At 38.8% G+C, this 144,179-nt stretch overlaps 2 protein-coding genes, 2 long non-coding RNA genes and 1 other non-coding gene across 13 annotated transcripts; 2 read left to right on the top strand and 3 right to left on the bottom strand.

Annotated features, from left to right (window-relative positions):
• Window positions 1–397: 397 nt before the first annotated feature.
• On the top strand, window positions 398–5,227 carry LOC131223781 (multiple organellar RNA editing factor 8, chloroplastic/mitochondrial-like). Its single transcript, XM_058219284.1, has 4 exons — window positions 398–845; window positions 2,910–3,007; window positions 3,093–3,158; window positions 3,758–5,227. Exons 1-4 carry the CDS (start codon window positions 472–474, stop codon window positions 4,843–4,845), a joined length of 1,626 nt encoding a protein of 541 aa, XP_058075267.1. The 5' UTR covers window positions 398–471; the 3' UTR covers window positions 4,846–5,227.
• Window positions 5,228–8,628: 3,401 nt separating this feature from the next.
• Window positions 8,629–57,385, bottom strand: LOC131223782 (autophagy-related protein 18c-like). 5 transcript variants are annotated; one of them, XR_009160685.1, is made up of 5 exons: window positions 57,226–57,385; window positions 39,684–40,528; window positions 13,210–13,468; window positions 12,184–12,263; window positions 8,629–8,911 (listed from the first exon to the last, which is right to left on the bottom strand). XR_009160685.1 is itself a non-coding variant. In XM_058219285.1 (5 exons), the coding sequence occupies exons 2-5, from the start codon at window positions 40,440–40,442 to the stop codon at window positions 8,806–8,808; spliced, it is 1,248 nt and encodes a 415-aa protein (XP_058075268.1). In that variant the 5' UTR covers window positions 40,443–40,528; window positions 57,226–57,385; the 3' UTR covers window positions 8,629–8,805. The 5 variants fall into 5 exon arrangements, 4 of the variants coding, with proteins under 4 accessions (XP_058075268.1, XP_058075270.1, XP_058075269.1 ...); XM_058219285.1 differs by having other exon boundaries at window positions 12,184–12,307; XM_058219287.1 differs by having other exon boundaries at window positions 12,184–12,307; window positions 57,152–57,298.
• A 17,006-nt stretch (window positions 57,386–74,391) lies between these two features.
• On the top strand, window positions 74,392–74,498 carry LOC131224475 (small nucleolar RNA R71). Its single transcript, XR_009160956.1, has one exon. It is a non-coding gene; the product is annotated as a small nucleolar RNA R71 (small nucleolar RNA).
• A 60,943-nt stretch (window positions 74,499–135,441) lies between these two features.
• Window positions 135,442–139,905, bottom strand: LOC131223783 (uncharacterized). 5 transcript variants are annotated; one of them, XR_009160688.1, is made up of 5 exons: window positions 139,597–139,905; window positions 138,488–138,749; window positions 136,167–136,390; window positions 135,753–135,850; window positions 135,442–135,633 (listed from the first exon to the last, which is right to left on the bottom strand). It is a non-coding gene; the product is annotated as an uncharacterized LOC131223783 (long non-coding RNA). The 5 variants fall into 5 exon arrangements; XR_009160686.1 differs by lacking the exon at window positions 138,488–138,749 and having other exon boundaries at window positions 136,167–136,375; XR_009160689.1 differs by lacking the exon at window positions 138,488–138,749.
• LOC131223785 (uncharacterized) lies at window positions 137,530–138,167 on the bottom strand. Its single transcript, XR_009160691.1, has 2 exons — window positions 137,860–138,167; window positions 137,530–137,691 (listed from the first exon to the last, which is right to left on the bottom strand). It is a non-coding gene; the product is annotated as an uncharacterized LOC131223785 (long non-coding RNA).
• Window positions 139,906–144,179: the final 4,274 nt, after the last annotated feature.

The raw sequence follows: 144,179 nt of genomic DNA on the forward strand, positions 1-144,179 counted from the left end.
GGGCCACAGTGATGACTGTGACAAATCCACTCCGTCCATCAGTTTTGCAAGACCGCAGTTAGACTTGGAATCTGAAAATTTGGAAGATCCAAAGCTCACGTGGATATAACACACGAAATAGCAGCAGGGATTGAATATCCACCATTGGAAGGCTTCAACGGTGGATGTTTCCTTTCCCACTATCTCGTTTGGTGTGGAGCATCTGAGTTTTGGATACATCTGATTTTTCTTTTTTTTTTTTAGTAACATCCTATACTAATGTGATCTTGCAAAACTGATGGACGGAGTGGATTTATCACACGGTAATCTATATGGGCCCCAATACAACTTCCAAGAAGAGGTGCAGAGAGAGATTTGTGTGGCCTGGGCACAGGTAATCCGCTTCCCAAGACCCCACTCTCTTCACACTCACACACTCTTGCAGGGTTTTACAGCGCTCTCGCTCTAGGGTTTTGGCAGTGCGAAATAGAAATGGCAATGGCTTTTTTGGGTCGAAACTTAATCTCAAAGCCCACCTTCTCCCTCTCTCGCTTCTTCTCTTCCTCCTCTCTCTCCCTCTCTCGCCCTTCCCCTCTCCTTCGCCTCCGCCTCCTCGCATCCCTACCGAACATCCGCCGCTCTCCAGCTCCTGCCGCCGGAATCCGATGCTTCTCGACGCGCCCGACGACATCTTCGTTGAACGACCCGTCTCCGAACTGGAGCAACCGTCCACCGAAGGAGACCATCCTACTGGAGGGCTGCGATTTCGAGCACTGGCTCATCGTGATGGAACCGCCCGAGGGGAATCCCACAAGGGATGAGATCATCGATAGCTACATTAAGACGCTCGCCCAGGTCGTCGGAAGGTTAGGGTTTCCGTTCTCCTCGTCCTTTTCTTTTATTTCCCTTTTTGGGTCATTATTAGCTTTGATTGATGATTTTAGGGTTTTGGATTTTCGTTTTTTTCCCCTTCAAGAATTAGGGCATGTTTGTTGCCACTTCAAAATGAGTTCATCTCAATTTAGTTTATATTAATTCTGTATTGTTAGTTGGGTTTTGCTAGAATTCATCATGACATATTGCAATACAATACGTATCAGGGCTTTAGCTTTCAAATGTGGGTTTTCTTCCATTGATCCGAACCGATTTTATGATGCGTCTCACACGTTGTCTGGTGGATAGCTGTTAATAAAATCTTCTAAGTTGGATCATTTGACTCCTTAGGTTGAACATGGACAGCGGTCATAGCCTTTGTATAATCAAATTCTTTAAATATTCAATCTCATAGTCTGTTTAGATGCCTGTAAAATCCTCAGTTGTAAAGGGTTTACAGGTAAACACTAAACATATAGGCATTCGGATGGCAAAAATTGCCTGTAAAGTGTTTACAAGTCAATAAACACACTTCACAAGTTAAACACTAACTTTTTCTTCTTCTTCTTTTTTTTTTTTCCTGGTAAAAAGTTAGGATGCCCATAAAGTTTTAAGTTGTGAACACTTTACACCTGAAAGACTTTTAGGTGTAAAATGCTGGGTGCTGACATGCTATTCTGTTTGACTTTTAAGTGGTAATTTGTTTACATGTAAACGGTATGTTTGGCTAATTTGTATAGTGTTTACAATGTATAAAGTAGATATCCACGCCAGCTAGAGCTTGGGGTCGTAAATCCTTCTAAATATGCAAAACACATAAAAAGGGCTTTTTTGCAGCCCTAGGAAAGCATCAAAGTACACACATGGCAGACATATTGGATTTCTTGCACCCACCCCAGTGGGCCCCACACACAATCTGGGTGGTTCTTAATGGCAGGCAGTGTTGTCATGTGCAATCGAAAAAAAGAAGTTGTATGTTTGTGTTAGAAGCTGAAGCAAAAGAAGGGGGGAAAACAATAATTATGCTCTGTTGATTTCCATAAGAACTATTGAAACATAAATTCCAATTTTGAGTTCTTGCTTAGGTAGTGAGCAGAAATCTCATGTTCCTTTCACAATACTCACCTAGCTTCTTATGCCAAGAATGCAAATTATTAAGAAGTGTAATGATTTCTTAGTGGAAGCTATCCTTTTTCTTTGCTATACAAACAACACAAATCATCATTACATCAAACAAAAACCCTTTTCCTTTTCCACTCTTTGGCATGGAATCCATAGTTTCCAAACATGGCCTCAGGTTTTTTACTGGTAAGCAGGAATTGGTTTGGATTTTGTCTTTGGATGCTCTTATCTTTATTTTTCTTCTTCACTTTTGCAATTGGGAGCAATTGGGACTTTTTGTCTGACATGAATTGATTGGGCATTTTCCAAGGAAAAGAATATTCCAAATCTGAGAAAAGATCTGGAAGAAATCCTGTTGTGCAATCTGTGATGGCTTCTTCTTGTGACGTTTCTGACCATTTTTAGAACACATGTGTTTACATCTTAGCCATATTATTGCCTTCGAAGTTTGTTGAGGCGAATTTGGGGGTCATTTTAACATGGACATTGAGTTGTTCATAGTGATAGCGTAGGATTCAAGGAGTGTTTGGTTGCACCAAATGTAATCAAATTTTATGATATTTTGCACCATAGTAATTGATTGATCATGAAATTTCATGATATTTGGTGCAACCACCATTAGATATTAATTTCAATCATGCTGTTGTGAGGTGAATCTGCTGCTGACCAGCTAGCAGAAAAGGGAGCAAGGAGACCTTTACATTTGTTTTGTATTGAGCCATCAAATCTCCTCAACTGCATATGTTCCCTTTCTCTTCTATTTATGAGATATAAAAAAGCAAACAAGAGAGAAATGCACCATGACGCCGGCCAAGTTTTGAATGTTTCTGTTATTCATAAAATCATTGCTATATAGTCTGCTATTTCATTGTTCTTGTGGTTTTTCCTTTTTCTGTTCATTAACCTTCTTCCATTTTTCCCTTTTTGTTTTACAGCGAAGAAGAAGCAAAGAAGTCAATTTACTCGGTATCAACTAGGCACTACTATGCTTTTGGATGCATTGTGTCGGAGGAACTTTCTTACAAGATAAAGCGTATGCCCATACTTGATTCCCTTATCATTGTTTTTCTGTTTAGATTTGAGAATGCAATTTGTATTTATATCGATTTTAAATGCAGCTTTGCCAAGAGTTAGGTGGGTTCTTCCTGATTCTTACTTGGATGTCAAGAATAAAGATTATGGAGGTAATAATAGAAACTGTTGATTTTAGAAGTTAATCTCCTTTGACTGAGGTCAGTTTGGATGCTTATCACGGCGCATCCAAGGTTTTGAAGTATCATACGAAACTGCATATTTATCTGTATCACCCATGAATGATCACTTGAAACAGCCCAATACATGGGAGATAAGGGGCTGTAATGGTGGTGAACAATATGACACCCAGCACACTGATTTAAAACCTTGGGTGCATCATCTTGCTTCTACATAATGTATACATTCAAATTGAGTGGAAGGGAAACATATTTTATTTTTATTCTTTCAACACATTATGTATGAATTATCTAACTATATACACTGTAGTTAGTTTGAAATACATTCAAATCTATCCATAACTGCTTAATGGGGAAAGAAAAAGATTGGTTACATTAGTTTGAAATGTTTGAGCTGTTGGAAAACAGAAGGGGTGTTCTGATCTCATTGTCCAACCAGGCTCCATATTGATTCCTTGGTTTCATTCCTGTGGCCCACCATACCTAGCTGTTTTTATAGCAAGCTCTCTCTCTCTCTCTCTCTCTCTGCATGTGTTGATGTGTTATTCTATTGTATGGTTGTGGTTTGGCAGGGGAACCTTTCATAGATGGGAAAGCTGTTCCATATGATCCTAAATACCATGAAGAATGGGTTCGAAACAATCAACGTGCAAATGAGAGGTCCAGGCGCAATGATAGGCCTCGCAATTTTGATCGATCTAGGAACTTTGAACGAAGAAGAGAAAATATGCAGAACCGTGACTTCCAAAGCAGAGATGTGCCTCCAATGCCTAACCGGGATTTCCAAAATGTGCAGACTTCAATGCCTTCCACATACAATGCTGATGCAGGGGGCATGCCTAATAGAGATGCTGGCCCTAGTGGAGGGTACTCAAACATGCCCAACAGTGGTGGACAGAGCGGTGGGGGATACTCAAACATGCCTAACAGTGGTGGGCCAAGCGGAGGAGGATACTCAAACATGCCTGGTAGTGGTGGGCCTAGTGGGGGATACTCGAACATGCCAGGTAGAGCTGGGCCGAGTGTGGGATCCTCAAACATGCCAGTGGGATCCTCAAACATGCCAGGTAATGGTGGGCTGAGTGGAGGATACTCAAACACGCCCAACAGTGGTGGGCCGAGTGGGGGATATTCAAACATGCCCAACACCGGTGGGCTGAGTGGAGGATACTCAAACACGCCCAACAGTGGTGGGCCAAGTGGGGGATATTCAAACATGCCCAACACCGGTGGGCCAAGCGGAGGCTATTCAAACATGCCCAGCAGTGGTGGGCCAAATGGAGGCTATTCAAACATGCCCAACAGCAGTGGGCCAACTGGAGGCTATTCAAACATGCCTAGCAGTGGTGGCCCAAGCGGAGGCTATTCAAACATGCCCAGCAGTGGTGGGCCAAATGGAGGCTATTCAAACATGCCCAACAGCAGTGGGCCAACCGGAGGCTATTCAAACATGCCTAGCAGCGGTGGCCCAAGCGGAGGCTATTCAAACTTGCCTAACAGCAGCCCAGGGCATATGCCTAACAGAGATTTTCAGCAAGGCAGGGAGATGCCGAGCAGAGATTACCAGAATAGCTACACGCCACCTAGCGGCAATGCGTACCAGGGAAGGGATATTCCAGACAGAGATTTGCCCCCAATGCCAAACAGAGACTATCAGTAGGTCTGATATGTGGGGAGCTTGTCAAGTGCATTGCTGATCAAAGGAAGCCATACGCCACAATTTTGAAATCTATGGAGCTTGATCTACTTAAATGTGGTTATGTGGATTTTAGGTGTTGAGGAAACTCATTTTGGGGTATGATGATGTATGGACATCCAATACAATTTAGAAGGGTCTGCTTTTTCCACCGGTTCACTTATAGATTAGCAATTTATTTCGTGTTATAATAGCTTCTATATTTGAATTCTGGCATAGTCATAAGAAGTTTTGTCACAAGCTTTCTCGTTCCTTGATTTTGGCTTGAATATATGTAGTGCAAGGGACCTATTTCGTATGACATTGATCTGTTTAAATACCTAGAAATTTCAGTGGATGGTGCTCCCATGATTTAGTAATTCCTAATTTTCAATTAGCTTGGTATGATGCATGAAGGTCGTCATTTTTATCATCGAAAGAAAGGAAAGGGATGAGGGCCATAAAAGTGCACTTTTGCCAAGGGCCTGTATCTGCAAATGCTTTACAATGTTAAATATTCTGGAATTCATCCATTTGCATGTGAATTTTTATTACCATGTTAAGTGTTTTACCATGTATGTTTTCTATTTTGAATGCATTTTTCCAGGTAAAAGTCATTTTCCTACCTAATATTTTACCAGAACATCTTTGTGTATGGATGGAAGGTCGGATCATCCCATAACTCAGAATACAGTTGATATTTGGGACATCCCATAACCCAGAGGGGACCCACCAAATGCATGGTGTGGGTGTACAAAACACATCGTGATGGGTCCACCGAGCTGGACCTACTGCTAAGTATTTTCTTTTATTTTATTCCGTAGGCTTTGGCGAGAATAAAGATATTCAAATCAGTTGCATTATCCAGCATTCAGAGGGGACGACACATTATTAAATAACTGAAATGATAAACTAAAGAGTTTCTCCAAACTATAAATTTACGGTTGGTCTTCTATAGTAATTTTTTGTTTTTTAAAAATGATAATTTATTGAGCAAGATAACATCATTGTTGAATTACGATTATAAACAAAATTGATAGATGAAGACTCTTTAAGCTATTCTTCCAACTCTTCTTCTGATAAATTATTTGGAAGATCATAGTCACTTGGTAGATTCTTGGGGTGAGAGCATTAGCATTTAATAGTTTTCTACCGAGTCCTGATGGAAAGATTAACTAGTCTGTTAACTAGTTGTTCGGCTGATTCGTTGTCTACAATTATTATGTGTTGCACTAAGTTTATATGTGTGTGTGTTTGTGAGAGATTTTTCTAAACGATCCCACATTTGTGGTGATGTTAGCAAGGCTCCGTAACCTTTTGAATACCACGTGAGATATGCAATCATGTGAGGATGGTACACTCAATACTACTGTTGGGGAGCAAGCCATGGTACAAGAATCATGCCAATTGGATGATCCTAACCCTTAGAACGGAGCCTATTTTGTTAGAACCGTCCATTATTTAAGAGCCATAGACGAACCAAAATCACAAGCAATACAAAATGGGATCTATCAAATAAATGTTTCAAATGATGATTGGATCTATTTTGTTTCTCCCCTCAATCTTGACAGCCCATTTTCCATGCTATTGGTCGTGATTTTTGCACCATGACTTCTCCCTTGTTGCATGAAAGTGTGGACGGTTCAGATTGATATTAGGCATCCCACATATCAATTAAAAGCTTTGGGGGACATTACTAACATGTCTATGAAGGCAGGGACGTTAACAAACCATGCTCCAGTGCTCCAAGAGCACTCCTAGTTGCATTGAGACACTTAAACAGTCCCATTGATTGATCTAGACTGTCCATCAGGTCTAACACACATTTTATGGGCTACCATTAAAATATCACTGATCTGATGATCTTAACGGTATGATCAATGGCCTCTAATACAGTCAGTCATCATCATTTGTACGAAATAGATCTAACCAACAATTCGATCCATCTATTGGAAACGTCTCATCATCATGGATTGCTTATTATTCTAAAGTATGTGGGACTGGTCCATTCAACACCTTGTATGAAAAGAATGATAGTCGGGACTGATGAGCATAGCTTTCCAATTTTTACATAATGGTGGTCTTCATCATGTCTGTGATCTACTAAACACTTGCGAGGTTGGTATACATGCTGTGTGCAGAGAAGAATTAGAATGAATGGCGCCAAATTCATCCAGAGATGCAATACAAATGCTTTGCAATGTTATATGGATGATGAGCATTCCACTGGGAATTGTCAAAAAGATGCAAAGTTCATAAACATAAACATGGGAACAAATTCAGAGAGATCACGTTGCATGATGCACTCGTCCCTAATCCTCCTTAGCATGATACTTATTATGTAGTTGCACATTTCCATTATGTTCTTTCTACGGGAGCCAGCCAGCCGTTCTTTCTTTATTTGCAGGATTTTATTATTGGGTGGGTAAAATCTTTAGTTGGACATAACCTGAAACTCTAGCCCAAATCCACTTTTGGATTTATTCTTTCAGGGTTCCTATACATTTCAAATCCATTTTTGAATTACTTCTCTTTCGCACATACCCATACCTTTCAAGAGAGTAATTCTGAAAACCAATAACATCCATGGTTGCAACAAGTCATTCTTTGTCCGAAGAAATTTTAAAGAGACCCGTGCACGAACAGAACATCCCTCAAGGATGGAGCAAGGTGAAAAAGGCGGCAAAGATATATAGCGGTGTTTGAGACCCTCCTTGTAGGGGTTATCCATCTGAAACTGAGACAGTTGAATTGCTACAGCTCCTTCCTCGATCGTTGCCAAGGGATTTGGTTGTCTCCGGGTGTGAATAATTTCGCTGGTTTGGCTGAAAGAATGATTTGAGTAGATTTTCTATGATATCTTCTACAGTACTCAACCGAGGTAAGGTGCTGCCATGCAGGTCCAATTTAGTCCTATGGTAGCAGCTTTCACGTGGCTTGTTGGAAGGAAAACAGTGCTCACCATCGGGTTATAGTGCTTAATGTCTCCAGTGCAAGCGTAGAATCAATAGATAACCTTTTTACCCACCTTTACTAGAGTGTGGGAGGCCATCTTAGACTTTTCTAAAATTCCTTGGGTGACACCTGGTTCCGTGTAAGGGATGGGATGTTCCCTGCTTTGGCTTAGAAGATGACCATAGGAGGAAAGAGAAGTTGAGATGGAGGTTGGCGTTGCTCGCTTGTTGGCCTTTGGACTCTTTGGGCTGAGAGGAACCATCGATATTTTATACACATTGTGGGCATTGTACCGTAAAGGCCATTACATAAAAGGTACACGTTATGGGGTCGTAAAAGCCTTAGTGGTCATTACGGATAAAAAATGATCAGTAAAAGCCATTACAGCCTCCCTAACGGCCCATTATGCTCCACATAAAGGCCATTATGGGCCAATACAGGTTTTTTGGATTTTTTGTCAAAAAAAAAAAAAAAAAAGGAAAAACCATAACAGCCCGTTTTAGCCCCGGTAACAGCTGTTACACCTGGTATCATTAAAGGTAACAGTGGTGGTCATTACAGTCACCATTACCATTATGGAATACCTTGGATGTGGATCCCTTCTGGTAGTTCTCTATGGGGCCTTGATGCACGTCTGGGAGTGGGTTCCTGATTTAGGTGCTCTTAGCCGCCTGTATTCTTTGATCCTTTGGGTCTCTTAATAAAATTCTTTTAATTCTCTAAAATTATCACGAGATTTTCAAAATCTCAGCAATACTCGCCACACTGACACTGCCATGGATGGATCACAGCACAGAACGCACACCAGCCAAAGGATCCAAACCATGCAGTGACAGACATTAGATGAACAACAGAGCCAAGGAGATGGATCACAGTTATTCGGTCATACAGAGTTACAAGAAGAAAAAAAGAGAGATATGTGCAAATATACAGGGACATTATTCAGTTCCGTATATACATGGATAAAAGCATCTGGATACTCTGCAAATTTTAGGTTGGGCCAGGCCTCAGGCGGTTATCGGTTTTAAGAAACCGGACATATTCCTGTTGTGTCATCTCCCCTCCACTTATAGGATCGAAGCTGCACCTATAGAAACTGAAAATAAAACGGGAAATGAAGAATAAAAACAGAGAAGCAGTATGCTGTTTAGATATATGAAATGAGAGCTCTGGTCTCCTGCAAGTAGGATCAGAATCCTACCAACAGGCACGTGTGCAGTATGCTGGCCATTCATCCGGTGGACCAAAATTTTATGAAAGAATGGACTGTAACAGTGACCAACGGTTCACATTCAGGAGGGACGTGTGGACCCTACCTGCACAGACCAGCCTGATTTGGACCAGACAAATAAATGGTCAGACGCTGCCTGAGAAGTGGCTCACCATCCTGGGGCATAATCCTACTTGGTGGGTAATCTCATTTCTCATTATAATATGAAGTTTAAAATACTATTAGATGCCATAAAAGCAATAATAATAGGAAAATAGAAAAGGAATTAATGGTGAATTCTTCCTAAGAAGATTTGACTGCCGTGACCCATTAACTGTAAACAAGGGGGCTGCATTTTGGCATTACAGATTGTTCATCTGATGAGCCACATCATACCCAGTTCTCTTTTTTGACATGTAGACTGGGCTGAAACCTGTGACCTCAATGTTGAAAGATACTCTTGCCAAACCCACTCTTAATTACGTGGTTGAACTCTGATTTTGAAGAAAATCAACATGTTGTTCATTAACTTAGCTCCATTAGCAATGGGCCCACAATTTAAACAGTCTGGACGTATATGTATGCTTCGTGGTGGGTGGGTTGACAGTGTCTAATAAGCAGTGGCAAGCTCACACCATAGACTCATTAAGTAATGGCTAGAACTTCAGATGGGAAGCTGAGAAACAAGGACGCCAGGCCTTGGAGAAGCATTGGATATTTATTTATAAAACAGTCTGGGGTGATTGTCCGCACTGATCTACGCCCTTAATGCTGCCTATGATTTGAATGGTCTTGATCATGTATATGCTTATGGTGAATGGGTTGCCAGTCTAATCAATGGTGAAAAACTCACATCATAGTTAGCCTCATAAAGAAATTGGTGGCAACCAGTGTTTTAAACCCAGACTGTACGCAATGGTTGGACTGCTTATCTTTTTTTGGAAAGAAACTGTTTGAACCGGGATGTCTAGACAGAATTTTACTCGGTTGGACGAGCCTCGTTCAAATGTTTAAGGGTAAAATTTAAAATGAGTCGTGTGGGGTTTGAACCACAACCAACCCCATATAAACCAAAAACTACCAACCATGCTATAGGTGCATAGCTGATACATTCTGATCATTTTATGCACTTGTACAAGTCAAGGGTCAGAGCGATCAGACTGCCAGTTTTATATACTTATAAATGGACTGGTCAGACTGCCGGTTGTGTCAGTTTGGACCAAACTACTGATAGAAACAGGTCAAAGTCCGATCCAGGTTTTAAAACAGTGGTCACAATTTTTTCTTCTTTTCTTTTTCTTTCTTGGAGGTCCACAAGGCATGGTTGCAAGTACAGCCTGGAAGATTGAAAAATGAGAACCTCCGGCTGTAGAGAAGAATTAGAGAGTTAATTTGAACCACAAAGTATCATTTGAAAATTTTAAGCATTCTGGGTTTATGGTCTGGAGTGGGTTTTAAAATGTACGTGACAACTACAGCTGGAAAATAGAAAATGAGACCCTCAGCCTTAGAGAAGAATGCAGAATTAATATAGATAACGAAGTATCTGCTGCTTGCATTTGAAATTTTTTAATGGTCTAGGTTTACAGTTTGGATTGATGAACCTCCATAGGACCCACAATTTGAATGGCCTACATTGACATACATGTATGTCATGTATGGTAGATGGGTTGAACCAATCAATAAATGGTAATGATATCAGAACTTACCAAACCTCACAAGATGCAGCAAGAACTTTTGGGAAGATCAGAAAAGAGGGTGCCTGGCCTAAAAGACCTACAAAACTAAGGCAGAAAATAGTATCTGCCACTTACACCTTAACAGTCTAGATTTATGGTTCAGTGTGATGTCAATCCACAATTGGGCCTGTGATTTGAGTGGTCTGGATCAGTGTTCGAAATATCAGTATCGCATTACGTATCGCATCCTTGGGATACAGATACATATCAGTTATCGCACGGGATATATCGTTTGTATTGTCTAATTTATCTCACTTTTTGGGAAACATTGGGAAAATGGTAGAATTTTTCAATGGAACTTCAGGGATTGTTAAAAAAGACCTTAATACACACTTTTAAATCATAACATCTCAAAAAAGAAGTGCACATAATAGGTTTCCTTTGTATAGGTCCTATGCGATGCGTTGTCTAATTGAACTAATGCAACTATATTCAAATTGAATGCATAACATTTAGAGTGTATGTAATTATTTCATCAAATACTCCTAAATACTTCGAAATTAGTCTAAATTGACAACTGGCTGAAGGGAAATTTCGAAAAAAAAAAATTAATATTTTAATAAATTTTAATTAAAAATTTATTTTTATTTTTCGAAACTGACAAGGACTTAACAAATTAGTAGACCAGCCCTCATACATGCTTGATTTCATGTTTAGAGTGCAACATTGCAAGCAATTTGGGAGAAATTGGGGAAATTTTGAATTTTTCCTAATCTTCCCCAAATTATACCACCTACACTCAAATTTCAAAATACGAGTGTTATGTGATGATCATTTCATCAAATACTCCTAAGTATTTTGAAATTAGTCTCAATTGATAGCTGGTTTAAGGAAAATTTCGGAAAAAAAACACGGACAACATAAAGAACCAATGGATATCGAAATCGAAGCTCCAACTCGATTTTTCATGCAAAACATAAAGAATCAATGGATTTATAACTATTTGACACTGACTTAACATAATTTCAATAAAAAAGGGATCGGAAATTGAAAATGCTCACCGGATCGAACCATTTGACACTGACTTAACATAATTTCAACAAAAAAAAATGGATTGGAAATTGAAAATGCTCACCGGATCGAACATGTGGGATATATCAACACTACTCATATCGCACAGGTGGGATACAATATCGTGGGATATATCGGCTGATATTTAAAACATTGGTCTGGATTGACATCCATATATGCCACATTTACAGTGGATCCGTTGCTACTGTTTGATAACAGTGACCCACACAATGATCAGCACCACATGTGAGAACTTGGATTCAAAAATCGAAAGCCAGGCCTTAGATGAGTCAAAAGACTACATAACTAACATAGAGAGCAAAATGCATGTGCTAATCTAAATGATCTATCATGGAAAGGAATAGGGAAAAAGAAAGGGAAAAAAATTAAGAGCAAAAGAACATGTACCTTCCATCCATGCCGACGATTATGACAGTGTTCTGTGATCCAAATGCAGTGATAAATCGACTGTCTTCAGGTAAGCGGAACTGAGCAAATGACCATTCAGAACTAAAATATTTTGGCAACACCCCTAGCAATGTTTAAAAACATGGGTAAGATGAAATCCTGTGAAGAAGTTATGTCACACTTCCTCAGCTTTTAAAGAATAAATATCTGAACCTCAGCCCAATGATACGTATACTCTCCTCATGAATATTCGAATCCATACAAGTTGGGCCCATGGCTTGGCGATCAGGGCATTGATCTGACAAGACCCACTATGGACAGACCATGCCCCAAAAATCTCCATAATGGTAACCCTTCCATCAGTTGTGTGAAAATTGATGGTTAAGAAATGGTCTGCAAAGGTCCACACTGAATGTTAGAAAGACAACATTGGATGTCGATGGTGAGAATCCTCCAGTCTGGCAGATCTTTGGGGCATTGTACATCCAAGATGGGTACCATCAGATCAACAGTCCAGATCACCAACTACGGACTCAGTTGCATGGAATCAGAGGCAATGCGACTACATGCCACTGCATATCTCAAACATAGGATTACATTATTCCAAAAACAATTTTGGGTTTTCAAATGATGAGACCAAAGAATTCACTGCCCACAGAATTTTGCAGATTCAGAGACCCAGACTAAGGCTTAAAACTTGAAACTGAGGTGAGACTTGATGGAAGCCCGAGTTCAAGATGAGAGTCAAGACTGGGTTGAGAATTCAAGCAGTTGAGTACTCAGCTTGAATTTTTTTTTCAGTTTTAAAAACTTACGCTTTAGCCTAATTTTTCAAGTTCGTTGAGCACTTGATTGAGATTCCCAAGCAGTCAATCCAGCATTTTGGAAACTCAATCTAGTTCCTCCAGTTGTATGAAACCTATGGTGCCCCTTAACCACAGTATTGTGTCTCTTGATCAAATCAAGATCTGGTTAAGTTTTTCAATTCTGTACAAGTAATAAAAAATGACAACAATGTCCTCTCACCTTTCATAAATGATAATGAAGAGCTTTGATTGGCACCCGTGTTTGCAGATATGAGGGCATCAAGAAAATTCGACGAGTTCTGATAGACCATTGCTGGTCCTTGATCATTGGTAGGATGGTTTGATGAGTCCTCCCCCACCACTCGAACTCGGAGACTAAATATATGAAGAGTACCTTTGTCGCTAGACACTGCCAGCCACTGAACAGTCGGCGACAGAGCAATGCTATAAATTTCCGCTCTGTCTACTCCCCTACGGACCTGCACAGGCATCAATATCAGTTATCTACACGAGAACAGAACCACAGCTAGATAAGCAATCATAGAAATCAATGTTCAAATAGCCCTGCTACGGCTACTTGCACAAGTACGAATCTGAATCCTACTTATGCTAGCCAGACGTGCCAATGTGGATGAGAATTCTAGGCCTTCATCAGATGGGCCCACTGTGTATGTGTTGTTACCCTAAAACAAGGCCAGTCCTCTCATCAGGGGCCACAAGCGTTCATCAGATGTGGACCATCAGTCTTTTGTCCCTATTTGCATGTGTGGCCACCTTATGACTGCACCAGCCCGATTTTCGGGCCATAGAACATACACAGTGGGCCCAACTTGACGAATGACCTGGATCTCACTCAGGTGTGCTGCATCGAGACCACTGAATGAAAAATCACGAGGGTCCCATATCTGGCCCAACAAAAAATAGGGCCAAAAATAGGGCCAAAGGGGACATCTGATTGAACTATTTAGTCCACATGACCAATTGAGTACCAAGACAGGGAACCAATTGGTCTGTGGGGCCCTAATGCAAGGGTGTTTTCACAATGGGCTCGAATGGGGTGGCCTGTGGGATGTAGGGGCATACACGGGGTGGGTGGCCCATGTGAGGCGGGTGGCTCGTGTGAGGCGGGCCCCATCCGTGTGAAGTAGGTGGCTTGTGTGAAGCGGAACCCATGTGAAGTGGGGCCCATGAGGGGGGTTCGGCCGAAGTCCTAACCCATGCGATGTGGGGCCTGGGCTATGAGATAAAGGGGTTAATTCGCCATGCTCTATCAGTTCGAGCTTTTAGAGTAAGCGGTTAATTGTCTTGCATCAAAGTGGTATCAGAGCAGGAGGTCTCGTGTTCGAGACTCCTTATCGAGGGTGATTAATGCAGGGGCGACCCGTGGGAAGTGGGTGGCCAATGTGAAGTGGGGCCCATGAGGGGGTTTCAGTTGAGGTCCTAACCCATGCGATGTGGGGCCTGGGCTATGAGATAAATGGGTTAATTTGCCATGCTCTATCAGTTCGAGCTTTTAGAGCAAGCGGTTAATTGTCTTGCATCAAAGTGGTATCAGAGCGGGAGGTCTCGTGTTCGAGACTCCTTACCGAGGGTGATTAATGCAGGGGCAGCCCGTGTGAAGTGGGTGGCTCATGTGAAGTGGGGCCCATGAGGGGGTTTCGGCTGAGGTCCTAACCCATGCGATGTGGGGCCTGGGCTATGAGATAAATGGGTTAATTCGCCATGCTCTATCAGTTCGAGCTTTTAGAGCAAGCGGTTAATTGTCCTGCATCAGGCCCAGAGGACTAATCAGTTGGTTATAGTGGACCGATTGGTCAGGCAGCCTACAAGACCAATTAGATGGTTATTTAGTCTTTCATCCTACTATGGTCATACAGTAAGAAAGTTAGGATAATGGTTCCTTATTTTGTTTCAAATTATGAGTTTCCTTTTTTATTTCTTTAAAGAAACTTGTTTAGCAAGTTAAGACAATTAATGTTGTAGGCAGAAGAGGAAAAAGTATAATGAGCTTGTATGATTAGGCCTATCCGTATGAATAATTGCTTCTTATTCAAAAAACCTCTTTTCAAAGTTCATTCAAAAATGATTTTGAGAAGTGTGACTCTTCTTCTCTTCCATTAAAAGCCTGTTGAAGCTTCCTTTAATAGTTCCTTTATTTGATTTAATCGTTTGCTACTGCATGTGAGTTTCTTGGGATGAAATTCTGCAAAAGTTTCCACATTCCTGGTCGTTTTTAGTCAATTCCTTTAAATCATTTGGAGTTCAGAATCTGCCTGTGTTGCATCCAGTGTTTTAAATATCGACAATACCGGCCGATATATCCCACAATATATCATGTATCCCACTTGTGTGATGCGAAACACACAGGTAGCGCCGTCATATCCCACATGTTCGATCTGGTGAGCATTTTTAATTTCCGATCCTTTTTTTTTTGTTGAAATTATGTTAAATCAGTGTCAAATGGTTACAAATCCATTGGTTCTTCATGTTTTTCATGAAAAATCATGGAGTTGGAGCTTCGATTTCGATATCCAACTATCCATTGGTTTTTCATGTTCTCCATGTTTTTTTCAAAATTTTCCTTTTCAACCACTTGTCAATTGAGACCAATTTCCAAATATTTAGAAGTATTTGATGAAATGGTCATCACGTACACTCTAATTTCAAAATTTGAGCGTAGGTGGTCCGATTTGGGAAAATTTCCCCAATTTCTCCCCAATTGCTTGCAATGTTGCACTCCAAACATGAAATCAAGCATGTATAAGGGTTGATCTACTGATTTGTCAAGTCCATGTCAATTTTTTTTAATAATTAAATTAAAATGTATCAAAATATTAATTTTTTTTTTTTCGCAATATCCCTTCAACCTTCTATCAATTGAGACTATTTCGAAGTATTTAGGAGTGTTTGATGAAATGATCATCACATACACTCTAAAAGTTATGCATTCAATTTGAATATAATTGCATTAGTTCAATCAGACAGCGCATAGCTTAGAACCCTATACAAAGGAAACCTATCATGTGCACTTCTTTTTTGAGATGTTATGATTTAGAAGTGTGTATTAAGGTCTTTTTAACAGTCCCTGAAGTTTCATTGAAAAATTCAACCATTTTCCCAATGTTTTCCCATGTTTCCCAAAAAGTGCGATAAATTACCCGATACAAACAATATATCCCATGTGATAATACATAACATGATACCAATATTTCAAACATTAGTTGCATGAAGGTGCCATTCCTACTATCGCAAATCCAACTAACTTAAGAATCCTACCAAGCTGTGGTTTTGCAAAATATCAAGCTGACTACTTTTAGTGGAGTTTTTCAAATATTTGAAGTAATGAATGTGAAAATCCAATGTTGATCCCTAGCTGAATGTGAGTTTTTTAATATGGCGAGTGTTGTAGAAAACAAACAAAACATCTTGGGAGTTTCCAAGATTGTATTAAGAGGCAAAAATAAAATGCTCCAAGAAATGCAATTTGTTTAAGAGTTCTTTTTTTTTTTTTTGTTAGCTTGTTAGTACACCCCACTGTCAGTTCACGCTTCACTGTTAGCCACCCCCACTAGGGATCGATACCAAGACCTCAGTGTTGAAACAAGGTATCTTTCACTCAGTCTACCACTTGAGTTATGGATCCGGGTGAATTTGTTTAAGAGTTCATTATTGAAGACAATAATGAAATTATATTGTAATTTTTTTGTAGTATCTCAAGTTCCTTATCTAAAGAAATATGCGACGATGTTTTGAATTGGAAGCTATAAAAGCTTTGTTTTGCATTCCAGAATTATTAAAAGTCAGAATTATATTTACATCAAATCACATTCATCGAAAATTGAGTGCTACTATTGATGGCCAATGTTCAAGAACTTGCTAACTGAAACAAAACTTGGCAAATCAACTTCACTTGACCAGCCTTGAAGCTATGAATAATAAAATACTCAATGTTAATGGTTGGGTATGGGCCTATGGCCCTCTTGGTTTTGGTTATGGCCTTACGGCCCACAAGTTTCTTGGTTTTGGTCAGACACCTCGATAGATAATGAAGGGTTGTTGATTTTTCATAAGGTGATGTGATGAGGACATCCGAGCACCATACCAAAGGAGGAGAGCTAAGCCAGCCTCCTCATGGCTAGACGACCATTACATGGGGCCCACTTGACCCAATTTACATTCCTAGCCACGTTGAAGACCCCACGTGCATATTCATGCATCTTTGAAAACCCCACACTGGGAAGATGCACATGGGCTGCATATAAGAGCTTGATGGACACATCGGACCGTTGGATTGGGTGGACACGATGATCAAACCATTGGATCATCATCATAGGACATCTTGATCATAGAACCCCATGGGCCACAAAATAGTTTAGTTGTTTAGATTGTTTACATGTTTTGTTATTTTTGGTATACCTTATATTTTTGTTGAGATTAGGGAGTTATGAACAACTTATAATTTATTAAACGTCTTTATGTTGAGAATCTTATCTGAGAGCGTCTTTTTGTAAAAGATCTTTTCTGATACTATAAAAGAGAAAAATTGGTGTGTGAAGCCCTAATGCCATTATTTTGAATATATATATATATATATATATATATATATATATATATATATATATAACTCTGTGTTTTCTCTTCTTCATGTGATTTGAAGAATACTCCATGTGATTTGGAGCTTGGGTATTGTGTGATTCCATTCCTCATTCAACGGAGGTGTAAACTTCCATCTATCATCTTCCTACCATGTTCCTTTCTATCCAAAAGAGGTATTTTCCCCAAAACTTCATCTCTCTTCTTCCTTTCCTATCCAAGACCATCAAAATCATCTTTTTCTTCAACTTTTCATCATCCAACTTCAACCCCAACCGAAATCAACTATTAAGGACCCAAAAACCCTAGCCAAAGACCCACAAGTGCGAGCCCCAAAGATGACCGTATGGACAACCACTCAATGCTTTGATTTCCCCTTGATTTCTCCATAAAAACCCCTTAATTCTCCATTCATAACCCTACCCTAAACCCTAGATCCCCAATTTAATATTTTCCTCAATTTCTAAAAACCCTAATTCTAATATCCCTAATTCCATGAACCTTAATTTTCCAAATTTCAGATTTTCCCCTTCCTAACCCTAATCACAATACCTACAAATTTGTCCCTTGAGTGTGGAAGGTGTCTATGCTAAATTGAAAGCTCCATCCTTTCATCGAGCCTACTTTTAATTGATTTATGTGATTTATTAGCATGCAAGCATATGATTTAGGTTAAATCATATTTTATTTCCTATTGTTTATTCTTAATTACTTGATGGGTTAACATCTTTTGTTAATTGAATTACTTTATGGACTCTTTCATAATCTCCACGTTGCATGCTAGCATTAAATCATGTGTCCTGCATCATGATGTTTAAAGTTGTTCTTTTATGTCAGTTTCATTATGTAGATGTAGTTTTTTGTTGAATATTCCGACCTGAAAAGTCCTATGTGATGTGGGAATGATTTTGACATGAATTTGAGTTATTCTGGGTAAGAAATGTCTATGTTATGTGATTTTGGACATAAAGTTGTGCGTGGATCTAGAGTTTAAAATTAGTGTTCTTCATTGGTGTTCAAGGAAATTTATTGTGGAAGGTCTATGAAGCCCAAACGTGTAGTTGGTGGTTCCTCATCTCTTGGGAAAATGACAGGTCCCTCCTTCAATGCGTCAATAACCTCTGTTAAATTGAACGAGAATAATTATCTTCTATGGGCCAAGTCTGTCAATGTTTTTCTCTTAGCCCAAGAAATGGATCAATATCTCAAGGATCGTAAACCAAAGGAATATGATCCTAAATACAGACAATGGATGTGTGAGGATGCCCATAATCAATCATGGTTATGGAATAGCATGGAGTTTGTAGTAAGCTCTAATTTGGTGCTATTAAACACGACAAAAGATGTCTGAGATACTGTGAGGATGATGTACTCATAGCAAAATATTTCTCGTGTATATCAATTATATAAGATCTTCTCTCTTCAAAAGGGAGATAAACCCCTTCGTGAATACTTCACAAAATTAACCGGAATGTGGGAAGAGCTTGCCATATGTCATCCTATTATGTCAGACGTCACCCTCATGAAGAAGCAGTGAGAAGATATTAAAGTAGTAAATTTTTCATATGAACTTCCAAAAGAGTACTAATTGACAAAGGATCAGATTTTGGAAGAAGCTTTTATTTCTTCAGTGGCATAGGTTTATGCAAGGCTTTAGAGAGTTTCCTTGGCAAGCGAATTTGATAATGTTACTGTTAATGCATCTGATAAAATTGCATTGGCTTCTTCTACCAATTATTTTAATTTATGTGGAGGTCATGGTGGACGTATTGGGTGTGGTGCTCTCCATGGTGAAAGGGATGGTAAATTCCCAGGGGAGTTAAGAGGTGATTGTGGTGGTCAAGGAGACCGTACATGTACTCACTGTGGCCTAACAAATCATACTGTGGACTTTTGTTGGGATCTTCATGAAAAACCCCCAAGGACTAATCAAGCCCTTATGGTAGAGGATGCTTCTTTTGAAGGTAGACCCACTACTCTTGCTTCGTCTAATCCTGGTTGTGAACAGAGCACTGTTTCATTATCACAAGAGGAATATGCACATTGTCTATCTTCTAATGGCTCTACATCCAACAACAATGCTACATCTACCTCTACAACTAATTTGGCTCAATCAGGTAAAGCATGTCTTTTGTCATCTTCTACCTCCACTTGGATCATCGACTCTGGGGCATTCGACCATATTTCTAGTAATCTTAATCTCTTTTATTCTTTTGATTGTGTTTCATCAAATATGTAGGTTACTTTAATTGATGGTACATTGTCTAATGTTGTTGGAGTTAGTACACTTAGCCTAATGCATCAGTCTCTGTATCATCAATTCTATATGCACCCAAGTTTCCATTTAGCCTTTTATCTGCAAGTAAACTAACAAGGTCCTTGAATTGTTCCGTGCCCTTCTTTCCTCCTTACCGTGTGTATCGGGACCCCAAAATGGGTAGGATGATTAGTGGAGGTCGTGAGAGGAATGGTCTGTATTACTTGGAGAGAGAACCAGTAGATGCGATAGTGCTTTAGATTTGGCAATTCAGTGACATCATCGTTTGGGACATCCCCCTCTCCAGAATCTACAAACTCTCATCCCATCTCTTCCTAAGATGTCAAAGTTGGACTGTAAAACATGCAAGCTGAATAAACATCATAGAGTTCATTTTCCATCTAGAATTGATTCAAGAAGTGATGTTCCATTTAAATTAGTTCATAGTGAAGTGTGGGGACTGGCTCGAGTCCCATGTTTGTTAGGTTTTAGATACGTTGTTCTCTTTGTTGATGATTACTCTAGGATGATGTGGTTATAACTAAAAAGCATAGGTTAAAAGTCTTTTATGTATTTCAAAATTTTTATAATAAAATAAAGAATTTATTTGGTGCGAAATTGTGCATATTTAGGTCAAATAATACCCTAGAATTTGTTTCTAAATTTCAAACCTATTTACAAAGTCACGACATTATTCTCTAAACCTCGTGTGCTTATACACCCCAACAAAATAGAGTGGTTGAACGTAAGAATAGACATCTGGTGGAAGTGACTCGAGCCTTGTTACTAGGAATGAATATTCCACAAATCTTCTGCGGTGATGTGATTCTTACTACACATTATTTGATCAATAGGATGCCTTCATCAATTTTAGATGGCAAAACACCGTTCTCTATGTTATTTCCTAATCAACTAGCTTTTTTTTATTCCTCCCAAAGTGTTTGGTTGTATTTGCTTTGCTCATATATTTGTATCAACTTGAGATGAACTCTTGCCTCTTTCAGCTAAGTGTAAATTTTTTTTTTTTTGAGATATTCTCTTTACTCGAAAGGGTTATCGGTGTTATTCCTCAACTCTTAAGAAGTCTTTTGTGAATGTTCATGTAACCTTCTTTGACGATGTTCCGTTCTACACTAAAGATGATCGTATTGTCGAAGCCAAATCTATGGAAGCTCCCTTGCCAAAGGTATTTCCTTCAGAATTTGATGTTGAGATACCTTTATCACCTAAGAAGAATTTCACACAGACTTATTACAGAAAAAAGAGAAAAATACTATTATTCTTCAATCCACACAGTCGGTTTCTGCACCTACTGAGGTTCTTAGTTCTTCTAAGTCTCCTAAGGTTGCAAATGATCTTTTTATTGCGGTTCGGAAAAGTCAATGTTCTTGCATTATTCATCTTATTTCCAACTTTGTCACTATTACCTATCTATCCACATATTATCATAAGTTTGCACTTACCTTGTCTGGTGTACCCATTCCTAAGTTAGTCCAGGAGGCATTGTCCAATGAAAATTGGAAACAAGCTATGGATGAAGAGATGAAAGCCATGTACTCTAATGATACTTGGAAGCTTACCGATCTTTCTTTAGGTAAGACTCCAGTTAGCTAGATGGGTCAATTGATCATTATAAACCAGGTTGGTTGCAAGGGATATACTAAGATTTATAGGGTAGATTATGTGGATGCATTTTCCCCAGTGGCTAAGCTTAATTCAATTTGGATTGTTATATCACTCTTTGCGAATCATGATTGGCCTCTTTTCAATTGGATGTGAAGAACGTGTTCTTGCATGGAGACCTACATGAAGAAGTTTATATGGAGCGACCTCCTAGGTATGTTGCTCAAGGGAGGTTGATTAAAGTATGCATGTTAAACAAGTCAATATATGGGTTGAAGCAATCACCATGGACTTGGTTTGAGAAGTTTAGTAGTGAAGTTGTATTGTTTGGATTAAAGAGTGAAGTAGATCACTTAGTCTTCTCAAAGCACTTAACCTCTGGCTACATTCTTCTGGCTATGTATGTCAATGATATTATAGTGACTGGTGATGACTTCGAGGGTATTAAAAGGTTGAAGCCATGTATTCATGATTGGTCTCTTTTTTGTTGGATGTGAAGAACGTGTTCCTGCATGGAGACCTACATGAAGAAGTTTATATGGAGCGACCTCCTAGGTATGTTGCTCAAGGGAGGTTGTTTAAAGTATGCATGTTAAACAAGTCAATATATGGGTTGAAGCAATCACCACGAACTTGGTTTGAGAAGTTTAGTAGTGTAGTTGTATTGTTTGGATTAAAGAGTGAAGTAGATCACTTAGTCTTCTCAAAGCACTCAACCTCTGGCTACATTCTTTTGGCTATGTATGTCAATGATATTATAGTGACTGGCGATGACTTCGAGGGTATTAAAAGGTTGAAGGGATGTATTCAAACTCAGTTTCAAATCAACGATCTTAGTCTTCGTCGACATTTCATGGGCATAGAAATAGCAAGATAAAAAATTGGAATAAATCTATGTTAGAGAAAATATACTTGTGATACTTGTTAGAAGAGACAGGGATGTTGGGAGCCAAACTACTTGATACTCCAATGGACCCTCATCTCAAACTAGAAGTTGAAGAAGGAGAATTGTTAGAAGCCCCTAGTATGTACAAAAGACTTGTTGGCAGACTCATCTATTTGACCATCACTACGTCAGGTATTGCCCTTCCAGTTAATATGGTGAGTTAATTCATACAAAGTCCAAGGACACCACACCTACCAACAGTTATAAGGATCCTTAGGTATTTGAAATGTTCCCTTGGGAAGGGTATCCAACAAAGAGCTCATAGTCATTTTCTGGTAGACGGTTATTCAGATGCAAATTATCCAGGATCGAGATATAATAGAAGGTCGTCTACGGGTTATTGCACCTTCATAAGCGATAATGTGGTTAATTGGACGAGTAGGAAATAGAATGTGGTTGTCAGCTCAAGTGTTGAAGTTGAATATGTGCCAATGGCATATGCGACTTGTGAACTTGTGTGGTTGAAATCTCTTCTCAAAGAATTAGGTTTCAAAGTTCAAGTTCCAATGTCTTTACATTGCTACAATTAAGCTACGATACATATTGCCAATAACCCATTTTTTCATGAGAGAACGAATCACATAGAAGTTGATTGCCATTTCATTCAAGACAAGATATTTTAGGGACAGATCTACACACTTTATATTTCATTTCATAATCAAATCACAGATTTATTCACCAAGGCTCTTGGAAAATATCAGTTCAATAAACTTGTTTGCAAGCTGGAAATGCAAGCCATCTATGCTCCAGCCTGAGGGGGAGTGTTAACGATTGGGCATGGGCCTATGGCTCTCTTGATTTTGGTTATGGGCCTACGGTCCACAAGTTTCTTAGTGTTTTAGTCTTGGAATATGTCGGACATAAAGTTGATTATATCGGGTTATTTTTGTCGTATTTCCTTTTATTACTTTAATATAAGAGAAAAGGAGGTGGGGACGTGCAACCAGTGTTTGAATTATCTCTGATATTATTGAAATATCTCCGATACTATCTTTATCTCCAGCTCAGCGATACCGATAATGCTAGTAGTATAAAAAATTCTAGGTATTAGCAATGTCTCGCTAAGTATCGCCAACGTATCAATATTGCTAATATAATCGCCAATATTTTCAACTATGTAAATTCTAGATGTCGCTTGTATTGTCAATGCATCAATATTGCTAATGTATCGCTAATATTTTCGCCTATGTAAATTCTAGGTAATGCTTGTATCATAAGTGCATCAATAATATTTCAATAATATCACCAACATATTGATATCATCAAAATTTCATTTATTTCAAAAAAAATTTATGGGCACATGGTTGTATGTATTGTTCAATTTGTCATTGATAATATTGATAATATATCGATATTATCGATATCGCAATATGCACGATATTGAGAGCACAATCTTTCGTTTCCTTTCCAATTGTTCATGATTTCTTGGTGAAATATCATGTGTTGTTGATATTTCGCAATATCGATGGATGTTTGGATGGAAGGTTGTATGGTTAAATAGGCGGGATGGGATGGTTGGACTGATTTATCACAACAACACATGCTTTCAAGGCCCCATTAAATGGAAACTTGTTATGTATGCATTCTTTTTGCAAATTTTTTATTTCTAAATATACAAATATGTACATTTTAACATCTCCTGAAGTTTCACCGAAAATTCCACTGTTTTTCCCATATTTCCCTGCATTTCCGGTTATTAGCGATATTATCGACGATATCGATATTGTTTCCGTATCCTTGGCCAGAGAAACTTGTAGCGATACCGATACTTCGAACACTGCGTGCAACCCGAACCCATTCCTTTCTTCCTTCATCTTTTCTTCTCTCCTCTCTTCCTTTCTTCTCTTTTTCATCTCTATACCAATCTACACTCCAAAATAGGTAATGCATCCATATCATATATTGTCCAATGCTACAAGTTGAAGCATAAAATCTGTACCTGCACCAACATGCTATTTCTGGAAAATTGGCCCTATGAATGATCGACTATGTTTTTTTTTTTTTTTTTTCCTTTTGTTCTTTTATAAAATTGATGCATCTTTTTTTACCTGACCTAGCCGATCTTGAATCTCCAAAGACTGATTTCTAGGTTGGCCAGATCATGAACGTTGTTGGCAACAAGAAAACTTTCTTACCTCTAAACTAAATATAAAAGTATCACAACCAGAATAGTACGGTCTTGATGCGCCAGGCATGAATGGGGTAATGACACACATAGCTGGGAACAGTGGGGCCCATGGTGTGCAGATCCAGGCACTCGACCTAACAGGAACCACATTGGATAGGTGATGCCCCAATAATCTTCAAGAATGGAAAGATCCTAGCCAATCCAATCTTTTGGCCTTTTTCTCTGAGAACTATCACTGTATTTATTTTTCTTGACCATCTATTCGGTGGCCAGTGTTTAGGATATTTCAATCTGGGAGATTTTCTAGGCACTATCATCCATGTTCAGGCTCATCAAATCAGTAATCTGGATTGCTAAAGCACGGGCCCACTTGTACAGACTGGGCACGTCAATCAGCAATCTGGGATTTTCGAGGCAACCGCCATCCATGTTTGGGCTCCTCAAATAAGCAATCTGGATTACTAAAAATGGGCTCACATGTACGGATAGGGCACATCAGGAGACCATCCATGTCCTGATTCATCATGACTGTATAATTCTTCCAAGACCCTATGTAGGTTTGGGGTCTGTAATGACTTGAGGAATACTGCATCAGCACTGCTTATTTAAGATGAATGGTTGATTAGAAAGGATGCCTCATAAGGCAAACTGGGAGAAGATAGAGGCTACAGCTGATGTTTATAAAGATCTTTAAAAAATATCGTTTTACTGAGGGCATTATCTGAACAACCCACCATTTCCCATGGAGGTAACATATAGGCCATAGCCTAATAATTGACAAGAGATTAGATTATTTGCTGCAGTTCCCATTTCTAAGAGGGTGTTTGGGAACATCAAAAACCCTAAAAATGAAATTGGTTTCTGTGAAAAACCCACTTCTCCATTTGAGGGGGAGGGGGGGAAGTAGCCTTGGAAATGGATTTCAAAAAAAGACATTAAATCGATTTTCAAAAGGTATAGGAAAAAACACAAGGTAACTGTTTGAGGTGACTGTATGTAGAATCCATACGAAACTGGAATCCAAGACAAACTGAAGATGAAAAATCGGAATACATGGTTTTCCATTTTCTGAGGATTCCAAGTGACATTTCCTGTCCAGATTTTTGTGTTTTCCTCCATCCAAACACCCCCCCTCCAATTAGTTGGGCAGTGAGAGGGGTGAGAGTGTTTCTCTTTCAGCTATAACTGCATGATTAATCTTCTAAGAAAAGACATGGATTGCCATGTTTTATCAAGATTATTTAAACCAACAATACTTGGTGTCTAAGATGACTAAATTTGTATTAAACCGAAAAATTGAGATCAAAAGGTTATGTGGAAGAGCTGAAGTTTGTGCTGCTAATATCACTAAAGCACCGTTATTTCCTGGTAGGTAAGCTAGGATCAAACACAACCTCCAGCTAGGACACAGCCTGGTCAATGTGAGCTACACCTTACCCTAGCATCAAATCATAACTGCCTGTAATGAAATCATGGTAAAAATGCAGTATTCAATACGAGCTGAGAAAGTTCCCTTATGCTAAAAAGAAGCTGCAGTCTTGACACAGTACTTTGTTTCGGAAATAAAAAATAAAATAAAATCGACATAGTACTTGCAACAAAAATTCAAAAGAAGTCTCAGTGACCCTGCCCCTCCAAGAGATATGGCAGTAGAAATAGTAGAAAGAAGAGAGAGATAAAAGAGATATGGAGAGTGATAATGAAGAAGAGAGAGAAGAAGGAAAAGAAAGAGAAGGCTTTGAGAAAAATGCAACGCTTGTGTTAGTCCCTCTTGACACACGTGTGCGAGCGCACACACATTAACATGAGAAAAACATATAGTGCTCTGCAGGAGTACAACAATAAAATACACGTGCACACATTTACATATACATTCACAAACCCTACGCTCCTCAAGCTAGCATGAACATCATTCATCCCCAACTTGGAACACAAGAAGATGGTGATGACAAATGCCCTTGGTTAGAAAATCAGCTAGTTTATTTCAATCATCTAACTTTTGATATAACATACAAACATTCTTTGAAGCCACCTTCTTACAGATAAAATGATAATCAACCTCGATATGTTTGGTATGCTCATGAAAAACTGGATTAGAGGAGATGTGAATAGATACAAGATTATCAATGTAGTATCATAGGAGAAGAAACTGGGAGACCTAATTCAATCAAAAGGTTCTTCAACCAAAGTAACTTACATACATCATGAGCAATCACCCAATACTCCGCTTCAGCATTGGAGCGAGCCACACAGATTGCGTGTTGCTCTTCTACATCACTAGATTCCCACCAGCCAAGGTGCAATAACCGCAAGTAGATCAGCAATCATCAAGAGAGCCAACCCAATCTAAATCAGTATAGGCCTTAACGTGAACTATGTGGAGAATAAAGAATTCCCCATCCAGAGAACCTTTGAGATATTTCAAGATATGGTAAACTGCATTCAAGTGATTGTCGTGGATGCATGCTTGACTGATTGCACTATTTGCATATGCAATGTCAAGATATGTAATAGTCAAATAGATGAGTTTGTCAACAAGGATGCCAACATCAAGCAAAGGATCATGACTATCGAGTTAGAGTCGGTGGTTTTGTTCAGTAGAAGTGTCTATAAGCTTGGCAATGAGAAGACTACAATCATCAAGAAGATTAAGGGCATAATTCCTCTCAGAGATGACAATACCACATCAAGATCTTGTAACTTCAATCCCTAAAAAATATCAAAGAGACCCAAGATTTTTAATATTAAATTATGTATTGAAGAATGCCTTTAACAATTGGATAGCTTCATGATGAGGACATCCGAGAACCATACCAGATGAGGGTTGAGCTACTCTCCTTATGGCTAGATGTCCATTACATGGGGCCCACTTGGCCCAATTCAGATTCCTAGCTACGTTGAAGACCCCACGTGCATGTTCATGCATCTTTGAAGACTCCACACTAGGAAGATGCACATGGGCTCCATATAGGAACTTGATAGATACATTGGACCGTTGGATCGAGTGGACACAATGATCAAACCATTAGATCATCATCGGACATTTTGATTGTGGACCCCCATGGGCCACGAAATAACTTAGTTGTTTAGATTGTTTACATGCTTCATAATTTTGGTATACCTAATATTTGTGTTAAGATTAGAAAGTTAGGAACAACTTTTAATTTATTAAGTGTCTTTATGTTGAGAACCTTAACTGAGAGCGTCTTTTCTAAAAGGTCTTTTCTGATACTATAAGAGAAAGATGGGTATGTGAAGCCCTAATGCCACTATTTTGAAAAAAAAAAAAACTCTGTGTTTTCTCTCCCTCATGTAATTTGAAGAATAATCCATGTGATTTAGAGCTTGGGTGTGGTGTGATTCCATTCCTCATTCAACGGAGGTGTGAGGCTTCCATCTATCATCTTCCTTCTCTCTTCCTTTCTATGCAAAAGAGGTATTTTCCCCAAAACTTCATCTCTCTTCTTCCCTTCTTATCCAAGACCATCCAAATCATTTTTTTTCTTCAATTTTTCATCATCCAACTTCAACCCCAGCCGAAATAAACCATTGAGGACCCAAAAACCCTAGTTAACGACCCACACGTACGAGTTGTTGATTGTATGGACAACCGCTCAATCCTTTGATTTCCCATTACTTTCCCCATCAAAACCCTTTGATTCCCCATCCATAACCCTACCCTAAACCTTAAATCCCCAATTTTCTATTTTCTCCAATTTCTAAAAACCCTAATTCCAAAATTCTCAATTCCCATGAACTCTAATTTTCCAAATTTCAGATTTTCCCCTTCCTAACCCTAATTATAAAACCTACAAATTTGTCCCTTGGTGTATAACGTGCCTATGCTAAATTGGAAGTTCTATCCTTCCATCGGGCCTACTTTTAATTGATTTATGTGATTTCTTAGCATGTGGGCATGTGATTTAGGTTAAATCAGATTTTATTGCCTATTGTTTACTCTTAATTACTTAATGGGTTAGCATCTTTTGTTAATTGAATTACTTTATGGACTCTTTCATAATCTCCACGTTGCATGTTAGTATTAAATCATGTTTCATGCATCACTTCACTATCATCACTGGTGACGATGTCATCTGCATATGCAATAACAACATAGAGAGACCAAAAACACATTTAAAGAATGGAGTATGGTTATCAGAACTGGGCAAATATCCTATTTCACTAATGCATGTCGAAAGCATTCAAGCCACGCTCATGAAGATTGCTTGAGACCATAAATAGCTTTGTAGAGCTTACAAATAGAACCACTCCCCACAGCTAGTAGAAAACTTGGAGGTAACATATGCGCTTCTTCATGCATGTCCCCATGGAAAAAGGCATTCTTAGCATCAAGTTATTGGAAAGGTTATAAGAAATTAGCAGTTAAGGAGAGTGGCACGCGCACAAAATAAAATTGCGCAACAAGAACAAAAGTCTCGTGGAATTCAACCCTCGGGTCTGACAAAATCCCTTGGCCACAAGACGAGCTTTGTAGCACTCAACCTCTTCATTTGGTTTATGTTTGATTGTGAAGACCCATTTACATCCAACTACCATTTTCAAAGAGGCAACAATATCAGAGTTTAACTTTTTTTTCCAAGACATGCATCTCCTTTAACATGGCCTGTTTCCATAAAGGAAGTCGAAAAGCCTAACAAACACTCGAAGGAACTATGACAAATATATATATATATATATATATTGGAAAAAAACGCATAGTATAACGATGTAAGAGAATTATATGAAACAAAGTTGGTAAGGTATGAGCAATACATGAACACTTTTTTCCCTTTTTGGAAAAGCAATGAGAAAATCAAGAGGAATAAGAAAAGAAGTCATAGCTGAGTGAATAGGGCTACTGGCAGGACCATGGTGTGCCATGATGGCCGTTACAGGGTCGAAAAGACCATTATGTAAAGGTAACGATAGCAACTGTTACGTGTTACGGGATCATAACGGCCGTTATGGAAAAAATGACACGCAACCGCTGTTACGGCCATAATGGTTTGTTATGGCGCAAATATAGGCTTTTCGGTGTTTTTTTTTTTTTTTAATTAAAAGAGAGAGAGAGAGAGAGAGAGAGAGAGAGAGAGAACATAATGGTTGTTACAACCGTATTGTAAAGGTAATGGTGGTGGCCGTTACGGCCACCATGAGCATTACGGAATACCTTGGGCCAGACAACCATTACACTATTTCTTCCTCCCAATATATGCTTTAAGGCCACCAGTTTACTGAGTAAGAATAGACTAGCATGATGGGGAGATAGTCAATTATTCAACACTAGGTGATGGAAAGGAATAATTAAATATAGGAAGAGGCAAGCATTGAGCCACTAGAGACTCCCCCTCACGGGGAGAATTGAGAGCCTACCCAAGAGAGGACTGAGTAATATGAAATATCTTCAAAGATATATTTGATAGCCTTCGCATCTAGCTTGTCTCAGTGGATGCTTTAGGGTCTAACATTTGCATCCTTTTTAGTTACAAAAAAAACCAAAAAAGATGCATTTGATGACCTTGGCATTTAACTTACTAACATGAACAAAACAAATACAACCAAACACTTTAAGGGGAATAGGAAACAAGGATTGGTTTGGTTGCAAAACTCGAATGGGAGCCTTTCACCCTAAACTTTTAGGGAGCATTCTATAACTAGTATGCAACAGTTAACATAGCATCAACCCATAATTTTTTTAGAACAGTCATTTCAAGGAGAAGGCACGAGCTACTTCAAGAAGATGTCTGTTCTTCATCGCAACCACTCCATTTTGTTTGAGAGTATAAGTGCATCCGGTTTAAGTTTCTATACAATTTTTGAGCAAGTAGTTTTGGAAAGCATATGAGATATATTCACCACCATTATCAAAACGAAAGATTTTTATTGTAATTGTGAATTGGTTGGCAACCATCTTATGAAATATCTAAAAGAGGGAGAAATTTTCATCTTTGGATTTCAAAAGATAGACCTAAGTAGCTCGAGTACAGTCATCTATGAAAGAAACATAGTATTCATAACTAAACACAAAGTACTAGAGAAAGGACCAAGGTGTCCCGTATCGGTATCGGTTGGCGTAACGGTGCCCTCCGAAACCGATACGGATACGGGGGCGTAACGGCGATACGGGGCCGTAACGGCCCGTAACGGCGCAATTTTTTTTTTGCCAAAAAAATATGAAAAAATATGGATTAAATCCAGAATATTCTAAGCATTCCAAATATGCATTCATTTATAAATTGGAACATGTTTATGGTGGTGTAACGGTCCACTCTTTGGTGAGAAGTTGTATCGGACTGTCTGATTAATTTTTTAACCAGGTAACTTGAATTTGACTACAAAATTCATATATTTAATTTTTTAAATATGTAATTTATATACTTAACATCTTGATATCATTTCTCCCAATAGTTCTTTAAAAAAAATAAAATTAAATTCAGGTAGATGGCGTTGCCAATTTGGGGCTGACTTGGAGGACCAATTTATTCTCCAAATCAGCCTCAAATTCATGCCATTTATTGTCATTATCCCACTTATAAATTGGTGGACATTTATTGGATAGTGAATCATAAAAAAAAAAAAAAAAAAATCAAAAGGCCCTATTTTAAAAAATAAAAGTTCACAAATTAACAATTAAAACTATTCAAATAATTTGATTTTGGCATTGTGAGTTAGCAATTGCAGTCCATAATTTAATTGTCAAATTTCAAGTTAATATATGTCTCGTGTACAATTTTTTAAGGTTTGAATTAGGAGGGACTCGGATGTAAAGTGCAGCACACGTGTCAAAGTTTTTTGGGCCTCACTCGTGATGAATGTGTTATATCTACACCATTCATCCATTTTGCCAAATAATTTTAGGGCATGAGCCCAAAAATGAGGCACATCCAAAGCTCGGGTGGATTGCACCGTAAGAAACAATAATAATTAAACGTTCACCATTAAAAATTTATTGAGGGCTAGAAAAGTTTTAGATCAAGCTGACATGGGTGTTTTCCTTTCATCCACGTCAATGTGACCCAATTAACAGGTTAGATTGAAAATAAACATTACAGTGGACTTTAGGAAATTTTTAATGGTGAGCATTCTATAACCACTATTTCCTATGGTGTGGTCCACCTGATATTTGGATATTACTAATTTTTTGAATCCTGACTTAAAATGACGTTGCAAAATGGATGGATGATATGGATAAAATATATATATTATGGTGAGGCCCACTCGGGTCCGATATGATTGGATGGAAAATAAACGTTACGTGCGCCCTAAATTATTTAACCGTGAAAATCATTATCCCTGCTGCTATTTTTGGTGTGGTCCAGATGATCTCTGGATATAATTCATTTTTTGGCTGGTGCTCTAAAATGATCTCTGAAAATAGGTGAACGGTGTAGATGTAATAAATACATCACCGTGGAGCCCATATAACTTTGATCTCCTTTGAACCGTTCGTACAACTCGGAGCTCGAGGAGTGTCAGCGCTCGTCTTTGCGTGACACGTACCTGCGGCAAATTAAAAAAAACGGAGAGAGAGGGAAACGAAAAGAAAAAAAGAGGGAAAGAAAGAAAAGAAAAAAAGAGGGAAACGGGAAAGAAGAGATTGGGAGAGAGACAGAGAGAGAGTGAGAGAGAGAGGAAGAAGAAGAAGAAGAAAGGAAGCAGCCGCAGCCGCAGCCGTAGCTACTCGAGAAGAAGAAGAAGAAGAAGAAGAAGAAGAAGAAAGAGAAGAAGAAGAAGAAAAGAAAGGAAAAAAAAGGTACGTTTTTTTTTTTGTTTTTTGTTTTTTGTTTTTTTTTTTCAGACGTGCAGTAATTAACGTCCCCGTAACGGCCGTTACGGTCACAGAATTCCATAACGGCCGTTTCGACCCCGTATCACGTAACGGGTCCCACCGTTACCGTTACGTATCGGCCGTTACGGCCGAAACGTAACCGATTTGGGATACCCTGGAAAGGACCCAAACATTTAGAGTGTATAAGACTGAAAGGGACATCAAACTTTGCATTAGAACTAGCTAGATAGGATGATTAGCAATGTTTAGTCAATTGACATGTCTCACAAGATAATCTATTCACACTTCTAAGTCCGGGAGTAACAATTTGAGACTACTAGTCGGTATATGGCCAAGATGAAGATACAATACAAAAGCCAATTAGTAGGTGACTGAAGGAGATGTACTTGAGGTTCAGAGAGCCAATCCAACATTATTCGTAGGTTGAAAACTATAAAGTCCATCATGACCAGCCTAATCCTGTCTAGTCATTGGGTCATATAAAACACAGTGAAAATGAAAGGAAGTTGTGCTACAGTTAAGAGACCCAAGTAAAACGACTAACAAATTATAAGTTGGAAAACTTGGGGCCAAAGAACAGAAGATAATTGGAAGGATGGTGAGGCATTGATGCTTCCAATGCCTTTAACATAAGTATAGGAACCATTCACGATTTTTACATGATTGTTAGATGCATCCCATACTTTTTTTTATCACCATGGGGCCCTTCGACTGTACACATGAGACGTCGCCCATACAAATGATGACATCACCCATACAAATGATGGTGTCAGCAATGGGCCTAAAAGTTTTTCAATCAGCACAAGAATCCCGTTCTAATACCAACTAGAAAGAGTAGAAACAAGAGAGAGATAGGAGAGAGAGGGAGAGTGAGAGTCAAGAAGAAGACAGAAGGAACAGGGAGGAGAAATGCAACACTTGTGTTAATCCCTCTTGACCAACACATGCGCACACATATTAATATAAGGAAAAAAGATAGTGATCTGCAGGAGCACAACAATAGAATACACAACCGCACATAGTTACATATACATTCACATTCCCTATATTGGTGACCTTATAAAGCCGATGCAGCTATAGGTGAGTGTCCACCAAATAACACCAGTGGTGAGCATCAACGAATAAAACAAAGGATATGAAAAGAGGTGCGCGGCATAACATATCATAGAGCTGCATTGTAATAATAAGGTACCCTACATTACATGCTGGGGTTCTTTTTAATTAGGGTTTGTTTAGAGTTATTTTATATGTAAACAAATGGATGAGGATATAATAGATGGAGGTTCAACATGTAACAAGAATTTAGGGTATTTTTGTGGTTTTCTAGAGAATCTATGTGAACTGGTGTTTCGAGTGTTTGAACCGGTTTTCTATTCTATGTTAATTGTTGGATTCGAGGAGTTTCCAGAATTTCATCTCTATTTCAAATTTTGAGTTTCACTATCCTATTATTGTCATCCTTCTCTATAGTGTTTTCTTGGTACATGTTAACTAATCGAATTGCGTAAACGCAAAACTTGAAAATCCTGCTTCTTGAATTGAATTAACAAATTGGATTGAGATGTTCCTGTCTTGACTTCCAGTTTGCACCAAAAGCCTTGTCCAAACTGTGCACGTGTTAGACAAGTTTATTGGTACAGTCAAGAACATTATGTGCATTATAGTCATATGAATGATAAACAACATATTTCAGGGCTTAGTTACAACTTGATAATTTCAGTCATGGAAGCAACGATTACACTATCCATCTTTTAGCCATTTATTAATGTTTCTAAGTATACCATGGTATAGAAAATTCGAAGGATCCTTGAAGCACCTTGACAGATGAAAACGTTATAACTTTAGTAACATGTATGAAATAATCATGAAGTGTGTTAAAACATTATTTCTAGTAAATAAATAGTGCTCAAGTAAACTGTGACTTCCAAGGCAGTGTTTCAAATAGCGCCCGTAGCGTAGCAGTAGTGTACGCTACGTAGCGTAGCGTGGCCGTAGCGCTACGTAGCATCCCAAATAGCGTAAATCCCCTATAGCGTATGCTACAGGGGTCGTAGTGTATGCTACAACTACGTAGCGTCCCAAATAGCGTAAATCTAAGCAACAATGTATTTTTTTACTATTTTAGTTTTTTTATTATTTTTTCACGTTTTCTTTGTTTCTAATGTTGAGCAATGTGACACTTGTATTGTACTTGATACTTTTAACCCATGGGATTTTTATTTCTTTTCATAATTGTGACTTGTGGTTTCAATTAGACATTATTAATTAAAGTGGTTTACTTAGGAAGTTGTTGATGTGATAATTATTTGATTTAGCTTATATATGTGGATTGGCTTTTGATAAATGATAACTAATAACTTTTTTGAACATGCTTATAATTGATAAAATGAATCATCTTTTAGGCATTTTTATATTTTTTTTCCCTTTTTTTCCACTATTTATTATATTTATCCTATTTTTAAATTAAAAAATAGAAATATCGTGTAGCTTACGCTACACGCTACGTATTTACGCTACACGCTATAGAGGGCTGAGCGCTACGCATCACGCTAGTGCTCAAGTAAACTGTGACTTCCAAGTATCCATTTGCAAGACAAAGAATTACCAGAAACATGGCTACACTAACTATCATAGGATTAAACTTATGAGCCATACTCTAAAACTTTGAAAAAGAATGATTGAACGAAGACTAAGGCATGAGACGAATGCATAAAAAGAAATTAGTTTGGTTTCATGCCAAGGCGGTCTACCAGTGAAGCTATTTGCTACTTAGACAACTGATGGAGAAATATGGGGAGAGGAGGAATGGTCTCCTCATGGTCATTATTAACTTAGAGAAAGCTTTCAATAGGGTCCCTAGAGAGTTAATCTGGAGGGTGTTGGGAAGGAAAGGAACTTCAAGAGTATATATCAAAATGATTAAGGATATTAGAAAATTGATGAAGAAATATTAGGAGAGGAGGAATGGTCCCCATGGTCATTATTGACATAGAGAAAGCTTTCGATAGGGTCCCTAGAGAGCAGTGTTCGAAATATTGGTATTGCGTTACGTATCACATCCTTGGGATACAGATATGTATCAGGTATCGCACGTTGTTTGTATAGGTTAATTTAAACCACTTTTTGGAGAACATGGTGAAACATTAGGAAAATGTTTGAATTTTTCAATAAAACTTCAGGGATTGTTAAAAAATAACCTTAATAGACACTTTTAAATCATAACATCTCGAAAACAAAAAAGAAGTGCACATAATAGGTTACTTTTGTGTAGGGTCCTAAGCTATGCGTTGTCTAACTGAACTAATGCAAATATATTCAATTTGAATGCATAAGTGTATATAATGATCATTTCATCAATCACTCCTAAATACTTCGAAATTAGTCTTGTTGACATTTGTTTGAAGCGAAATGTCCACAAAAATTAATATTTTAATAAATTTTTTATTAATTTTTATTTTTCAAGAATTGACAAGGACTTGACAAATCAGTAGATCAGCCCTCATACATGCTTGATTTCATGTTTAGAGTGCAACATTGTAAGCAATTTGGGAGAAAATATGGGAAATTTTGAATTCCCCAAATTGGGCCACCCACACTCAATTTTCGAAATTAGAGTGTATGTGATTATCATTTCATCAAATACTTCGAAATTAGTCTCGATTGACAGCGGGCTAAAGGAAAATTTTGAAAAAAATAAAAAAAAATGGAGAACATAAAAAACCAACTCCACGATTTTTCATGTAAAACATGATGAACCAATGGATTTGTAACCGTTTGACACTTTTTTAACATAATTTCAACAAAAAAAAAAAAAAAAAAAAGATTGGAAATTGAGAATGCTCACTGAATCGAACATGTGAGATATATCGGCACTACTTGTGTGTTTCGTATCGCACAAGTGGGATACAAGATAAATCGTAGGATATATCAGCCGATATCGTCGATATTTAAAACATTGCTAGAGGGTTAATTTGGTGGGTGTTGGGAAGGAAAGGAACTTCAAGAGGATATATCAAAATGATTAAGGATATTAGAAAATTGATGGAGAAATATTAGGAGAGGAGGAATGGTCCCCATGGTCATTATTGACATAAAGAAAGCTTTCGATAGTCTCCCTAGAGAGCGGTGTTCGAAATATTGGTATTGCGTTACGTATCACATCCTTGGGATGCAGATGTGTCGGGTATCGCATGGGATATATTGTTTGTATAGGTTAATTTAAACCGCTTTTTGGAGAACATGGGGAAACATTGGGAAAATGTTTGAATTTTTCAATAAAACTTCAGGGATTGTTAAAAAATAACCTTAATAGACACTTTTAAATCATAACATCTCAAAAAAAAAAAAAAAAGAGTGCAGATAATAGGCTTCCTGTGTATAGGGTCCTAAGCTATGCGTTGTCTAACTGAACTAATGCAACTATATTCAATTTGAATGCATAAGTGTATATAATGATCATTTCATCAATCACTCCTAAATACTTCGAAATTAGTCGCGTTGACAGTTGTTTGAAGGGAAATGTCCACAAAAATTAATATTTTAATAAAAAATTTATTAATTTTTATTTTTCAAAAATTGACGAGGACTTGACAAATCATTAGATCAGCCCTCATACATGCTTGATTTCATGTTTAGAGTGCAACATTGTAAGCAATTTGGGAGAATATAGGGGAAATTTTGAATTTCCCCAAATCGGACCACCCACACTCAATTTTCAAAATTAGAGTGTATGTGATTATTATTTCATCATACTTCGAAATTAGTCTCGATTGACAACGGGTTAAAGGAAAATTTCGAAAATAAAAATAAAAATGGAGAACATGAAAAACCAACTCCACGATTTTTCATGTAAAACATGATGAACCAATGGATTTGTAACCGTTTGACACTTCTTTAACATAATTTCAACAAAAAAAATAAAAAATAAAAATAAAAAAAAATAAAAAAATCGGAAATTGAGAATGCTCACCGGATCGAACATGTGAGATATATCGGCACTACTTGTGTGTTTCGTATCGCACAGGTGGGATACAAGATAAATCATAGGATATATCAGCCGATATCGTCGATATTTAAAACATTGCTGAAGGGTTAATCTGGTGGTGTTGGGAAGGAAAGGAACTTCAAGAGGATATATCAAAATGATTAAGGAAATGTATGAGTGAGCAGTAACATATGTGAGGACCACTAGTGGAGAGATAAGTGAGTTCCCAATTACTGTAGGCTTGTAATGCAGGGGCATTTTCACACTGGGCTCGAGTGGGGTAGCCCGTGGGATGTGAGGACACACTCGGGATGGGTGACCCATGTGATTTGGGGCCCACAAGGGAGGTCTCGTGTTTGAGACTCCTCACCAGGGGTGATTAATGCGCATTTCACACCGGGCTTGAGTAGGGTAGCCCGTGGGATGTGGGGACACACTCGGGGTGGGCGGCCCATGTGATTTGGGGCCCACGAGGGGGGTTCGGTTGAGGTCCTAACCCATGAGATATGGGGCTTGGGCTATGAGATAAAGGAATTAATTCGCCATACTCTAACAGTTCGAGCTTTTAGAGCAAGTGGTTAATTGTCCTGCATCAAATTGGTATTAGAGCGGGAGATCTCATATTTGAGACTCCTCACCGGGGATGATTAATGCAGGGGTATTTTCACACCAGGCTCGAGTGAGGTAGCCCGTGGGATGCGGGGACACTCGAAGTAGGTAACCCACGTGATTTGGGGCCCACGGGGGAAGTCTCGTGCTTAAGACTCCTCACCGGGGGTGATTAATGCGCATTTCACACTGGGCTCGAGTGGGGTAGCCCGTGGGATGCAGGGACACACTCGGGGTGGGCGGCCCATGTGATTTGGGGCCCATGAGGGGGGTTCGGCCGAGATTCTAACCCATGAGATGTGGGGCCTGGGCTATGAGATAAAGGGATTAATTCGCCATACTCTAACAGTTCGAGCTTTTAGAGCAAGTGGTTAATTGTCCTGCATCAGCTTGCACCAAAGATCAACATTGAGCCTGTACCTTTTTGCATTGGCTATGGACGAGTTAATGAGGAATTCTCACGAAGAGATCCCATGGTGTATGTTGTTTGCAAATGACATAGTTTTAATTGACAAGACGAGGGAAGGCGTGTAAACAAAAAGCTCGATTTATGGAAGGTGCTTTAGAATCTAATTTAAAATTAGTCAAACTAAAACATAGTATATGGTGTGCAATTTTAGTAACAATAGGACTAGGAACAAGGAATTAGTTACGATTACTAACCAAGAAGTTTTAAAAATGACCATTTCTGATATCTTGGATCGATAATTCATAAGAGCGGAGGGATAGAAGAATGTATCCCATGAAATTCAAGCAGGGTGGAAGGAACGAAGATGTGCCTCTAGAGTTTTATGTGATTGTTGTTTATCACTCAAACTGAAAAGGGAAACCTTATAGGATAGCTATAAGACCATCCATGCTTTATGGGACAGGATGTTGGGCAGTTAAAGAACATGTTCATAGGATTAGTGTAGCTGAAATGAAGATGTTGAGATGGATGAGTGGCAAGACAAGGAATGATAGAATTAGAAATGAATGTATTCGAGGAAATTTAGTAGCACCAATAGGTAATAAGACAAATGAAAGTAGACTTAAATGGTTTGGTCATGTGCAACAGAGACCAAGAACTAGTTCGATTAGGAGTGAGTGGGTACAAGTTAAAGGCTCTAAAGAGCAAGGTGAAGGACCAAAAGGACATGGGTCGAGGCAGTAGAAAAGACTTGCAACCTATGTTCCAACAGAAGTTATGGCCTTTGATAGTGGAATGGCGGAAAAGGGCTCATGTAGCCAACCCCATTTATTTGGTATAAGGCATGATGATGATGAGCAAGTTTTCTCTCAAGTTTTCACTTCCAAAAAGACTTCAAAAATGGAAACTAATTTCAACTGAAAATTGAAACTAAGGTTTAATAATGGAAACCTACAATGGTCTCATCAGATCATCATCATCAACATCATATTGTTCAGATTCATGACGAAAGTGATGGCATAAGTTTGATGCCAGATGCCAACCTGACACAGCCCTCCTTTATCTAGGCTGGGGAATGGCAATGAGAGCACAAAAGTCTAGCAGGCGCAATGTAATAGACCATTACATAGGTTCCTTACAATCAAACACTATCCAGTAGTCTATTACATAGGTTGATTACAATCAACGAGTGCTTCTTTTTTTTTCCAGGAAACATACTTCAAGGATAATATTTTGTTGGAAAATAAAATTCAATTATTCAATCAATTCTGAAAATCCACATGTAAACAGCTAATCAAGACACCATAAGTAAGACTGGTGACTTCCATGACAAAACCCATTGTTAACTAATGATACCTCTTGCAGGCGGGTCCCATCCATTGTGTTGAAAATCCTAATCAAAGTGCCCTTTGTGCTAGCAGTTGCAAGAAGAAGCCCATCCATAGTCAAAGTGAAGCATGCGATGTTAGAATCATGCGCATTAATGAACTTTGTCATCTTCAAACCAAAGTGTTCAATCCGAACCTGTCCCCGGTGCAGACCTGGACAAGCCAACACAGAGGTATTTGAATGATGTGAAAGACAGCAAAGTCCCTTCGGATTAGCCAGGGTCTCTATCTGATGAAGAAGCTTCAGATCCGTGAAGTTGTACACATAGATCTTATGTTCAAGAACCACAACTATGCGATCACGTCTTAGTTTCACCGCACGAACTTCAGATCTGAAAGAAAATTCACCAATGCAACGACTCTGGTGATCATCCCAGATCATAACTTTGTTTGGTGGGTATTGCAGATTAGCTCCGCCGCCAACAAGTGCCAGAATATTGCACCGAAACAGCATCTCCACTATTCCAAATCCACCACTTTTCAAATCCCTTCTGAAGGTCTCCTTGAAAGGGTCACAATTATAGATTCGAAAACCAGTGCTTGTGCCGGCAGCAAAGCATCCATAGTCCTGGTTCCAAGATACAGACAGTAGTTCTGCCTCGTCATTGTCACTGAGCTCCGGGTCAGATTGACTAAAAGAATGTGAAGTGCGTGCTGGTGGTGATTCACTCATGCCAAGCCTCTTTGGCGGATGTATTGCCCGAGATGTTGAGACCGTTGAGCTCATGGGGGATGAGACAGTGGTCACTAATGATGGAAGCAATCGATAGCCATTAGAATCTAACAATCAAGCTTGGACCTTCTTGCAAATTTCTGAAAGGAAACAATCAGAAAATCCAAGAGTCAAACACTTAACACAGCCAGCACATGGAATAGCCTAATCATCTGCGGATCAAATAGAACTAATTATTAGAGCTGCTCTGCAAGGAAATCAAATAATATGATTTAACACAAATGGCAAAACTCGAACAGACTTAAGTAATGGTGGGCAAAGAACATTGGATGAATCGTTTAATCCTACAAGCCCAAAGCAAACCCCTGATTTCTAAAGCAAGCTAGAGAAAATTGAGGAAGTTTTGAATTCAACAAGAAAATACTGCCCGATCCAAAATTTTGAAGATACACTCTAGAAATAAAAGAAAACCAAACATCACTAAAACAACTCTTCCTTCTTCTTTTGTTCCCCCAGGGCCATGAAATAATGGATCCATGTCTTCTTTTTTTACCTTAATAATAAGAAATTCATGTTGTCGACAAATAACATGTCATTGAACAGAAACTTCCCAAATAGAATACCCTATATGGATATCCACATCAAAACTTTGGCCCAAAGAGTCTTCAGCAGCATAGTGACAGCTGGTTATGACGCCTACTCTCTTGCCAGGTATGACCCAAGCTCAATTCTTAACAGCTTCCAACAAGGGTGAGACCTTGAAACATCTTTTAAAAAAGTATAGGGAAAAACAGCAAGAGAGACATGAAACTAAGGGGCCATTTGGCATCTCTACTAGTAAGAATTTATTTACTTATTCTAAAAAGATCAAGTATTCAAAATCGGTTACGTAATGGTAATGGTCATAACCGTTACACATTACGGGACCAAAACAGCCGTAACAGTCGTTACAAAAAAAAAGAAAAAAAAAAGAGAGGCTGTAACGGCCTTATAACGGGACCACAACGGCCATGTAACAGTCATGTAAGAGTATTTTTTTAAAAAGGAAGGGCCCGTAATGGCCATTGCCGCCCATATCATAACGGTAACAGTGGTGGCCATTACGGCCACTATTACCATTATGGAACACCTTGAAAAAAATAAACTCTTATTTTGAAAATATACCATTTAGTAAAGCTTTGATTTTACCGCTTAATTTTTTAGAAACTAGTAAACAAGCTCTTAAAAAATAAGTGATGGAGAGGTCACTTTTTTTTTAAGAGCTTATTTGGCATAAGTTAAGTGCGTAGACATTTTTGGCTAATTTTGGGACAAGTTTGTACTAAAACTTTTTAAATAATTCCCATCTTGCCCTCTTCTCTTCACTTTACAATCTCTCTAAGGTGGGCTTGCATGATGAACAACCCATATGGAAGGAGGGGCTCCACATGATGAATGGTCTACATCAAGGTGGGCCGACATAATGCACGGTTCACATCAAAGGTGGGCCCCACTTGATGGATGGCCCGCATCAAAGTGTGGCCCCACATGTTGGACGATCCACTTCAAGCAGACCCCACCTAATGGACAGTCCACATCAAAGGTGGTGCCCACATGATGGATGGTGGACATTGAAGGTGACCACATGATAAATGGTCCACATCAAGGTGGACCCACATAATGCATGGTTCACATCAAAAGTGGGTCCCACATGATGGATGGCCCACATCAAAACATGGCCCCGCATGATGGACTATCCACATCAAGTGGGCCCCACATGATGGGCGATCCACATCAAAGGTGGGACATGCATGATGGATAGTGGACGTCAAAGGTAGGCCCGCATGATGAACAACCCATATTGAAGGTTAGGCCCCACATGATGAATGGTCCACATCATGGTGGGCCCACATAATGCATGGTTCACATCAAAGGTGGGCCTCAAATGATGGATGGTCCACATCAAAGTGTGGCCCAACATGATGCACAATTTACATTGAAGGTGGGCCCACATGATGAACAACCCATATTAAAGGTGAGGCACCACATAATGAATGGTCCACATCAAGGTAGGCCCACAAGATGAACGGAGTGGACCTCACATGATTTGATGACCCACATCAAAGTGTGGCCCCTCATGATGGATAGTCCACATCAAGATGGCCCCACCTAAGAGACGGTCCAAATCCAGGGTCTCACATGATGGGGGTCCCTTATCCAAAGTGGCCCAACATGATGGATGATCCACATAGTAGGTGCACCCCACATGATGGATGGCAGGCATCAAAAGTGGACCCCATAGATGGACAACCCACTTCGAAGGTGGGGTCCACATGATGGGCACATCAAATGTGGACTCCACGTGATGGGTAGTGAACATTGAAGGGCCCCACATAAAGGACAATTAGCGTTGATGGTGCGCCCCAAATGATGGATGGCCTACATCAAGTCAGGCCCCACATAATGGACGGTCCACATCAAAGGTCAACTCCTAATGATGAATGGTCCACATCCAAGACGGGCCTTGCATCATGGACAGCCCACTTTGAAGGTTTGGCCCACACAATGGATGGTCCACATCTAATGTCTGACATGATGAACGGCCCAAATGTCTTAAAACATGAAGCTTGTAGCCATCCATTCTTTTGCCATTTGGGGCACAATCCATCTATGGTGAGAGATCCACTAAAACGATCATCTGGATTGCTCTTATAATATAGTTGTAATTTTTAAAAATGACATCAACTACCCCTAAAAAAGCTCTTATTTGAATGTTTTACCAAACGTGCCCATTTCAAATAAGTGCTTTTTTCAGTTTTGAGAAAGTGATTTTACCAAATGAGCTTATTGTAAAAGAATAGCTAGAACCAAAAAAGCTTATTAGAGTAGCTTTTATTGGATTAAAGTAGAGATGCCAAACGAACTCTAACATTGATAATCCCCACCACCCTCGGCAAGACAAAAACCAAAAAACATTTGACCAATCGTACATGTTTTCCTGAACTCTATATTTAAAATTAGAAAAAAAAAAAAAGAAAAAAGAAAAAAGGAAGCCATAGTATCAACACAACCATTTATCAAGAAGAAAGATATAGAATAGGCAAGCATACAGCCAATCCAACAACTCATGTTGATTATCAAATACATTAACAACATTGTCTGAAACGGGTAGAGAAATAAAAGCTCTGCAAAAAATTAAAAAAAAATTTAAAAAATTTTAAAAAATAAAATAAAATTGAAAATAATAATAATAATAATAATCTTGCTAACACGAAACACTAGGAAAGAGAGAATGTAGAGCTGCAAAGAAAGCTTTTCATTGTAGGAAAGTAAGCGAGCATTTGTAAGTGATGAGGAATATACAATTAGATATAAATTTACCCACCAGCGAATTGCACAAATGGATGTTATATGGGCATTTTAACTAGATCACAATTCTAGTTAATACTGGCTAGTGATTTGGAAGTAGATAATCAGTTCATGTGAATGCCCATACAAGCATGGTGTGCCGCAAAGGCCGTTACGTAAAGGTAACGGTGGCAATCGTTACATGTTACGAGGTCGTAACGGCCGTAACAGCCGTTATGGAAAAAAATGACTCGTAATTGTCGTTAATGGTAAGTTGTGCACGCTATAAAGGCCATAACAGCCCCGTGATTGTCTATTATGGGGCAAATACAGGTTTTTCATACTTTTTAATCAACATTATGAGGCAACTACATGTTTTTCAGGATTTTTTTTTCAATAATAAAAAAAAAAGAGACCATAACGGCCGTTACGATCCGTATCGTAAAGGTAACGGTGGTGGCCGTTACGGCCACCGTTACTGTTACAAAACACCTTGCATACAAGCTCAATAAATCTAGAGTCCATGGACCCATGGGCATAGCAAGGTTCATGTGTTGGAATTAATAAAGGCGATCAGGGGTTTTGAAAGTATCCTCACAAAAGCGGGAGCCGTTTAGTGTCGGCATGCATATGTTGGAAATCTGATCAGTATATAAGTTGGGGAACTAGATGCAACAGATGCTACTATAGGCACTAAAGGTTGTTCCATCAATGCTTTCTGGTGTGCCTGGTGGAAATTGATCTAGCCAGGTCAAGGTGTCCCGTATCGGTATCGGTTGGCGTAACGGTGCCCTCCGAAACCGATACGGATACGGGGCATAACGGCGATACGGAGGCGTAACGGCCCGTAACGGTGCAATTTTTTTTTTTTTGCCAAAAAAATATGAAAAAATATTGATTAAATCCGGAATATTCTAAGCATTCCAAATATGCATTCATTTATAAATTGGAACATGTTTATGGTGGTGTAACGGTCCACTCTTTGGTGAGAAGTTGTATCGGACTGTCTGATTAATTTTTTAACCAGGTAACTTGAATTTGACTACAAAATTCATATATTTATTTTTTTTTTTAATATGTAATTTATATACTTAACAACTTGATATCATTTCTTCCAATAGTTCTTTAAAAAAAATGAAATTAAATTCAGGTAGATGGCATTACCAATTTGGGGCTGACTTGGAGGACCAATCTATTCTCCAAATCAGCCTCAAATTCATGTCATTTATTGTCATTATCCCACTTATAAATTGGTGGACATTTATTGGATAGTGAATCATAAAAGTAAAATAAAATCAAAAGGCCCTATTTTAAAAAATAAAAGCTCACAAATTAACAATTAAAACTATTCAAATAATTTGATTTTGGCATTGTGAGTTAGCAATTGCAGTCCATAATTTAATTGTCAAATTTCAAGTTAATATATGTCTCGTGTACAATTTTTTAAGGCTTGAATTAGGAGGGACTCAGATGTAAAGTGCAGCACACGTGTCAAAGTTTTTTGGGCCCCACCTGTGATGAATGTGTTATATCCACAACTTCCATTCATTTTGCCAAATAAATTTAGGGCATGAGCCCAAAAATGAGGCACATCAAAGCTCAGGTGGATTGCACCATAAAAAACAACAATAATTAAATGGTCACCGTTAAAAATTTATTGGGGGCTAAAAAAGTTTTAGATCAAGCTGACATGTGTGTTTTCCCTTCATCCACGTCAATGTGACCCAATTAATAGGTTAGATTGAAAATAAACATTACAGTGGACTTTAAGAAAATTTTAATGGTGAGCATTCTATAACCACTTTTTCCTATGGTGTGGCCCACCTAAGATTTGGATATTATTAATTTTTTGAATCCTGACCTAAAATAACGTGGCAAAATGGATGGACGATATGGATAAAAAATATACATCATAGTCGGGCCCACTCGGGTCAGATTGGATGGAGAATAAACGTTACCGTGCGCCCTACGAATAACCGTGAAAATCATTATCTCTGTTGCTATTTTTGGTGTGGTCCAGATAATCTCTGGATATAATTCATTTTTTAAGTGGTGCTCTAAAATGATCTCTGAAAATAGATGAACGGTGTAGATGTAATAAATACATCACTGTGGAGCCCATATAACTTTGATCTCCTTTGAACTGTTCGTACAAATTGGAGCTCGAGGAGTGTCAACGCTCGTCTTTGCGTGACACGTACCTAAGCAGCTAGCTGCTGCAAATTTAAAAAAAAATTGGGGAGACAAGAAACGAAAAGAAAAAAAGAGGGAAAGAAGAGAAAAGAAAAAAAGAGGGAAAGGGGGAAAGAAGAGATTGAGAGAGAGAGAGAGAGTGAGAGAGAGAGAGAGAGAGGAAGAAGAAGAAGAAGAACAGGAAGAAGCAGCCGCAGCCGCAGCTGCTCGAGAAGAAGAAGAAGAAGAAGAAAAAGAAGAAGAAGAAGAAAAGAAAAGAAAAAAGGTAAGGTTTTTTTTTTTTTCCAAGGCCCGTAACAACCGTTACGGGTCCGTAACGGCCGTTACGGTCACAGAATTCCGTAACAGCCGTTTCGACCCCGAATCGTGTAATGGGTCCCACCGTTACCGTTACGTATCGGCCGTTACGGCCGATACGTAACCGATTTGGGATACCCTGAGCCAGGTGGCATTTCGTATCCAAAGAATAAAAAGGCAGATAGACTTTGCTATTCTTGATGCGAGGCCATACAAGTTAATTTAGGGTTACTTAAAACTTAAAGATAGTTGGGATAAGGCTTAGATGATGGTGATGGTGGTGGTGCTGATACAGATCTTAGTATCTCTTTCATGCTAAATTCAATAACAAAATGTTGAGCAAAGGAAAATATATTTCGATGCAGGACAAACAATGCCTCTTTTGGCCCTGTTCGGAATCAAGGAAAGAGGATAGAATTTGGTAAATCCCTGGATTTCGGGAATAACTTTCATTGCTTTTAACTTTTAAGAGAGTCGCACATTTGTGGATTTGCCAAGTCTTTAGTTTTTTAGGGATTTGGACTTTCCCAAAATCCGTAGATTTATGGCAGTGTATATTTGGGGGATACATGGATTTGGCAAATCCCCAACCAAAAAAAAAAAAAAAGGAAGGAAATTTAAGATCCCTAGATTTCACAAATCCCTTCCCCAAATTCCTCACCCCAAACAGCCCATAAGAAAACTAAACCTAAAACCAAGAAATCAGAATAGAAAGTTCTTTTATTTCTTGTGTTTCTTATAAAAAGTGTTAAATGTGTTGGAAACTGCAGGGAGTACTTCTAAGCAAACAATTCCAAAAAAGAAGTGAAGTGTACCATGTTCTAGCCGAGTACGGTGGACTGCACTCACGCACATGTCACATGTTGTACATAGATTTCAATCTAGACCACCCAGATAGCTTGATCTCACTATGCATAGGGCATGTCACAACTATTAGACCAACACAACTTAGTAACAAATGGTCATTGTCACCATCATCAACTCCTTGTCCTCATGAATTAGCTTCCACCACGCTATCAAAGATCATATACACAATTAAACCAAAAGTCAACAAGTATTTTTTTACTACCTCAACGCGGCCTTTCGGGCATTCCCCTTGCCCTTATAGAGCCTCCAACTTGAACCAACTCCCTCTTTCTAACCACTGCAATTCTTGGTCACCATTGCACATGGCCAAACCATCTAAGTCCACTCCCTCTGATGCAGGACAAGTAACCACTTGCTCTAAAAGCTTAAACTGATAAAGCATGGCGAATTAATCCCTTTACCTCATAGCTCAGACCCCAAATCTATGGGTTAGGTCATCGGCCAAACCCTACTCGTGGGCTCCAAATCCATGGGCTCTGCGGGCCGCCCACCCCAAGTGTGCCCCTGCATCCCATAGGCCACCCCAACTGAGCCAGGTGTTAAAATGCCCCCACATTAATCACTCCCGGTAGAAGTCTCGAACACGAGACTTCCCGCTCTGATACTAATTTGATACAGGACAATTAACCACTTGCTCCAAAAGCTAGAACTGATAGAGCATGACGAATTAATCCCTTTACCTCATAGCCCAAGCCCCAAATCCATGGGTTAGGTCCTCGGCCAAACCCTCCTCGTGGGCCCTAAATCCATGGGTTTCACCTCACACGGGCTCCAAATCAATGGGTTTTGCAAGTTGCCCACCCTAAGTGTGCCCCTGCATCCCATAGGCCACCCCACTCGAGTCCGGTATGAAAATGCTTCTGCATTACCCTCATCTTATTATCTATTAGTATTTGGTGCTACTCCTAAGCTCCTTCCAATGCATTCATTCCCAGTTCTAATCCTTCCTCGTTTCACTTGCACTCATCCTATGAGCACCATGTTCCTTAACTGGCCAACATTCCATCCCATGAAGCATGGATGGCCTTGTAGCTGTCCTATAAAATTTTCCCCTTCAGTTTGATTGGTATGCGAGGTCACATAGAACCCTAGAGGCACAGCTACACTTCAGCCACCCAACTCTACCTATATGAGCAAGAGCATCATCCTTCACAATATCTCAACTCTCATGAATTACCGACCCCAATTTGGGAAATGGCCATTTTGGGGTACTTCTAGTAAGCAATCTTAGCTAGTTCCTCATTTCCACTCCTATTGTTACTAAAATAGGACGAAAATACTACTAAGTGACTGCTAATAAGTGACATAAATACTAAGAAACTCAATCAACTAACCCTAGCTCTAACAATAAAAACTAAAGTAAATGACTCCTAATGTAGTCCACCATGAAAATTAGGATCATTGACCTTTCATAAGATCAATCTAGACCCTCAAAGTGGTTCAAATATTCAAAATACATTGTTGGATGGTCCGAATCCTTGATCATGATGCTTCGATGGGCCCAATCTTTTATTGGACATCTTGTGTGGCCTAGATGCATCAAATAGCTAGGAAAGGCCATGTGGAATGGCAATAATGGTGAAAATGATGATATGATGACCAGTGTTTTAAATATCGACGATATCGGCCGATATATCCCACGATATATCTTGTATCCCACCTGTATGATACGAAATGCACAGGTAGTGCGATATATCCCACATGTTCGATCTGGTGAGTATTTTCGAATTCCGATCCTTTTATTTTTTGTAAATCATGTTAAACTAGTGTCAAATTGATACAAATCAATGATTTTTCATGTTTTGCAAGAAAAATCATAGATTAGGAGTTTCAATTTTAAGATTTGGAAGAGATGTTGAGTTGTGAAAATTTGAAAAAATAAAAAATTCCCAATTTCTCGCAAATCTTTTGCAATCTTTGTGTCCAAACATAAAATTAAGCATGTATGTAACCTAATCTATTGATTCTTCTTTTGCTTGTGAATGTATTGCATTTGTTTCCACACGTTTTCTTACATTTATAAATTATATGAATAGACATTGAATATACTTGCATCAATTCAGTTGGACAATGCATAGATTAAGACCCCATACAAAGAAAACCTATTATGTGTACTTGTTTTTTGTAAGGTTTTGATTTATAAGTATGTATTGATGTCTTTTGTAACAATCACTAAAGTTTTATTGAAAAATTCAACCAATTTCCCAATGTTTCCCCATGTTTCCAACAACAACGACACATTACACGATACAGCCGATATATCTCATGCAATAACCGATACGTATCCGTATCCCAAGAATGCGATACATAACGCGATATCGATATTTCGAACATTGATGATGACTATGGTGATGACAACAATAAATTGAATAATATGTCTGAATCCTAAGGGCAAAATTAAATGGGGAACCAAATAGGGAGGATGATCCAGTCAACGTACTTTCAATCCATGCCGCATCCCTAGTGAGGAACACAATTTGGACAGTCTGGATTGAACTTTATCAGTCCATGCCCTCATTTCCAGCTTTGTTAAAGAGGAAGATCTTGTCAACTAGCATCTCGGCAATTTAGTGGCTGGTCAGTTAAGGGCTTGATAGGAGACTAGAGAGAGGCTTTAGACAGTCCAAGATAGAGAGAATGACTGAATCTACACTGATTTTTTATGTTGTTTTAGGGTTTTTGTGTGTGTGTGTGTGTGTGTTTTTGCAGAGAGGTGATGAGAGGGTCACTCCAACTTGGATTGTCTAGTTTTTGTTTTCTTTTGGTGAAAGGGTAGCTAAGGAAGGTAGAATCGCCGATTTCGAAGAGAGAGACAGGGAGGAACAAGTGTTGAGCTTATGGAAAGAGATTTCATGGAGAAAGGGTAAAGAGCAAATAGCTAGCAAACTAGTGAGGAAGACAGCTTCCTACCCTACTCTCTTCGTTAGAGGGTACCTAGATGGATGGCTCCCTATCAATATTTCGAGGATTTTTGGACGCGCAGGAGCAGTAATGGACGTTATCATGCCAAGGGACCGGAAAAATGGGCATTACAGAGGGTTTGCATTAGTGAGAACGAGTTCAGAAGGAGAACTGGCCAGAGCAGTCCAGATGTTACACAGTGAGAGATTTGGCAGAGTCTCCATGTTGGTTCAGAGGGCGAGGTTCGGTCCGGAACGCTTTTCATCCAAAGGAAAATCCCTTAACTTAGAGAAAAAGAAGGAAACCAAGACCGTCCAGTCCCAAAGTCACCAATCTGAAGGATACTCATTCAAAGATGCACTCCTAAATTCAAAAGAACCTTTGAAGACAAAACAGGGATATATCTCCTCTTATTGCCGTAATACAGATAAAGAGAAGACGAAAGGGACATCCAAAGAAGAATTGGAAATCAAAGGGATGGACTGCGTTGTCCGCATTAATCAAGAAACTTTCAATCGCACTAGAAACGAGCTGCTGGACTCGGTGGTGGCGATCACTAAAGACGGGGTCTCCATTTCACAAGTCAAGAAATGGATCGACGAATGTTGTGGTTTTCAACCTAGGAACTACAATATCAAACCCATTGGTTATAATGAGTTATGGATTAAGGTATGCCCTAGTCTTAATCCAGACATGCTAATCATGGCGGAAGCTTTACACACTGACAACCCGGTCGCTAAAGTCCTGAGGTGGGATGAATTTTCCATATTCCGGACAGAAGATGTTTGGCTTCTCTCATCTGGAGAATCCCTCTGGAATTTTGGTTCAACGAGTTCTTCATCTCGACAACAGCCAATCTAGGGTCCTTTATAGAACTGGATCCTAAGACCAAGCTTGGGGAGGAATTATCAGTCATCAGAGTTCGGGTTAGAAGGAAAAAGGAAGACCCACTGCCTTCTCACATACAAGTCCACGCAGATAATAGGTAAATTCATCTCCCGGTGCAAAGAGAGTACAGCGATGGCAAAACCCCCAGGTGGGGATATTTCTGGAGAACTAGGGAACCTTCTTCATACTCGTCGATTTTAGATGAAGAGGGCGACGGTACACAAAGGTGCACGTAATCTATGCTCCTAGGGACTACGGAACTCCTCTCCCTGCAATCCAGCTACTTCCCTCAGCGAGCGTGCTACTAGGCAGTCCAATCAGAGGACACGCGACCCTTTCGTGGAAGTTTTGATATCTCACCCTAATATCGCTGCTCCTCGACACACAGAAATGCCAACGTGTAGGGCGGAGATTGAGCAACGTCAGCAACCTATGGCGCTAATTTTAAAAGAGTCAGAACCTATACGCAAGGTCATATTGCCAGACAGGCGCGATCGCGTCGATCATCAACACGTATGCCTGAATACTTTTTCAAATTCCAGCTTCGGGTCTGGACTCGATTCAGAACACTCGCAAGTCCCGGGTTCCAAGCTGGTTCCAATGAAAACCCACGATCTCAACCTAATTATCTCATCAGCACTCGAAGCACTGCTCGAGCGGAGTCTAGTCCCGATTGCAAATGCTTTCAACAAACCTCCCGAGCTCCACTCTTTAGCTAGCGAACTCCATATCTCTGACCCTCCAAAGATATTATGGCAACTTCCCTTCCTTATTCAAATTAAGCATCAAGGTGCCCCGATTGCGCTCCCGTTCGAAGATCCAAACAACATCTTTCAATCGACCGACATATGCGACAGAGACTACATGGGAGAGGATACAGAGAACCTCTCCCTTTCTTCCGACTCGCAGTCGTCTCCCGCCTCTCTCCTATCTCCTCCTCTTTCACCCCCCCCCCCCCCCGGCGATTGGTCAGACCTCGGACCAATTGCTCTCTTTCAGGAAGGATCCGAAGTCGACATCATAGAAGCTAAACCGTTACAGATGCGCACTGATTTCTCTTCAATCCAGGAGGAAGCTCTCGAAAAGAACTCAGTAAAAGAAAAAATCAGGGCTAACTTGATTCACACTATCCAGCGAAAGAAATGGATCAGAGATGTCGCCGGCCATGTGGGTAGATCCTTGGGTCTGTCATTCGGGGACCGTCCGGATGACTACATAGCGCTATTCCAATGTATTGAGAATAGAGGAAGACCCCTTCCAGCGTCCAGAACTCCGACGAAGCCTCTCTCCAGATCAGTCAGCAACAGAAAGCTACAACGTCTTGCGTCCAGTTCTGGCCTATTAACAGACTCTACCGTGGCCTCAGGAAGGCAGGGAATTCAAGGAAGCTCGGTGCCCCAATGAGAATCATTTCGTGGAACGTTAGAGGGGTGGGCTCAAAGCAGAAAAGAAGACCTATCAAAGAATCCGTGGGGAGGAGAAATCCCGATGTCCTCTGTCTTCAGGAAACAAAGGTTCCTCAGTTCAAAGATGATTTGCTGGCCACCCTGTGGAAGGCTAAAGATGCCAAATGGGTGTCTCTTGATGCTACAGGCAGTGCGGGAGGTATTCTGATTGCGTGGAAATCGTCCGTGTGGGATCTTCAGAACTCCTGGGTTGGAGTATTCTCGATTTTAGTTATTCTGCAAGATAAATCGGCAAATTTTCAATGTCTCATATCCGCTGTGTATGGCCCCTCCCTCGATTCCAGGAGATCAGAGTTTTAGGACTAGTTGGCTGCTTCAAGACAACCCTTCTCTGGCCCTTGCTGCATTGTTGGGGATTTCAATATTACCAGATTTGCGGAAGAACATTCTCGGAGCAGAAAGCCCTCCCCATCAATGAGAGTTTTCTCCGATTAGATTGAAAAGCAGGAGCTAGTTGATCTTCCATTACTTGGAGCTAAATTCACATGGACCAATGGGAGAGTGAACCCGATCCTCTCCAGACTTGACAGATTCCCGGTCTCCCCTGAATGGTTGGAAGCATTCCCCTCCGTGTCTCAGCTAGCTCTCCCGAGAATAACCTTTGATCATCATCCAGTTATGCTATCAGATGATGACAACAATTGGGGTCCAAAACCTTTTAGGTTCGACTCCACCTGGCTATTGATTGAAGGTTTCAGCCAACTGATCTCTGAATGGTGGTTGAGTTTTCAGGTGGAAGGGTTCGCAGGTCACAGGCTCCTGGCCAAACTCAGGCTTCTCAAAAACAACCTTAAACAGTGGAAAAATTCAGTGTTACGCAAAAGGGAAAATGAAATGGATTCTATATTATCAAAGCTTCAAAAGATCGATGTAGATTCAGAAAACACGCCTACGTCCTCCGAATTGTTGGGTCGAAGAATTTAGTTTATCCGATCCATTTCTGCCAGTGCATTGGAAAATGAAATCTCTTAGAAACAAAAATCTAGAGCCAAGTGGATCAGGGAGGGAGACAAAAACACTAGGTACTTTCATAGTATTGCTAGTATGCACGATAAAATCAGCAGTATCATAGTAAACAAGGAGTGCATTGATGATAAAGATCAGATAGCAGCCTAGACGATTCAATACTTTAGATCTCTCCTCTCGTCTGAAGAATGGGACAGACTGCGGTTAGATAATCTCCAAGTGGACAGAATCGATGAAGCGGATGTCTCGTCCCTTGAATCTCGCTTCTCTGAGGAGGAAGTGAAGATGGCCATAGATTCGCTCGGAGGAGATAAATCCCCTGGCCCCGACGGTTTTCCTATCTCTTTCTTCCAAAGTTTTTGGGATGTTATCGAATCCGATGTCATGGCTTTTGTTCATGAATTCCACAAAAGAGGCAAACTTTCTCCCGGTCCCAGCACTTCCTTCAGAGAATTTAGACCTATTAGTTTAATAGGGGGCCCATACAAAATCTTAGCCAAAGTTCTAACCTCTCATTTGAAGAAAGTCATCGGAAAGATAATTTCAGCAAATCAAAGTGCGTTTATTCCTGGGAGACAAATTGTGGACTGTGCACTCATTGCAAATGAATGTCTCCACTCTGGCCATAGATCAGGCCTGAAAAGAATTTTCTGCAATCTCAACATCGAAAAAGCCTACGACCATGTCGATTGGAACTTTCTTCAATATATGCTAGAGCAGATGGGTTTCAGTTCCAATTGGAGAGGATGGATGGGAGAATGCATCGGCTCAACCCACTTCTCTATTCTTCTCAACAGAACTCGAAAAAGCTTCTTCAAAAGCTCAAGAGGTCTGCGTTAGGGTGATCCCTTATCCCCATTCTTTTTTCTCATCATGGGGGAGGCCTTATCTAGAATGTTGCACAAAGGCCAACAAGAGGGTATTCTTCGTGGTATCACTATGCCAGGTATGCCCCATCTGATCTCTCATATTCAGTTTGCTAACGATATATTGATTTTCTCGGAAGTGTCCCCTGACAAGATTGAAAATCTTCGCACAACAATTCGGTGTTTTGAAGCCGTGTTTGGGCTGAGAGTTAACTTGGCCAAATCAAAAATGTTTGGGGTCAATTTGGAAGAAGAAGAGCTATCCAGCTACGCGTCGTCCTTTGATTGTTCTTCGGCTACCTTCCCGACCACCTTTGTGGGTCTCCCTTTATGCTTAGGTCCGCCTCCAAAGCTTCTATGGAACAAGATCTCTATCAAGTTCAAGAAATATCTTGCCAGGTGGAAGTGTCATTACCTTTCCTTGGGAGGTCGCCTTACTCTTATCAAGGCGGCGCTTTCCAACTTACCTCTATATTTTATGTCTTTATATAGATGTCCAATTTCTGTCTTGGCATCTATCGATAAATTAAGACGCGACTTCATTTCGTATGGTAAGGAGGACAAGAAGAAATTCCATCTCCTCGATTGGAAAGAGGTTTGCAACCATTTCCAAGAAGGTGGCGCAGGGGTCAAAAACCTTAGGACCATGAATCAGGCCCTCCTTGGCAAGTGGATATAGAGGTTAGGGACTGAAAGAGGTTCTCTTTGGAACATTATCATCAAAAGCAAATACGGTTCTTCTGATGGTGGGTGGTGGACAAGAGACTCCTCCTATTATAGGGCATCTTATCTTTGGAGGGGCATCTTAACTTTGGAGGGGCATCCTTCGTATGAAAAAGAAAGTTCTTGCAGGTATTGGCTACGAGTTAGAAAAGGGCAATGATATCCGATTTTGGGAAGATCCATGGGTGGGTGATGAACATTTAAAAAATCGTTTTCCTAACATCTTCCTTCTAGCTCCTAACAAGGCAATTTCCATCGCTGAATGTTACTTTGTGTCAGCCGGCAAGGTAGAATGGAATGTTAAATGCAAAAGGAATCTCCAAGACTGGGAGATCAATGAGTACGTGGACCTTATTCTCTGCATCTATAAAGCAATGCCTAATCAACAAATCGATGACAATCTAATCTGGAGACTAGATAAGTCCAGCAGATTTTCAGTTAGATCGTCCTACTCTCAACTCCACAGCAATTCTGTAGACACGAACGGTCTTGCGACCTCTTACATCTGGAAATATTCGGCCCCTCCAAAGATAGTTTGCTTCGGCTGGTTGGTAGGAAAGAAAAAGATCCTTATGGTGGACAATCTGAAAAAAAAAAAAGGAATGCAGATAGTCAATATCTGCTTATGCTGTATGAAGAACGAAGAATCGGTTGATCATTTACTCATCCACTGCCCTTTTATCGATAAAATTTGGTCAGATTTTTCCTCGAGCTTCAGCATCAGCGGGTGTTTTCCTAGTTCCGTGGATTTCCTCCTTCCTGCTTGGCATGGGGTCGGATTAGGAAAGAAAAGAATGCGATTATGGAGAATGGCTATTCTTGCAATCTGGTGGTCTGTTTGGGAAGAAAGAAATGGGAGATGCTTTAGGAACACCTCAAACTCAGCGGAGATAGTTACTTCTAAGGCTAAGGGTCTTCTTATAGAATGGGTTGTTAATGTATCTTTTTTGAAGGACTTCGACCTTCGTTTTTCAGGAGCATAGCTGAGTCTGCTTTCTCAGCAGACTCTCTCTCCTTTTTGTTCCTGTTTTAAGTTTTTCCTTTAATATATCTATCGCTATCTTTCAATATATATATATATATATATATATATATATATATATATATATATATATATATATACTCTTTAAAAAAAATAAAATCAGTAGTCATCTTTCACAAAATATAGTATGCCATATCTATTAATAATTTGTGCCCATGAACTTCAATCACTGATTTTTCATGTGAAAGAAAGGAAACGATATATGTGGCCGTTGAAGATAGAGGTTCAATGCGAAGCACCCAAAATACACCACCAATGCAGCAAAAGGATTGTCTAACCTACCAAAGTCAACATAAATTCAACGACAAATAACAACAAATTCAACAATTACAGGATCCTCAAACCAAGTCTTTGCACAGTTAACTCTGGTTTTCAGTTCTGAAGAATGGGGCCCACTGAATGTTCAGTAATCCACTCCATTGGTCTATCTCGCACTACCCTCCATGGATTGTGCATTTAGAATCTCCTCAAAATGACAACCCTTAAATCTCCGAACAACTGATTGATGGTTTACAAGAGAAATACAGCAGCAGTCCACACTTAACTGAAAAATGAACCCAAGATTAGTGGCCATGACCTTCTAATCTGGGACTTTGGGTCATGATCCATCTAGACTGGTGTGAAACAGATCAATGGTCTGGATAGCTGAAACATGGGCCCCACTTGTCAGAACAGTAAACCTAGGTACACCATGCAAAGCCTGTATAATTCATCATAACATCAGATTCAACTAATAATTAACGACTCAAAGTACTTGTGAAAAGATTCAATCATACTTATACAGAAAAATACCTCAAATCAGATCTTCCCAGTAGTAAAGGTAGAAAATGAAGAAATTCAAATCAAAGGAAGAGATAATACTATCAGAATTCGAAATTTTCGAAAAAATTTACATTGCAAATGCCTGGTTTTCAGTAGTAAAAGAGGGAAATGAAAAAAAAAACGATAAAAGAAATGAAATCTCGGCAAATAAAAGAAATATCAGAAAATTTACATAAAAATCCTGATTTTTCAGCAGTAAAAGAGGAGAATGGAAACAAAAGGAAGAGATGAAAATTCAGTAAAAAAAATCAGAAAAATAAAATAAAATAATAGAGAATCGAGCTAAACTCGTCGGATTTTTATGCAGGAAAAGGGGAAAATTGAACGGAAGAAAGTAGATCTCACCATAGGGAAAGATTACGGTAGAAAAATGCCATAAAATCGTTCAGAAACGCGATTTCGTACGGATTCAGATGACTGTAGTCGAGGATTCGAAGAATCGAAGGAATCTACTCGAGAAAAAATGAGAGAAAACGTACCTGCAGAGAAGGAAAGAATCTCTCCCTCTCTCTCTCTGTCTCTCTCACTGCTGTTTGAAGGAAGAAAAGCTCAAAGACGTGGAAAGAGTCTCTCTTCTCCGACTCTCTCGCTTGTGGAAAGGAATTTTTCCTTCAGCGCGCTGGCTGGATGAAGAGAGGTTCGTCGATCGGTACTGATACGTGTCATGTGTTGTGGTGGATCATGACCGTCCATCTACTCGGCCTCTCCAGAAAAATGGCCACGTTGATAAACGAATATGGTGGACAGTCCCGAACTGATAGGCGTCGGAATTAAAATCGACGGTCGAGATGCCATAAAATCACATATGCTTTTCAAGGAAGGTAGTCCTCAGGAAGTCCCAATAAGCGGACGGATCAGATCCAACTCAGAGCGCCGGATTACGTTGTCTTTTGGAGATGTATTGGGCAACTCTCCTGCAACGCTTAAAAACGGTAGTGACACTGGAGGCGGATTGCGTACTGATTAACTCAGTACCCATAGCGTAATTGAGTAAACCTTGTAGGGTCCACCATGATTTATGTATTTTATCCACTCCGTCCATCCAGTTTACAAGATAATTTTACTGCTTTAGCATAAAAATCAAACATATCCAAAGCTCAAGTGGACCACATCACAGGAAACAGTGAGAATTGAACATCTACCATTGAAAATTTATTGGGAGCACCTGATACTTGTGCTTTCCGTTCATCCATGTCTGTGTGATTTTATGAACATGTTGGATGACAAATAAACATCACTGTGGACCCTGTGAAGGTTTCAATGGTGGAAATCATTATTCTCACTGTTTCCTGTGGTGTGGTCCACTTGAGCTTTGGATATCCTTTAATTTAGGGCTCAACCGTTAAAATGAACTGAAAAAACGGATGGACGGCGTGGATAAACTAAATACATTCACCGTAGGCTTAACAAAGTTTACTTAGTACCATAAAAGCCTACCGACACTTGAACCGTACGCTTAGAATAATTGTACCGCAATCGGACTGTCCAAAACTCGCTGACACAACCCATGGCAGTCACATTCGTGTCCTGTTCGTTTTCCAATTACAACCTAAGCAGAAAATGGATAATGGTTACTCAGGCCCCGTTTGATTTTTCAGCTCGATTGTAATTACCATGTAAATAGATAATAATTATTTACCTAGGTAATTACCGCATCATTCCCCATGCAAATGTGGCAACTTATTTTTAACACTTAAATCAAGAATTTTATGAAATCAATGTGGGGCCCATCGTGATGTATGTAACTTATCCACACCGCTCATTTGTTATGTCAGCTGAATTAAGGGCATGAACAAAAAAATGAGGCAGATCCAAAGCTCAAGTGGACCACACCGAAGGAAATAACGGGAATCGAATACCTACCATTAAAAACTTCTTAGGGCCCTTAAAAGTTTTGGATCAAGCTGATATTTGTGTTTTCCCCTCATCCATGTTTGTGTGACCCTATGAACGGGTTAGATGATTAAAAAAACCTCAATGTGGGCCCAATGAAAGAAAATACTTTCAACGATGGACGAATTAAGGCCATTGTTTCCTTTCATGTGGGCTATTTGAGTATTGGATCTGCCTCATTTTTCGGGTCATGCCCTAAAATGTTCAAATAAAGTAGATCGACGGTGCGGATATATCATATACATTACGGTGGGGTCCACAGATTTAAGTCAACACTTTTGTATCGATTTTCGAGGTGGAATTACTCTCACATTTTCAAACAAGGGAAAAAAGTAATAATTACTTATTTACCATGATTCACATGTACCATGGAAAATCAAACAGGCCCTTAACTCTTTAATTTTGTGGTCAGATCACTTACATTTCACAGTAAAAGTAAGCTTTTTTGTATGTCGCTGCGATCTTTACATAATTAATTTACACGTGTAACTATTGTTTTTTTTTTAATTTTTAATGTCATTGTTTTCTCTTAATCAAATAATAAACAGGATTTAATGCCTAGGCATGGAGTCCATTTTTGGGCGAAATGAGGGTCTTGGATGAAGTCAAATCAGCCGTTTATAGGCTAAGCTTAAAAGAGGAACAACAAGAGAGAAACATTTTACTTCACAAATTACTCTGTAATTTTTTTTTAAAGTGTCGTTATTATAATTTTACCACAATCAAAACAAATATTAATTGTCGGTGAAATGGAGGGATATATGAAGAAGACAGGTAAAAGAATTTTTATGATCATAACATTTTTTCATGGTATTATTGGAAAATTCTCAAATTAATTGGTGATATTAATGTATTTTGGTAATACTGTGACATTAAACTAACATAAAAATACCTTAAGTATAATTTTACTATCTATAAATCAAATATCGGAATCGGCTATCAAATACAGATGTTGCCGTGAGAGAAGAAATTTATGATCATCACACATTTCCTTCACATTATCATAATAATTGCTTAAACATATTTTGAAGAGGGACACCAATTTTAAAGCTTCCCTTCCTCCCTCTATTGCCCTCCTCTCTCTCTCTCATGAAATCTTATTTGGAGCAAGTCATAAACCTCATTGAAGATCATTGCAGATTGAAGTAGACTAAGCAATTGATTTTGCCTAAGGGCTAACTGGCCAACTTCCTCAATTCAATCTTCACGGCAAGCCACACTAAGAATGTAAAGATCTTATGGTTGTTGATGTTGATTGAATGCTTTTAATATGATGCAGTGTAGTTGGGTTGACCAAACCTTCAATTGGGTTAACCGAAGCACGCTGTGATATTTTTGGTCAATCGAGGTTTATTTTGGTTGAATGATAAACTGTTGATATCTTAGTTGACCAAAGGTGTGACCAGTGGATTACATACTTTTTTTTTTAAGAAAGTGCATGTTTTGGTTCTAATCTTGTATGGGGGTATATAAGTATGTCTCTAAACTCGATTAGGGTAGAGCAAGGAGGAGTAGAGTTGGGTAAGGGACGACTCGACTTGTCCAACTCGGTCTAACCTGAACTAACCTAAACTAAATGGCTGAGTCGGTTCGGATTGATTAGTCGTAGCCCGATCCGAATGCATATCGAGTCGGGTTCGAGTTACATAGTAACTCAACCCGACTCAACCTAAAACTCGATCTGTCAGACTCGACACAATCTGAAACCCGACTCAACTCAGGTTATCGGGTAGTGTATAAAAAAAACCTAATTCCTTCTCTCTACCCTACTCGCCGCATCCCTGATCCGAAAAAAAACTCATCCTGTCCCATCTTGCAGGCGGCAACAACCCTCCTCTCTCTCTCTCTCTCTCTCCCCACTCTTGGTGGCAATCACTCGATCAGGCGCGTCCGGATTTTTTTTTTACTTATTAAATGTTAAGAGGATGGATGGCTCAGGTGCGTCCAGCCACCCGCCCGATTCAAAAATCCAGCTACCTGATTCAACAATCCAGCCACCTGATTCAACAGTCCGGCCGCCCGATTCAATAGTTAGGCCACCTGATTCAACAGTCATAACCCTAACACTAACATTAACCCTAACTCTAACCCTAATCCCTAATCCCTAAACCCTAAATCCAAACCTTAAACCATAAATTCTAATCCCTAAACCCTAAGTCCTAAAACTTAAACCATAAACCCTAAACCTTAAACCCTAATCCCTAAACCATAAGACCTAAACGACTAAACCTAATCCCTAAAACCCTATATCATAAATTGCTAATGTGTTTTCTTTATTTAAATTAAACAATTAGTGGTTTATTAGTGTGAATTATGGATTATAATTCTTTTTGCCTAGCTTATTATTGTGCATTAGATAGTTAGCTTAATATGTATGGATTACATTGCTTTTTTGCTTAGCTTATTATTGTGCATTAGATAGTTAGCTTAATATGTATTGATTACATTGCTTTTTTGATTAGCTTATTATTGTGTATTAGATAGTTTAGCTTAATATGTATGGATTACATTACTTTTTGCTTAGCTTATTATTATGAATTAGATAATTAGTTGCCCATTTGAGGATTTCAATATGGTCAAACATAGATATAGTATATTTTTTGTGGCATAAAAATCACTCAAATTGTCGCATTTTGGAAAGTTTAAGGTTAGATAGATAATATGCTTTCGTATAACCTATTTAAATGTTCATGCTTGATCTGCGCTTCATCTCCCCATTTCTCTCTGGATATATTTTTTCTTTTTCATTTCTCATGTCAAATATTTTCCCATTGTTTAGATGTTTGACATCAGAATGTAATGGAAGATCAACTTATTTAGAGAGACATGGAAAGATGTTTCCAGAATTTCGGCGTGGGCGTTTAAATGGGACAATGAAAGTATTACAATATATCCAACCTTGGATGTGTGACTAATTTAGGGTTTAATATAAATCTTTAAGGCGTTAGAGTGTTAATGCTAATTTGATTTAGTATCTTTCAATTATTAGATAGCTAGTGAGGAAATTTCCAATACCCCTGGTGGTTTGTCAGTTATATTGTCGATGAAAAGGTGCTCATTGATATTAGTACCTTACAATCAAAGATTATAGAAAAAGCAAAAAAGAAGAAGATTGGTAGTGTGGATTTTTCAAAAAGTAACCTGAAAAGCGATTCGGTGAAGATACAATACAAGTACTGCAAGGATCAATATACTAAACAAGTTGATGCGTCGACCATAACTCTAAAGAAACACATTTTGAAGTGTCATAAAAAAGTGAAAAGCCAGACCTCAGGTCAACATATACTTTCATTTATCCAATCTTTAGTGGGTTTGTTGCAAAGTACATTATCCATCTATAAGTATAACAGAGACCATATGAATGAATTGACGACTAGATTTATTATTGCTAATGAAATACCATTTCAAATGATAGAATCATTCTTTTGTCGAATTAGCCAGATGCCTTAACCCCAAATATGAGAAGGTCTCACATATAATAACAAAAAAAGTATACATGAAGATGTATGCAAGCGAGAAGTTCAAGTTAAAAGGACAGTTGGAATCGATTTCCCGAATCAGCCCGATCAGATTAATGTACAGCATCCAATCAATAAAAGGGGTATATGTCACTAACTGCCTACTACGTTGATGTCGAATGGAGGCTTTGCAAAAGAATCCTAAATTTTTGTTATCTTGCGCATTCTCACACTAGATTGATAATTTCAGACTACATTTACAGATGTCTTATGGAGTAGGGCATTGAGAAGAAAATCTCCTCAATAATTTTAGACAATGTCTCTGCAAATGATAGCGTGATAACAAATTTGTAGAACCAGTTTAGGGTCACCAATGACTTGTATTTTTGTGTAAAGATATTTCATGTTAGGTGTTATGCCTACATCCTAACTTGATTGTACAAGATGGCCTTAAAATAATTAAGCTAACGATCGAGAATATAAGAGAGTATGTGAAGTATATATGGGGGTCACCTTTACGATTATATACATGTAATGATATCGTGAAACGGTTGAATTTATCATCTTAGAGAACGATGAAGCTGGATGTCATGACACGTTGAAAATTAACTTTTAAAATGTTAGATTTAGCGATAGCTTTTAAAGATGCATTCTCTCACTATGCAGAGTGTGATTGTGCGTATCTTTGGTTGCCTTCTGATGATGATTGGTCAAGAGCTGAAGAAGTTCGCAAGTTCCTTTCAGTTTTTTACGATGCAATGAAGAAATTTTCAGGAAGTATCCAACAATAAATATATTTTTGCCAAAACTTTGGAGGGTAAAAGATATCTTGTACAGAAGCTATAGTGGACCAGACTTTTACAAATAATGAGTATGAATATTTAGTTAAAGTTTGTTAAGTATTAGTTTGAGTGCAGTCTGGTAATGTCTATTGCAACCGTTCTTGATTCTTGATACAAGATGTTCATGATTATATTCATCTTTAATTAGTTGTATGGTGAGAAGAGTGTCACTGAGGTTGATAAGATTTGTAATACAGTTGATGATTTGTACAATTTCTATGTACAAACTTTGGGTGTCGTAAAAGACAATACTGCAATCACAGGTCTGACTCCTGAACTGGGTTCTAGTTCTAATTTTGATGAATAATGAAATACGATCGATGATTTCATGTCTTTCATGGCACAAGTTGAGACTCAAATGCAGATAACTCAAATAGAACTTGACCATTATTTCAAAGAGTCACTTGTAAAGTACAAAGGCAAAGAATTTGATGTTTTAGATTGGTGGAAGTCGAAAGCTCATGATTCACAATACCATGTGCTCTCATTAATGGCACGACATATTTTCAATTTCAATTTCAACCGTGGTGTCAAAATCTATTTTTAGTACGGGGAGTAGGTCGTAAACAAGTACCGAAACTCACTTACGCCGGAATTAGTTTAAGTGCTCATTTGTATACAGGATTGGCTGCGTCTGATTTGAAAGAAAGAGATCTCTGTTGATGAGGAGTTCGAGGAAGAGTGACAAGCAAGATGAGACAGTATCAACAACAATTGCATGAAGCATGATAAGACAATGCCTTCTATTTCTCTTGCATTTGCTTACAAGTTACAACAAGATTTTGATAGTTATCTTTTGTGGACTTAAATTGTAATATTTGATGGGTGGATGGATATTTTTCTCTTTTCATTTATACTTTTAAATTAGTTAATGTTACTTAAATCTTATATGGTTGGCTGATTGCGTTTATTCATCTTTATTCCTTAATTTTTATGTTGTTTTAATCTAATCAAATATTTTTTCTTTCAAAATACACACCTATTGATATGTCATCGGAAGATAATCCATCGACAGATATTTGGGATTATGGAGCTCAAGTCTACTCTCATGATAGAAAGATAAAGTTGTAATGTAAGTTGTGTGAAAAATAATTTGTAAACAAAACAAATTGGTTAAAATTACATTTGGCTTGTCGGGGAGGAGACGCTGCCCCATGTAGTAAAGCTCCTCAAGAAGACCGGGATTTATTTCGAGCCATTCTCGACTCAAATACAAAGACTTTCTCCACCCCTTCCCCTACAACCAATACAACCAGCCACAAAAGATATAAAAGTAGGCCTATTATAATTGAAGAAGGGTTAAGTAGAAGAACTGCCTCCACAGTTAGTAGAGAAGAACAAGAGAGATTGTTAATGGAACAAGAAGAATAATATTATAAAGAAGCCATAAAAGAAATCTTGAAAATGACATCCGGGACCAGACAACAACAACAACCCCCTCTAGGACAACATGATGCTGAAGCAGGCATAAGTACAAGATATAAGCCAATTAATAAATCATCAAATTTCCTTAAAAATCTCGCAACATTCTATAGGCGGTTGGGAATCCTATACAAATCGGATCATAAAAAGAGGTTACAAAAACTTGTTGAATCTATGAATGAGGACAATGTAAATGCTTCTCTACCATCCGATTTAACAGAGGTAAACAACCATCTTTTGAACACTGCTAGCTCGGAGTAAGCCCAGAGTTCTCCCACAGTTGAAGTCATAAAAAGAGAACGAAAGAATGATTCTGACGACGAAGGTCGAGGAGGGGGTTACTATTATGGATAGGGTTGTATATCGAGCCGAGTCGAGTTGAGGTGGGCCAAGCTCGACTTGACTCGTCCATGCTATACTTGAGTTCGAGCTCGAGCTCACCCTCGAGCTCAACATTGAAACTTGGCTTGTTTGCCAAAGCTTTCGAGTCGAGCTAGTGGTTCGAGTCGAGTCGAGTTTACCTCGGTAGGGTTAGGGAAAGAAAAAGAGGGAATTGGGATGGGGTGGGTCGGGTAGGATTTTTTAGTAAAAACTTTTAAGTTTTGACTTATTTTTTAAAACTTAAATATATATATATATATATTATATAATATATATTATTAAAATATATTACTCGAGTTGAGTCAAGCTTGAGCTTCGAGTCGAGTCGCGTTAAAATACACCATGGTTGAACTTGGCTTGAACTCAACTCTAGCTTTAGTAAACAAGCTTGACTCACCTTGAGTCGGCCTTTCAAGCCGAGTCAATCCGAGCTGAGTCGAGTCGAGTCGAGCGAGCTTTTTGAGCTAGCTTGACTCATGTACTGCCCTAATTATGGACAAGGTTACTCAGGTTACACGCCACAAAGGCATTCATCATACAGAGGATATTGAATAAATGAAATTTTTATTGGTCTGTATGTGAACGCGGTTTATTTACTTTTGATTTTTTATAGTGTTTATTTACTTTATTCATTTTATGGACATGGTTTATTTATTTTTAATTTCAAAACAAGATCAAGTAGGGTTAGCCCTAACTCAGTCCAACTCGACTCAATGCTTAGCTCTAGTGGATCTGCTATGTTTCAATGATCAAAGATTTAAAATCATGTGTATTAAATAAACCTACATTTTTCGACCACTTCTCATTTCCTCTCCCATTTAGTGTTATAAAATTAGTCATGTAAAAATTAAAAAGAGCACATTTGTATTTTTTATATGTTACGACTTGCAATGCAAAAAATTAGATGTGCTTCTTTAAGATTATCTGTTTAACATCAATTAGATATGATTCTTTAGGATTAGATTGATATCTAGCACATATTCTAGCACTAAAAGCAATATCAGGTCTACTAGCAGTTAAGTATAAGAGACTACCAATCATGCTTCTATATAGGCAGGAGTCTACACTTTTACCTGATTCATCCTTTGAGAGTTTAAGAGTTGTGCTCATTGGAGTTTCAAAATTCTTTTCATTCTCAAACCCAAACATTTTTACAAGGTTCAAGGTATTCTTGGTGTTCACTCCCCAAGTTTAGGTTGTGATGTAGTAATAAACTCGGTAAGACCGAGGTCGAATCCCAAGGGACTAAAACCTGTACGTAATCTGAAAATAACTAGGACTAGAACTAGAAAAGATGAAATCCAAATCAGGTAGATTTGAGGAATAATGATGAAATAGTAAACTAAAATATGTAGAATTCAAAGGTAGGGAACTAGGGATTCAGAGGATCCACTTGTAGAGATCAGGGAGATCTTATGCCTGCTTCAAAAATCATGAAAATTAAACTGAACTTCCTCTGATATAATTTTAAGGAGATAAAAGGTATATGAATTAGAATGGATTCCATCACCAAACCATGCCTAGGAGACAAAGCAAATAACAAAATTAAACTAATTACCAACCCATCAACATGCTATGAAGGTTAGGAAGGGTACCGTCATCCAACCATGCCCAGGAGACGATGGTGAACAATAGCGCTTCCCGACGTCATAAACATAAAGGGAAAGGAACATACTCAATTTTAGTCACAACAGACCATTAAAAACTAAAAACATTCCCTTGAAATTAAACTAATATCAAATTCAATTCAGTGTAAATAAAAAGCACCAGCTAAAAGTCCCCCATCATGCTACAAGCTTCACCTCTTAGCCCTGGCTAAGAGGTTTAGCCTACCATAATTAGGCTATCCTCAATAAAAAATAAAATAAACAAATAAAGCTTTAAAAAAATACTCTCTCAGTCGGACATCCACGGCTGCCTCCAACTTCTCTTCTCAGCTATTGATCCCTACAAAAGTTCCCCCTCTCTCCCTTCTCTTTTCTTTCTTTTATAGAGGTAGGAAGGTCCGGCAGATGGCCTGCGTCGTGAGAAGGAGTTACGCACTCCTCTTTATGCAGAACTGAAAACTGGATTTGCGTAACTCTGTTTTACGCAGCAAAAACACATCCAACCTGTTGCGTTTGAATTGAATCCATGACGTAGTTCTTCCATTCCCTGAGATCTGACGTCATAGGCATGGTTAAAATTGTCTTCTCCTCAATTTGGACGGTCTAGATCATAGATTCGACTGTGATCTTGCTCGCATAATCGCCCACAGCGGGTCGGGCGGCGTCCGTGTATAAGTTTGCACTCACCTGCGCACTTTCTTGCGCTAAGACATTCGGTGGGCCCATGATCAGCTTCAACAGAGAGATCCACTCCGTCCATTACACTCGTGGCGAGAATTCGGTGCGGGATGGTTGGTTTTAGCTATCCTTTGATGCGGCCCACTGAAGTAATCAGGCTGTAATTGCTTTGGACGTTGCAAAATGAACTTCTTCTGACCACTATAGCAGGTACGTGTGTGTGCCTGGGTGTATGAGATCCACATGGTTTTGACCTCCTCGAGTTCCTCGAAAATATGGATGGCTCGGATCGCCCCCATGAGCCATGATGGTGGCCCACCACAGATCAAACGGCGCACCTGTTTCACGCCAGAAGAAACGGAAGTTTCTGTTTTTGAATGAGAGTTGGTGGGGCCCATAAAAAATGTCAAAAAGTAAATCCACTCCGTTCATTCGACTCATGGCGAAAAATCAATAAGAAATGTATACTTTTTCTTGATTTTAGTGCGGCCCACCGTATCAAATACTTCCACCGTCTATCCTGCGTTTGATCGCTATTTACACGTGTGTGCACGTATAGGAATAGAAGGATACCTAGGCGGGGGTCCAGCCTCCCCTCTGGACGCGATGGACGGTCCAGATCTTGTAAACGGATGATGAGTGGGGTCCACTGGTGAAAACCGACGGATGATGGCAGGACGCTGTGTCCTTTTTTTAGTTTGGAGAAGATGGAGTCGGTCAGCGTGTGCTGACCGACTTTGAGAATTTTAGTGCATGGCTAGTGCACTTGTCTACCGTGCACACATGATGTACATGAGGTCCCTAGAAGATGTTTGTGAGAAATCCGCTCCGTCCATCTGTATTCTCATCTCATTTAACGCATTGAAACTAATTTTGAAGCCTATCCAGATGGCAGGTGGGCCCCAAATCACTGATTTATGAGCTGATCTGTCCGTTGGGCCACTTTTAGAGGGATCCAATGGTTGAAATTTGACGTGTACGGTTAGTTTTTGGTCCTCGAGCCATGTATAAAGTTTCGAGCCAAACAGATGATGGAAACCCAGTGATCTTGCATTCTAGCTGACTTTCAGGCCGCTTGAGCTTCAGTTTCTCGATTTTCGCGGATCCCTGGTGTGTAATTCCGTCGATCTTGGCCCCCTGGAGTCCGTCCCTTGCCTTTAGTGTCATTAGAGTGTTAAATCCATGCTTTAAGCTTCCTTTTCAGTCCATGCTCGTAAATACACTCTGCATCACAAACATGATTAAAGCGGGCCATTAAACGGTACATGTTCGTAAATCCAAGCAATAACTGGGGTCTAATATGCAATATTTGACCCTCAATACAACCCCCAACCAGCATTTTGCTAGTCCCGAGCAAAATATGCGAAAATTACTTTCAGAACTAAAAGACAATTCCTGTAAACCCGAGTGACTTGTGAATAAATAGTTGAGATGTGAAAATTCTAAGATTCATGAATGTTGGGTATAATTCTCTCCTAAACTCAAGCACATGGTAACTTCATAATTAAGTTCAAAATATTAATCTGTCAATTAGAATAATTCTAATCATTGAATTCCATGGATGTATAGTCTAATCTCGACTTATCAACATTAAGATTCACCTCTCTATTTAAGGATATCATTGTTAACCAATGAGAGAATTCACGATAACCCAAACTTGTCTCACACATTATCTTTTTCTTTTTTTAATTTTTAATTTTTTCATTAAAAGTAACGCCAAGAAGGGGAATCAAATCCTCACCTATAGGGAGCAAACCTAAGGTAAAGACTTTACACCCACTCTTTTTCAAATATCATCCATGGGGAATCGATCCTCACCTATAGGGAGCAAACCTATGGTAAAGACTGTTTGCCTAATCCATTCAATTTTTCAAGTTGGTTCCTTTCAGGTTTAGTGATTACCAAGTTAATCCTTCAACATCGAACCGGAACCTTAATGTGCAAACGAGATGTGTTTTGTGAAATCCTGACTCAATCAATGTTTACAACTTTTAATTCCGGATTAACAATTCAAACTTAATTGTGAAATCTAAAAGATACTGAATCCAAGAGTCATAAATTACCAACATCACTTATCTTGAAATTCACAAGGAATTCCAAAAAAAATTAAAAATTTTCACAATTTTTGCTCAAGACCAAGAAAACACTTATTAGGAAACTTTTCTCCCACCCCCAACCTAAAATCTACCTTGCCCTCAATATAAAAGAAATAAGCATGCAATGCACATGGGACAACGAAAAATATAAGAAGAGTGATGGAAAGATAGTACCTGGACGAAAGAATCAAGAAGCTTTCCAAAAATATCTACGTAAGAGCGGGTCAGCACAAGAGAGAAACCAACAGAAGTAAAATAAAAATAACAAAAATAAAATCCTACCTACACCACTTTCGCAGGTGCTCTCGATTGCATTTAGCGTATGCAACAAGCCTTTAAACCCCTAGGTTGCCCCTAGTGGACGAGTTGTAGTCTCGTGAGGGTTTGCAGCAATGTTACCTACAAACATTGAACTAACTAACTAAGAAAATGAAACGGAATAAAAAGCTGGGTTGGCTCCCAGGAGAGCGAAGTTTACCGTTTATCCTGAAACAACATAAAGGAAACTACCCTAGTCCTATAAAAACAGGAAACTTACCTATACCTCCATCAGACTAAGAGATCAATCCTAGTAAACAAGATCAGTTAGAGGTATGGACATGTCCTCTGAATCAAATTTCTCGACAAATGGCTTTAAGCGATGTCCATTTACTTTAAACTCCTTGCCATTGTCAGGATCTCTTATCTCAACGGCCCCATGAGGATACGCAGTGACCACAATGTAAGGGCCAGTCCAACGAGATCGAAGCTTACCTAAAAAGAGATGTAATCGAGAATTATACAAAAGGACTTTTTGACCAGTTGTGAATGATTTCTGTAGAATATGTTGGTCATGAAACGCCTTCATTCTGTCTTTGTAAATTCTCGAATTCTCGTACGCATTGTTCCGGATTTCTTTAAATTCATTTAATTGAAGTTTATGTAGCGAGCCAGCGTTGTCCAGATTGAAATTCAGATTTTTGATCACCCAGTACGCTTTATGTTCCAACTCCACAGGCAAGTGACAAGCTTTCCCATAGACAATTCTAAAGGGAGACGTTCCAATAGAGGTTTTAAAAGCAGTACGGTATGCCCATAAGGCATCGGTCAATTGGATTGACCAATCCTTGTGATCAGGGTTAACTGTTTTCTCTAGGATATGTTTGATCTCCCTATTGGAAATCTCAGCTTGTCCACTTGTTTGTGGATGGTATGGGGTGCTCACCTTATGAGAGATATCGTATTTCTTCATTAAGCTCTCGAATGGTCTATTACAAAAGTGTGAGCCCCCATCACTAATGTTGGCTCGAGGCATCCCGAACCGTGAAAGGATGTTCTCTTTTAAGAATTTAATGACCATGCGATGGTTATTATTTCGGCACGGAATTGCTTCGACCCATTTAGTGACATAATCTACGGCGAGTAAAGTATACAAATTTTCAAATGATTGGGGGAATGGTCCCATGAAATCGATGCCCCAGCAGTCAAATGCTTCTATGATAAGGATGAGATTCAAAGGCATCATATTTCGACGGGATAATGCACCCAATTTTTTACAACGCTTGCAAGTTTTGCAAAACTCATGAGTGTCCCTGAACATAGTGGGCTAATAAAAGCCACACTGTAAAATCTTGGCCGTGGTCTTTTTAGCAGAAAAGTGACCACCACAGGCCTGTGAATGACAGAAGGAGATGACACTCTGATACTCGTCATCTGGCATACATCTCCTTAGAATTTAGTCTGGGTAATATTTGAATAAATATGGATCATCCCAGAAAAAATTGTGCACCTTGGTAAAGAATTTCTTCTTATCTTGTGCAGTCCAATGCGTCGGTATGGATCCTGTGGCAAGATAATTGGCAATATCAGCGAACCAAGGCGAATGGGAGACTCTGAACACTTTTTCATCAGGGAACATGTCATTGATATGGGTCGCCTCAGGGGAATCAGAGGTATTAAGGCGAGATAAATGATCGGCCACTACGTTCTCTACTCCCTTTTTATCTTTAATTTTCAAATCAAATTCTTGGAGTAGAAGGATCCATCGTATCAAACGGGGCTTAGAATCATTCTTAGAAAGAAGATACTTAAGTGCCGCATGATCTGTGTAGATAATGATCTTGGATCGGATCAGGTAGGACCTAAATTTATCCAAAGCGAACACTACGGCTAGGAGTTCCTTTTCCGTAATCAAGTAGTTCACTTGGGCAGAATTTAAAGTTCTACTTGCATAATGAATGACGTAGGGCCTCTGATCTTTTCTCTGGCCTAGAACCACCCCAAGAGCATAATCAGAAGTGTCGCACATAAGCTCAAAAGGAAGGCTCCAATCGGGTGGCTACATGATGGGTGCAGTGGTTAACATGCCCTTAAGCTTGGTGAAAGCCTCCTGGCATTGCTCAGTCCACTCGTATGGTGCATCCTTTTGCAGAAGATTACATAAGGGACGAGAGAGGAGACTAAAGTCCTTTATAAATCGTCTGTAAAACCCTACGTGTCCTAAGAAGGACTGCACGTCTCTAATGTTCTTGGGTGGAGGTAGGTTAGAGATAAGATCGATTTTTTGCCTTATCCACCTCGATTCCTTTGGACGAGATAATATGTCCAAGGACAATTCCCTTATGAACCATAAAATGACACTTCTCCCAATTAAGTACCAAGTTCTTTTCTTCACATCTTTTCAGCACACATTTAAGACTCTCTAAGCACTCGCTGAAAGATGAACCGAAAATAGAAAAATCGTCCATGAAGACCTCTAGATATTTTCCTACCATGTCAGAAAAGATACTCATCATACATCGCTGAAAGGTGGCAGGGGCATTACATAATCCGAATGGCATCCTTCTGTAGGCAAAGGTGCTGTAGGGACATGTAAATGTGGTCTTTTCCTGGTCTTCAGGGACGATTTCAATCTGATTGTAGCCCGAATACCTGTCAAGGAAACAGTAATAGGAATGACCAGCTAGCCTTTCCAAGATTTGATCAATGAAGGGCAAGGGAAAGTGGTCCTTCCTCGTGACGGTATTCAGCTTCTTATAGTCAATGCACATTCTCCAACCAGTAGTAACTCTAGTTGACACGAGTTCATTATTGGCATTGGCTACGATGGTGATCCTGGACTTCTTAGGAACTACCTGAGTTGGACTCACCCATTGACTATCGGATATGGGATATATGATAACCACATCCAATAGTTTAAGAACCTCGGCCTTAACCACTTCCCTCATGTTTGGATTTAGTCTACATTGTGATTGCCGAGCGGTCTTAGCATTATCCTCAAGATATATGCGATGAGTACAAATCGAGGGGTCGATCCCCTTGAGGTCCACTATCGTCCATTCAAGGGCTCCCTTATGCTCAATGAGAGTAGATATAAGCATACTCTCCTGTTCTTTCTCCAAGTGGGCAGAGATCACCACTGGGTATGTCTCATCTTGACCTAAATAGACATATTTCAAATCAGAGGACAAAGGTTTTAGGTCAAGCTTCGGTGGCTTGAGGTTAGACGGTAGAGGCACTACATCAGTTTGGGGCAACTCTTTAAATTGTAGCCTCCACCGGTTAACTTCAAGTACCGGTGAAGTATCAAGCAAGGCACACGTCTCCCTAATCATGTCATCGCCAAAATCATGGGAGTGGGCCAGGCACGTCTTTAGAGGGTCAGAGGATAAGGTCAGAGGTGTCGTATCTTCTACTAAAGAGTCAATCATGTTAATGTCGTGGAAATTATCATCATCTTCTAAGTTTCTGCCGTTATTGAAAAAAATGTTTGACTCCAATGTCATATTCCCAAAAGACATAGTCATGACACCATTCCTGCAATTGATAATTGCGTTTAAAGTGGTAAGGAATGAGCGACCAAGAATGACGGGGATCTGAGTGCTCATGTTATTGATGGGTTCAGTGTCTAGGATGATAAAATCTACAGGGTAGTAAAATCTATCAACTTGGAACAACACATCCTCAATTATCCCTCTTGGTACACGAACAGAGCGATCAGCAAGTTGTAGTGTGGTTAGGGTGGGTTTTAATTCACCCAAACCTAATTGTTTGTATACCGAGTACGGAATCAGATTGACGCTCACTCCTAAGTCAAGAAGTGCATGATATATTCGATGGTCCCCGATTACACATGATATGGTTGGGCTACCGGGATCTTTGAATTTCTGTGGTACGTCTTGCTTTAGGATGGCACTCACTTTCTCTGTCAAGAAGATCTTTTTTTGAATACTCTGTCATCATTTGGTCGTGCATAAGTCTTTCAGGAATTTGGCATATGAAGGTATCTGTTTTACGACATCAAGTAGAGGAATGTTGACTTTCACTTATTTTAACACCTCTAGGATATCCTGAGAGTTAGAGAAAGGTTTTGGTGCAACCAACCGTTGGGGAAATGGAGCAACTGGCTTTTCTAGAAGTTGCGGTTCTAATTTTTGTGGGGCCTCACTAGATCCATTATTGTTGTCCTCTTCTGGTTCTTGAGGCTTTTCCGGCCTAACCGGAAAGGTTTTATCAATGATCTTCCTACACCTAAGAGTGGTGATGGATTTAGCGTGCCCCATTTGATTTGAAGAGCTGGGATCACTTATCTCGTATTGCGGTTTAGGATTGGGGAGCGGTTGTGCAGGAAGCATCCCCTTTTCTATAACTGTCATACGTGAATCCATCTTTTGCATAAAGTCTCGCATTGCCTGGGTCAGCTCTTGCATGGAATTTTGAATCGATTCTTCTTGAGGTTTCCCCTGATTTGGATTTTGATTGAAGAAACCTTGAGGGGTAGCAGTTTGTCCATTTCTCCAACTAAAGTTTGGATGATTTTTCTAATCAGGATTGTACGTATTAGAAGTTGGTCCATTGAAAGGTCTTTGATAATTATTTACGGTATTGGATTGTTCATTCAACACTTCTCGAAAGGCAGGTATTGTAGGACAATTTTCAGTTGTATGAATGTTGCAATCATAGATGCCGCAAATACTTTCATTAACATTATCCTTCTTTCCTTCCATGGCCTCAACTTTTCTTATGAGCGTAGTCACTTTACACTTGAGATCATCCTCTTCTTTCAAGAGATACAATCCACCTTTCTCCTTTAATTGAGTCGGCCTAAACGTGGTGTTCGATTTTGGGTAATAATCCCATGATTGTGTTTTTTCAGCAAGACTATCGAGGTAATCCCATACCTTGTCGACATTTTTATTAATAAATTCTTCATTACACATTGTCTCGACCATTTGGAGCATGGAAGATGTCAGTCCATCATAGAAAAAAATTGTAATGCACCACGTTTCAAAGCCGTGTTGTGGGCATGAACTGACCAAATCCTTGAACCTTTTCCAACATTGGTAAAATGTTTCATCCTCCTTTTGGGTGAAGTTCATGATTGCTTTTCTAAGGGTAATCGTTTTATGATGTGGAAAGAATTTCTTTATAAATTCCCTTTACATATCATTCCATGTGCCAATGGATCTAGGACGCAGTGAATGTAACCACGTCTTAGCATTCTCTTTTAAGGAAAAAGGAAAGAGTCTCAGCCTGACTGTGTCCTCAGACACATTTTAAAAATATAAAGTGGCTCTGATCTCATCAAACTCTTTCAAATGTAGATATGGTTCTTCAGATTCAAGCTCATGGAACTTAGGAAGGAGTTGGATAACCCCTGGCTTGATGTCCATATGTCCTGTATTTTCAGAAAAAATTATGCATGAGGGCGTACTCACCCCTGCTGGTTGTAAATAATCTCGTAAAGTACGTGGCGGGTGTGTTTGATGCACCTCGTTCTCATCCTGAATGTCCTCCACCCTAGGTTGGGGTAGAAGAGGTTGGTTTTCAGCCATCACTTCAATTAACTCAGGGAATTTCAAGTGGTGTCTAGTCCTGCGATGGATAGTCAACCCCTCAACCAATCCTCCTTCAGTCAAGAGATGTCGAGTGTTGTCACGGGCCCACTTGGGCATGAAACACTCGCAGCCCTCAATCAAATTCGAAATCCTAAGAAAGGAAAAGAAAATCTAGAAAGAAAGAGAGAGTTGGAAAGAAGTTACCAAATTGAAAGCCCTAAGTAACAACACCTGCAAAAGAAAACAAAACAAGTCAGTTTCTAAAGAGAAGGTCTAGAATTAGAAAATCTTTAAAAAAGAAGAACAAAACAAACCAGTTTCTAAGAGAAGAAATTCCTAAAAGAAAGTGGAAATTTCTAAAATAAATTAGGGAAGTCCTAAATTAAAAAGTAAGTTACTAAAAGAGATCTGAAAAATTGAAAGTAGAGAAAGAACTTACCGAATTAGAAATTTCTATCTTAAAGGCCTACAAAATAGGAAAGTTAGTTTCTAAACAAAAATTCTATAAGTAGAAAATTAGGAAACAAAATTAGATTCTAAAAGAGTTAGAATTAGAAAGTTACTAAAAAACAAAAATAGAAAGTTAATTTCTAAAAAGGGAAATAACTAACCTAGTTTCTAAAAACAAAGAGGAAAGTTTCTAAAAATAAACTATTTCCTACAAATAGGGAAATACTAGAATTAAAAAATTTCTAAAATTCAAACCCTAATTTTAAAAGTAGAAAAAGTAGAGAAATTAGGAAGGAATTACCAATTTAGAAACTTATGTCAAGATCCTACAAAACAGAAGAATAAGTTAGTTTTAGAAATCAAATAAAAATCTAAAACTAAAGTTAGTCAAATTCTAATCTAAACTAATTCTAAACCTAATTAATTTTAGAGAATCGCAACCGTCAATCCCCGGCAACGGCGCCAAAAACTTGTTCACTCCCCAAGTTTATGGTTGTGATGTACTAATAAACTCAGTAAGACCGAGGTCGAATCCCAAGGGACTGAAACATGTACGTAATCTGAAAATAACTAGAACTAGAACTAGAAAAGATGAAATCCAAATTAGGTGGATTTGAGGAATAATGATGAAATAGTAAACTAAAATATGTAGAATTCAAAGGTAGGGAACTAGGGATTTAGAGGATCCACTTGTAGAGATCAGGGAGATCTTATGCCTGCTTCAAAATCATGGAAATTAAACTGAACTTCCTCTGATATAATTTTAAGGAGATGAAAGGTATATGAATTAGAATGGATTCCATCACCAAACCATGCCCAGGAGATAAAGCAAACAATAAAATTAAACTAATTACCAACCAATCAACATGCTATGAAGGTTAGGAAGGATACCGTCATCCGACCATGCCCAGGAGACGATGGTGAACAATAGGGCTTCCTGATGTCATAAACATAAAGAGAAAGGAAAATACTCATAGCTATTGCAGACCTATTATAATTTTAGTCACAACAGACCATTAAAAACTAAAAACATTCCCTTGAAATTAAACTAATATCAAATTCAATTCAGTGTAAATAAAAAGCACCAGCTAAAAGTCCCCCATCACGCTACAAGCTTCACCTCTTAGCCCTGGCTAAGAGGTTTAGCCTACCATAATTAGGCTATCCTCAATAAAAAAAATAAACAAATAAAACTTTAAAAAAAATACTCTCTCAGTCGGACATCCACGGCTGCCTCCAACTTCTCTTCTCAGCTATTGATCCCTGTAAAAGTTCCCCCTCTCTCCCTTCTCTTTTCTTTCTTTTATAGAGGTAGGAAGGTCCGGCAGATGGCTTGCACCGTGAGAAGGAGTTACGCACTCCTCTTTACGCAGAACTGAAAACCGGATTTGCGTAACTCTGTTTTACGCAGCAAAAACACATCCAACCTGTTGCGTTTGAATTGAATCCATGACGTAGTTCTTCCATTCCCTGAGATCTGACGTCATAGGCACGGTTAAAATTGTCTTCTCCTCAATTTGGACAGTCTAGATCATAGATTTGACTGTGATCTTGCTCGCATAATCGCCCACAGCGGGCCGGGCGGTGTCTGTATATAAGTTCGCACTCACCTGCGCACTTTCTTGCGCTAAGACATTCAGTGGGCCCATGATCAGCTTCAACAGAGAGATACACTCCGTCTATTACACTTGTTGCGAGAATTCGGTGCGGGATGCGGCCCACTGAAGTAATCAGGCTGTAATTGCTTTGGACGTTGTAAAATGAACTTCTTCTGACCACTATAGCAGGTACGTGTGTGTGTCTGGGTGTACGAGATCCACGTGGTTTTGACCTTCTTGAGTTCCTCGAAAATATGGATGGCTCGGATTGCCCCCGTGAGCCATGATGGTGGCCCACCGCAGATCAAACGGCACCCCTGTTTCATGCCAGAAGAAACGGAAGTTTTCATTTTTGAATGAGAGTTGGTGGGGCCCATAAAAAATGTCAAAAAGTAAATCCATTCCGTTCATTCGACTCATGGCGAAAAATCAATAAGAAATGTATACTTTTTCTTGATTTTAGTGCGGCCCACCGTATCAAATACTTCCACCATCTATCCTGCGTTTGATCGCTATTCACACGTGTGTGCACGCATGGGAATAGAAGGACACTTAGGCAGGGATCCAGCCTCCCCTCTGGACGCGATGGACGGTCCAGATCTTGTAAACGGATGATGAGTGGGGTCCACTGGTGAAAACCGACGGACGATGGCAGGACGCTGTGTCCTTTTTTTGGTTTGGAGAAGATGGAGTCGGTCAGCGTGTGCTGACCTACTTTAAGAATTTTAGTGCATGGCTAGTGCACTTGTCTACCGTGCACACATGATGTACATGAGGTCCCTAGAAGATGTTTGTGAGAAATCCGCTCCGTCCATTTGTATTCTCATCTCATTTAACGCGTTGATACCAATTTTGAAGCCTATCCAGATAGCAGGTCGGCCCCAAATCACTGATTGATGGACTGATCTGTTCGTTGGGCCACTTCTAGAGGGATCCAATGGCTGAAATTTGATCTGTACGGTTAGTTTTTGGTCCTCGAGAAAGTTTCGAGCCAAACAGATGATGGAAACCTAGTGATCTTGCATTCTGGCTGACTTTCAGGCCGCTTGAGCTTCAGTTTCTCGATTTTCGCGGATCCCTGGGGTGTAATTCTGTCGATCTTGGTCCCCTGGAGTCCGTCCCTTGTCTTTAGTGTCATCAAAGCGTTAAATCCATGCTTTAATCTTCCTTTTTAGTCCATGCTCGTAAATACACTCTGCATCACAAACATGATTAAAGCGGGCCATTAAACGGTACATGTTCGTAAATCCAAGCAATGACTGGGGTCTAATATGCAATATTTGACCCTCAATACTTGGTTTGTGAGATGAATATACCATCTTCATGTTGTTTAACTTGTAATCCAAGAAAATAGTTTAGTTCACCAACCATGCTCATTTCAAACTTGGATTTCATCAGATCTGCAAACTCAATAAATAAGTTAGAGCATGTGGATCCATAAATTATATCGTCAACATAGATCTGACCTATCAATATATGATCGTTGTATTTCTTGACAAATAAAGTTGTATTTAGTCAATTTTTCGTACCATGCCCTGGGAGCTTGTTTCAAACTATAAAATGTCTTTTTAAGACTGTATATATTAGGAGATTTAGGGTCCTCAAAACTCCTAGGTTGTTCAACATATACTTCCTCATATAAGTCACCATTTAGAAATGCACTTTTGACATCCATTTGATATATTTTGAATTTCTTATGACATGCAATTGAAATGAATAATCTTATGGATTCAAGGTACGTAACTGGTGCAAAGGTTTCATCGTAATCAATACCTTCTATTTGCGTGTATCTTGTACAACTAGTCGGTCCTTATTTCTGATAATATTACCTAATTCATCAGTTTTATTCTTAAAAATTCATTTGGTTCCAATTATATATTTATCAGAAGGTCTAGGAACCAATACCATACATCATTTTTGACGAATTGATTTAATTCTTCTTGCATGGCAATTATCTAACTTTCATCGGCAAGTGCTTTATTTACATTGGCCAGTTAAATTTGGGAAGTGAAGCAGACATAATTATAGATATTTTCTAATTGTCTTCTTGTCTGAACACTAGTACTAGGGTTACTAAGTATTTGATCAGTCGGATGGTTTTTAACTGATCTTATTTCAGTATTAACTGATTTGGATGAAGAGTCAGGTATATTAATTATATTAACTTCATCATCATCTCGACTTGGAGTGGGTGTGATTTGATGATCATCAATTACTACATTTATTGATTCCTAAATCACCCCAGTTCTTTTATTAAGAACCCTGTAGGCACGGCTATTTAGTGCATAGCTTAGGAATATTCCTTCATCACTCTTAGCTTCAAACTTTCCCAGGTTTTCTCAGTCATGTAAAATAAAACATTTACTTCCAAAAGTCTGAAAATATTTGACCGTGGGCTTTTTATTAAACCATAGTTGATAAGCTATTTTATTTTTTTACTTTTCTAATGTAAACATGATTTATTATATAATATGCAGTATTAACATCTTCGGCCCATAAATTTTTTGGTAGTTTCATGCTATTTAACATTACACTAGCCATTTCCTGTAAAACTCTGTTATTTCTTTCAACAATTCCATTTTATTGAGGTGTTTTGGGAGCAGAGAAGTCATGCGATATACCATGATCATTACAGTACTTATCAAAATTGCTATTTTCGAATTCAGTGCCATGATCACTTCTAATTTTGATCACAGATAACTCTTTTTCAGTCTGAATATGCTTTAAAATTTTTCTGACTTCATTGAGGGTATCTGATTTTTCTCTTAAAAAGGCTACCCATGTATATCTAGTGAAATCATCAACAATGACTAGAAAATACTTCTTTCCACCTCTACTTTCTGTTCTAGTTGGTCTTACTAGATCCATGTGGAGTAGTTCTAGAGGTTTGACTGTGGTTAAGTAGTTCACTTTCTTATGAATACTCCTGATTTGTTTGCCAATTTGACATGCGCCACATACTTTTTCTATGTTTTTTAGCTTCGGTAAGCCACGTAAGTGATCTCTTTTGCTCAACTTATAAAGATCTCTATAGTTCACATGTCTAAGACGTTTATGCCAAAGTTCAGTCTCGTCTATTTGGACCATGTAACATGAATGGTTTGATGAGCAAAAGTTATTAATAATATAACAATTATCAGATGTCCTGTGACCATTTAATATTACATTACCCTTCTTATCTATTATCTCACATCCATGACCAGAAAATTTCACACTATGTTTATTATCACATATTTGAGATATTCTTAAGGGCCTATTTGGATTGACGTATACCAGTGTATTGTATTGTATCCATGTACTGTTCATGTATACATTCGAGAGAAATCATTATACATCTAAATCAACAGATGATAAATCAATGTTTGGATCAGAGTGCTTGTTTGGGTATACAAATGCGTCCAATGATCAATGTTTGGATACGACGTATTAGGGCTGCGTAGTGTATATATGTATTATATTGAGGCCAAATAGAGCTGGCTACTCCCATTACCCGACTTCTCAGGCTTGATTGTCAGTGTTATGTGGGCCCCTCAATGATGTCTGTAAACCATCTAGGCCGTCCATCTATTTTACAGTTGTTAGATCGTGTGTGAATTAGGGCCATGTAGCCAATCGATGCCATTTGAGAAGAGTATTGGGACACATATAGGATCCATCATTAGCAACATTTTCAGGTTTGGGAAGGCGATTTGATTCCAACCGTGCATCTACTAATTGTGGGACCCATCATGATTTTGCCCTCCTCTTTCACAAATAGAGGTGTATATGCAGACCGTATACACCCCACCAACAAGGGGCTACTTACAATCAAAGAGTCAAGTGTCACTTCTCTCCTGAATCGGCTCATACTTTGAGGGGAGATGCGTATCCCAGTAGAATCGGGAAGATAGATATCAGTACCTGAACGATCTGCTTTCAGGCCTCCGATCTGGTAAATGAAATCCCACTTCGCCCCAATCCAACTCTCCGAGAAGAGTATCGGCTTAGTAGGAATCTCAAACCTTCGAAAGAGAACTGGAGGAGCTGACTGGCCCCATGCAATAGAAGTAATATGATCGGGAGTGATGAGGGAGTAGAAAGCTTTCGTCGTCCATAGATACGACCCCTTGTAAAAGAAAGAAGATTTCTCACGCCAATACTGCCTCATGAATATACTGCACTGCACAATGCATTGCCATCTGACTTTACAGTACCGCCATTTGAAAATTTTGATTCCTTGAGGTATTCGCGCGCTTCGTACTCCACGGACTTCAACTCCAATTCAAACATTGTATATTGTATATTTCCACATTTAATACAATACAATTCAATCTTGATCACCAATCCAAACAAGCCCTCAGAGGTTATGTTTTAAACCTTCAATACAAAGTACATTTTCAAAGAGAAGTAGACTAGGAAGTTGTACAGTACCTTGGCCTATTATTTTGCAGTTGCTTCCATCACTGAAGGTAACTGAGCTGCCATTAATTTCTTTGACATTCATGAATATCGCCTTGTCACCTATCATATGTCTTGAACATCCACTATCCAGGTACCATCTTGAGTGGCTAATGGCTTTGAAAGCTGTGTGGACAACAAGAAACTTAACCTTTGGAACCCATTTCATAACAGTTTTAGGTTTAGGAGTGACTCTTGATTTTTGCTGTATTTGGGAGTTAGGATTTCTCATTTTTATATAAACTCCATATTCATTTGAGTTGGATTTTAGAAGCTCTTTTAGTAAGTCCATTATTTTTTCAGCTAAGGGAGATTTATTATTCCTTTGATTTTTATAGCTGATAGCATTATTATTTTTAGAAACTTAAAATGATTTTGAGTTTTTATGATTAAAATCTCTTGAAGTCTTACCTTTAGAGTTCGAAGATTCTCCTCTTACAGAGATAGGAGCAGAATCCTTAGATTTCGAGGTATTACCTTTAATATAACCTAGACCAGTCTTGTCAGCACATTTTTTAAATGAGGTTAAGAATTTTTTCAGTTTTTGGTCACCATGGGTATATTTCCAAGTGTCCTTAAAACTCAAAAGCAAAGAAACTTCAAGTTTTAGTTTCTCATCTAAAACTGTGTTTTCAAGTTCTTCTTTTAATTTAACATATTTCTCTTTTTAAATTTTTAATTTAACAACAACTTTACAAATTTCTCTATATAGGGCATTGGAGGCATATTAAAGGTCGTCTTCATTTTTATTTTCAGGATCACTCCTGAGATTTTCATAGTCATATATATTACAACTATCTGAGGAAGTGACTTTGGCTATAATCATAAGGGCTTTCACATTATTTGCATTTTTATTTTCTTGTTCTGATTCATCAGACTCATAAGTGCCTTTAGAGTCAGATGATTCATCCCAAGTAGTTATCATGCCCTTTCTTTTTTACCTATCTTTTTTAGGACATTTATTAGTAAAATGCCCATATTCATGACAGTTGAAACATTAACTGTCATTTGTTTTAGATTTTCAAGAATTAGATTTTCCTTTTCTTTTATCTGATCTTTTCTTGTTTTTGAAAATTCTATAAAATTTCTTCGCTCACATTGCCATATCATCTTCATTCTCTTCAAAATTAGAATTAAAGTAATTTTCTTTTGAAATAGATTTAAAAGATTTAAGAATAATAGACTTAGCTTTAGGAGCTTTAAAATTCAACTCATATGTTTGTAGAGAGCCAACTAACTCTTCAACCTTCATAAGATCAGTATCTCTCAATTCCTGAATGGCAGTAACTTTAGAATTGAATCTCTCAGGAAGAGATCGCAGTATCTTTGCGCAAACCTTGCTTTCTGGGATTCCATCTCCTAGACCGCACATGGAATTTACTATGTCATGTATAGAAGTCTATAAAAGTTTCACTTTCTTTCATACGAATTTCCTCAAATTTGGTAGTGGGGATTTGAACTTTTGATTTCTTGACTATAGAAGTTCCTTCATGTGTTATTTCAAGAATATCTTATGTTTACTTAGCTATATCGCATGAAATAATTCTTTTGAATTCATCAAGCGATAGAGTGCAAGTTATATTATTTAAGGCTTTAGCATTAACAGTGCTTTTACTTTTCTGAGCTGGAGTCTATAAATAGAATGCAGTTTCTCTTATAGATTTAGTTCCATCACTGCCTAATACTTCAGTCATAGAAGGTTTCCATTTAGTCACAGTGGCTTGCCACACACTTTCATCTAAGGATTTTAGAAAAATCATAGTTCTAGCCTTCCAGTATGAATAATTAGAGTCATCAAAAGGAGGTAGCCTGGTAATAGATAAACTATCAAAATTTAACATAATAAAGCTCTAGATATTTAACTTAAAGAAATTATGAAAAGACGAGCTATAGATGTCCTGGGGGGTGGGGTGAATATGACAATGCCAAATATTTCAATATAATGCAGAATAATAAATCAATGTAATACAATTTTACAAAGTATTGAATTCTTGATATCAAATAGTTTGTAGGACAACCTTACACCTAAAAGATTTAGGTAGAACAACCTTATGTCATGACGTCTTTGAAATCAAAATATCAAACTAATTGTAAAGAATAAGAAGAGCACAATAGTACAACTAATCAAATCCAATCACCACAAAAGAGTTATAGTGGTTCGATGCCTCAATACAACCTACTCTACTCTCAAAATTGTTACTCTCGCAATTTTAGCTTTCACTATTTCAAGGTTTTCCAGGATCACCTTAGTAACCTTATATAGTTATTACAATTTTGACGGGCTATCACAATCAAACCCACTTTGTGATTTTATGGGGTCACCACAAACAAACCCGCTGAGATTTTCAGGCTATCTTAGAAAAAATCCAAACTAAAATAAAATAAAAGACAATACTAATCTTCGATTTGATGAGTCGAAGTCATAGTTGTAGCTTGAATGTAGTGATTTTCTTCTTGGGATATTGATGACGTCGTTGTATGAGTTCAACTTAAAAAGATACAAAGGGATCTAATAGATTTTCAATGAAATGAATGAAACCCTATTGCTGCAGATTCAATTCTCCCTATTCTCAAAGTAGAGTATGGATTACTCAATCAAAAATAGTTTAATCTAACTTTGAGAAGGAGAATAGAATAAGTTAATAATAAAATATGAATTACAACACAAATAGCTTAAGGAGGCTTGAAGGATCTTTCTTTACAACACAATATAAGACTATGAATTTTCGTGGTTTAAAGAGTAAGAGAAAGCTTCTATTTATAGCTAAGGATTTGTGTAGTTCGGCAGGCCTAATATACAGTTTGGCTGGCTAAACTTCAAAGATTATGTTTTAATTAGAATCTGAAAATCGTAGGATAAAATCTTTCAAAACTTCAGCTGGCTTAAGCTCAGGTTCGACTGCCCTAAGCTCAGGTTCGGCTAACCTAATTGGTTTGGATTCTGAATTTGTTCCATTGCTGGAAACTTAACTGAACCACCTTGGCTGGCTGAACCCCACTTGGGCTGGCCGAACCTATCGCAAAAAAAGAAGAAGATATTTTGAGATCTAAATTTTGTCCGAATCTTGTAGGGTTGGTCCAAGTAATTAAGCTGACCGAATTGGGCTGACTTAACTTGAGTGTATTTAACATTAAATATGATTCAAAATATACATCAATGAAATACACCTAACCTATGGTCAAATTAGGTTTATACCACCTGTAGGTTAACTCATATGAAGTGTTCTGAACCTCGAATCATGAAAGTTTTACTTTGAGATGTTGAGCCTTCTTTCCAAATGCTTGATCGAGTTGATAGCTTGTCTTCAGCCGAGCTTGCGATTGTAACCGGACTACGAAATTTGATAAACTAAGATGTGCTTTAAGTATAAGCACTTACAATCTCCCCCTTTGTCAATTTCATGACAAAACTCACTTAAACAACAATACAACTCAGCATAACATATTACAACATATTAAACAAAACAAATCTTTTGAGTCGACACTATTTATGTTGTTACTCCCCCTGAGATCATGCATCTGTATCACTTCCCCTGAGCACTTAGTCATATCTGCAAAAATATAGTTGATAAAGTGCATGCAAATATGTGTGTGCTTATAAATTTGAGAGAAATGATAATATTGATTTCATATCCATATCACAAAAATATAACATATTTCTCCCCATTTTTGTCAAAAGTTGACAAAGGAAGAAGCAATCAATGAAGTACAATGGATATGTCACGTCCCAAACTCGGAAAACGGGCTCACAAAATTCCCGATCGCCGAATCTAGTGCCGACAGCCTCCGTAGTGTCCCATTCTCGGATTCCGGCACTCTCATGCCAGATTCCGATCCTGGGATCCTACAAGGAGGATTTTCAGTAGAATTTTTTTTTTTTGTAATAGAGCATAACCAAGTCACAAAACAACATCACCACATATCCACTATATCGAAAACTTTTAAGTACAATGCAGAAAGGGAAATACAGGGTGATCAAAAGCTTCAAAATAAACTGATGTGCACTCCTGCCTCAGCGCTGCTGCTGTCCAACACTACCTGCACGCAACGGTCGTGCATAAGCTTACAAAAGCTTAGAGGGTACTGTAAGTGTGTGTGCAAGGCCAGCGCCAAGTGTACAATATCAGAGTAATGCGGAAATATGCGATAAGTCCATGAATGCTATCAGCTGTACCAACGCTATATGATGCAAGACATGAATGCTATCGGCCATACCAAGGCCATGCGATGCGAGGCCTATGTAGCCAAATGTCATATGCGAGATGCGAAGCAAGCATGTCAGTCCTCATCAAGTACACATATCAGTACAGTTCCTCTCTGAGATATCACCGGAGTCTAATACACTTAACACTGACTGCCTCCTCCCTAGCTGCACAGCCAAGCAAGTGGAAGAGACCATACTATCCGCCTGACTAGTAGTCAGCCAATACCTACCCGGCATGTCGATAGCGGACTCATTTGCGAGCTGGTCAAACTCAGCCTAGCTTATAGCCCCCTCACTCGGGCGGATAAGGCCACACCCCCTTCCAACCGACCACGAAACAGTGGGAGACGCGGCCTACTGGTATTCGGCACTCGGGCGCTCGTGTATCCACTCGGTCTAGACGTTGGAGCATCTCCTGGTACCAAAAAGGTTCTGGGACTTTCACCCAAGGACATCCTAAGTGCCCACAATGCTAGAGCCAATATTTCCGGTATCCGATACGACCATCCACGATGTGCCTGTGGAGGCCACGGCCCTGATGTCGCTAGGGCATGCAGTGATCAAGTCACACATATGCGGAATGCATGAGTCACATCGTCAAATCATGCAGTAATCCTGTGCGTACCACGCACTCATGTGGGGGCACTCCGTCTCATAAGGAGTCCCGTAAATGTCACAGCCCAACGGCTTATGCTATGATCAAACATTCCTCATATCAAGCATACATATGATGCGTATGGGCATGTATTATGGAGCTATACTAAGCATGTTATAAAGTGATGAATTATCCCTACAATGCAGATGGGCCTAGAAGGCCTACACACCACAAGTACGACCTATCAATGGGCCCTAGGGAGAGTCGTAATGCGGACATTTAACCAACATTATACTTGCAATGTGGACGTCAAACCAACATTGCTCCCAAGGCATAGCTTGCCACAAACCATGGAGAAATCATGCATTGCAATGGACCCTAAGGACAACCCGTTGGGCCTCGATCCATGGGCCTTAGGTACATCAAATGGGCCGTATCACATGGGCCTTACATTCATCAAATGAGCCACATTAATGGGCCTTACCAACGGGCCTTACGTACATTGCAATGGGCTATAACCCATGTGCCTTAGAATATATCAGAATGGGCCTAATCACATGGGCTTTACATTCATCAATTGAGCCACATTAATGGGCCTTACCAACGGGCCTTATGTACATTGCAATGGGCTATAACCCATGTGCCTTAGAATATATCAGAATGGGCCTAATCACATGGGCTTTACATTCATCAATTGAGCCACATTAATGGGCCTTACCAACGGGCCTTATGTACATTGCAATGGGCTATAACCCATGGGCCTTTGAATGCATCACAATGGGCCTTGTAACATGGGCCTCAAATACATTGAATGGGCCCCATCACATGGGCCTTACATGTATACCAAGGTGGGCCACACCAAAATACAAGTGGTGATGATGATTTCCACCATTAAAATCCCTAAGGCCCACCAACAAATATATATTATATAATATAATATATAATATATACAATATAACATATATAATATAATATATATATATATATATATATTATGATATATATATATATACACACACACCACACGCACGCACGCACACACGCACACACACGGGCACAGCAGGGGGTCCCACCAGATTCGGCGATCGGGAATTTTGTGAGCCCGGTTTCCGAGTTTGGGGCGTGACAACATACATCTCTGTGGGTCCCATGTGGGGCCCACCATAACGTTTATCTTCCATCCAACCCGTTCACAAGGTCGCACGGGCCTGGAAGAAGAGGAAAAAAAATGAATTTCAGCTTGATCCGAAACTTCTGTGGCCCATAAAAGGGTTTCAATGGTAGAGTTCAATCACCGCTGTTTTCTTGTGGTGTGGGCTCGAGGTCTGGATCGATCGATTTTGGAGGGGACCCACCTCAAGGGGTGGTCCACCTCATGGACGGCGTGGATACAAAATATACATCATGGTGGGGCCCACATGAGGGGCCGTGGTCCCTGCACGGACGCCCGCCTACACGCAGCGCCTGCCTCTCTCAGCAGCGAAAGCTGCTGCCCTTATATATATTTTTTTATTTTTTTTGAAAATCATATTTTTGTGTGGTTTTTCGGTGGTAGGGCCCGCATCAACAAAATTCACCCCAGCCATTGGACTCTGTATCCTGTGACAAGTCCATCAAGTCCAATATTGGATATGGTTTGGGGTACAAAAACATCAGGGCGGAATTCAACGGTGGAAAATACCGTTTGTTATGCTAAGGCCCGCCAGGACATCGGATTGAGCCCATTTTTCAGCTCAACGCCTGAAATGATTTAAGGCATGGAATGGACGGCGTGGATTGACCACATACATCAAGGTGGGGCATGGACCAGTAACCCACCCCAAAAGCTTGTGAACCAAGCAATATTTGTGTTTTCATTTCAGTCCAGGGACGTTCCTGGACAGGGACGGCCTATGCATAGTACATGCACAAGGTGGGCCTTGCTCCTGTGGGCCACCAAATGGATGAATGGTAAGGATAAAACATACATTAAGGTGGGGCCCATCCAAGTGGGTCACATGGCCACCCCATCACACACAAAGATAAATAAATAAATAAATAAAAGAGAGGGAGAGAGATAGAGAGAGAAATGGGACACGCATGATGGAGGGCTCCGCCACTATGAGCCCTCCCTTACAAGCAATCATACATCGAGTGGGTCCCATTGCATGTGGGCCCACCAAATCAAGGATCAACGGTGGAGATCCCTTCTCCACCAAAATGAAAGGTCTAGATGACCCTTTACAAGCTAGAAAATAGACATCATGATGGGGTTCATAGAGAATGGCCCTATCACGGAATGATCGTGAAGATCAAGGTGGGCCATCGACCACATCTTAAGGTCCCAAGTGAGATCCATACCATTGATCGGTAGGCCTCACTTGGTCCATCATCAAAACATGAAAAACCTATCCTATAAGGCACCCACTGTCCGATCTTCTTGGTCCGATGGAAAGCCGACCTCCTTGTGCTTCACTTTGATGGTGGGAGATGAAGATTCAAGGGCTAAGATGGAGGATTTTGGGATGGAAAGTGGGCCACACTACTCACTTCTCTTTTTCTCTCCTTGGAAAAATGTGGACGTGTGAGGCTTATGGGTTGCTTGGAATTGGTGTGAGAAAAGAGAAAGAGAGAGAGAGGGAGATAAGGAGAGGTGATGGGTGTGATGGGTGAGTGATGTGAAGTGAGGGATGGGTGAAGTGAGAGGTGGTTTGACTTTGGTGAGAAAAAGCATGGGTTGCTTTACTTATGGAGAAAGGTGATGTGTACTTGACATGAGGTGATGGATGGGATTGATTGATGGGATTGATTTGACACATTGTAGAGATTCTCTTGGGATTGCAAACGCGCGGCGTTTTCTTCGAAATAAACGCCGGCTCACATCTTCCTGCCAGGGTATCGGATCGGTACAAGAGACGCGGCGTTAGAACCGCGACGACGGTACGGTCGCAAAGGTACAAGTCTCGAATTAAACCGACTCAAATTTACAACATACGACTTAGGGTCGATCGCAACGTCGATTATACGTCACACGTTGTCGAAATTCGACAGGAAGGATCGCGGGACTCGATGGAACAGTACGGACTAGGATACGGGTCTTACAGGATATAAGGAACAAATAACATAAGGATTTAGTAGTATAAAATACGCATAACATAGTGTCATATCCTGATGTATGTTAGCAAGAGTAAAAATATAGTAAATTATTACAGACCAAGAGTATTTAATCAGTCAGAACTAGAGGAGGATGGTACCAGCATGTCAAGGTCATTAATCCTCAGACTTCTATTGAAATGATGAAAGTACTTTTTCATGTACTTCATCTGTTGTTTCTGAGAAACATGTAGGTCATCCACCTTCTTCTCTAAATTATCCAACCTCTCTGAGAAATGAGAGGGCTGGAAGTCAGAGTCATTGGTATCATCAAATTCTTCCATATCTGCAAAGATATCATCCATATTGACATCTTCTTCAAGAGCACCTTCCTGATTTCCTTGTTGCTCAGGCCTTAGTTCAAGTCGCATCATGTTGAGATTAGCATTACCAAATGGGAGCACAAACTCCGGTGCTTCAGTTGCAGGGATTTGAACATTATAGCGCAATGCAATGCAAGTCATGAGATATGCAAAAGGAATAGAGCCATGATGAGGATGAAGACGGTACTCGATGATCTGATAAGTGATCAAAGATTGAAGATAAATACGGATACCAGAAATGACTGAATGAAGAATACACATCATATAGGGAGTAAGGTCCACGACAAGGATAAACATTCGAAGTGAAAATATGATGCAGGACACGGTATTTTGGAAGAAGATTGTAGGTGGAGAGCGAGTTATGGCTACGCCAGGTTGGATTAAAACCGCATAACTCCCTAGTGAGTGACTCTCTTTCCGTTTGGTACATATCTTCAAAGATTGGTGGAATAGAGATTCCCTCTTCCGCCATATCAATATCTAAGATAGATGATATGGAGGGGTTAATAGTAACTGTGTCTTCCACAAACTGAATGGAAAATGTTAATTGTTCTGAAGACACATTATTTATAGATGCATACAACCCTCTTGCGATAGACCGATAGGTCGTACCACCCCGCACAAAAATCTTATCCCATCCTACCATGGATATAATTTCTACCAAACTGAATCAGGTAAGATGATTTGTATTAACAATGCACTCAATGATAATATTATGGGTATGAAATTCCTGCACATTTTCTGGATAATTTTCTGGCAAACGGATAGAGCGCACAATCCGATTAGCGGATTGATAGGAAGAACCAATTAGAGGGTCTCATACAGTATGCTTAGAACGAGATACCATGATACAAAATGACTAGATTTTGCAAAAGAAATACCAACAAATGGAAAGAAAAGATCTACATCAGATTTCTATTAAAAACCCTACAAAATAGGATTCTAGATTCAAGAAAGATGATGAAATCTACAATATTGTATAACAAGGAACTTAAATCTAGAAGAAAACTCAAAAATATTCACTTACAAAGATAATAAAGTGATGGGTTGGCCGAAGGAATCCACCGGCTAACTGAAGAAGATGAGAATGAAATGAGGGTTTTGAAAAAAAAATGCCCCATAAAACCCATTTGCGCATGGTTTGGCTAGCTCGAGCACGTCCTCAGCTGGCCGAACCAGGCGGTCAGCTCCGGGTTGGTCGAAAAAAATTATTAAAAAAATGACATGAATAAGCATTATTTTATTAAAGCAAAAATATAAAATAACAAATTGTAATATAGAATAATTAAGAAATACTGTATAAACCAATATCATTTTTCAAATTCAAAAATCTGACACTCTCAAGAGGTTTTGTTAGAATATCTGCAAGCTGTTTTTCAGTATTAATATATTCAAGCATAATAGACTTGTTTTCAACCAATTCTCTAATATAGTGATATCGAATATCAATGTGCTTAGTGCGAGAATATTGAATATGATTTTTGGATATATTTATTGCACTAGTATTATCACAATATAAATGCATTGTTTCTTGATCAATACCATAGTTTGCTAACATCCTTTTCATCCACATTAATTGCGTGCATGTATTTCCAGCCTCAATATATTCAGCTTCAGCACTGGATAATGATACTGAGTTTTGCTTCTTGATCATCCAAGAGACAAGACAATTTTCGATGTAAAAACATCCACCACTTGTTGATTTTTTATCATCCACATTACCTGCCCAATCAACATTAGTATGACCAGTAATTTGTAAAGATGTATCATGAGGATACCATAAACCCAAATTAATACTACTAGCAACATATCTAATTATTCTTTTTATTGTAGCTAGATGAGATTCTTTAGGGTTAGATTGATATCTGGCACATAGGCCTAAGTTGAAAGAGATATCATGCCTGCTAGCTGTTAAATATAAGAGACTATCAATCATACTACGGTAAAGATGAGGATCAATGCTTTTACCTGTGTCATCTTTAGATAAATTGAATGTTGTAGCCATGAGAGTAGCAAAGTTTTTACCATTCTCAAACCTAAATTTCTTAACTAAGTTTATGTCATACTTGATTTGAGATATGAAAATTCCATCTTCAAGTTGTTTCACTTGAAGTCTAAGAAAATAGTTTAGTTCTCCCACCATGCTCATCTCAAATTCTGATTTCATAGACTCTACAAACTTAGAAGAAATGTTAGCATTTGTTGATCCATAGATAATATCATCTACATATATTTGAACAATCAACAACTCTTCATTAATTCTTTTGATGAATAGGGTTTTATCAACACTACCCATTTAAAATTTTAACTGAGAAGAAATTTTGTTAATTTTTCATACAAGGCTCTAGGTGCTTGTTTCAATCCATACAAGGTCTTTTTAAGATGGTATACATTGTTAGGAAGTTTAGGATCTTCGAAACCTTCAGGTTGTTCTACATAAACTTCTTCATTTAAATCACCATTTAAGAAAACACTTTTAACATCCATTTGATAAATTTTAAAATTTTTATGACATGCGATGGAGATAAATAGTCTGATGAATTCGAGACGAGTGACTGGAGCAAAGGTTTTATCATAGTCGACTCCTTCAATTTGGGTGTACCCTTGTACAACTAATCTTACTTTGTTTCTTAAGATATTCCCAAATTCATCAGATTTATTTTTAAATATCCATTTAGTTCCAATCACATGTTTGTCAGATGGTCTAGGCACTAAATACCAAACATTATTCCTGACAAATTGATTTAGTTTATCTTGCATAACTAAAATCCAATTTTCATCAGCTAAGGCTTTGTCACGCCCCAAACTCGGAAACCGGGTTCATAAAATTCCTGATCATCAAATTCAGTGTCGACATCCTCCGTAGTACCTCAGTCTCGGTTCCTAACACCCATACGCTAGATTCCGATCATCGGATTCTACAATGAGGATTTTTCAACGTACATTTATCTTGTAAGAAGCATAACCACAAGTTTACCTAAATCACAATGGAAACATCATCATCACATATCTACTAATATAAACAGTTAAATGCAGTGCTGAAAGGAAAATGCACATGTCGAAAATTAAAGCTCCAGAAGATAGCTGCACACTCAAAGCTCAATGCTGCTGCGACCTAACACCACCTCATGCATCTATCGTGCATAAGCTTATAGAAAGCTTAGAGGGTGGTGAACGTGTGTGAACAACACAGGTGTCAAGTATTCAATACAATGCCATAAATCATACAACTGAAATCCTGGTCTCAGGTTAGTCGCGCACCCAATGTGGTTAACTCCTGATCTCAGGTTGGTCGTGCACCCAACTGAAATCCTGGCCACTGAGAAGGTACACATATCAAATTAGTTGCGCACCATTAGCCCGAGTGGATAGTGAATGAATGAGTAAAATGTTGAGTATGCAACTCCTGCTCAATAAGTCTACATATCAGTATCGTACATCTTTGGGATCATCACCAGGGTCTGTACGCTCTACGCCACCTACAGCCTCACCAAGCGCACAACTGGGTAAGTGGAAGAGACCTCACTATCCGCCTACCAATATCGGCTCGACTTGTCGATAGCAGACCCATTTATGATCTGGTCAGACTCAGCCTAACATTACCTACTCCCTCAGGCGGGTAAGGCCACACCCCCTCCCAACTGACCACGGCACAGTGAGAGATGCGGCCTACTGGTATACGGCTCTCATGCGCTCATATATATCCACTCGGTCTAGATGTTGGGGCGTCCTTTGGTAGCATGAGGGCTTAGAAACTTTTACCCAGGGACATTTATGACACCCCATGTAGAAAAAAGATTTTTGGTGTCCCATCTAGCCATTTGCGATATGCCTGTGGAGGCTACGACCCTAATGTCGCTAGGGCGTACGGTGGTCATATCACCAAATGCAAGATGCATGGGTCATACCATCCAGTCATGCATCAAACCTGCGCGTATTGCGTGCTCATGTGGGGCAACTCCGTCTCTCAGGGAGTCCCATAAACAATCAGCCCAATGGCACATGCTATGCTCAATCACTTCAAATAACAAGCATGTGGATGATGCGTATGGGCATGTATCATGAAGCATACCAAGCATGATTATAATCACATACATCATAGTGGGCTGGTATAAGACGGCCTATGGCCCATTTAGGTGAATAGGCGGTGTGCAATAATCACCTAGACATGGTGGGCCTCACACATATAATGGGCCTCACACATATAGTGGTCCTCACACATATGATGGGCTCTTACATCACAATTAGGTCTTATACAATCATAATGAACCTTATATAATCACAATGGGTCTCATACCATCACAATTAACCTTACAACGACCTTATACAATCATAATGCTATACTAACACATACTCAGTGCGTATACTAACATAGTTATAATTAATAATCAGCCTATTTATGGCGGGGTCCATAGAAGGGCAGTAGATCTAATCCATAACATGAGGATCGGTTCTCAACAATGGATATACCAAATCTAATACTACAGATTCTTCTACCTATGGTCAGAGGTGATGATGAACTCTCCTCAAATCAAGGTTAGGCCTAGGTGGCTTACCTATAATCCTAAGGATTCGGAACGGGCTTCCTTCACCATACTATCATATAGCCCGCTAGATGCTCTAGGGGGCCCAAATAAGTCCTAGATGGACTCCAAGATTAAAACAATCCTACTAGTAACCAATGGGGGCCCAACATTTTGCGTTAGCCCAAAAGAATAGATGGATCATGCAATATCAGTGGGGCCCAACGATTTGGGTCGACCCACTTAGAGAATGATGAGAATGGGCCTAACAAAGGCCTAAGGGAAGGTCACAATGTGGACATTTAACCATTATTGCCCATCGATTTGGACATTTAACCAACATTGTTCCCAAGGAGTGGTCCACATAGAGCCAAACATATAGCGGGGCCCATAGGCCTCACACAAGGGCCTGACATATATCACAAAGGCCCTCACTCATGGGCCTAATATACTTCACAATGGGCCTCACTCATGGGCCTAATATAAATCCCAATGGGCCTTATATACATCTCAATGGGCCTCACATATATCACAAAGGGCCTCACTCATGGGCCTAATATACTTCACAATGGGCCTTACACAAGGGCCTCCTACACAACATTTTGGGCCTCATTATATGGGTCACATATACATCACATCGGGCCTCACTCCAGGGCCATATATACAACTTAATGGGCCGCACATATGGGCCTAGTATACATCATATTGGGCCTTATCATATGGGCCACATATACATCACATTGGGCCTCACTCCAGGGCCACATATATAACTCAATGGGCCGTGTATATGGGCCCAGTATACATCATATTGGGCCTCATCATATGAGCCACATATACATCACATTGGGCCTCACTCATGGGCCACATATACATGACATTGGGCCTCATTATATGGACGACACAGATACAACGCATGCATCATGGTGCAGCAGCACCGTCCCAATGTCAGGACGGTATGGGTGCATGCATTACATGGGGCCCACATCCAGGGATGGACGACGTGGACAAAACACAAACATCATGTGGGTTCCACCGTCCTCTGCTGGACGGTGGACAACACATACATCATTCAGGGTTCACCGTCCATCTGGATGGTGTAGATATAACAATACATCAAGGTGGGCCCCACCCCCACGTGGACGGATTGGAGAAGACACGTACATCACGTGGGGCCCATGGACGGACGGTCTAAATAGACCACAAACATCAAGGTGGTCCCACGTGAATGGTTTAGATACAACACATACCACACGATCAGACCCTCTGAACGTGCTGACGACAATACAGCAGCTATATAGCTGTGAGAGGTACACTAGCCAATCCGTTTCCATAGAGGTGGGTCCCACATGGGGCCCTCCATAACATTTATTTTCCATCCAATCTGATCATAAGGTCACAAAGACCTAAATTAAGAGCAAAAACAAATTTCATATAGATCCAAAACTTCTGTGACCCAAAAAGGGTTTAAATGGTAGACGTTCAATCTCCTGCTTTTTTTTTTTTGTAGTGTAGACCACCTAAGTTCCATGTACAGCTGATTTTTGGGGACATCCCATTCCAAAAGGGGACCCATCAAATGTACGGTGTAGATGATCAACATATATCACGGTGGGACCTATGGTGGGACCCACTATCCTTGCCAATGTCCAAGTAGCAAGACGCTGACAACAAGTGGTGTCCAACCTATATATATAATTTTTTTAATTTTCAGGTGGATTTTCATAGGTGGGGCCCACATCAGGAGGATTCACTCTGCAGGTTGGGTTCTCCGGCTCGTGACGGGTCTAACAAGCACCATATTCGATATGTTTTGATGCATAGAAACATCACAGTGGGCCCTAATAGTTTATATCACCCAAAGCCACTACATTCTAAAATATGGCCCGCCAAAGATTCGGTTCGGCTTCGTTGTTCGGCTCAATGCTTAAAATGAGCTGGGAAATTAGATGGACGGTAAGGATCAGACACATACATCTTGGTGGGGCCCATTGTGGGTCCCACACTCCTCTCTACTAAATGGTGTTGGGACGCTGCTTGCTGCAGCATTCTTTGGACACTGGCAGCAACGTCCGTTACACACCACCACACTCACGCTGTAGTGGGATTTCACCACATATGTGGGCCCACTTGATGGATGGCATGGATGGTCCACTGGATGGACAGCGTGGAGGGTCCATTACATGGACAACGTGGGTAAAATACACACCACAAGGTGAGCCATCATTCAAGGAAAAAGAGGGGGAGAGAGAGAGAGAGAGAGAGAGAGAGAGAGAGAGAGAGAGAGAGAGAGAGAGAGAGAGAGAGAGAGAATCGTGTGGTGGAGGGGAGGGGCTCCGCCACTATAAGCCCTCCCTAGGTGGGCCATGTAATTACAATACATACATTAAGTGGAGTTCCCTTTTCCACTAAAAATACAAGGTCTAGATGACCTTTACACAATAGGAAAATAAACATCATGATGGGATCTATGGAGAATGGCCCCATCATGGGATGAATATATGAATCATGGTGGGCCATCGGCCACACCTAGGGTCCAAAGTGAGATCTATACCATCAATCGGTAGGCCTCACTTGGCCCATCATCAAAACATAAATCTAATCCCTCAAAATACCAACCGATGGTCTTCTTCTTTAGCTCATTAGACTCCTTAGCTCCTAGGCTTTCTCTTTAAGGCTTGATGATGAAGATTGAATGGCTGGATGGTGAGATTGGGTGGTAAGGAGTGGGCCTTGATCTTGGGTTCTCTTCTCTCTCCTTAGTCTTTTTCTCTCTTGGTTGCTTGGAAATGGTGGAGAATGGGATGGGATGGGATGGTGTGGTGGATGGGAGAGAGGGATGGTATTGTAGGGAGGATGTCATGGAGGGTATGGTGCTTGTTGACTTTTGGGTGAGAGAGGAATGAGTACCATGCCTTGTTGGTGAGAAAGGGATGGGCTAGGTATGGGTTGTGATTGGATGTGTACTTAATTGATTGATGTGATAGGTGGTAGAGATTCTCTTGAAATTCGTAACGCGTGACATTTTTTCAGAATATACGCGGGCCCATAACTCCTGACTTGGGTATCGCATCGGTGCACAAGACGCGGTGTTGGAACCACGGGGACGGCACGGTCGCTAGGGTACAAGTCTCGGGTCGAGTCAACTGAGGTTGACATGGTGTGACTCAGTGTCCCGCGTAAATGCTATTTACGCATCGTGGGTTATCGAAATTCGACCGGGAGGACCGGGGGATCCTAAGGAACGGTACGGACCAGGATACGGGCCTTGCAGGCTTCATTTACATTTGATGGTTCTATTTGGGAAGTGAAGCATACATGATTACAAATGTTTTCAATTTGTCTTTTAGTTTGAACACCAGTGTGAGGGTTACCAAGAATTTGATTAGTCGGATGGTCTTTGACTAGTCTATTCTCAGTTGTATCTGATTTTGATGAAGGTGCTGATTGATTGAATATAATAACCTTATCATCATGTTTATTAGATGGAATGATAGTTTGATCATCAATTACAACATTTATAGATTCTTGTATCACTTCGGTCCTTTTATTTAGGACACGATATGCTCTATTGTTTAGAGTGTACCCTAGAAAAACTTCATCACTTTTTTCTTCAAATTTTTCCAGATGTTCCTTATCTCGTAAAATGAAACATTTTCTTTCGAAAGTGCAAAGATATTTTACTGATGGTTTTTTGTTAGACCAGAGTTTATAAGTCATTTTATTTAAGCCTGCTCTTACATATACTCGATTAATAATATGACAAGCAATGTTGACAGCTTCAACCTATAAATTTTTTGCTAATTTTTTACTATTAAGCATAACAGTCCCCATTTCTTGTAGAACTCTATTTTTCCTTTCAGCTATACCATTTTGTTGAGGAGTTTTAGGAGTAGAAAATTCATGTAATATTCCATGGTCATCACAAAACTTCTCAAAATTGCTATTTTGAAATTCTGTTCCATAATCACTTCTTATCTTTTTTACAGGCAGTTCTTTTTCCATTTAGATGCGTTTAAATAATTTTTTGACTTTGTCAAAAACATTCGACTTTTCTCTTAAGAAGGCTACCCATGAATATCTAGTGTAGTCATCAACTACAACTAGAAAGTATTTTTTACATCTTCATACTCTTTGTTCAAGTTGGTCTAACAAGGTCCATATGGAGTAATTCGAGGGGTCTAGATGTGGTTAAGGAGTTTATCTTCTTGTGACTACTCCTAATTTGTTTGTCTATTTGATAGGCACCACATACTTTCTTTTTCAATTATTTTAACTTGGGTAAGCCTTGACGATGATCTCTCTTGCTAAGTCTATATAGATCTCTAAAGTTCACATGTCCAAGACGTTGATGCCATAATTCAGTTTCGTTTGTTTGGACCATATAACAAGAGTGACTTGAGGAACATGATTCATTAATGATATAACAATTTTCAGAGGTTCTTTGACCATTTAATATTATATGATCTTTATTATTAAGTATTTCACATCCGTGATCAGAAAATTTAACACTATGATTATTATCACAGATTTGAAATATGCTTAGCAAATTGTGTTTCAAACCTTCAACATATAAAACATCTTTAAAAACAGGAACATTGAAAAGTTTTACATTACCTCTTCTGCTGATTTTGTAGTTACTGCCATCTTCAAATGTTACTGATCCTCCATCAATGTGATTGATGTCTGAAAGTATCGCCTTATTACTTGTCATATGTCTAGAGCATCCACTATCCAGGTACCATCTTGAATGACTATTAGCTTTGAAAGCTGAGTGGATAACAAGACACTTATTTTTTGGAACCCATTTCAACATGGTTTTGGGTTTAGGGATCTATAATATCATGATTAGTTTGAGAGCAATATTTTTCTTATTCTCATTTACTCTCATAGTTATAGAGTTGGATTTCAAGAGTTCCTTAAGTAAGTCCACTATTTTATCTGCAAGAGAAGGATTATAATTTTTCTTTTGATAGTTGGACTTAGTTTTTAGATAAAAAGGTTTTTGACAAAATTTTTTCTTTATTTCCTTTGTAGTTTCTTCTTTAGATTTTGAAGATTCACCTTTAGCAAATATAGGAGCAGTATTTTTAGATTTTTTTGAATGACTCTTGATATAACCCAAGCTGGATTTGTTGTTACTTCGACGGGACACAGATAGTAGTTTTTCAAGTCTCGGGTCACCTTGGTTATACATCCAAGTCTCTTTAGAATTTTTTAGAGAAGTAATTTCTAATAGGAAATTTTTATTTTCAGTTTTGAGATCTTCAATTTCAGAATTTTTTAGATAGAGTTCAAGTTTGGTTTTCTCAAAACAATTAAAAAAATGTGATTTCTCTAAAACATATTTTTCAAGTTCTAATTTTAAATCTGCAAATTTATCCTTTTGAATTTTTAATTTTGTTACAATCTTACAACTTTCTTTATATAAGGCATCATAGGCTACTTGAAGATCTTCTTCATTTTCAACATCACTTCCTGACATTTCATAATAAGATGTTTCATCTTCATTTGAGGAAGTAGGTCTAGCTAGGGTCATAAATGCCTTTTGATCATTTTCAGTTTCATGATCTGATTCGTCATTTTTGAATCGGATTCAGATTCAGATGATTCATCCCATGTGGTGATCATGACTCTTCTTTTAGATTTATCTTTCTTAGGACATTTCGCAGCTAGATGCCCATATTCAGAATAGTTGAAATATTGAGAGTCTTTAAATTTAGATTTCCAATTTCCTTTTCTTTTGTCAATTGGTTTTTGAAAATCAGATCTATTTTTATTTTAAAAAATCCTATAAAACTTTTTAGCAAGTATAGCCATGTCATCCTCATTTTCTTCATTATCTGAATCTTTTGATTTGGATTTTGAGGATTTTAGGGCTATGAATTTACTTTTGGGAACTTTAAATTCAACTCATAGATTTGCAGAGATCCTACTAATTCCTCTACCTTTATTGTATCAGTATCCCTCAATTCTTGTATAATAGTGACTTTAGAATTGAACTTGTCAGGAAGCGATCGTAAGATTTTTGCACACACTTTGCTTTTAGAGACTTTTTCTCCAAGACCCTACATAAAATTAACAATGTCATTTAGTTTAGTGAAGAAATCCACGAATGATTCGTTTTCTTCCATATGGATTTCTTCAAACCTTGTTATAAGGATTTGAATCTTAGATTTCTTGACAATGTTAGTTCTTTCGTGCATCATTTCAAGTATATCCCAAGCTTGTTTTACTGTATCACACGAGATGATTGTTTTCAACTCTTCTGGTGATCAAGCACAAGCAATAGCATTAAGTGCTTTTGCATTAGCACTACTTTCATTTTTCTGATCTGGAGTCCACATATTATACACTTGTACTTTCATGGACCTGGTTCCATCTTCACCCACTACTTCCAACATTGGAGGGACCCATTGGGTCATGGTGACTTGCCACACACTTTCATCAATAAATTTGAGAAAGATCCTCATTCTCGCTTTCTAGTAGGAATAGTTAAAGCCAACAAAGGGTGGTGGCCTGGAAATGGATAAACTATCGAAACTTGACATTCCAATAGCTTTGGATCTAGCTCTAGAAAGTTAATCCCGAAAAGAGCAACCTCACTTTGATACCACTTGAAAAGACGAGCTATAGATGTCCTAGAGAGGAGAGGGGGGGGGGGGGGGGGTGAAAAGGACAATGCCAAATAGTTCAATATAATGTGGAATAATAAATCAATATAATACAACTTTGCAAAGTATTGAATTCTTGATATCAAAATGTTTATAGAACAACCTTACACCTAAAAGATTTAGGTAGGACAACCTTATGTCATGACGTCTTTGAAATCAAAATATCAAACTAATTGCAAAGAATACGGAAATAATCAAATCCAATCACCACAATGCATAAAAGAGTTATAGTGGTTCGGTGCCTCAATGCAATCTACTCCACTCCCAAAATCACTACCCTCGCAATTTTGGCTTTCACTATTTCAAGGTTTTCCAGGATCACCTTAACAACCTTATACAATTATTGTGATTTTCACGGGCTATCACAATCAAACCCACTTTGTAATTTTATGGGGTTACCACAAACAAACTCGCTAAGATTTCTGGGTTATTTTAGAAAAATCTAAACTGAAATAAAATAAAAGAAAGTACTTATATTCGATTTGGCGAGTCGAAGTCGTAGCTGTAGTTTGAATGCAATGATCTTCTTCTTGGGATATTGATGACATCGTTGTATGAGTTTAACCAGAAAAGATACAAAAGGATCTAATAGATTTTCGATGAAATGAATGAAACCCTATTGTTGTAAATTCGATTCTCCCTATTCTCAAAGTAGAGTATGGATTACTCGATCAAAAATAGTTTAATTTAACTTTGAGAAGGAGAATAGAATAAGCTAATAATAAAATATGAATTACAACACAAATAGCTTAAGGAGGCTTGAAGGATCTTTCTTTATAACACAATATAAGACTATGAATTTTCATGGTTTAAAAAGTAAGAGAAAGCATCTATTTATAGCCAAGGATCTATGTAGTTCGGCTGCCCGAACTTCACAGATTACGTTCCAATAAGAATTTGAAAATCGCGGGATAAAATTTTTCAAAACTTCGGTTGGCCTAAGCCCAGGTTCGGTTGGCCTAAGCTCAGGTTCGGTTGGCCTAACTGGTCTGGATTTTGAATTTGTTCTATTGCTGGAAACTTGACCGAACCACATTGGGCTTGCCGAAGTTAGGTTCGGCTGGCCGAACCCCACCTTGGGCTGGCCGAACCTACCACAAAAAAAGTATCTTTTGAGATCTGAATTTTGTCCGAATTTTGTTGGGTTAGTGCAAGTAGTTAGGCTGGCCGAACTAGACTTTGAGCTGACCTAACTTGAGTATATTTAACATTAAATATGATTTAAAATATGCATGAGTGAAATATACCTAACCTATGGTCAAACTAGGTTTATACCACCTGTACGTTGACTCATATGAAGTGTTCTGAACCTCGAATCATGAAAGTCTTGCTTTGAGATGTTGAGCCTTCTTTCCAAATGCTTGATCGAGTTGATAACTTCTCTTCAATTAAGCTTGTGATAGTAACCAGACCACGAAATTTGACAAACTAAGATGTGCTTTAAGTATAAGTACTTAGAAAATAATAAAAAAATGAGCAACTTAGCTCTAATACCACTTGAAAAGGCGAGCTTAAGTAGTCCTAGACGGGGGGTGAATTGGATTATGCCAAATAATCGAAGTGCTGAATAATAAATTAATCAAAGATCTCAATCGCACTAGTATTAAACGTTGATTCAAACTGATTCGTAGGACAACCTTCACCCAAACAAGTTCAGGCAGGACAACCTTATTTCACGAATGTGATAAGAATCAAAATTCCAAATTGAGCAAGAGTAAATAAAACTATCTATTACAAAATTCACCACTTTAGCATAAAAAGAAATTACAATCATTCACCATAAAAGTAATAAAAACATTCACCACAACACCAAGAATTATAGTGATTCGGTGTGTCAACAACTATTCTCAAACAGCCACACCTACTCCACTTCCAAGATTACTAACCACGTAATCTCGGCTTTCACTATGGGTCACCTTAAAGCCTGATACAGTTGTGATTTTATCGGGCTATCACAGACAAAGAAACCCCTCACTGAGATTTTCTGGCTTATTTCAGAAAAACCAACACTAAGATTTTCTGGCTATCTCAGAAAAACTAAATACAAAATGTAAATGTATACTTATCTTCACTGTAGAAGAAGCTATATCCGTAAAACTGCTTTTCTTGAATGACGAATGTTCAATGTTCAGTCCGATAGAAAATGTCATGCCCCGGACTCGGTGATCGGACTCACAAGGAACCCGATAGCCGATTCTGGCCGCAACAACCTTCGTAGTACCCCATTCTCGGTTCCTGGCTCAGGTTCCAATCCTAGGATCCTATAAGGAGGATTTCCATAGCATAAATCCAATTCAATCAAGCATACCTATGATCATAGCAAGTAAATCTCAGAAAGTAACCAAGGAATGCATTGCAAAATCCACTAGAAATTTAAGCTTTTACAGGTACATAAGGTAAGAAAGGAAGAGAAAAGTCTACAACGGGTCCTCAGCATGCTCCAATCCAATGCTCCACTGCTACTGCACCGACCTAGGATCTCCTGCATGCATCAATCGTGCATAAGCTTATAGAAAGCTTAGAGGGCGGTGTAAGTGTGTGACAATGGTGCTCAGAAGAAATAGGAGGATGCAGAGGGAACCATGAATGATACCAATGCCACTAGTCATACCGAGGCTAAGCTATGAATGCAGTAAGTCGTACCTAGGGCTATGCAATGCAATACATGAGTACTGGGCGCCATACCAAGGCGATGCAACATAGGGCTTATACAGCCGATGCAAATGCAATGCGAAGTAATGTCAGTCCTCATATCTAATCCACATATCAAGTACAGTTCCACCATAAGGAATCCACCGGGGTCAAGTACACTGCAGGATGACTGCCGCTTTCCAAGACCCGCACAGTCAAACGAGTGTAGGAGACCTCACTACCCGCCTGTGGACAACCAATCACCAGCGAAGCTCGACGGTAGCGGACTCATTTCATGAGATGGTCAAACTCATCCTAACTATGCCCCCTCACTTAGGTGAGTAAGGCCAAACCCCATCTCAACCAACCTCACAATAGTGGGAGTCGCGGCCTATAAGACACTCGAGCGCTCATGATTTCCACTTGGTCTCGGCGTTGAGGCGTCTCCTCAGTACCGTGAAGGTTTAAGGGCTTTCACCCAGGGATATCGTATGCACCCCAAATGCTCAAGTATCATTTCCAGTGTCCATACACGGTCATCCACGAATAAACCTGTGGAGGCTACAGCCCTGATAAAGCAAGGGCGAATATCCACATGTTATGTAATGCTAGATGCATAAATCATACAATCATCCATGCATCAATCCCAAGTATCCATCGTGCTCAAGAGGGGAATACTCCGTCCCTCAGGGGAATACCAGAATGTCCTAGACAGTGGCACAACCATGGCCAATCATACCTGAACCAAGCATGCATATGATGCGTATGGGAGTGAGCCATAAAGATGAATAAGGGTGCCGATGAGGTGAATGAAAAGATGTACTCTCTACCTACCCAAGAGGGGTCTAGGTACTTAGCCAATTCCTCATAAGGAACATAATCTCTAGTGGGGGCCCATTTACCTGGGGTAGCCCACGAGACTAAGCATACAAGCTATGAGCTTAAACAATATAGAGCTGGGTCTAACAAGAGACTAAGGTGGACATTCAACCACACTTAGATACAAATGGGCCTAGAGGGGTCTAAATGGGGACATTCAACCACCATTGCCACAAGGCATCCAACCACAAACCATAAGCTACAAGGCCCAAGGCCCACATCCAATCCATGTACATAAGTCCCATATAAAGCATTAAGAACTATGGGTCCAATCTATCCATAACAACATGGGCCAAAGGAAGGGAATCAAGGCCTAAAGCCCAAGTTCTAATGACCATCAAATCCATGCATTTAGTTGGACTGAATGGGTAGCCCATGAGCACAAAAACATGGCCCAAAAATAAGTCTAAGTTTGGTGAAATGGGCCCCACTACATCAGCCCAATAACTAGCAATTTAAGTAGGCAACCAAGGGCCCAATACCACCCTTCTCTTAGGCCATAAGTCCATTAAAATGGTAGAAGTCAGCCCAAACACATAGCAGACCAAGTTGGGACGTTCCAGCCCAATCTGGGCCCACCAGGAACTTCCAAAATCTGGTCTAAGTTTGGATCCCACAAATGATCATCAATGGTGGCCCAAACATGCATTAATTAAGCCCAAGAATATACTAAATATAAGGGAGTAATAATTACCCAAATTTCCTTAATATGGTGGGCCCCACATCTAATACAATTTCAGCCCAAAAAGAGTGTTTATTTGAGGCCCTTGCTGGATTTTCGACCCACCCAACTTCTTGGGCTTGCTGAAGTCCAAAACTTGTCTAAATAGGTGGGGAATTAATCCCATAAGGGCCAGCAACATTCATAGGGGGCCCCACCAGATTAGAAATAGGGGTTTTGCCATAAAATTAAGTGGGCCTGCTACTAGACTGCATGTCCAGCAGCAGCCCAAAAGGGCAGGGAAGTCCCAAGCCTGGGTGGTCCAAGGCCATGGACGGCGTGGGCCAAACACATACAACAAGGTGGGCTCCTCACGTCCCAAGTGGGCCCCACAGGGGACGTCCACCTATGGTGGACCCTCCCCACGTGGGCCACCCATGGATGGGATGGCTAGGATAAAACACATACACATGTTGGGCCTATGGGCTAGGGATGGCCAGCCAGGTTGGACGTCCACCCACTGGACGTCCAACAAGGCTCTTTGGTCCAGCCTGTTGGCCCCACTAACATGGCCCAATGGGCCTCCATAATATCATAAAGTGGGCCTCAAAAATCATGCAGAAAGCTCCAATGGGCTAGGCCCAAAACTGCTGCAAACACAAAGAGGACAACAAGGTTGGAAGAAAATTCAACAATGCATGTTGCTGTTCTGAATTTGGGCACTCCAATGGAGTGGGTACAGGGCCTCTAAAATTCTTGAAATTAAGAGCTAAGGTCCCTCATCATATATACAACAAGATGGAACCTAGGAAGGTGGCCCACCATCATTAAAATAATTTATGAATTTCAGTTTACAATAGTCTATATTGCTGGACTGCATAACAGAAAATCAGGTTGACCAACCATCTTGGCCCACCCTTTTGGATGCCCAAATGGGGTCAGTTGAGGCTAAAATTTGGCATGCTTATAGGTGAGGTACACACCTTCAAGAAACATATATTACATGGTACTAAGGTCCCCACCAAATGTCCAAAAATCAGGCCTCAAGAAGACTAAAAAATCTGTCCAGACAGTTCTGGACAGCAACATATAACTGAAAATAATAAAATATAAATACTATTTAAAAAGGGATTTAATCCCAGAAAATCATGGTATGGAACGCCCTAGTGGGCCCCACAAACATTCAGACCATCCCCACCATCAAAACACCTTTGCATGCACCCCTTTTTGGTGCATTTTGGGGCCACACGTCCAAGGGTAGACTGTTATGGACCTCCATCCACTTTGGACGGCCTGGATGGTTTTGGGTCACAAGGTGGGCCACACACTCATGATCAGAGATGTCAAACTAGAAAAGAAGGAAGATCGGTCACAAGGGAAGGGTCTCCGGCACATTGAGGCCTTTCCCCTCATCACACATGCATACACATTTTACTATCACATGATATACAAAGATCTACATGATCATAGGATTTCTACTTAGGATCTATGGTGGAGATGCAATCTCCACCAAGGATTAAGGGTCTAGATGACCCAAAGATCCTTGATCAAGGAAATAAAAGGCCATTAAGGGATTCATGGAGAATGGTCTCTTGCATGGAACATATATGCAATATAGGATTTGCTATGACCCACATCCATAGAGTCTTGCGGCCACCACCATCACTTGATGGGCCCCATAAGCTCCAACATGAAGAAAGAATGAAGAACAAATAAGAGTCTAAAGAAATCTGAAATTGAAATTTTACATACACACCCACCTAAGGATCAAACTTGAAATATACACCACCATCAACTAGAAGCTCCAAGGGAGATGAATCTATGGGTGAGATGAGCTAGGAAGGGTTGGATTGGGAGAGGATTTGAGGTAGGAGGGCTGAAAATTTTGGAGGGTTGGGGACGTTGGAGGGTTGCTAGGAAGAGGAGAGAAGAAAGAGTTAGAGAGAAATGAGAAGGAAATGGAGGTTAGGAGGGGTTGTAGGAGAGTAATCATTGCTCTCTCTAAAAGAGATCTGCTTGGTTAGAGAAAACACTCATTAGCTAAGGAGATACAAACAATGGTCATAGGGTAGGGTAGGCTTGTAGCTATAGGGTTGTAGGTTTTCTAGAAACCCTAAACATAGGCATGACATCATCCACTACATGGGGAAACGTGTGGGGCTAGGGTGGGGTCCACCATCCACACATCCATGGTTCATATCGAACGTTGCCCATAACCTGAGATGTAAATGTCGGATTCACGCACGGGACACGACGTTGGAACCGCGGCGCCGATACGGACGAGATGGCATATGTTTCGGGTCGATTCGAGTCGGGTATATGTGATTGAACTTAAAGATGACCACAAATAGTAACCGTAGGTTGCGGGTTGCCGGGATTCGACTAATAAGACCGCGGGACCTAGAGGAATGACGTGCACACTTGGATTAGGGTCTTAAAGAAAAGGTCAAGGGTTCTATTGATTTTAATTAAATTTAAAGCAAAGGCTACTTGTATTAATTCCTTTAAATCTCAAAGTTAAGAGTATTCCCTCTCTTTTTAGAATTAGAATGATAAAATTAGAGATTAAGGAATTAAATAAAAGAAGTTATAAAATAATTTATAAATACTGCTTGATAGCTTGACAATAACTGAGGCTTCTCTCTTTCTTGCAAAAGTATTTTGGTAGACTTGAATTGTGTTTTTGGATTGAGAAAGAACCTCAATTTATAGGCAAAGAAGTTGTTGCTTAGACTCGTCTAAGACAGTCTTCGATTCGTCTAAGCACCGGATTCAGTTTTAACAAATTTTCAATTTTGAGCGGGATAAGATCTAATCGATCTTCGACTCATCGAAGGACCTGCTCAACTAGTCGAGGGTCTTGCTCGACTAGTCGAAGATGCCAAAGTTTGAATGGTTTTAGTTGTTGGAATTTGAGTCGAGGAATGCTCAACTGGTCGAAGAGTCCACTTGACTTGTCGAAGATCCAACAAAAATTTTGTTTCACTTTGGCTGGTGCTAAGAGTGGTCGAGAAATTCTTAGACTGGTGGAGCCAAAACTTAGGCTAGTCGAAACTCAACCAATTATAAGTATAAAAACCCAAAATATGTTTTGAAAGCACCTAAACCTAACGTCTTTCTAGGGTTTTTAATACCTGTATGAACTGAACTTCATTGCCTTGAAATATGTTAGAGACTTGAACTTCACAAAGGAACTTGATCTTCTATTAGAACTTTAGTAGATCGAGCTTAGTCTTCAACAGAGCTTGATGTAGATTTTCAACTTGAGCTTGGTCTTGAACTTCAACTTGAGCTTAACTTGAACTTAAACTTGAGCTTGACTTGAAGATCACTTACTAAGATATTTTGACAAGACAAAATTTGACAAACAAGGTATAAAATGTGCTTTAAACATTATAGCACTTACAAGATTCACACTAGTGAGAATCCGGTGGGCATGCTTACAAAGGTTGTTCCTATAGAGAAGTTTAAGTTTTACTCAACTTCTCTGGGCTTGACAAATAAGAAATGAAGACCAGGTGTACACAAGAAGTGAAAATAATGATGTTACTATCGAAGATGATTAGAGATGGTGATAGAAACTTGGAGCAGTGGAGCTGGAGGATTAAAGTCATGATGGAGATTGTTGATCGAGTGCCCTTAATCTTATGCAGTGCAATTGGGTTGACTGAAGCACGATGTGATATTCCAGGTTGACCTAGGTGTGTTTTGGTTGACCGACATACTCTGTTGCTTTCTTAGTTGACCGAAGGTGCGACCGATGGAATGTGTAAGTTTTTTAAAAAGTTCAGGTTTTATTTACAATCTTATATGGGGGTATATAAGTATGTCTCTAAGCTCAATTAGGGTATAACAAGGAGAGTCTACATGATTTCTAGGTTTTGCAAAGGGAAATTTTAGGATTTTTTGTTATGTAAGTTATTCCATCTCTTGTAATTCTTCTTATATAGTGGATTGATCATTACTTTGTGCCATGGTTTTTTCCTACAAGGATTTTTCACGTAAAATCTCTATGGTCACTTGTTCTTTTTCGTTCTCTATTATGTATTTAATTCGTTCCCAGGTTGCTTCCATGCCCATTAACGGGTTTCAGTGCCCAACAGTTGATTCATGACCATGATATGAGCTTCAAGAGGATATGGAAATCTATGCAAGCATTGACATGCTTTTGGCCTCTTCATGCTTGGGATCTTTATTAAGCAAAACACCTTCATTGATAGGTGGGAAATCGATCTTTAAAGTTAAGTGATCCATCAGAATATTCCTCATCAACATGATTGTCAATGAGGCTAGGCAGCCGTGTAACAAAAAATGTCTCTACTATGACAATCAAAATCTGACAACACTCAGTGTCATTAGAAATATTGGAAAATCCATGATTGGCAATACTCTGAAATTTAATATGATGGAGGAAAAACAAGATAGTCAAGGAGGCCATGGAAGAGGGGTGCAGTATTGTAAGAGGAGATAATTCTCGGGAGAAGTAATCAATGTCATCAATCATGATCATAATGAGGACAACAATGATGCAACTAGCTAATTAAGCTTGGATCACTTATATTTTTAATGCTACAAAATGGAGATTTTTTAACTTATTTTAACAATTGACATAGTTTGTGTGAATATTGGTTCATGGCACGCAATAATCATCTTAGATGCGTAACTACTAAATCTGACTTTAAATTAAAATTTCTCATCCTTGCTATTAATTCTAATCTTGATTTGCTCATTCATAGTTAGTTGAACACTTTATTAATTCATCCTTTTATGATAATTTTCTCAGTTTTATCATCCTTTTATGTAATTATCTCAAGAAGAATATTTTGTTGGACAATTATGTCAATTCATGATTGAGCATTCAAAACAAGTAGCAAACTTCATATTCTCGTTGGGTTTTATTAGATTTTGATTGAAGAAGACCAGAAGATAGCAATTTAAGCTTTTGCAATGACATCGTAATCACGTTGATATGTTGGTAAGGGATGCATTTAAAAGTAACCTAAATTGGCATTTGGTTGAATATGTAAGTGGGGTAAATTTCTTTACAACTTACCTAGAGTTTTGGGTGGCTATAAAATAGTGATAGACTAAAAAAGTAGTTCGGTGTGTGGAATTTTTATGTGTAAGGTAAGTGAACTTAAGGGAGTGCAATTAGAATATCTCAAGTGTGATACATATTAGTGATTACATGTGTAATAAAAGATGTGTAAAATGACTTATTAGGTATGAACGCTACTCGCGGGCTCTGTCCCCTATCCCGATGAGGAGAGGGGGATGTAACACCTCGTACTTTTCTGTACTTGGGTGTTACCATGATAACCTGACCTAGTATAAATGCAATCCCAATTTAAGTAAACATTCAAGCACTCTAGCCTGAACTTGACCGTTAGGGGTAATCTACATCCATAAATTGGGCCGGACCTTCAAATCATAGGATCAATGGTTAGTTTTCCACTTATACAGTCTTAGGGATATCTAAAGCTAGTGAAAAGTAAATCTGGAGCATTTGTGTTGTCGGATCTCAAGAAATTGAGGATCAATGGTTAGATATAAGATCGATCATTAGATTGAGACCTCTCATCATCTATCTGGGATTCTGATCGTCTAAAGTGACCATTGGACTTCACCTAGATGCTTCACTTGACTCTTAGGACCGTCGATAATCGACTTGGAATGAGGCTAACTATTAGATTGATAATAATCAAGTATAAAACCCAATTATCACTAAGTATGGCCCACCTAGGCCTTGGATCTACCTCATCCTTCAAGGTGGTCCCAATTAGAGTTGACAAAATATATGGAAGGAATAGATTAGCTGAAATCATCAATATTAGACCCTAGATTGATAGATCCGTCATCTGTTCAATCTACAACTAACATGAGTAGTCTAACACTTGAACACAAGGATTTAATTGTCTGATCTATAGGGATGTCATGGAGGTTCATCAAAGCTAGACTAAGAACCCTTATAGCCTTTAACATTGAACTAGGAGGCTATTTCGCTGTCAGATCAACGAAGACTTATAATTAAAGGATAAAATCTACGTGTACGGCCCATCAAAACCTTAGACCCGCCTGATCTTTGGCCAGGGGTCCTATCTGGACTTGGGGAATCTAATGGGCGGAGCGTATCGGATCAAACACGATTGTGGACCCCACTCCACGCGTTGCATGTGCACAGCCAATGCAGGCACGTACGCCGCACAGGACCGGTCTGACCGTGAAATCCGAAAGAGGAGGGATTTCCCTCTTTTTTTGAATTTTCATCCCCCAAATGCAGACGGACGGGCAGAGCCCATTCTCAATGAGTTGTGGCCCACCATCAGAAATCCTTTGGCTGATCCAAACCGTTCATAATATCCATGACATAGGTTTAACCAATCCCTGTAGATTCCACCTGTTGGATTACACGCACGCGCACACCAATTCAGCCACTAATCAGGCTAACAAACACACTTAGTTCTAAAAACGGAAAGAAATCCGTTTTCTTGCTTTTCCAGCCGGACAAATCCGTGTGAAGGACTCTCCCTTCATCTTAGCCGTTCACCAACATGCGATCCTAGCCCTTCAAGACAGGTCTTTAGAAAAGGAAAAGGATGAGAGAGAGAGAGAGAATGACTGCAGCTCCCAAGCTCGAACCCACCAGGCCGACTCCCCTTGAAGCTTCAAAACCTTGGTTCTACGAGCTCCATTACGTCCCGAAAGACCGTCCCACGCGGTCGGATCGAAGCTAGAAGCAGTGGGAAGGGATCTGCCATGATCGTCGTCCTCCCTGCCTGCGTCGCACCAGCTGAACTTGGAACCATTTCAGTCCGAGTTTGGAGGTCGGTCCTGCCTGGTCAATAGGAAAGAAGCAAGAAAAGAGGAAAAGAAGAAGAAGAAAAAAAAAGAAAAACCAGAAGATAGAGGGGGAGAAGACGCTGCCCTCCCGCCTGCTGCCGCACCAGCTCGAGTCAGGCGGACTCATTCCAGGCGTCGCTGGGAGCAGCAGAGGGAGAGAGTAAGAAAGGAAAGAGAGAAAGAGAAGTCGAGAGAGAGAGAGGAAGAAAAGAAAGAAGGGAGAAGGAGAGAAACAGGGGAAGAAAGGGCAGAGAGAGAGAGGTTGCTGCTACTGTGCTGACTCAGTGTCTGAGTTCAGTCTGGAATGAGTCCAGACCGAGTTGGGTGTGGTCTAGATGAGCTCGTCTAGTAGGGAAAGGAAATGAGAAAGAAAGGGAGAGAGAGAAAGGAGGAGTGGGGCTACGGCCTGGTCGAAACCGAGTCGACTCGGCTGGATCCGAGTCCATCGAGTCGAGTTGGGTTTGGGCCTTGGTCCAAACGTTGCTAGACATTCCGGCATCAAAAAAAAAAAGAAGAGGAGAAAAAAAAGAAAGAAGGGAGAGAGAAAGCAAGGAAGTAAAGGAAGAAAAACAAGAGAGAAAATGAGAGAGAGATTGAGCTAGGTCGAATCGAGTCGACCCGACTGTCTTGTGGGTTTAATCCAAATGGGGGCCATGTTGAGGATGAGTCGATGACTAGGTGAGCTGACTCTCTAGTTGTATTCTATTAGTATTTAAAACTCTATTTAGGTTACTGACTTTCTTATATTGGTTGGATATAGAAATTCTCTAAGGACTACTTTAGACGCTTATTGTTGAGTCCAAGTTGAGTTGGTGTGGAATCTGAGATTGGATTTATGCAAATTAAGGCGATCTGAGCTAATTTCATTGTTTGATTTAGGTGAGTTGACTCCCTAACCACCTTCTATTAGCTAAAAACATATTTTACATGTATATAGTAATAATAATAAGATAGGTTATTAATCTGCTTGTGTGGTGGAGTATAGGTATTCAGTAGAGACTACTTTAGATCACTCTTGTTAAAGTCAAGTCGGTGTGGACATTGAGATTGAATTCAAGTTGATCTCGTCTAAGGTGAGGACTCACCCTTTGAGCTTCCCACTTAAATTCATCAATCTGGACATAGATGATGTTTGATTTCCCTAATTAAGTTATTTACGTTACTATTGAATATGCTAATTTGTTACTCAATCATTCCCTATGTTAGATGGTAGATATACCTTTTTAATTTTTGTAAGCATGGATAATTTGATTTGTCGCATGTCACTTCCAATCATAAAACTTGCTACATGTTACCACTTGAGATACTTGTTGGATTGGAAATAAAATTGTTGTGGACTCACCATCTTGCGGTCCATGTTTGCCTACTTGGCTTGGATGACATGTTTGCCTACGTGGCTTAGATCGTCTAGTTGCCTTCGTGGCATTGATGGATTATTGGTGCCCTCTTGTGGCTTGATGGTTACGTTCACATATCCTGTGCTTCCTAGCCAACTTGCGGTGATTAGTCGTACCATGATTTCCAGGTGGAGTTGAAGTTCGTTTATCGATTTTTTAGCCATCTTGTGGTGTTCACGTACGATATGATTTTCGGGTGGTCTAAGGTTTGTATGTTGTTTGTCTCTTCATCTTGTGATGTCAGTCGTACCATGATTTCTGGGTGGAGCTGAAGTTCGCTTATCGATTTTTTAGCCATCTTTTGGAGTTCACGTACGACATGATTTTCGGGTGAAGAAGAGGTTTGAAGGCTGATTTTCCATTCACCTTTTAGATCCTGTTTGTACCATGATTTAACGGTGGAGTTGAAGTTCGTTATCAATTTTCTAGACATCTTGCGGAGTTCACGTACAATGTGATTTCAGGTGCAATGGAAAGTCTTATGATTGATTTTCTTGACTATCTGGATGTACTCCCTTATGTTGCGATTGCTCTTATATGTTACTTATGATGAGATCCTATTGATTGGTTATTTTTTAAGCATATAAGTATGATTATGAAATGCCCTGTTTAATATATTTAATTCCATGACTTGTAATCTATATCGACTTATGAATGATGAGTGCACAATCTTAGAGGATGTTCCTCACTGCGATAGCCATTGACGCTATCAAACTGTAACATTCGATGCAGGTGTAGAGCGAACCAATGCTGTTCACTGGGTGCTAGAGCAGATCGGGTAGCTAGATGAGGTCCATGTAGCCCATAAAGAGCTCCATCATTAAATGATACATTTTTGTTCCTATTTAATGAACTTTGCATTTGGAATTGTATAAGTCTTGTATGGGCGCCACATTTGGAAATTTGGTGATGATCAGAATGTTTTTATTTAATGTATAGTTTATTCTAGCTTCATTGCCGTAAACTCTGATTAATGACAAAAGGTTCAAATTTACACTAGATTTTATAGGCTAACACTCGGGTTTTTGGGAAACGGGTTTATACTCGAGTCCTGAAAACATGGGGCGTTACAGGTGAGGAGACTCGTGCACACACCACTCTTTGATGTGTTGCGAGGTGTATAAGATTTAATTAATTTTACATTATTTCCTTAGTTATGTAAGCACTTTCTAAGATGGTTGAAAAGGGTACGTTTGGGTATTTGGAGGCACTACTAGCTAATTAGGCTTGCTTGTGTCTACGATCGGCTAGAATCCACGAACCTACCTTGGGGTCAAGGGATTGTAAAATCCCTTAACTCAAAAAAGACTCATGTAGTTGGCCTACAGTTGCAGAGGTTCGGATAACAGTCTCAGTAACAAAAGAGGAAGGGGTTAGGCACCCTCTCATGCCTGCACATCGTGCGGTCTCTACTTTAAGGGATATGCGAATTTGAGGGGAATTTTAAATTTGCAATGATGATATTTTTCTAGCCATCTTTATGTAATCCTATAAGAGGATCGAGCAAGCAAAAAATGGAATAATTTCTAGCCTCGCCGCACGTAATCAAGTGACCTCGAACAAGCATATAAGATAAATAGAGAAGTAGAGATAAAGGCAACTAAAGAAATAAAGGCAGTTAAAAATGCATAAAATGGTAGATAATATGTTGGGATGTGTGGAATGGACTGCGTTCTAAGCTTGATCTGTGAGCAAGAAAGAGAAAAATTAGACACGCTTTCTGGTTAAAAGGGATGGTCAAACATTCCTAATTCTAACTCTACCCTTAAACTGAATGACTTTCTATGGTAGGTTAACTTTCTATAGCTGACTTTCACCATATTGAGTAGGATCTAGGCATGAATGTAACAATTTTGCATTTTCTAGATGGTATAACCCCTTTATAGGCTTGTTTTGGACCTATCCTCAGTCCTTAGGAGGTTTCTATTACTGCTGAACTAGGCACTGAGGGTCGTATTTATAGAACCAAACCGTTGACTCTTGGTAAGCCGACGTTGGACACATGTCAAAATTCGGCCATGCAAGATCTGTAAGAAGAGATCCATATCGGTGGTTGGTGAAAAAGGGCGATAGGTGTCTATCGGCTTCCGGGGAGCCGACGATATACTAATTTTTATTTAAGTCTAACAACAATGATCTTCCCTTTCTCGTGGCTTCTTTATGGATGATTTTGGCTTTCAACAATTAGGGATCAAGTGATCTAAGTTGTTTACCATCTTTGGAAGGAGGTTTAACACCTATGTCTTTCCCTTGGTGTTCAAAGCTACTTTTGGCAGATAAGCACATATTATCATTGTATAGTTGGGTTGGTGAATTTAATGGGTGTTGTCCGATGGTTTTAATTTGAAGGGTTAGGAATCAATAATTTCTAGATCAAGTCTGGTAGTTCAGTTTAGGATGAGTTTGGGGTTCTACCTCTAGCTTCAACTAAATATTCGACGGTAATTAGGAATTCTATGTGTAATTTTATCAGGGTATAGCCATTTAGTTCACGAGTAGTGTCTTTGTGATTTAGGTTCGGTGTCTACGCTAGGTTGCAAAACAATCAAAATTTCAAAATAAATAAGATCTTCCTTTTTCATTATTTGAAACTTATGTCCCGAGCTAATGACATATTTAGAATGCAATTGAATTCAATTATAATTCACTCAATTCATTAAGGAGGAAATGACCAAAGTGGGATGGCTCCATCCATTATATTATCATAACTATCCCCAAATAGTGATTCTGTGTTTCAGGTCCAACTTAAAACTAGAAAATGTCCTTGTTGTGCAAAAGGTGGGCCTCACCATAGAGATTGTCTAGGGAGAACATTGAATCACTCTACTCATTAGATGGGTCATATGAGTAAACTGAGTCAAACCATCTACCCCGATGATGTTTATGGTGCTGCCCACCATTGCACATGTTCTATGCAAGTGATACAGTGGTGAGAAAGAAAGAATTGTGTATGAAACCTCACATTAAACATTAGATGTGAACATTTCATCCATTGTGAATGGAACAGGCTGGCTCCATTAGCGTCATTTATTGTTGATTGAATTGAATGATAACAATTGGATTCAATTGAACATCCAAACATGGACTAAGATCACTGTAAGTGCTAGGATGCTAAGCCCACATAGGTTGTCAAATTTTGTAAGACAAAACCACTTCAAAGTAGATTTTCAAAGATTGGTCTATATTCAAGAGAAGATCAAGCTCAAGATCAGTTTATGTTTAAGAGAAGATCAAGCTCAAGATCGGTCTATGTTTAAGAAAAGATCAAACTCAAGATCGGCTTATGTTTAAGACAAGATCGAGCTCGAATTCAAGATGAAGTCAAGCCCAAATTCAAGATGAAATTCGAAACAAAGTTCAAGCCAAATTGAATTAGATATTTGATATATCTCAGGTGGTATAAACCCTAGAAAGACCTTAGGATTAGATGCTTTAAAAAATGTTTAATCATGGGCTTTTACATTTGTTTTTTCTTGGAATTCGGCTAGCCTAACTTCTGGTTCGACCAGCCTAAGCTTCCTCAGCCAACCCAACTTTAAGCCCAAAGCAAATAACAACTTTTGTTTTAAATTCGGCTAGGCCGAGTTTTTGTTGGGTTACCCCAAGCTTGAAATTCGGCCAGCCAGAGAAAGTTCGGGTCAAATTCCAGCAACATCGATTTTTGAAATTCGCGGGAATTTGGCTAGCCAAAGGAAAAATTCGGCTAGCCGAATTGTGCTGTTCGACCAGCCGAACTTAACCTCGGGCCAGCCAAATTTTGGATAATTCTTATCCCACGCAATCTGAAATCTGTTGAACTGAATACGTTGAACTTAACTTAGTTGAAGCCTATCTTGGGCTAGCCGAAGTTCTAACTTCTTTACCTATAAATTGAGCTTTTCTCTCATTCCAAATTACACAAGTTAATTATCAAAATTCTTCTGCAAGAGAGAAAGAAGCTCAAGTTATTAGCAAGCTATTGGTTAGTATTTAATCTATGTAAATAGCCTTTTCAATTCCCTTTAGTCTCAGATCTTTTAAATTTAATCTAAGGGTGAAACTATACTCCTCTTTGAGATCTAAGACAATTGAATTAAGTAGCTTTTGGGTTTAACAAAATTAAAATCTATAAAACTGTAAACCCTTTCTATCTGACTGAACATGGCACCATTTACATTCAAGAAAGAGGTCCTTCTATTACAAGCTTCTGCTACATCTTCTACGATTGAAGATAAGTATACCTTCTAAAACTTTGTTTAGGTTTTTTTGAGATCTTTTGTGAGAATATTAATTAAGGTTTTGTTTGAGATAGCCAGGTAAAATCTCAGTTTGGGTTTTTATTGTGATAGACTGTGAAAATCACAAGGAATTGTATCAAGTTATTAAGGTGACCATGTGAAAACCTTTTTATAGTGAAAACCAAAATTACGAGGGAAGTAATTTTGGGAGTGGAGTAGGTGTGACTGTTTTTAAAGTACCGAACCACTATAATTCTTTGTGCCATAAGGTGAATGGCTTATTTTTATTTTGGTGAATTGAATATATTTAATTTTAGTTGTGTGGTGAATGTTGTAATTCTTTAATTTACTCTTACTAGTTTGAAGTTTTGATTTTAAAGATATTCGTGAAATAAGGTTGTCTTGCCTAAAATTTTAGGTGAAGGTTGTCCTACGAATTATTTGGAATCAAGGTTTCAATACTCAAGCAATTGAGATCTTTATATTATTTATATATTCAACACTTGTTTTGATTATTTGACGTTATCCTATTCACCCCCTCTAGGACATCGTAAGTTCTCCTTTTCAAGTGGTATCAGAGCGGGTTGCTATTTTTTATTTTTTGGATTTACTTCCTTGAGCTAGATCCAGATCTTTAATATGTCAAATTTCGAAAGCCTATCCATTACCAGGACACCTCCCTTTAATGGCTCTAATTATTCATACTGGAAAGCCAGGATGAAGATTTTCCTCAAATCCATAGATGAAAGTGTGTGGCAAGCCATTGTATCTAAATGGATCCCTCTTATGATGGAAGTAGTAGTCCTGTCTATTGTCAAATTTGTGGTGCCAAAATCACTGTTATGTTATATATAACTTGCATAAGTGAAGCTCTCTCAAGGATCAACATTCATGAACAAGCTAAGCTCACAAGACAAGACTCAAGCTGAAGAGTACAAGGCAGTTGGTAAAGAACTCAAGACCCTTTCAAGATTGAGCTACATGAAGATTTCAAGATTGATCTACATCAAGACTTCAAGACTCATTCTTTAAGGTCACTTGTTCCTAATGTTTCAATGTCCATACTTCATGATTGAGGTTTGATTGACCATAGGTTGACCTTAGAAGTAGGTCATTTCGGATACATAAACCGAATATTTATTTTACATGTGATTGGTCTGTTCTTCGACTAGTCCTAGGCCTTCTTCGACTAGTCCTAGACTTGCTTCGACCAGTCTAAGAAATTCCTCGATCAGTCGTGAGTTTGTTACAAATTCCGGATGAAATCTGTTAGGCTTCGACTAGTCCAGGAATCTGTTCGACCAGTCGTAGGAACAGTGTCGACTGCATCTTCGACCAGTCGAACATCTTCGACTCGAATTCCAGCGAAGCTTTTTAGGACCTACGACCAGTCGAAGGAAACCTACGACCAGTCGTAGGTGACCTACGACCAGTCGTAGGAGACCTTCGACCAGTCGTAGAACGGTCAGAGCATATCCCGCCGGATTTTTCAAATATCTGTTGTTGCTTCGACTAGTCGAAGAGCACTCTAGACCAATCGAAGACCCGATCCTCTCACCTATAAATAGTGCACGAATCTCAGAAGAAATTATCAAATTAATTAATTCATTCAAGCCAATCTTTGTCGAACTTCTGAGAGATAATTCTGTGCTCCATCTAAGCTAAGTGTGCTTATTTAATATTCTTTTTCCTTAGCTTTATTTAATTGATTTTGTTTCGTATATTCCCATCTGATTTGATAAGAGGAATTGTTATTCCCTTTCTTTGGAATTAAAATCAATTAAGGCAAGCCCTATTTGGTTTAATTTAAAATCTATTAGAATTAGAACCATTGTAATCGAATCTTGGACATTGAACTTGGACATTCAATCATCTACTCTAATTTGGTTCTACCTGCTACAACGAAGGAGATATTCGGTATTTTACATTTAATTGTAAATTCCTTTCTATTTTGGTTTCTTTCAAGATTTGCCGTAAAAATCTTGTTGTATTGGTTTTCCGAGGAGAGCCAGAAAACTCGTAAGTGGGGTTTTTTTAATTGTGTAAGCCCACAGACAAAGACACAATTGTAAAGGTTTTGGGTGAACCTGGGAAAACCTATTTTTAGTGAACGCTAATATCCCCTGTGTGAGGATATTAGGAGTGGAGTAGCATTTTGTGTGGCTGTTGTATAACAGTTGGTGAACACACAAGCGAACCACTATAAACCCTTGTGTTGTGGTTGATTGATTTATTCTTCTAATCTTTAATTAATTTTTGTGGGATGTATGTATGGTGGTGAATGTTGTAATTATTTAATTCAAGCTTTGTGAGAATGTTGTAATAGTTTAGAATTTATTTTCTGCTATTCCTTTATCAGCTTGATTTTCAATTTCATTTGAAAGTTGTTCCAGCAAGGTTGCCCTGCCATTTTTATGGTGTATGGCTGTCCCTAGAACAATACATTTTTAATTACAATTTATTCAGTTTGTATTTAATTCTGTATTCCTCTTCGATTTGAGATTTGATACAAAGATCTTTCTAGAAATAAGGTTGTCCTACCATAAACTCTGGTTTTTGGTGTAAGGTTGTCCTTAGAATAACGTTTGTATCAACCTCTCAAGATCTGAATTTTGAGGTTTCTTTAATTTACTACATTGTGATTTACTTTGGCTATCATTTTCTTTATTATTCCGCTATTATAAGTTTTTATTTGGCATTGTCCTATTCACCCCCTCTAGGACATATAGCTTGGCCTTTTCAAGTGTTATCGAGCCTAATAACTCTTTTTTTGGATTTAATTCTGAGCTAACGATTTAAGCTATTTAAGATGTCAAATTTTGATAGCCTTTCATCACTAGGCCTCCACCCTTTGATGCTCCACTATTCCTTATGAAAAGCAGAAGACAGACGATTATCCTCCAATCCAGGGATGAAAATGTGTGGCAAGCCATAGTGACTGAATGGAATCCTCCTATCATGGAAGTTACTGGGGTTGATGGTTCAAAATCTATGAAAGTCACACCTTATTACCAATGGACCACTTTTCAGAAAAGTGAGAGTAGTGCAAATGCTAAAGCACTAAATGCAATTACTTGCGCACTATCACCGGATGAGTTCAAAAGAATCATTTCCTATGATACTGCAAAGCAAGCTTGGGATATATTAGAAATGACACACGAGGGTACTACAATTGTCAAAAAATCTAAAGTCCAACTCCTCACAACCAGATTTGAAGAAATTCATATGGAGGAAAATGAAATATTTATGGACTTTTACACTAGATTGAATGACATTGTAAACTCAATGTGGGGTCTTGGCGATAAAATCCCAGAAAGTAAAGTGTGTGCAAAAATATTACGCTCACTTCCTGAACGGTTCAATTCTAAAGTAACCGCGATCCAGGAACTTCGTGATACGAATAATATGAGGGTAGAAGAACTAGTTGGTTCTCTACAAACCTACGAGTTAAACTTTAAAGCTCCTAAAGGTAAATCTATCGCACTAAAATCTTCTAAATGTAATTCAGAAGAAATTCTGATTCAGAAGATGATATGGCTCTTTTAGCTAAAAAATTTTATAAAATTTTCAAAAGCAAGAAAAGGGTTGATTTTCAAAAATCAAATGATAAAAAGAAGTTTAGACCTAAATCTCGAAAATCTTTGAAAGATAGTCAATGTTACAACTGTCAAGAATATGGGCACTTAGCAAATAGATTTCCTAAAAGGGACAAACCCAAGAAGAAGGTATGTTGGCTACATGGGATGAATCATCCGATTCTGAAGGTTCTCTAAATCAGAAGATTCTAAAACAGAGTCGGGCAATAAGGTTAAAGCTCTTATGACTCTAGCCAAATTCACATTTTCAGATAATGACTCTACAAGTGAAGAAAATCTGAATAGTGAATGTGAAAATGAAGATGATCTTCAAGACGCCTACAATGCCCTATATAAGGAAAGTTGTAAAATTGCTGTCAAACTTAAACTTCAAAAAGAAAAGTTTTCTAAACTCAAAAATTGTTTTGAATCACTTGTCTTAGAAAAATCACAAATTTCAGATTGTTTTGAAAAATCAAAATGCGATTTGGAATTCAAAAACTCCCTAATTACTGATTTAAAATCTGAAATTGAGAAACTTAAAACTGAAGTATCTTCTCTTTTGAGTTTAAAGGACACATGGAAATATGCCCAAGGTGATCCAAAGTTAGAGAAACTTTTATCCGGATCAAGAAAATGTGGCGATCGATCCGGGTTGGGCTATGATAAAAATTTACCTCCTAAACAAAAGTATACTCCTCCTATGTTTGTTAAAGGAGAGTCCTCAAATTCAAAAGGGAAAAATACTTATCAAAATTTTTCTAGAAATTCAAAAACTTTTCAAAAACCTAGAAGCAGCCATGTCAACTTTAATCAGAAACGAAATCCACTAGCTGAAAAGATAGTTGATTTACTCAAGGAGCTCTTAAAATCTAACTCTATAGGTCATTCCTACAAATATACACAAAAAAAGACCAACTATGTTCCTAAACCTAAAACAGTTATGAAATGGGTTCCTAAAGTTACCTGCTTGGTTGCTCACACTGCTTTCAAAGCTACAAGTCAGTCAAAGTGGTACCTAGACAGTGGATGCTCCAGGCATATGACAGGTGACAAAGCTTTATTCACCGATCTGAAAGATATGACTGATGGTTCAGTCACATTTGGTGATGGTAGCAATGCAAGATTATAGGCCAAGGTACGGTTCAACTATTTAATCTTCCTGTGTTTAAAAATGTTTTATATGTTGAAGGCTTAAAACATAACTTGCTTAGTATATCTCAAATATGTGATAATAACCATAGTGTTCGGTTTTCTAATCAAAGCGGTGAAATACTAAACAATAAGGGTTATGTAATATTAACTGGACGTAGAACGTCTGAAAATTGCTATATTATTAGCGAATCCGGCTCATCTAATCAAACATGTTACATGGTCCATACAGACGAGACTGATTTATGGCACAAATGTCTTGGACATGTACATTATCGAAATTTATATTGATTGAGCAAATGAGAACTTGTAAGAGGTTTACCCAAACTTTAAAAATTAGATAAAATATGTGGTGAGTGCGGATAGGCAAACAAACAAGGAATTCACACAAAAGGTGAATTTAAATACCACATCAAGACCACTCGAACTTCTCCACATGGATCCGATAGGACCTACAGAACAGAAAGTCGTGATGGTAAAAGTATATCCTGGTAATAGTTGATGACTTTACGATTTACTTGGGTAGTCTTCTTAAGGGATAAATCAAACCCTTGAAGAAGTAAGAAAAGTTCTTAAAAGGATTCAAACTGAAAAATCTTCTCAAATCAGTAAAATTCGTAGTGATCATGGATCAGAATTTGAGAATAGCAATTTTGAGAAGTTCTGTACCGACCAAGGAATATTACATGAATTCTCTGCTCTCAAAACTCCACAACAAAATGGAATTGTAGAAAGAAAGAATAGGGTGCTTCAAGAAATGGCTAATGTCATGTTGAATAGCATAAAGCTCTCTAAAAATCTTTGGGTTAAGCAATCAACACAACTTGCTATATTATTAACCGAGTATACACTAGCAAAGATAATAATAAAACGGCTTACGAATTATGGTTCAATAAAAAGCCTACTATTAAATACTTTCGAGTTTTTGGTCGAAGTGCTATATTTTACGTGATCGTGAAAATTTGGGAAAATTCGATACGAAGAGTGATGAAGGGATTTTTCTAGGATATTCTTTAAACAGTCGAGCTTATAGAGTTCTGAACAAAAGGACTGGTGTGATTCAAGAATCCATTAATGTTGTCATTGATGATCACTTAAATACACCAATTTCTAATTCAGATAATGATGAAGTACTAATCATTGATAAACCCAATACTTCATCGAATCAGACTGATTCTGAGTTGAGGACTGTTAAAGATCATCCAACCACACAGATTCTTGGAAACCCTCTCACCGGTGTTCGCACCCGTAGACAACTTGAGGATATATGTAATTATGTATGTTTTACATCCCAAATTGAACCATCTAACGTAAAAGAAGCCCTGGCTGATGAAAACTGGATTGTTGCGATGCAAGATGAACTCAACCAATTCGTAAGAAATGATGTTTGGTATCTCGTACCAAGACCTAAAGATAAACACATCATTGGAACAAAATGGATTTTTAAAAATAAGTCTGACGAATGTGGAAATATAATTAGAAACAAGGCTAGACTGGTGGTACAAGGTTATACTCAAATTGAAGGGATTGATTTCGATGAAACCTTTGCACCAGTAGCACGTCTTGAATCTATCAGACTATTTATATCCATTGCATATTTTAGAAAGATAAAGATCTATCAGATGGATGTGAAAAGTGCTTTTCTAAATGGCGATTTACATGAAGAAGTCTATGTTGAACAGCCAATGGGATTTGAAGATTCCAAAAATACTGATCATGTATATCGGCTTAAAAAGGCACTTTATGGATTAAAACAAGCACCTAGGGCATGGTATGAGAAACTAACAAAATTTCTTTTATGTCATAATTTTTAAATGGGATCTGTTGATAAAACTCTGTTTGTTAAGAAACATAATTTAGATTTTGTACCATCTAATGTTGATGCACGTCTGAGTGCATTAGAGGGTAAAGTTGAGGATATAAATGTAAAGTTGGAAAACATGTCTGTTGCTCATGATTTGCAATTCAAGTACATGCTCAAATATCTTAGACGCTTGAACAAAGGCATGCACCAACTTGATCCCTCTATTCCTCCTCCGTCATCAAGTTCTAGTTCTGACTAGTTTTTATGAGACTTTTGGTATGTAATAACTTTATAACCTTGCACTTGGCTGATTTAGAGTTGGATTCTATTTATATTTTATGCTGGATATTTATTCTATGTGATGCTATCACTCTCTTGCTATACTCATGTTTTATGCTTACTCTCATGTTTACTCTCATGAATTCCTTTATTTAGTTCTCCTTTGTCATATTGTGACAAAAAGGGGGAGAATGGTTTGTCTTTAATGTGATTGTGAGAGAGGAGTAGCATTGGTTATGTTACTCAGGGGGAGTCAAGGGCAATATCTGTTTGATCTTGAGTATATGTTTGAGCTTATGTTTGAGCTTGTTGAATGAAAATAGTTGAATGTTGAAACTGAATGTTGATTTGCATGTGTTAACCGGTTGTTTTACTTTTGTTTATCTTGGTTATGTGTTTTGTCACTAATTTGACAAATGAGGAGATTGTAAGTGCTATAGTTTATATCCCTGTCTGTTGTCAAATTTGTGGTGCCAAAATCACTATTATGTTATATATAACTTGCATAAGTGAAGCTCTCTCAAGGATCAACATTCATGAACAAGCTAAGCTCACAAGACAAGACTCAAGCTGAAGAGTACAAGGCAGTTGGTAAAGAACTCAAGACCCTTTCAAGATTGAGCTACATGAAGATTTCAAGATTGATCTACATCAAGACTTCAAGACTCATTCTTTAAGGTCACTTGTTCCGAATGTTTCAATGTCCATACTTCATGATTGAGGTTTGATTGACCATAGGTTGACCTTAGAAGTAGGTCATTTCAGATACATAAACCAAATGTTTATTTTACATGTGATTGGTCTGTTCTTCGACTAGTCCTAGGCCTTCTTCGACTAGTCCTAGACTTGCTTCGACCAGTCTAAGAAATTCCTTGATTAGTCGTGAGTTTGTTACAAATTCGGGATAAAATCTGTAGGCTTCGACTAGTCCAGAATCTATTCGACCGTCGTAGGAACGATGATCGCATCTATGACGATCGAAAATCTTCGACTCGAATTTCAGCGAAGCTTTAGGACCTACGACGATCGAAGGAAACCTACGATCGATCGTAGGTGACCTTCGACGATCGTAGAAGCGGTCGAGCATATCCGCGGATTTTTTAAATATCATTGTTGCTTCGACTAGTCGAAGAGCACTCTAGACATCGAAGACCCGATCTTCTCACTTATAAATAGTGCACGAATCTCGAAGAAATTATCGAATTAATTAATCTATTCAAGCCAATCTTCGTCGAACTTCCGAGAGATAATTCGTGCTCCATCTAAGCTAAGTGTGCTTATTTAATATTCTCTTTCCTTAGCTTTATTTTAATTGATTTTGTTTCTGCTATTCCAATCTGATTTGATAAGAGGAATTGTTATTCCCTTTCTTTGGAATCAAAATCAATTAAGGCAAGCCCTATTAGGTTTAATTTAAAATCTATTAGAATTAGAACCATTGTAATTGAGTACTGGACATTGAACTTGGACATTCAATCATCTACTCTAATTTGGTTCTACCGGTACAACGAAGGAGATATTCAGGTATTTTACATTTAATTGTAAATTCCTTTCTATTTTGGTTTCTTTCAAGATTTGCCAGAAAAATCTTGTTGTATTGGTTTTCTGAGGAGAGCCAGGAAAACTCAGAAGTGGGGTTTTTTAATTGTGTAAGCCCACAGACAAAGACACAATTGTAAAGGTTTTGGGTGAACCTGGGAAAATCTATTTTTAGTGAACGCTAATATCCCCTGTGTGAGGATATTAGGAGTGGAGTAGCATTTTGTGTGGCTGTTGTATAACAGTTGGTGAACACACAGGCGAACCACTATAAACCCTTGTGTTGTGGTTGATTGATTTATTCTTCTAATCTTTAATTAATTTTTGTGGGATGTATGTATGGTGGTGAATGTTGTAATTATTTAATTCAAGCTTTGTGAGAATGTTGTAATAGTTTAGAATTTATTTTCTGCTATTCCTTTATTAGCTTGATTTTCAATTTCATTTGAAAGTTGTTCCAGCAAGGTTGCCCTGCCATTTTATGGTGTATGGCTGTCCCTAGAACAATACATTTGTGATTACAATTTATTTCAATTCAGTTTGTATTTATTTTCGTATTCCTCTTCGATTTGAGATTTGATACAAAGATCTTTCTAGAAATAAGGTTGTCCTACCATAAACTCGGTTTTGGTGTAAGGTTGTCCTTAGAACAACGTTTGTATCAACCTCTCAAGATCTGAATTTTGAGGTTATTTTAATTTTGCTTTGTGATTTACTTTAGCTATCATTTTTTATTTATTTCCGCTATTATAAGTATTTTCCTCAAATTCATAGATGAAAGTGTGTGGCAAGCCATTGTATCTAAATGGATCCCTCTTATGATGGAAGTAGTAGCCGATGATGGAACTATATCAATAAAAGAAACCGCATTTGCTTTTTGGACTACGATTTAGAAAAGTGAAATCAGTGCAAATGCAAAAGCCTTAAATGCAATAACTTGTGCTTTATCGCCTGATGAATTCAAAAGAATCATTTCTTGCGATACAACTAAATAAGCATGAGATATTCTCGAAATGACACATGAAGGAACTACTTTAGTAAACAAAAAAAAATTATAAAATTCAAATCCTCAAAACCAAATTTGAGGAGATTCGTATGGAAGAAAATAAGTCTTTTATAAACTTATATATGAAATTAAATGACATAGTAAAATCCATATGGAGTCTTGGAGATAGAATCCCTGAGAGTAAGGTTTGCGCAAAAATACTACAATCACTTCCTGATAGGTTTAATTCAAGGGTTACTGCTATACAGGAATTAAGGGATATAGATGTTATGAAAGTTGAGGAGTTAGTTGGTTCTCTTCAAACTTATGAGCTGAATTTCAAAGCTCCTAAAGTCAAGTCCATTGCTCTTAAATCTTCTAAATCTAATTCAAAGGAAACTAATGCAAATTCTGATTTTGAAGAAAATGAAGATGATATGGTAATGTTAACAAAGAAATTTTATAGAATTTTCAAAAATAAGAGAAGAACAGATTTTAAAAAATCATCTGATAAAAGAAAAGGAAAATCAAATTTTTGGAAATCTAAAACCAAAGACAGTCAATGTTTCAATTGTTATGAATATGGGCATTTAGCTTCTAAATGTCCTAAAAAGGATAAATCTAAAAGAAATGACATGATAGCTACTTAGGATGAATCATCAGAGTCTAAAACTAATTCTAAATTTGATGAATCAGACCAGGAAAATGCAAACGATTTGAAATCCTTTATGACGATAGCCAGAGTCACTTCTTCAGATAACTGTGATATGTCTGACTATGAAACTCTAAGAAGTGACCCTGAAAATGAAGATGATCTTTAAGATGCTTATAATGCCCTATACAGAGAAAGTTGTAAAATTGCTGTCAAATTGAAAATTCAAAAAGAAAATTATGCTAAACTAAAATTAGAACTTGAAAAAGTTGTTTTAGAAAAATCTCATTTTTTCGATTGTTTTGAAAAAACAAAATTAGATTTGAGTTTTAAGTCTTCTGAATTGAAAAAATTTAAAACTGAAAATGAGAAAATAAAACTTGAAGTTTCTTCCCTTAGAGTTGAAAGGATACTTCGAAATATGCCATTGGTGACTAGAAACTTGAAAAATTATTAATCTCATTGAGGCGAAGTGGTGACAAGTCTGGTTTAGGTTATATTAAAAATAACTCATTAAAATCTAAGGGTTCTGCTCCTACGTTTGTAAAAGGAGAATCCTCGAACTTTAAAGCCAAGACTCTAAAAGATTAAAACTGTAAAAGGAATGACTTCAAAAACTCAAAACCTTTTCAAGTCTCTAAAATAAATAATTCCAATGTTTATAAACATCAAAGGAATCATAAACGTCCTTTAACTGAAAAATTACAGACTTGCTTAAAGAGTTATTGAAATCTAACTCTGATAAGACTGGATTATATAGAAAAAGGAGAAATCCCAACTCCAAAATACAGCGTAAAGCAAGAGATCCTCCTAAACCTAGAACTGTAATGAAATGGGTTCCAAAGGTTAAGTGTCTTGTTGCCCACACAGCTTTCAAAGCTATTAGCCATTCAAGATGGTACCTGGATAGTAGATGTTCGAGACACATGACAGGTGATAAGGCTATATTCTCAAACATCAACGAAGTAGATGGTGGCTCAGTTATATTCAGAGATGGAAGTAACTGCAAGATAATTGGCCAAGGTAATGTATAACTTCCTAACTTACCTCCCTTCGAAAATGTTCTATATGTTGAATGATTAAAACATAATCTTCTAAGCATATCTCAGATCTATGATAATAAGCATAATGTAAAATTTTCAGATAATGGATGTGAGATTATAAATGAGAAAGGAAATATAATATTAAATGGTCGCAGAACGTTTGAAAATTGCTATATAATTGATAATCCTTACTCAACAAATCATCATGTTACATGGTCCAAACAGATGAGACTGAACTATGGCATAAACGTCTTGGACATGTAAACTATAGAGATTTATATAAATTGAGAAAAAGAGATCACTTACGCGGCCTATCCAAACTGAAAAAGATTGAAAAAGTTTGTGGCGCATGTCAAATAGGCAAGCAAATTAGGAGTATTCACAAGAAAGTGAACTCCTTAGCCACAGTTAGACCTCTTAAACTTCTCCATGTGGATTTAGTCGGACCAACTAGAACGAAGAGTAGAAGTCGAAAGAAATATTTTCTTGTTGTAGTTGATGACTACACTAAATATACTTGGGTAGCCTTTCTAAGAGAAAAATCAGATACTCTTGATGAAGTCATAAAAAATTTAAAACGTATCCAAACTGAAAAAGAGTTATCTGTGGTCAAAATTAGAGTGTTCATGCTACCAAATTTGAAAATAGCAATTTTGAGAAATACTGCAATGATCATGGTATATTGCATGAATTTTTTGCTCCAAAAACACCTCAACAAAATGGAGTTGTTGAAAGAAAAAATAGAATTCTTTAAGAGATGGCCAGTGTAATGCTAAATAGCATGAACCTACCAAAAAAATTATGGGCTGAATCTATTAGTACTGCATGCTATATAATTAATCGTGTTTATATTTAAAAAGCTAAAAACAAAACAGCTTATGAATTATGGTTTAATAAAAAGCCCACAATTATATATTTTCAAACATTTAGAAGCAAATGCTTTATTTTCGTGATTGAGAAAATTTGGAAAAGTTTGAAGCCAAAAGCGATGAGGGAATATTTCTAGGTTATGCTCTAAATAGTCGGGCATATCGTGTTCTTAACAAAAGAATTGGGGTTATACAAGAATCTATAAATATTGTGATAGATGATCGACAGATCACACCCAGTCCTAATCAAGATGATGATGATGATGTCAATATGATTAATATACCTAACTCTTTATCCAAGCTAGACAATACTGAGTTAAGATTAGTTAAAGACCATCCGACTAATCAAATACTTGGTAACCCTTGCACCGACATTCAGACAAGAAGACAACTAGAAAATATATGTAATCATGTCTGCTTTACTTCCCAAATTGAACCGAGTAATGTAAATGAAGCACTCGCCGATGAAAGTTGGATTAATGCCATGCAGGAATAATTAAACCAATTCATTAGAAATGATGTATGGTATTTGGTTTCCAGGCCTAATGACAAACATGTGATTGGAACCAAGTAGATTTTTAAAAATAAAACTGATAAAATAGGAAACATTATCAGAAATAAGGCACGACTAGTCGTATAAGGTTATACTCAAATAGAAGGTATTGATTACGATGAAACCTTTGCACCAGTTGCACGCCTTAAATCGATTAGATTATTTATTTCCATTGCATGTCATAAAGAAAATTTAAAATTTATCAAATGGACGTAAAAATTATTTTTTAAAATGGTGATTTGAATGAGGAAGTATATGTTAAACAACCAAAGGATTTTGAAGATCCCAAACTTCCAAATCGTGTTTACCGACTTAAAAAGGCTCTTTATGGGTTGAAATAAACACCCAGAGTGTGGTATGAGAAATTGACTAAATTCTTACTTAGTCATAATTTTGTTATGGGTAGTGTTGATAAAACCTTATTTATCAAGAAATATAATTATCATATCCTGATAGTTCAAATCTATGTTGACGATATTATTTATGGATCTACGTGCGCTAACCTATCTACTGAGTTTGCAGATATAATGAAATCCAAGTTTGAAATGAGTATGGTTGGCGAACTAAACTATTTCCTTGAATTACAAGTCAAACAACTTAAAGATGATATGTTCATCTCACAGACTAAATATGCATTGAACCTTGTAAAAAGGTTTGGCTTTGAGAATGGTAAGAATTTCGATATTCTAATAAGTACGACTCTTAAACTCTCAAAAGATGAATCAAGTAAAAGTGTAGACTCTCGACTATATCACAGTATGATTGGTAGTCTTCTGTACTTAACTGCTAGTAGACCTAATATTGCATTCAGTGTTGGAATATGTGCTAGATATTAATCTGATCCTAAAGAATCACACTTAACTGCTTTTAAACGGATAATCAGATATGTCGCAAGTTCTGCGAACTTAGGCCTATGGTATCCACATGATACGTCTGTATAAATCATAAGCTAAACAGATGCATACTGGGTAGGAAATGTTGATGATAGAAAATCTACCAGCAGTGGATGTTTCTATGTTGGAAACTTCTAGTATCATGGCTCAATAAGAAACAAAATTCCATATCTCTTTCTACTACTAAATTTGAATATATTGCAATAGGAAATACTTGCACTCAAATAATATGGATGAAAAGAATACTAGCTAACTATGGAATTACACAAGGTACGATGACATTATATTGCGATAATTATAGTGCAATAAATATCTCAAAAAATCCAATTCAATGTTCTCGTACAAAGCATATCGACATACGATACCATTATATTCGAGAATTAGTCGAAGACAAATCTATTATGTGTTGAGGGTCAAATATTACATATTAGACCCCAATTATTACCTGATTTTATAAACATGATACTGTTTAATAACCTATTTTAATCGTGTTTGTGATGCAGGGTGTAATTAGGAGCTTGTACTGAAAAAGGATGCTAAAATCATGGATTTGACTCTCATAAATCACCAAGGCAAGCGACGGACTCCAGGGGACTGAGATCGATGATTCTACATGGCCGAGATTCAAGAAAATCACGTGTCACACTAAAGAGGCCTGAAAGTCTTTCAGAATGCAAGATCACAGGGTTCCCAATATTCGTTCAGCTTGAAACTTTAGATCTGGCCTGGGGACCATAAAGTAACCGTACACGTCAAATTTCGGCCATTGGATCCCTATGGAAGTGTCCCAACAGACAGATCATCCCATAAACCATTGATTTTGAGCACACTTGCTATCTGGATATGCTTCAAAATTGGTCTCAACAGTTTAAATGAGATGAGAAAAAGGATGGATGGATCAGATCTCTCACAAGCATCACAGTAGACTCCACCTTGTGTGGGATGTGCATAGTGCACATGTGCACTATCCGTGCACTGTAATGTCAATGGCAGTCAAACTCCCTTGACTGACAGAATAAAAAAAAATGGAAACTTCTGTTTCCTTCTTCCAACGTTCATACGGAGGTTTGCGGGTGATCATTGTGGGCCACCATTGTGGTCCATATGATGAATCTGGACTGTCCATTAGAATCCCAAAGCCCATATTACCAAGGCCTAGGTGACGAAATTTGAAGAAATGAAGAGGATGGGATCCCAGCCGTTTAAATGTAGGATGGACGACAACGATAAACAACCAGGTGGCCACATCAATGAGAATAAAAAACCATCCATCTCCAACTGATTTTTCTAAGAGAGTGCACTAGACGGTGTGGATTTTCCAACAGACGTTGATCATGGGCCCCACCAACGTCACAGCTTAAGTCCTGTTACGCAGGCCCGTTTCAGCATCCGAAATCGACGGTTTTGGGGTTATTGCACCATCATGGCCATCATCAAATGGCAGATCTGATCCATTCATCATGAAGGCCACCCCAAAACGTCTCAGGGGATGTTATTACTTTGAGAAGAAAGAAAGGAAAATGGGTTTTTTTGGACCGTCTTCTTGACTGCGTAACAGAGCTTACGCAGGGGAGTTTTCAGTTACGTAAAGGGCATTCTCCACCGCCTCTCCATGCACCGACTCCACTACTATAGCTGTCCACCGACTCCAGCAATCACTTCCAGCTGACCTTGTTGGTTCTATATAAAGGAGAGGAGAAAAGAAGGAAAGGCATTCAATTTTCAGCCCTAGATCGTCAGTGAGAGACAGAGAGAAATAAAGAGAAAATTTAGAGTTCTTTTTTTTTATTTTTTTATATTTGTTTTATTTATTTTTATTATGAGTTTTGAGAGATCTAGCCTCCTCATGTTAGGCTAAACCTCTTAGGTAGGGCTAAGAGGTGAAGCTTGTGGCGTGATGGGTAGTACTCTACAGCTTTGATTCATGTTATGAATTGATTTTGATTCTGGTTTGAGTATAGGAATACTTCTAGTTTTTAATGATTTGGTGTGACTTAAATTACAATAGATCTGCGATGGCTTTAAGTATTCTCTTTTCATTATTTTGATTGTGATGTTAGGAAGCCCTGTTGTCCACCATCGCCCCTTGGACATGGTTGGATGATGGAATCCTTCCTAACATTCATACATCTTCCTGATTAGTTGTGAATTAGTTTAATTCTATTGTTTACTTTGTCTCATGAGCATGGTTTTATGATGGAATCATCTCTAATTCTTATACCTTTCATCTCTTTGAAAACTAGATCGAAGGAAATTCAGATTGAGCTTTAGTGGTGTATCTTCCAACTGGATGAAGATGGGACTCGAAGTCCAGTTGAGTTCATGAAAGCGTAGATCTCCCTGATCTCTACAAGTGGATCCTCTGAATCCCTAGTTTCCCACCTTTGAATTCTACAAGTTTTAGCATACTATTTCACCATTATTCCCTCATATTCATCTGATTTAGATTTTATCTTATTCTAGTTCTAGTTCGAGTTACTTTCAGAATACGTACAAGGTTCAGTCCCTGTGGATTCGACCTCGGTCTTACTGAGATTATTACTACATCACAACCCTATACTTGGGGTGTGAACAAGTTTTTGGCGCCGTTGCCGGTGATTGACGGTTATGTTTTTTTGAGATTAACTAGATTTGGGATTAGTTTAAGATTAGGTTTTTTTTTTCTCTAATTTTAAGTTAGAATTTTTCTGTTTTATTTCTAGAAACTAACCCGTTTTCCTGTTTTGTAGGATCCTACATAAACTTCTAATTTGGTAATCCCTTTCTAATTTCTCTACTTTTTCTATTTTTAGAATTAGGGTTTTAGTTTTAAAATTTTTCTAATTCTAGGCTTTCTTTTTTAGAAATTTTCTATTTTCTAATTTTAGAAATAGATTTTTCCTTTAAGTAACTTTTTATTTTCTAGTTTTAGAAAATTTTCCTTTTTTAGAAACTAACATTACTTTCTAAATTAGGATTAGGTTTCTATTTTATAAACTTTCTAATTCTAGAATTCTTTTAATTTTAGAAATTAACTTAGCTTCTAGGTTTATGAAACTTTCCTTTTTTGGAACTTTTTCTTTTAGAAACTAGTTTACTTTCTAGTTTAAATTTTAGGAACTTTCTATTCTTAGACTTTCTATTTTTAAAAACCAACTTGTTTTGGTTTGTTTTGCAGGTTTTTTAACTTATGGACCCCAATTTGGTAACTTCTTTCTAACCCTCTCTTTCTTACTAGATTTTTATTTCCTTTGTTAGGTTTAGAATCTGTGATTGAGGGCTGCGAGTATTTCATGCCCAAGTGGGCTCGTGACAACACTCGACGTCTCTTGACTGAAGGAGGATTGGTTGAGGGGTTGACTATCTATCGCAGGAATAGACACCACTCGAAATCCCTTGAGTTAATTGAAGTGACGGCTGAAAACCAACCTCTTCTACCCTAACCTAGGGTGGAGGACGTCTAGGATGAGAATGAGGTGCATCAAGCACCGCACAAAAAAAATTTCCAAGGTCGTTACACAATCGGTGGGGTGAGCATGCCCTCATGCATGGTTTTTCCAGAGAATACAAGACACATGGATATTAAGTCAGGGGTGATCCAACTCATTCCTAAATTTCATGGGCTTGAGTTAGAAAATTCATATTTACATCTGAAAGAGTTTGATGAGATTATAACTACTTTATACTTTCTTAACGTGTCTGATGACATGGTCAGGTTGAAACTCTTTCCCTTTTTTTTTGAAAGAGAAAGCTAAGATGTGGTTACATTCACTACATCCTCGATCTATTGGCAGATGAAATGACATGACAAGGGAGTTCAAAAAGTAAAATATTGATGTTAATTAAAGAAGAAGAAGAAGATAACTGCATGATTACACCTTGCAGAATCTGTTTCTTTGATATATGGATACTGAAGGCAGTTGGTGTTTGTTTGCTATTTTTCAACAGAGACGCAATCATATATTTGTGATGGTGAGGATGTGAAACTTGTGCACCCAAGGAAATACATTAATCCAAAATGAACATTGTTAAGACTGATTAAAATGCGAAGAGAAACATATGATCTTCAATCCAGGGTTTTAAATAGTATTCTCCATGCAGTTTGTAGAGGTCAGGCCATGTCACTACAAGAAAAGGGGGCTTTAGCCTCGGTTCAAAACAGTGGCTAAAAATGTTAAAAACTGAGGCTAAAGCCTTTAGCCTCAGTTTTGCCTCAGTTATCCAAACCGAGGTTGAAACCCCCGTGGCTAAAGGCTTTAGCCTCAGTTTTAGCAACCGAGGCTAAAATGACTTTTATAGCCTCAGTTCTTCAAGTGAGGCTAAAAGAACCTTTTTAGCTTCAGTTTTCTCGAAATGAGGCTAAATCAAAATTTTAGCCTCTATTGTTTCCAACTGAGACTAAATCTAAGTGTTAGCCTCAATTGCCTCCAACCGAAGCTAAATCTATTTTTAACCTCGGTTCTCAACAACCGAGGCTAAATCCTTTAACCACGGGAATTTCAGCCTTGGTTATCAACAACCGAGGCTAAATTCAAGCCTCAGTTACAAATTGAGGCTAAAAATGTTTTTTTTTTTTTTAAATATTTATTTAAACTACTAATCCATTCATTCAATCCACTCATGAAACAATCAATCATGAAAGCCACAATACCAACAAAACAGTTTACAACAGTCTATTTAAAGTTTAACTTAATCAAACTGTTACACAACATTAAGTTCTACAAATAATACAAATTCATGGTTGCGTCCGTCATCACCGGTGCCGTTGTGCTTGGCAGACCCTGAGATAACATTGCCCGTCCATCTTCTTCTGCTGTTAACATTAAAGAATAGCTTTAAGATGAAGGAATAACAAACTAGGAAATAAACATATGGGTACAAAAGAAAAATAATACTGTTTTCATGAAGAAGAAAAAAGGTTATCTTGCTCACCATTATTTTTCTGAGACTATTGTTTGAAGAGGCAGAGAACTTTCAACTTCATTAAGACCGAAATTCCTTTCAGCAACAACCTTCGACATTCCAAACATCTGAAATGGGACAAAAGACCATCTGGTAAATAAATACATATACAAATGTACCATGTAATTTGGATTTCGGATCATTTTCAACTGATGATAACCAATAGCTAGGATAGTCTGACACCACTATGATTTTCCAGCCCAGCTCCCCACATCCATAACAGGGTCAGCAATTATGAGGATTGGGATACATGGATGACGTGCTTCCTGTGGATATAGTTTGGTATACTGTCAAGCACGCTGGAGTCTATCAAGTGTTATCTTCAGTTTCTTTTGTTGACATTTGGCTCCCCAATTCAAGTTCTAGTTCAAGTGTTTGCCTAACCTTTTGAATGGTCTTCGTAAAGCGTGTCTTGTGTTTGTCCATGGAAGCATGAACAAATTCATCAATGTGATCCCTTAGATCAGCCAAGAAACTAGCTTCCTCTGATTTCTTCTTTCGACAAGAGGTAGCGCGGTGTGGCTTCTAACAGATGACGACTGCGATTGAGATTGAGCTTGCTGAGATTCCATCACGAACAACACGATCTTATCCTACCACATGGAAATCTGTCACCTCAACAACTCAGAAAGGTACAATCTTAATCTTATGTCTATCAGTTTCTAATAGATCAGGCCTGGAAAACTAGACATGCTAATACATCCATACAACAGTCAAACATTAGCATTTTAATGAGAGTCCAGGATCAATCTGTTAAGAGGAATGATCTTCATGGTGGCAGCCACCCGAATAAGCCTCATTTTTTGGCATGAAGCAACACTTCCTGCTGCCTCAGACCACATTCCCATCAAATTTCCTACTAACAACTAAAATAAGACTGTTTAAATCATAAAAATCAAAATCAACAACAAAATAAAGATACAAAATTATCCTCCAAAAACCAGCAGTCATCAGTCATTTCTAAACCACACCCGCCAAACTTGCAAATTTCCAACTAGGAATATTTTCTTTTTAAAAGTAATGGTTTTACTGAAAGAAACTGAAATGACCAAAAGAATTACACGACATTCAACTAATTACAAAATAGATCCAACTCACTCCCAACAGTAAAGATTGAAACCCATTCCTTCAAAAACCATGGATGCACTCCCACAAAGATTACGAAAACAACGATTGTTTCACTCCCCCCATAAAGCCCAGGTACTAGTCAATAAGGCCAACCTCCAACATCTCCTACCATTCTTCCCAAACCCACACCCATGCCATGAGTGAAGAAGCCTCCGCTGATTCCGGCATCACCCACGACACCCCAAAGAGATTCTAGAAGTTCAACCATATTTCCCTCACAAATGGACAATGGATAAATAGATGGTCGATGGATTCCTCATTTTTCATACAAAGTAAGAAAATAATGGTGATTGTCATCCTCCTTTTTTGAAGATCACCCCACCAACCAGGCCAGTGCGGGCCACCTTGGGAGGGGCCCGTAGGATCACAAAGAGAATGTGTGCGCAACTTCCTTTCCAAAACAAGAAAAGAAAAGAAAAGAGGAGAAGAAAAGAAGATACCGACTACTGATTTTAAAAAATAATTAAAAAAAAACTAAATATCGATTTTCACAACATCTATAAGCAATTCTAAAACAGCATTCACATCAAATTTTCAATTCTCTAACTACACAATCAAGATCAAGTCAAAATAAAAGAAAACCAGAAAATTAAATAAATAAATATCGAAACCTAAAAAATATCAGAACCTCTTCAAACACGTAAATTTCATTTCTCAAAGTTTTTGTTATTTTCCTAAATGGCATTACTGTCAAATTTCTACTTACATAACTCTGAAGTAAAGACGCCATCCAAATCCATCATTAGAATATCAAGATAACTAAATTTCCAACCTTCAAGTCCTGATTCCAGTCGAAAAGGACACAGAAGTCACAACAGGAAACAACTTACTTGGCTCACATTGGTACAACATACCTTTTGAGTACCATAAATTGGAAATAAAATTTAAAGAAAGCAAGACTTGTCTTATGCCACTGGAAGGAGTTTACCACAAGTCAAAAGAGCCCTACTTGGCATTATGTGGGTAACCATTGGAGCTCAATTTGGCATGTTGATGAGGATTCTTTTGAGCTTTTATGAAGCTGCTTCATTCAATCTCTAACATTCATCAAATAGCCAAAATGCAATTGTTCAATCTATTTAAGTTTGGATCCAGTCCAGGACCTTCTCACTTGGCTGACACACTTGCTGGTCAAACTATAACTCAATGCCAACACGGACTGACACATCAGCCACTTTTGTTGTAACAGGAATTGTTTGATAACCATGATGAAGAAGAATACTTTCCAACAAAGAGCTACCAGTTAACAGCCAAGAAACTCACCTCCATCGTGACGTGGCAAGCCAAAAGTTGATAAGGCATGTACTTATAGCCATTGCAAAAAGAAAAAAGAAAAAGATACATTGTAAGCATACCCCATGTATTTATTAAGGTGAAGAGATGTCATGGTTGGCTGATGACAAACTCTTGACCCATTTTGAATCACTCAAACTTGAAAACATAGAAACAGTAAGTGTTTTCTTTGAAACAGTAAGCATACCCCGGGATTATATAATTCCCTGAACATTGTATGAGGACTGTAGAAAACATACATGGAACTGAAAGATCAAATCCAAAAATAAACACATCCAGCTCACCTGTCGAGTTCTTCCTTCATCGCAGGGTCTAGTTCATCATCAATATCGACATCCTCATAATTTTTTTTAATTTATTGTCCATTTATAGTGGGGTCCTTATCTTCATTGGTGAAATTATTACTATAAGGAACTAAATAGGTGAAATTATACATGGGTCAGTGATCCGAACCGATGAAGATAAGGACCCCACTATAAATAAGTATCATGACATCAACAAGCATCCCAAAAGGCTAATTCCTGCAACCAGATATTGGAGCTAAACCTACAATACAGCAGTAGTAAATCATTCAAATACAGTGAAAATTTAAAACATTACTCAAATCCTCACTACATTTTCTTAAACTTGGAAATCACATTATAAATTTTGCTATTTCTATGATCTTTTGTTTTCCGTCAAAACAAATAAAATAGTAAAGATTCATATATCCCACCAAAAACAAGACCAAAAAATGATAAATATTCCATCAAAGAAGATCTGAAGCTAAATTCCAAGCAAAAACAGAGAAAAAAAAAAAACCCTAATTCAACTGTGGAAATCAGCAATTTTCGAACACAAAATCCTCCAAACCCACGCTTTCTTAAACCATTACTAGACATTATCTTTCCAAAAATAGGAACTGCATTAAAATTTCCCAAACTCCCGCAAAATCCATTGAAATCTCGGCATTTGAATCCTCTCAAAACCGAGAAGGAAAAAAACAAAAATAAAAAGCAAGTGCAGATCCGCATTTAAGTTCTCAAATTGAAAGAATCTCCTTTAAAAACGAGCAAACCAAAAGAAACGTTTCACAAAACCCGAACCGGAGAGCAGAAACCCCGATTCAGGAGCTGAAACCCTCAAATCAGATCTCAAAAGTTAGAGAATCTCCACAGATAAGGGATTCTGGGCTAAAATCCGATTAGAAAAGACAATTATTTGAAAGAAACATCTCAAAAACAAAATTCTGAGAGCGGAATCGCCGGTTCCAAAGCTATAAGCGGAAATTTTTCAGAAAATGCTCCAAACCGGTTCAGATCCACATTTAAAGATGTCAAAACGCGAGGAATCTCTCCCAAAAAGAGATCCAGAGGTAAATTTCGAGCAAAAACGACGAGAATGTGAAAGATACCTCTCAGAAAAGAAAATCCGAGAGCTGGAACATCGATTCCGGAGCGGGATCTGCGGCAGAAATCCTTCAAGAACGAAGATCACAGGCTCTAAAAGAGGAAAGGTTAGAGAGAGAGAGGGAAAAGGGAGAAGATTTTTCTAATTATAGGACGTCCTTTTCAGGTTAGCGTTTTTTCTAGGGTTTGAGCAGTGGGATGTTGAGAAGCGGTGGACTCTCTCTCTCTCACTCTCTCTCTAGAGAGGAGATTCGAAGCTTCCAGCGATTTTGATTTCTCAATGCCGCCCTCTGTCGTTTCTTTCTTCCGGTGCTTTATATGTCCGTTTTTTGCCTCAGTTCTCATGAAAGGTGGACTTTCTGCCACGGTTCAGGCAACTGAAGCTAAAAGGTGGCTTTTTTTTGCCTCCGTTCCTATGCAAGTGAGGCTAAAAGGTGAAATTTTTGCCTCAGTTCTATGCAAGTGAGGCTAAAAGGTTCCGCCCCGGTTCGTATGTAACTGTCAGGAAAAGGAGAGACATAAGAGGCTAAGAAGGGGTAAGAGGCCCACCCCATTACATGATTAGAGATGTATTGGGCCCACCCAATTTCTGATTAGTTCTGTTTTCTCTCATATTATTATGCAAAATGATAATCTTTTAGCCTCATTTTCTCACCAACCGAGGCAAAAGGGTAGACTTTTAGTCTCAGTTTTCAACAACTAAGGCAAAAGAGCAGACTTTTAGTCTCAGTTTTCAACAACTAAGGCAAAAGGGCAGACTTTTGGCCTCAATTCCTCATCAACTGAGGCAAAAGGGCAGACTTTTGGCCTCAGTTTCTCACCAACTGAAGCAAAAGGGCAGACTTTTAGCCTCAATTTCTCAACAACCGAGGCAAAAAGGCAGACTTTTAGCCTCCGTTGCTCACCAACCGAGGCAAAATGACAGACTTTTAGTCTCAATTTTCAACAACCGAGGCAAAAGGGCAAACTTTTTTGCCTCAATTTCTCACCAACCGCGGTAAAAAGACAAACTTTTAGCCTCGATTGCTCACCAACCGAGGCAAAAGGGTAGACTTTTGGCCTCAATTTTCAACAACCGAGGCAAAAGGGCAGACTTTTGGCCTCAACTGCTCACCAACCGAGGCAAAAGGGCAAACTTTTGACCTCAGTTTCTCACCAACTGAAATAAAATGGCAAACTTTTAGCCTCAGTTTCTCAACAACCGAGGCAAAAAGGCAGACTTTTAGGCTCAGTTACTCACCAACCGAAGCAAAAGGGCAGACTTTTAACCTCAGTTTCTCACCAACTGAGGCAAAAGGGCAAACTTTTGGCCTCAATTTCTCATCAACCAAGGCAAAAGAGCAGATTTTTGGCCTCAGTTCTCAATAACCGAGGCAAAATGACAGACTTTTAGCCTCAGTTGCTCACAGGCAAAAGGGCAAACTTTTTACCTTGATTGCTCACCAACCGAGGCAAAAGGGCAGACTTTTGGCCTCAGTTCTCAGCAACCGAGTCAAAAGGGCAGACTTTTAGCCTCAGTTGGTCACCAACCGAGGCAAAAGGGTAGACTTTTGGCCTCAGTTGCTCACTAACCGAGGCAAAAGGGCAGACTTTTGCCTCAGTTTCTAACCAACGATGTATAATGAGGAGTTTATGAATAAAGGCGTCAATGAGGTGTGAGACTACTTTGATAAACTTGCTAAGAACACACAATCATGAGACATCTCCCCTAGACTGAATACTACGTCTAGGCCGACTCATTCCAAGGAAAGGGGTGGAATGTATCTCCTGAAAGAGGATGATGATATTAATGCTAAAGTGGCTAATCTTACCAGAAAACTCGAGGCTATGGAATTAAAGAAGGATAAGGCTAAGGAAATTGTTTGTAGTATTTGTGGTTGCAACATTCACACTAATGAAAATTACCCAACTATATCTGCATGTTAAGAGGTATTGAATAAGCAATCTAATGCCGTAAGCAATTACCAAAGACCTTTCACTGGGCCTACCTCTAACACATACAATCCTGGCTGGAGAAATCATCTAAACTTCAGTAGGAGGAATTGATAAATTGCTACACCTCGAGGTTTCCTAAATCAAATTTCAACTCAAGAGAAACCTCAAGAGGATTCGGTTCTAAAACACTTTCAAAAGCAAGAGCTTTTCAATCAGGGTATGCTACAAGCCTTTCAAGACCTTACAAAAGCGATACAAGGACTTAAGGTTGAAAATACGATTGGGAACAAGGGGAGCTTCCCAGCTCAACCTCTTCCCAATCGTAAACCGCAATATGAAGTTAGCGACCAAAGCTCTTCAAATCAGATGGAGCAGGCTAAATCCATCACCACTCTTAGGAGTGAGAAGATCATTAACAAAACCATTCCGGTGAGGGCTGAAAAGCCTAAGGATCCGGAAGTGGACAAAGAATATGGATCTAGCCATGCCCCACCAGAGTTAGAACCGGAACCTCAAGGGAAGCCGGTTGCTCCATTTTCCCAACGGTTGGTTGCACAAAAAGCTCTCTCTAACTCTCAGGATATTCTAGAGGTGTTGAAACAAGTGAAGGTCAACATTCCTCTACTTGATGCCGTGAAACAAATAGCTTCATATACCAAATTCATAAAAGACTTATGTATGACCAAAAGACGACAGAATATTCAAAAGAAAATCTTCTTGACTTAGAAAGTGAGTGTCATCCTAAAGCAAGATGTGCCGCAGAAATTCAAAGATCCCGGTAGCCCAACCATATCATGTAAAATTGGGGACTATCGAATTGAGCATGCACTTCTTGACTTAGGAGTAAGTGTTAATCTTTTCCCTACTTGGTATACAAACAGTTGGGTTTGGGTGAATTAAAACCCACCCTAATTCAACTACAACTTACTGATTGCTCTGTTTGTGTACCAAGAGGGATAATTGAGGATGTGTTGGTCTAGGTCGATAGATTTTACTAACCTATAGATTTTATCATCCTGGATACCAAACCCATCGGTAACATGAGCACTCAGATTCCTGTCATTCTTGGTCGCTCATTCCTTGCCACCTCAAATGCAATTATTAATTGCAGGAATGGTGTCATGAGTATGTCTTTTGGGAATATGACATTAGAAATGAATATCTTTTTCAACACAGGCAAATGGTTAAAGGATGATGAAGATTTCCACGACATTAACATGATTGATTCTTTCGTGGAAGATAGGACACCCTTTACCTTATCCTCTGACCCTCTATAGATGTGCCTGGCCCACTCCCATGATTTTGATGATGACATGATTAGGGAGACATGTGTCATGCTTGCTGCTGCGCCGGTACTTGAAGTTAACCGCTGGAGGCCATAATTCGAAGAGTTGCCCCAAACTGATGAAGTGCCTCTACCATATAAACTCAAGCCACCGAAGCTTGACTAAAACCTTTGCCCTCTGATTTGAAATATGCATATTTAGGTCAAGATGAGACATACCCGGTGGTGACTTCCGTCCACCTTGAGAAAGAACAAGAGAGTATGCTCATATCTACTCTCATTGAGCATAAGGGAGCCCTTGGATGGATGATTATGTACCTCAAGGGAATTGACCGCTCGATTTGTACTCACCGCATTTATTTTGAGGATAATGTGAAGACCGCTTGGCAATCACAACGTAGACTAAATCCAAACATGAAGGAAGTGGTTAAGGCCGAGGTTCTTAAACTATTGGATGTGGGTATCATAACCCTATATTCGATAGTCAATGGGTGAGTCCAACTCAGGTGGTTCCTAAGAGGTCCGGAATCACCATCGTAGCCAATGCCAATAATGAACTCATGCCAATTAGAGTTACTACTGGTTGGAAAATGTGCATTGACTACAGGAAGTTGAACACTGTCACGAGGAAGGACCACTTTCCTTTACCCTTCATGTAAGACCCGTGTTCTAGCCTATACTATTCCATAGGATTCCGCGGTCCTCTCGGTCGAATTTCGACGACCCACTATCTGTTAACGGCAGTTGCGCGTAACCTTGAGTCGTGTCTCGTATTCCAGAGTCGGCTCAACCCAAGACTTGTACCCTAGCGACCACGCCGTCGCCGCGTATCATGCATCGAGGTGATACCTAGGCTAGGAGATGTGAGCCCGCGTTTATTTCAAGGATAAACGTTGCACGTTGCAATCCCTAGAAAACATCACATCAATCCCATCAATCACATCAATCAAGTACACATCACTCCCATCACTCACACCCATCCCCAAGTACAACCACCCCCCTTAAAGTCAACTCTCTCTCTTACACAAGTACTCCCATCACTCACATCATCTCTCTCATCTCTCTCATTTCCCAAGCAACTCCCACGTCCAAGCTCCAGGAGAGAACTTTGTGTGGCCCACCTTCCTACCTCTCATCTCCACCATCCAAAGGCCATCTCGATTGTTGACTCGCACCCCTTAGAGCTCTAGATTGCATTGGCAGAAGAAGGAAGAAGAGATCAAAGGTGGGTGATTTTATTTATTTGATTTGTGATTTGAGGGCAAACATATGTGGGACCCATCTTGATATATTCGTTGTATAGGAAGGGCCCATAATGGCGGGGTCCCTCTCTCTATCTCTCTCTCTCTTTCCCTCTCCTTTTCCTTG

Source organism: Magnolia sinica, chromosome 13, assembly GCF_029962835.1.
Source record: "Magnolia sinica isolate HGM2019 chromosome 13, MsV1, whole genome shotgun sequence".
Lineage (NCBI taxonomy): Eukaryota > Viridiplantae > Streptophyta > Magnoliopsida > Magnoliales > Magnoliaceae > Magnolia > Magnolia sinica.

What these genes read in the sequence shown, in the direction of transcription:
- LOC131223782 (XM_058219285.1), bottom strand. Translation starts at nt 40,442, where the DNA reads ATGAGCTCAACGGTCTCAACATCTCGGGCAATACATCCGCCAAAGAGG. An exon ending in TTCATTATCATTTATGAAAG is followed by an intron (nt 12,308 to 13,209) that starts GTGAGAGGACAT and finishes AAACATTGCTAG; the next exon opens with GGGTGTTGCCAAAATATTTT. An exon ending in ATCGTCGGCATGGATGGAAG is followed by an intron (nt 8,912 to 12,183) that starts GTACATGTTCTT and finishes TTTTATTTTCAG; the next exon opens with TTTCTATAGGTGCAGCTTCG.
- LOC131223781 (XM_058219284.1), top strand. Translation starts at nt 472, where the DNA reads ATGGCAATGGCTTTTTTGGGTCGAAACTTAATCTCAAAGCCCACCTTC. An exon ending in CTCGCCCAGGTCGTCGGAAG is followed by an intron (nt 846 to 2,909) that starts GTTAGGGTTTCC and finishes TTTGTTTTACAG; the next exon opens with CGAAGAAGAAGCAAAGAAGT. An exon ending in ACTTTCTTACAAGATAAAGC is followed by an intron (nt 3,008 to 3,092) that starts GTATGCCCATAC and finishes TTTTAAATGCAG; the next exon opens with CTTTGCCAAGAGTTAGGTGG.